Source organism: Rhinopithecus roxellana, chromosome 15 (genome assembly GCF_007565055.1).
Source record: "Rhinopithecus roxellana isolate Shanxi Qingling chromosome 15, ASM756505v1, whole genome shotgun sequence".
Lineage (NCBI taxonomy): Eukaryota > Metazoa > Chordata > Mammalia > Primates > Cercopithecidae > Rhinopithecus > Rhinopithecus roxellana.
The window spans coordinates 18,456,625-18,572,864 of NC_044563.1; the positions used below are offsets into that span (position 1 = coordinate 18,456,625).

At 44.8% G+C, this 116,240-nt stretch overlaps 1 protein-coding gene across 17 annotated transcripts; it reads right to left on the reverse strand.

Annotated features, from left to right (window-relative positions):
* Window positions 1-5,541: 5,541 nt before the first annotated feature.
* CELF1 (CUGBP Elav-like family member 1) lies at window positions 5,542-103,194 on the reverse strand. Of its 17 annotated transcripts, XM_030918313.1 has the most exons (17): window positions 102,938-103,033; window positions 51,379-51,418; window positions 44,110-44,181; window positions 42,371-42,522; window positions 31,561-31,748; window positions 29,566-29,648; window positions 29,149-29,197; window positions 26,760-26,894; window positions 25,497-25,576; window positions 24,747-24,908; window positions 20,162-20,237; window positions 18,575-18,703; window positions 18,112-18,225; window positions 16,596-16,781; window positions 13,703-13,846; window positions 12,807-12,973; window positions 6,554-12,718 (listed from the first exon to the last, which is right to left on the reverse strand). In XM_030918313.1, the coding sequence occupies exons 4-16, from the start codon at window positions 42,439-42,441 to the stop codon at window positions 12,846-12,848; spliced, it is 1,545 nt and encodes a 514-aa protein (XP_030774173.1). In that variant the 5' UTR covers window positions 42,442-42,522; window positions 44,110-44,181; window positions 51,379-51,418; window positions 102,938-103,033; the 3' UTR covers window positions 6,554-12,718; window positions 12,807-12,845. The 17 variants fall into 17 exon arrangements, with proteins under 17 accessions (XP_030774165.1, XP_030774173.1, XP_030774170.1 ...); XM_030918310.1 differs by having other exon boundaries at window positions 6,554-12,973; XM_030918311.1 differs by lacking the exon at window positions 102,938-103,033 and adding an exon at window positions 71,366-71,516 and having other exon boundaries at window positions 6,554-12,973.
* Between the last annotated feature and the right edge of the window lie 13,046 nt (window positions 103,195-116,240).

The following is a 116,240-nucleotide window of genomic DNA, read 5'->3' on the forward strand; positions in this document are numbered from 1 at the left end:
TCCAGGTTGGAGTACAGTGGTGCGATCATGGCTCACTGCAGCCTCAACCTCTCGGGCGCAAGTGATCCTCCTGCCTCAGCCTCCCAAGTGGCTTGGACTACAGGTGTATCCCATCACACCTGGTTAATTTTTTAAATTTTTTGTAGAGACAGGTCTGTGTTGCCCAGGCTGGTCTCAAACTCCTGGGCTCAAGTAATCCTCCTACCTCAGCCTCCCAAAGTGCTGGGATTATAGGCATAATCCGAGCAACCACACTTGGCATGATCTCAACATGATCTCATTTTTATTAACAGAAATTATGTACTTATTTTTTGTGTTTATAAGGAAAAATCCTGGAAGCATATGACCCCATCTGTTACAAATGGGCTGTGGGATGGGGCATTTGCTCACTTTTAACCATGACTTACTGTTGTTACTAGCGACTTTAATGAGTGCTTGCCAGGGGCAGTAGCTTGGCGATTTGTTTGTGCATTTATTCTTTTTGTAGAGACGGAGTCTTGCTATGTTGCCCAGGGTGGATTTCAATTCCTGGGCTCAAGCAATCCTCCCGCCCCCACCTCCCCATGTGCTGGGATTACAGGCGTGACCCACCACACCTGGTCCCTTTGGCTAGTTTTTGAGACAATCTCTCATCTTCCCAACTGTACTGGGGAGGTGCTTTTGTTTCCATTTAACAGATGAACAATCTGGGGCTGAGAATCAAGTAATTTGTCCAAGGTCACAGAGGCTGCTGATGGTAGACTTGGTATTATAGGATTAGGGAATTCTTAAAACAAAGATTTCCCCAACATACTCTAAGCCTTTTTAAGAACCACCTAAATGTTTTGCCTTAAAAAAAAAAAAATTCAGGTCAGGCGCGGTGGCTTACGCCTATAATCTCAGAATTTTGGGAGGCTGAGGCGGATGGATCATGAGGTCAGGAGTTTGAGACCAGCCTGGCCAACATGGTGAAACCCGTCTCTACTAAAAATACAAAAATTAGTCGGGCGTGGTGGCGCGTGCCTGTAATCCCAGCTACTCAGGAGGCTGAAGCAGGAGAATCGGTTGAACCCTGGAGGCAGAGGTTGCAATGAGCCGAGATCATGCCACTGTACTCCAGCCTGAGCAACAAGAGTGAGACTCCATCTCAAAAAAAAGGCCGGGCGCGGTGGCTCAAGCCTGTAATCCCAGCACTTTGGGAGGCCGAGACGGGCGGATCACGAGGTCAGGAGATCGAGACCATCCTGGCTAACACGGTGAAACCCCGTCTCTACTAAAAAATACAAAAAATTAGCCGGGCGAGATGGCGGGCGCCTGTAGTCCCAGCTACTCGGGAGGCTGAGGCAGGAGAATGGCGTAAACCCGGGAGGCGGAGCTTGCAGTGAGCTGAGATCCGGCCACTGCACTCCAGCCCGGGAGACAGAGCGAGACTCCGTCTCAAAAAAAAAAAAAAAAAAAAAATTCAAACCCTCACCTGATTTTGTAAACAAGTCATTGCTGTCAGGTGTTTTGGGCTCCAGGCATATCCCATTCTAGGGAAGGGCAGGTTAGTGGCACGCTTAGGGTTGAAGGGCCACAGGTAGGCTCCCCCTCCCCTGGGGCCTTCCCTGACTGCCAGGGGGAACCTCTAATAGCACAGGGCCCTGCTACTGAAACAGGTGCTGGCACCAACTTCCAGTGGCAGAGCCCCTGGTGAGCGGCCTCAGGAGTTGTATTAGAATTCCTGTAAAGTGGCTCTGAGGGACTTGGCTGTGATTAGTGTTAGATGGTGACAGAAATGTCTACTGAATACTTACCTGCCAGTGTGTGAGGAATGGTGAGGCCTCCAGTGAGAAATGAGGTAAGTATGGCTCCTGCCTTCATGAAGCTGTTCCAGAGGTGGAATTTAAACCAGGGCACCCCAGGGTCCACCTTAATGACCCCTCAAAGGAATATGTTCTACAGGATTACGGGGTCAGGTTGGCCTGCATGAAAAAGCAGCTGTACTACTTATTAGCCACATGAACAGAGGAACTGCGGCTTCTGTGTGCCTTAGTCTATCTTCCTATGCTACCAGTTGCTGGGAGGACCAGTGCAGTGGCTGTGGCTGATTAATAAATGGTGGTTTTTTCTTAAAAGCAGAATAGGTCAGGCGTGATGGCTCATGCCTGTAATCCCAGAACTTTGGGAGGCTGAGGTGGGCGGATCACTCCAGGTCAGGAGTGAGACCAGCCTGGTCAACATGGTAAAACCCCGTCTCTACTAAAACACAAAAATTAGTCAGGTGTGATGCTAGGCGCCTGTAATCCCAGCTACTTGGGAGGCTGAGGCGGGAGAATTGCTTGAATCCAGAGGGCAGAGGCTGCAGTGAACCAAGATCCTGCCACTGCACTCCAACCTGGGCAAGAGACTCTATCTCAAAAACAAACAAACAAGCAAACAAACAAAAAGAGCAAACTGTCTGGAACAGGTCCTGCCACTGCCTGTGATGATGGAAATGCTCTGTATCGGCACTGTCCAATAGGAGAGCCACCAGTCACTTGAAATGTAGCTTGTGAAACCAAGGTACTACATTTTTATTTGTTATTTTAAGGGGGAGTTGCGCTTGTGTTGCCCAGGCTGGAGTGCAATGGAGCGATCTCAGTCTACTGCAACCTTCACTCCCGGGTTCAAGCAGTTCTCCTGCCTCCACCTCCCGAGTAGCTGGGATTACAGGCATGCACCACCACACTTGGCTAATTTTGTATCTTTATAGTAGAGACGGGATTTCTCCATGTTGGTAAGGCTGGTCTCCAACTCCCAACCTCAGATTATCTGCCCGCCTTGTCCTCCCCAAGTGCTGGGATTACAGGCATGGAGAGGTAAGGTGAGCCACTGGCTGGGCCCATATCTAGTTATTTAAATGAAAAAAGCCACAGTGCCTAGTGGGTAACTATTGGGCAATTGTGGGTCTAGAAGCCTTTCAGATTCAGGCTGAGGCAGATAAAACCGGCAACCAGAAAGAGGAGCTGGGAGAGCTGCAAGGGACGGGGGCTGCAGAAACAAGGCTGGATTGGGGGCAGACAAGCTCAGAAGGATGAGGGATGACAGGAGCAGGTGCCACAAGGCAGTGGGTGCCGCCCCTAGTTTTCAAGTAGGAGGAAGAAAGGAGAAAATACTTCAGGATGTTGGCTAAGTGAAGGCCAGACACAAAAGGCCACATATCCTATGAGTGTATTTTAATGAAATGTAATTAAAAAGTAAAGATACAGAGGTATATTTGTGGTTACTAGGAAATGGAAAAGGGAGTAAGGGAGAGGATGGGGAGTGACTGCTAAATGAATACAGGGTTCTGAAAATGTTCTAAAATTAGGCTGTGTTCATGGTTGCACAACTCTAAAACCCAGTGAATGGTATGCTTTAAGTGGATGAGTTGTGTTGTGTGTGAATTATATCTCAATAAACCCGCTTATTATTATTTTTTTCTTGAGACAGGGTCTCGGTCTCACTTTGTTCCCTGGGCTGCAACAGTGGCACAATCTCCGCTCACTGCAACCTCCGTCTCCTGGGTTCAAGCAATTCTTGTGACTCAGCCTCCTGAGTAGCTGGGATTGCAGCCATGCGCCACCGCGCCTGGCTAATTTTTGTATTTTTAGTAGAGAAGGGGTTTCGTTATATTGGCCAGGCTGGTCTTGAACTCCTGGCCTCAAGTGGTCCACTGGCCTCGGTCTTTCAAGGTGCTGCTATTACAGGCATGAGCCACCACGCCGTGTAATAAAGTTGTTTAAATACAACCCAAATCTCAAGAGGCCTCAGATTAGTAGGACCCATCCCCACGAACAGAAAAACCTTGGGTCGGGCAGCCCAAAGCTGGGCATGGAAAGTGTTGGGGACCGCAGGAAAGCCCTTCCTGGTTGCAATTTCCCATCGCAAGGCTGCCTTCAATGTTATTTTTTAGATGGGAGTCTCACTCTGTTGTCCAGACTGAAGTGCAGTGGAATCATCTTAGCTCACTGCAAGCTCCGCCCACCGGGTTCGAGATTCTCCTGCCGCAGCCTCCCAAGTGGCTGGGATTACAGGTGCCCACCACTGTGCCTGGCTAATTTTTGTATTTTTGGTAGAGACAGGGTTTCACTATGGTAGCAATGCTGGTCTCGAACTCCTGACCTCAAGTGATCTGCCTGCCTTGCCTTCCCAAAGTGTTGGGATTACAGGCGTGAGCCACCGCGCCCGACCTGCCTTTGATTTTTTAAAAAAAAGCTGCTCCCTATAGCTGGAGTCTTCACCCAGTACAGAGAAAGTCAATGCATGCAAGAGAAATTAAACACCAGATGGTGGGGGTTGGAAAGGACTACTGAGAGGGAAGGAAAACGCTTGAAGGCAGAAGGTGCAAGGCAAGGCCATCTCCAATCTCTCCTGAAGGGAAATATTATCAGACATTAGTCTGACATTCCCTGAGGTGCAGGAACAACCTGGTGTTTAATTTCCAGCCTGGTGGCTTTTTCTTATCAGAGACTGAGCTGCTCAGGTGAGCATAGTATGTGAGCATTAGGGAAGCTGTGTGCTGACCAATAAAGTCAGTGCAGAGGTGCCTCTGCCAGGCAGATGAATAGGAATGTGGCAAAAAGTAGGCGCTTAAGGATGAAGTGGTTTTCAAAGAGTACAAAACATTGGTCGGGCAAGGTGGCTCATGTCTGTAATTCCAGCACTTTGGGAGGCCAAGGTGGGTGATCAACTTGAGGCTTGGAGTTTGAGACCAGCCTGGCTAACATGGTGAAACCCCATCTCTACTAAAAATACAAAAAACGAGTCGAATGTGGTGGCGCATGCCTGAGGCTGAGGCATGGGAGTTGCTTGAGCCTGGCAGACTATGCCACTGCACTCCAGCCTGGGTGACAGAGCAAGACTCTGTCTCAAAACCAAAACCAAAACCAAACAAACTCCAACAAAACATTTAATTAATAAAGCTTTATTGGCTAGGCACGGTGGCTCAAGCCTGTAATCCCAGCACTTTGGGAGGCCGAGACGGGCAGATCACGAGGTCAGGAGATCGAGATCATCCTGGCTAACACGATCATCCTGGCTAACATGGTGAAACCCCGTCTCTACTAAAAAATACAAAAAACTAGCCGGGCATGGTGGCGGGCGCCTGTAGTCCCAGCTACTCGGGAGGCTGAGGCAGGAGAATGGCGTAAACCCGGGAGGCAGAGCTTGCAGTGAGCTGAGATCCGGCCACTGCACTCCAGTCTGGGCGATAGAGCAAGACTCCGTCTCAAAAAAAAAAAAAGAGGGTGCAGCTGCAATGAGTCACCTTCCAGGGGAGCCACAAAAGCCACGTCCTCTAAGCTCCTCTCACTGGGGCCTGGAGGACAGAGAGCAATCATCTGTGATGAGACACAGGTTAACTAAAGCACATTTATTGGCTTTTGAATTCTTTCTATTCAGTAGTGGTTAGGAGAAAGGACTCAGGAGTTGGGCAACCTGGTTTGATTCCCAGTGCACACCACTTTCTAGCAGGCAACCCAATTTCTTTTAACCTGTTTGCTCATCTGTAAAATGAGGATGGGAACACTAACTACCTCCTAGGGATGCTGTGAAGCCTGGAACATATAGTGTGTATCACGTGTATCCTGCAGCGCCTGATTGTGGTAAACAATCAATATTAGCTAGGATAATTATTTGCATATAAGTTCTGATTTTTAAACATTTTTAATGTTTAATTTTTAAACACTTTAATGAAAAATGGGGACATGAACAAAGGAACACCCAAATGCAGAACTTGGTAGACAAAATCTTCTAAAACCCCCAAGCTGCCACTTGTTTTTGAGAACAAGTGGACAGCAAATGGGATCCCCAGTCTGGGAGACGCTTGGCTAAATCAAGTCTGAGGCTTCTTTATTGCCTAATTTCAGAGAGAACATTCTTTATTGCAGGGAAAACATTCACAAACTTATTTGTGTTAAGAATCGTTATTTCATAGAACATATCATGGGCTAGTACTCAATGGAACCCCCACTAAGAAATGCTACCCAAGACCCACTCCACATAGAGGGACAGGCAGGGGAAGGCTGAGGCCTGGTCCACCTAGCACTACTGAGTAGTCCACAGAGGCATGCCATTCAGGGGCCTTGTACTGAGGTCAGAGTGAAGGAAGTATAAGTTTAACCACTTTGGGCCAGAGTTTTAAAGGTCTGGAGGGAGGAAGACTGCCGGGCTCTGGGATTCGGTGCTGGCCAGCAGAGTCCTAGGGAGCAGGGACTCTGCAGCACTAGGGAAGAGATGTGCACTGGCAGGTCTGGACCAGCTCTGTTGTGTGGCAGCCACGGAGAACAGGAGATGCTCAAAAATTAGGTTTGGCAAAAAAGTTTTAAGGTGTTTCCATATAAGTAGAAATCCTGGAGAATACAAAAAGATGGGGAAGGCAGTTTTTTTGGGGGAGAAATTACGTTTTCCTTCAGGAGCGTTTGGTGGGTTCAGTTGTACACCTTCAGGTACATCAAAATGAAGCCTTACATTTTGAAGAGGAACCCACACCCCCTCTTCAGGAACACGGCAAGCCCATCCGCTCCAAGGACACACCGCCCTCCCCAACCATCAGTAACTCTGAAGACATCAGTTCTTCTCAAACAGTTTAATAGCAAATAAACAAAGGAAGGTACCACACTTGGCAGATACAAAATGACTTTTTGTCCGTGTGTCTGTGCAATTAAAACAGATTTAGGTTCCCCATTGGGACAAAAGGAAAAACACACAAAAAAAAGGAAGGAGATTCCTTTGAAACACATACTCCCTTGACCCAAACTTGTAACAATTTTTTTTTTCTTTTTAAATTCACTACACAAACTCTGTGATTAGGTAAGAAAAGCGACGAGAGCTCTTCTTGCCTTTTTTTAAACCATTAAAGTAAAATCCATAATTTTCTACAGAGTACAACACAAGTTCACACAAAAAAGACATTTTCTTTTGCAAATCAAAACAGGAAAGAAAAGAAAAGCTCAAACAAGATAAAGGAAAAGCATTTCTACGGCTGAATCACGACTGAGTTGATTGAATCCCGTTGTTGCTGCAGAACAGACTGTGCGTTTGGTCATAGTGGCAATTTTTTTTTCTCTTCACATTGTGAAATCACTTTACATTGTTTTCTAGTAGAAAAGGCAAAAAACTGTACAAAACCCCTAGTGTTAAATACAACGTTTGTACCAATAAAAAACTCACACAGGTTTGTCTCCAAAATGTAAAGTTTCTTTTTTTTTTTCTTTTTAAATTATTCACAAAAAGCAGCTGGAAATCAGAAAGGCAGCTGCCGCTCCAGGGTCTCAAATCCATTAAAACCACCACAGAACAATTAAAACAATCAGAGAGAGAAAAGGAAAAGGAAACAACGTCCAACATTTGGCATTTGGTTTTATCCACAGGTTTTCCCAGAGCTCCTCTTGGAATTGAAAGCAAAATATATTGGCAAACACGGCTTCTCAATACACAGGAAGGGGAGCCTCAGTGCCTCCTGCCAACAGAGGCGGCTCTGTGCAGTCAGACTGTGGGGCGCACAGCAGTCTCTCAGGCTGGGGTTTCTGGCCTCTTTCCATCCAATCACCCCTTCCAGGAAATTCAGCAGCCTACCAGACACTGGGCCTCTGCCTGGCTGCCCTTTCCCCCAGGCAGAGTGGCCTTGGGCATAATACCGGGCAACCCGCCAGCCCCAGAGCAGAAACCCTGCTGGGATCCCTTCCTTCATCAACGTTGGTGTGGAGGATGCTCAGCAGCGCTTCCACCTCCCCATCCCCAGCCCCTAGCTACATCTCTCCACCCTTCCCTGGACAGTCCTACTTCCCAGCTCGCCCACCCACCAGTAGCCTAGGTCTGGGTGGGATCTATCATCAGCTCCCCCCCCTGCAACCTCTTCCCTCCACAGATCCACCCTGTGACCTCTCCTCTCCTCGCCTCTCCCCCTCCACTCACATTCTTACTCAAGTCTCCAAGACCCTGAGGCTGGATGGTGCCACAAGAGAAGAGGGTCAGTTTCCCTCAGGGAACCAAAAAAACTGGCTTGCTCAGCACCCAGGGACAGTAGCTGTTTGGCTCTTCATCCAATTTAAAAAACAAATCCCTGCCCTTTCCCCCACCCCACTAGCTAAGCAAGAGCAGAGCTGTGGTGAAGAGCCAGTGCGGGGTGGCTGGTGCCCAGGGCTGTAAACAGTGTGAAGACTGTAGTATTGTGCTTGTCACCTAGGAAAAGCGCCAGCAGGTGAACTGCCGCTTGGTGCGCAGATGGCCTCCTACTACGGGGTGGTTGGGAGCACCCTCCTTCCTCCAGGTGCTCACTGCCCCTAATGCGCTAAGTAAGCCTCTTGCCCACCTGCTGCCACCTTCTAGGCTCTACCTCTGCTTCTTGTGTCTCTCCAGGCCCCCTTACCACCCTCTCTGAGCAGAGCAGCCAGCCTCCTGGACGCCCTGCTGAGACCTGGAGGCCACACGAAGTGACAGTCTAAGTGCACAGGCAAACGCTCTAAGGGCAATAGAGGAGAAAGTTGCCACTTCAAAATAAAACAATACAATCTTGAAAAAAATAATCAACCCTACAACAATTTAAAACAGCTTCTTTGAAACCCTTTTAAATCGATCAGTTTTTGCACAAACTATAGAAAACAGAGAGGTGAAGGTGATATATACGAAGGTGTGAAGAAACAGCAGGAAACATGCAAAACTTTTTTCTGGGCATAATCTTAGTAGGAAAGGAAAAAATTCAAAACAAAAACACAAAAACAATACAAAAACAAAAACAACAACAAAAAATCAAAGCATCACATTTTGCTGTGGAGACTTTAGAAACAAGCATGGGGCTGAGGGGAAGGGGCAGGCGGGATCCAGGACTCCCCACAGAGTCGCTCCAGGGAAGAACCACAAAAGAAAAAGAAAAAGGGCTGGCTGGGGCCCAAACTGCAGCCTGCAGTCAAAAAGGAAAGGGGGTTCAGGTGCTCTCTGCAGTTGAGAACTCAGAAGAAAAACAAAAGAAAGAACAATACATGCGGTCTCCTCAAGCCCCACAGACTGTATCAGCAAAATGTGCTCAGGAGCCTCAAAGGTTTTAGTGACATCTTTTATTTCATTGTTTACTTCAAAGTTGTCTTTAAAACTAAGCACACAGAGAAACAAAGCCTAGAAACGGACTGGCTGTGTGTTCACAGAAATACAAACACCACGCGGTATGTGCTAGTAGGGCTGCTCTGAAGACAATTACAAAGAATTGGAATCACAAAATCAAGTGGTTATCTTATGAAGTTCTAGAAAAATAGATTTTTTTTATATTCAAATGCAAGTTTAAATATTTCCCCTTCAGCAGTCGTTCTAGCAAAACCAATTTGGCAGCACAAAAGGGAAAAAAAAAAAAGGAAAGAAAAAAAGAAAAAAGAAAAAAAAAACGAAGAAAGAAACAAACATAATAAAAATACACGTCAGCATCAAAGGTCAACACAAGGTCAAAGGTGAGAGTTCAAGCATCAGAGAAGCTGAAGAGACAGGGATTTGGACGATGTACTTGACGCCACATCGACATGCTTTAGGCACAACGATGAACAAACGGCAGGAATCTAGAAAAAAAAACAAACCAGAAAGAGGGAGACCCACTGAGTTACACAGAGCAATACATCCAAACAAAGAGAGAGAGAACAGGACACTCACTGTGTGTACAGCCCTGAAATGAGGTGGGCGGGCAGGGATTGGGTAATGACAGGGAACTTTTGCACATGCTAACAATGGACACAGGGAAAAGTCAAAAAGGACATGGAGGACACCAAGAACACATCTAATTGCCAGAGACAGAAGGGAACCTAAGGCTTGGATTTTTCCATGAAGCGCCCAACTCCTAAGAGAAGAAGGTCTCCAGGGGAGCAGAGCCTCAGCCTCTCTCCCCACTCCCTGGTCACAACCCAAGGGGAAGCAGAAGATGCTGGCTGGGGTGGGGAAAATTTTTCAGGGAAGAGGACCAGAATTTCTGCTCTTATCTTATGGGGATGGCCCTTTGTTCCCAGAAATCCAAGCTCTTAGCTTCCACCCAGGCCCTGGCCACTCAAGTGGAACCCAGGAGACAGTGGTCTGGCTGCATTCAAGGCAAATCAATTTCATGATGTAACCCGAGTAAGAAACAAAACTACAACAAAAAACACTTCGTAAGTGAAACCTTCACACAACAGAAAAGGATTGCTTAAGACTTGACAGCGAGTCTCCACTCTGAGCTGAGCCCTTTCACACATGAGACTTGTAGGGGAGCAGCTTCTTCACAAAACCATCTTTGGCCTGGGGAAAGAACTGTGCTCAAGGGCAGTGCTACTGCTGTGCTAACTCACTCAGCAGGGGGAGGAGAGAACAGAGAAATGCATGGTCTCACCAGCTGGCTGCTCGAGCAGCCCAGGACCCTGCTGGGGCAAGCATTCCTTTTAAGAGAACCCATCAGCAGGTATGAAGCCCTCAGGGTCTGGTATCAAAGGTGGGTGGATTGCACCTTGGCCTCTTATGTCATTAGGAAAGGAGTTTCATAAGGTCCCAGAGCCCAAGACAAATCCATGGACAAATAATGGTGAGATGGGGGAAGGCAAAGAGAAGAGGGGGATGTGGGAAGGGAGTGACGTTTTGGCTAAGGAGGAAGACAGAACAGAAGGCTAGGGAGCACAGCACCGGCAGCACCCTGTGGAGCACAGCTCTCTCCTCTGCCAATTCACAGCATTAACACCTTCCCCTTGGGCAGGTTAGCTGGGCTGCAAACGGGCCACAGAAAGTCAGTAGTTTCAATCATACACAGCACCCTGTGTGTATAACAATCACATTCTGGATTCTACAAAATCCTGGCCTTTTCCAGAGATATAATTTAGGTAATAAATATTCTCCACCCCGGAGCTGTATAAAACTTCTATAAAAATAGAAACGACATTCTTGGTTCCAGCCGGTTGGGATTCAGAACAGCGCCTCCCCAACCTAGCATTTTTTTCTTTTTTTTGTTTTCTTTTTTCTTTTTTATTTTTATTTTTTGCATTTATTTAAAAAATCCCATCATGACCCTGGAAGCCTTTAGAACAGTTTTATCCTTTGAAACACAGGACACATTTCTCCCAGTGCGCAGAATTTCAAGTTTACGTGGTTCAGCTTAAGAAGTGTATGTTTCACGTTCCTTAGAGGACAACAGACCCAAGTTATCACTATGAGAAAGGAACAGCTGTCCCAGCTTCAATGGGATAATCCAACACCACCAGCTACCTGTACAACAGTAAGATGGTCAATCCCTGTCTGTTACCCACAGGGACAGCATGACAAGGAAAGAGCCCCCATCTGACTTAATAGCAAACCAACCCCTTTATTCTTATCTCTGCTGCTAGGGGTCAAGACTGGCATTTGTGAGGTTTCAGATTCCAGAGACCCAGGGATCCCGTCCCTGGCCGTGGCTATAGTCATATCTTAACAGGGCCACCTCTGCCCAGGTGTACATTCCCAACAGCATGTCCTTCCTGGTTCTCTACCCCCACAGCACTTCTTAGAGCAGAGGCAGAGCCCAGAAGCTGTATGGGTCACAGGCAAGAGCAGAAGTAAGACCTGCAGGAGGCAGCAGGGAGCTAACTGTAGCACGAGGACAAAAATGAACACGGTAATACTGAGGTAAATGAACACTCAATTCATGTGGAGGCTGTAAACGTCCTAATGTCACCTCTGCCTCAAGAGCAGAAAATGTGACTGGAGTGGTTACAGGAGGGGCCTGCCAGACCCCTATGGGAATACTACATCTGGGACACCTCAATCAAGGAGGCAAGGGAGGATTTCTGGCCACTGGCAAATGAAGCATACTGGCTTGCAGGGACCTTCTGATTCAAGTACACCAAGAAACAAGCTCCTCCTCCTCCAACTAGATGGCATTGATCACTCTGCCCACAAGTGGTACCCCCTTCAGCAAGAACTGCAAGCCCTTCTTGGATTTGCCTTCATGAGAAAATTGTGACTTGGGATGGAGGTGACGTTTCTTGCTGTGGTGAACTGCAAGGAAGGAAATCAGGCAATGTATTCCATAGAGGCCTTCTTTAAAGAGACCTGTTGGAAATGGGCCATGGTCTAATTTGGTGCTGAAATAAACTAACCTCTTTGGCTGCTTCTCCCAAACTGCCACCAGCCAGGCAGGGCCAATCCAATACTGACTGCTGGCTGGGGGAGCTGGTAATGGGTGATGCCGCCCTGCTTTTTGCATATGTCAGGCTAACAGGTGCTCTATTTCCAGAGAATTGTTAACACCCTTTTTTGAAAAGAGCGGCAGAAATTCCGGACAAGAATCTGAAAAATAGGTGTCAAAAACTATTTCCCAGAAGGCAGCTGTGCAGAAGTTTGTGTCTCCAGCTGCCAGGGCATTAGGTGTCACTCCACTCTCCCCCAAAGCTGCTCTGCTCCCCACAGCTCCCAGGTGTCAGTTCTCATTCTACCCACCCTCACACTAAGGGAGGTTCTGGGGGTCACTTTTTTGTTCCACTCAGTCCTCTCTTTTGGGGTGGTTTGGGGCAAATCCCGATCATTGTCTGTGTTAAATGTTTCCCTGTCCCCCTTTCCCAGGGTGGTTTGGTGTTGGTCCTTCTCAACACACACTGGTTACAAACACAGCAAACTTTAAATAAAGGAAAAAAAAAAAAAACAACTCAGGATATGGCACCTAAACTCCAAAGTAAAACACTGGAAACCAAAGCACAAACTTGTCCTCTGTACGAAGCGAAACTCCCACAGAAGGCAGTAGCCGAGTCTTCAGGGCAAGCTGTGCCTGCGAGAGTGGCAGGGATCAGGGTCCAGGGCTGTCAACACACAGCCTCAGGGCTTCGAATCATTAAGGGTGCTCCTCCCCCACTTACCAGAAGACCCTCTCACTCCAGTCTCAGAGGGGAGCACGCTCAGTAGGGCTTGCTGTCATTCTTCGAACGTTTGAGCTGCACTTTAAGCCGCTTCATGCCAATCTGAAAGCCGTTCATGGACTGGATGGCAGCTTGGGCCGAGACAGGATTGTCGTAACTTACAAAACCTGTGTGTCCAAGCAGAAACCTAGGTGAGGGACATAATGAGGCAAGGAGATTCTCAGTCCTCCTTATGCAAGATACCTTATGTGCTTCATCTAAAATCCCAATTTTATTCAGCAGGGACAAGAAATCTGGACATTATATCATATGAAATAAATTAGGTTCTTAATAGTACCACTTAACATCTACATGGTAATTTAAAGGTTTTTTTCTTTTTCTTGAGACAGGGTCTTGCTTTGTCACCCAGGATGGAGTACAGTGGTATGACCATGGTTCACTGCAACCTCGGCCTCCTGGGCTCAGGTGATCCTCTCACCTCAGCCTTGAGTAGCTGGGAACACAGGTACACGCCACCATGTCTGGCTAATTTTTTGGAGCCATGAGGTCTCACTCTGTTGCTCAGACTGGTCTCAAACTCCTAGGCTCAAGTGATCCTTCTGCCTTGGCCTCCCAAAGTACTGGGTCTTATAGGCACAAACCCGGACTGTTTTAAGGTTTTTTTGCAAACCATTTTCCATATATTATTTTTCTCTCTGGAGCAACAGTGTGGGTAGAAATCCTTATCTCCACTACAGCAATGAGAAACTGGGGCTCAAAAAGAGGTCATATGACCTGCCCATGGCCAAGTTAAAACAACACCCCAAACTCATATCCAGCTCTTTCTGCAGTGAGCTCCTTCCTTCTCAGTGGTAAAATACTAATCCCACCCTGACACCAGAGAGAAGCCAACATACCAAAACACTTGCTCAGGTTTGTCTGCTTGTCTATGAAAACCTTGGCAGACACGACATTCCCAAAGGGCATAAACATCTGTAACAGGTCCTGATCGCCAAACTCCTGGGGCAGGTGGTAGATGAACAGGTTGGCTCCCTCTGGACCTTCAAAATACCCAGGAATTGGAAAGGTATCAGTGTCAAACATGCTCGTCGCCAGTGGTCTTTCATTTCCACCTATGTTAAAACTGTCACAATCCCCAAAAGTAGAGATTCATCTGGGGAACTAAACAGATTCTCTAAATACAAAGCAAGGAACCAAAGGACAAACATTAAAACAGATTCCTTCCCTCACATTCAGCCAAGCTCCATCTCACTAAGGATGTGAGAATTCTACCTGGAGGAGGAGAAGTGCTGGGATAATAAAGCAGGACGACTTGTGTGTGGAGCAGGAGAACAGAGACTGCAGGCTCAGAGAGGAACACAGAAGAGAAGGTGAAAAGGGCTTAAAAACAAAACAGGTTTCCAAATAATGCCTAGAAACCACAGGGACAGCAAAGAGATTGGTAGTTGCCAGATGCAAGATGTAGAAGCAGGGAATGAGTACAAAGGGGCACAAGGGAATTTCTAGGGGCGATGGAAATGTTCTTAATCTGTGGTGATGGTTGCAGGACTGGGTCTGTTTGTCAATACTCATATAGCTCTATGCCAAAATCAGTGAGTTTCATCATATGTAAATTGAACAATAAAAAGAAATTAGTTTTAAAAATGCACCCATGATTAACACTGAGCTTAAAAGCAGAACACACATTCTTCATTTGACTACTTATACTCAATGATTTTCTTTCTTTCTTTTCTTTTTTTTTCCGAAATGAAGTCTCGCTCTGTCGCCCAGGTAGGAGTGCAGTGGCATGATCTCGGCTCACTGCAACCTCCGCCTCCCGGGTTCAAGTGATTCTCCTGCCTCAGCCCCCCGACTAGCTGGGATTACAGGCAGGCGCCACCAGGCCCAGCTAATTTTTGTATTTTTAGTAGTGATGGGGTTTCATCACGTTGGTCAGGCTGGTCTGGAACTCCTGATCTCATGATCCGCCCGCCTTGGCCTCTCAAAGTGCTGGGATTACAGACATAAGCCACTGCATCCAGCCTACTCAATGATTTTCTAACCAAAAAGTTTTTTTTTTTTTTTTTTGAGGCAGAGTCTCACTCTGTCGCCAGGGCTGGAGTGCAGTGGCCGGATCTCAGCTCGCTGCAAGCTCCGCCTCCTGGGTTTACGCCATTCTCCTGCCTCAGCCTCCCAAGTAGCTGGGACTACAGGCGCCCGCCACTTCGCCCGGCTAGTTTTTGTATTTTTAGTAGAGACGGGGTTTCACCGTGTTAGCCAGGATGGTCTCAATCTCATGACCTCGTGATCCGCCCGTCTCGGCCTCCCAAAGTGCTGGGATTACAGGCTTGAGCCACCACGCCCGGCCCCAAAAAGTTTTATTACAATTGCAGTCCAGCCATTCTCCAGCCACCCTGGCCTCCTTGTTTTTGTCAAACATATCAGGGAACTTTGCTGCCTCAGGGCCTCTGTACTTGCTTTTCCTATGCCCCTGTTACTCTTCTTTCTCTAGATTCAGGCATGGCTTGCTTTCTACTTCCTTCAGTACTCTGCTTAAATGTCAACTTAGACAGACATTCTCTGAGCATTCTGCATAAAATGCAGTGCCTCTGACACTACCTATCTCTCTTCCCTGCTTATCATTCTCCAGAGGATCATCTGAAACACCTCATGCCCTCATTTATTTATTGTCTATCTCCACAAAAATATTGGTTCATGCTACGTTCTCCTACTACCACATCCCTAGGGGATATGTGATTCAGAGCAAGTGAGGGGAGATGAACCAGGACTTCTTTCTGCTGTGATAAGAGGACACTCATCTTTTTCCTACATTAGTGCTTATACCAGCTCCTGGTTATAAAAACCCAGTCAAATCTGAGCACAGAGGTGTCAACAGGACTTTCTATTCATGTAAGTCACCTTCAGGCCTCTTTCTAGCTAGACGGTCTCTCCTAATTTTTTTTTTCTCCTAAATTGAATACCATTTGTGTCAAATGACATACTTCCCACTCCATCAACTCATGGGCCAAACTGTCCCATCACCCCTCGGTTTGTCTTCAATCAGGACAAACATCGATCAGAAAGTGGGGAAAAGGCCAAATGACATAGCTAAAAGGGACACTGAGACAGAAGACATCCAGACAGAAGATCCTCTGATAGATTTGTAATGTGTAGAGAAGACCTCCTAACGGAAACAGATTCTTGTCAAACGTGTCAGACGCGATAAGGTCAGTGTCTGTTGCTTCGTCTAAAAACTGCAGCCCCATTCTAAGAGGGCACACAGAGGTTCTGATCTGAGACACATCCAGAGAACATTTCTTTTTTTTTTTTTTTTTTTTTTTTTTTTGAGACGGAGTCTCGCTCTGTCACCCAAGCTGGAGTGCACTGGCCAGATCTCAGCTCAATGCAAGCTCCGCCTCCCGGGTTCACGCCATTCTCCTGCCTCAGCCTCCCCGAGTAGCTGGGACTACAGGCGCCCGCCACCGCTCCCGGCTAGTTTTTTGTATTTTTTAGTAGAGACGGGGTTTCACCGTGTTAGCTAGGATGGTCTCGATCTCCTGACCTTGTGATCCACCCGCCTCAGCCTCCCAAAGTGCTGGGATTACAGGCTTGAGCCACCGCACCCGGCCCAGAAAACATTTCAAAAGCAGATCACATTTCACAGGGTTTCTCAGTCTACACTTGACACTATCAAAGAAAAACAATGGTCTGAAGACCTAACTGGTTCCCTCAGCCTTTGCTCTGCCTTTCAGTTCTGGTATAGAAGGAGGAATACCCCCATACCTGACCCTGATCTCCCTTTGCACTCACCTTCCTTCTGGCTTCCAGCAGCACCAATACTCTGCTGTGTCAGAAGATTCTGGTTGTACAGAGTGGGGAGTGCAGCAGCAGCATATTGCTGGATACCCGAGTAGGCCTGAGTGAGGGCCTCCATGGTGCTCCCGGTGCCATTGGAAAGGCCACTGCTGCCCAGGCCACCATTTAAAGCAGCCATTCCTTGGTTGGAGGAAGAGAAGTATTAATATATTAGAAAGACTAAACTGATGCCAAACACAAGTCTACTCAGGGACATCTAGAAGAGGGAAAACTCCAAAGTTCTTCCCTTTATCTCCCTCTTAGTTTCTCCCTGAGAAGAAACTATCTGACTGGCTAGATTTCAGGACATTCACCAGGCCTTGCTAATGGGGACATTAAGAAATGCCATACGTGGGTGTGGTGCTCCCCATTACCTTCATCCAATCTGTGGAATGACAGGTCCATATTCTATCTGGCTGTTCTGCCACTTTCTCAAAATAAGCTAGAATGCCATAAAAGAAGAGTCCCAGGACTGCGAACTCAAAGGGGTACATGTGATTTCTGACAAGATGTGGATGAACCCTACCATTAAAAGAGCAACTAACAGGTACCGAGTACATTCTATGTGTCAGCCACTGTACTATGCAATGTGCTCAGCAGCACTTTATGTTCCAATTATTATTATTATTATTATTTTTTTTTTTTGGAGACAGAGTCTCACTTTGTGTTGGAGTTCAGTGGTACAATCATAGCTCACGGAAGCCTCAAGCTCCCAGGCTCAAGCAATCCTCCTGGCCTCAGCGTCCCAAGTAGCTGGGACTACAGGGATGCACCACTACACCCAGATAATTTTTGTAGAGATGGAGTTCTCACTATGTTGCTCAGGCTGGTCTGGAACTCATGACCTAGGGTGATTCTCCTGCTCTGGCCTCCCAAACTGCTGGGTCTATAGGTATGAGCCACTGCACCTGGCCTCATTTAATTTTTAACAACCCTTCAAAGTATTCTATTATTCCCACTTCAAAGATGAGAAAATGTCCTTAGAAAGGTGGTCCAAAGTTATAGCTAACTAAGGGACAGAGGCGGGATTTAACTCAGGTCTGAATAAAAAAATCCCCCCCCCCTTTTTTTTTTGAGACGGAGTCTCCCTCTGTCACCCAGGCTGGAGTGCAGTGGCGCAATCTTGGCTTACTGCAATCTCTGCCTCCCAGGTTCATGCCATTCTCCTGCCTCAGCCTCCCGCTGGGATTACAGGCGCCTGCCACCATGCCCGGCTAATTTTTTTGTATCTTTAGTGGAGATGGGGTTTCACCGCGTTAGCCAGAATGGTCTCGATCTCCTGACCTCGTGATCCGCCCACCTTGGCCTCCCAAAGTGCAAGGATTAGAGGCGTGAGCCACCACGGCTGGCCCCTATGATTATTTTTAACTTCACTGGGCCACTGCAATCATTCCAGTGGTGCCCCTACCAGGGTTAAGATGTGCTACCTGCACAAAGAATGGTCTGATGACAGCCACAGGCTGCCCCTTACCTGCCAAAGAGCCAACATTGAGGCCAGCCGTTGCTCCAGCTAATGTCTGCAAGGCTCCAAGTGAGGCTATGGGGTTGACAGAATTACTGCTGCTAGAGCTAGGTGAGGACCCTGCTATTAGAAATCCAGGAGTTAAAATTCAACCCATCACTCGCATTCTCTTGTCAACAAGAGCCAAATACAAGAAAGAGTGTCACTATCCAAGTATGCTATTTGCAAAGAGGTTTTCAGTTACTAATTCTAATAACTGTCCTTGCAGGACAGAGACAAATAATGGCCACAGCACATTAAAAATCAGGAAGATTTCTCTTAAGTTCAGAAGATGACATTTGAAAATTTGTTGCTCATAATCTGACCTCTCTGGAAACAGGTGTTAACTATTTTCCCTTCCTAGACTCTGCCTTTAAACACAAAGGATCTGTCCAAGGCACATAACAGCACAGTGGGTCATCCTCACGCTTACCTGAACTAGTGAGCACGCTGAGGGGACTGCTGGATGTAGTGAGAGCATTGGTACCACTTGGTGTGTTCTGAGCTGCACTAGCTGCAGCAGCTAGTGCAGCCAAATTCTGTAACTGCATTGCATTCAACCCTGCAACATCCAAAGCAAGAGATTAGCCAGCAGATAAGGGTGCTTCATATCCATTCCAGCAATGACAAGCACACACTGGCAGATGGCTGGTCCCTGACAAAGAGGAACTGTTCTAGATAAGCCTTACAAACAACATTACAGGGCTCCAAAAACTATTCAGATATCACTCATTAAGAAACTTGAAATAATTTCCTCAGAGAAGAGATGGCTAATCCAATAGCACACCACACCAAATGTACATTAATAAAGGTGTGGGCAATTAGGAAACCAAGAAAAACTGCCTACCATGGGGCCAGGAGCACAGGAGAACAATGCCAAAACCTACAGCACAGAATGGGACTGCATCCAGGCCCCTCACTCACACTTCACAGGGGATTCGCTCTCTGTAACAGAGGGGAACACGCAGAAAACGTGGCAGATGCAAAAGGCCCGGGAAGAAACAAGGGAGAACACAGGAGAGCAGCAATGACACAAAGAATAAAGACACCACCACTTGAATAGCAGATTCATCACCAGAAAGAGGAGAGAGGAAAAATCACTGAGTGAAAGACTTCCAAGTAGAGCCCAGGCAACACAGTTGAAAGGGGAGGAAGAAATCTAAACTGTGCTGTTCGATGCTGCAAACCATTTACTAGACAATGGAAAGATGGATGGGGTGAGAGCTGGGGGGAGTGGAAAAAGTAAATGAGAATTAAAATACAATATAGATTACAATCCAGCAACTTTCCAAAAATATAGCCAACTATAATTTCCTATGACAAAGTGAATGACTATCAAAAATTTTCAAACAACAACATGCAGTTCACTGAAAACTACACCTTTCTCAAATGCACATTTGGCCTAGCCTAAATCCAATGCAGAGGGTGTAGGCACAGGCAGCTTTGAAGTTGCCCCATGCCCTACCCCCCACCGACTCCTGATGGCCCCTGGCTCAGGTTTGTTGTGGCACTGCATTTAAGTTTTCTGTGTATGTTAATAGCAACAACAAAATAGGAATTCACCTAAAAAACAACAAGTATAAGATACATAGGTAAACTAACTGCCTGGGTTCTAGAAGCTTCAAGGTAGGCCATTTGCATGGAAGCCATCTTTGGCTTTTCTGCAGTCACTGGAAAAGTCACTTTAAAATGGAAATAAAGAGTTCTTGCAGTTCTTTCCCCTTATCAGAATGGACTCAGTCTATAGGAGCTAAACAGTCCTTTTCCATATTCTTCTCCAACAGTGACCTAAAAGGTTAGGAGGCACCAGATAACGTGAGAGCAATGTGGCATCAACTAGCAATAGAGCCACTGTATAGAGAGACAAGGCAACTGAGTCCTGGGACGTTCATCTTAGGTCAAGTTTACATAATAAGCAAAAAAATGTTTTCACAGAAACGATGCCAAACTCCCAAGACTGTTGTTAGCTGGGTCTGCTGGCCTGGGTGCTGCTGCTCCTCTGCAGCAGTGAAACACTTACCTCCCATTGGGTGGAGGCTGCTCAGGGTGTTGAGGTTCCCAGAGGAGGCAGTCTGCTGAAGGAGCTGCAAATAAAGCTAGACATTACACCAAAAAACAGAACAAGAGTGAGAGTGAGGGCTGGTTCTGCATCTGGGATAACTCTACAGCACAGCAAAGCGAGAGTGCTGAGGCCCCCAGAGAGAAGAAAGTCAAAGACAAGAACCCAAGCCAACACAACAGCAACATGAGGCTTATGACAGCACAGGACAAAAAAAAAAAAAAAAAAAAAAAAAACAACAACACACAGTTAAAGCACTGGCCTAGATAGTATGTTCACTGAGTACTGAGCAAAGCTCAAGTCCCTGGGCAGCAGAATTCAGCACAGCAGAGGACAGAAGTACTAAACTTGGGGACAATAAGCTAAACTTGAGCAACTACGCAGTCAACTGTGATTTCTGTCTGCAAATGAATGAATGCCATTTCCAGTTACCCTCTCCAAGTTCTCCTTAGTTAGGTCCACACATCTCACTCTGCAGATTGTTTCCATCTGGATACTCAATTTTTACTTCACACAACTATTTTAAATATCAAATCTAAACATTTCCTAGTATTTCTTGGAGTTACCCTTTATTGGTCACAATGGACCACATGACTAATAATCACTACAGCTACACATCTATCCAACCTTATTTACTTCCTCCCCTCCAAATTGGTTTTCACTGTTGCAGATGATCAAATGACTAATGGATTAGTCTATACCAGGTTCAGAGTACGTTCTCCTTCAATGATTGCCCCATGACAAAGTAAGAGGGCCTGTCCCTGAGTTTATGGCATTAGTTTACTTTGTATATTGGCAAATCTAACCAGCTTGCTGAAGACTTTTGCTCCAACTAAACCCAATTAATATTGCTTATGGAAAGCTGGTATTCTTGTACAGGATTCTTTTTATTCAACCTGTTTCCCATTCCTATAAACATCTGACCTGGTTTCTCTGTCACCGTGAATCCTTCCAGGCTAGAGATCATGGATGAGTTTTAGGAGGTCTACAAACCTCCAGGAACAGAATGGGGGGAAAAATCCACCTTCACACCCTTTTTTCCCACCACTTCTCAAAGGATAAAAAGATTAAAACCAACTCCTCCAGGACAGTAGAGCCTCGCTAATTCAAGTCTACATAGTCTAGAAAGAACTTCATAATTAATGATAATATACTATTACACAGTCGACTAGCACCCACGTTTACTTTTTTTTTTTTTTTTTTTTTTGAGATGGAGTCTCGCTCTGTCGCCCAAGCTGGAGTGCAGTGGCCGGATCTCAGCTCACTGCAAGCTCTGCCTCCCGGGTTCACGTCATTCTCCTGCCTCAGCCTCCCGAGTAGCTGGGACTACAGGTGCCCGCCACCTCGCCCGGCTAGTTTTTTGTATTTTTTAGTAGAGACGGGGTTTCACCGTGTTAGCCAGGATGGTCTCCATCTCCTGACCTCGTGATCCACCCGTCTCGGCCTCCCAGAGTGCTGGGATTACAGGCTTGAGCCACCGCGCCCGGCCTACTTTTTTTTTCTTTTTAAAGACAGAGTCTCACTCTGTCACCAGGCTGGAATGCAATGGTGCGATCTCAGCTCACTGCAACCTCCACCTTCCAGGTTCAAGCGATTCTCCTGCCTCCACCTCCAGAGTAGCTGGGACCACAGGTATGCACCACGCCCAGCTAATTTTTGTATTTTTAGTAGAGATGGGGTTTCACCATGTTGGTCAGGCTGTTCTCAAACTCCTAACCTCAGGTGATTCACCTGCCTCGACCTCCCAAAATGCTGGGATTACAGGCATGAGCCACTGCACCCAGGCTTTTTCTTCTCAAACACCTTGGGCAATGTGTTCAGTCCTAACTGGTAGACTGTGAATACTGTACTTGGTCCCTGCATTTCCCTCCAAATGAGATTAGCTCTTAGGGTGGGAATCATGTCTAACCAAAACAAAGAGAACACAGCTCTCAACATACGCCATCATGTACTTGCTGGTAATGGCAATGACAACAAAAAGGTTAACCTTCCCTAAAAGGGGGCTCCAAAAGTCTCTAAGAAAAGCAAATGCATAGCATGTAGACCATTTTTAAAGCATCATCATTTCTGCAGATGACTAAAATCTCTCTGAATTTTCTGAACATATAAGCAATTTTTCAGCACTAAGAAACAATTTATTCTGTTGAAATATAACCGGACGCAGTGGTTCACGCCTGTAATCTCAGCACTCTGGGAGGGCGAGGTAGGCAAATCACTTGAGGTCAGGAGTTTGAGATCAGCCTGGCTCACATAGCAAAACCTTGTCTCTACTAAAACTACAAAAATTAGCCAGGCGTGGTGGCCCATGACTGTAATCCCAGCTACTTGGGGGTTGGAGGTTGCAGTGAGCAGAGATTGCACCACTGTTCTCCAACCTGGGCAACAGAGCGAGGCTTCAAAAAAAAAAAAAAAAAGAAAGAAAGAAAAAGAAAAAAGAAAAAAAGAAATATAAACACTCTTTATATTTTTTTAAAAAAAAACTTCATCCTGCTAGGATGAAATGGTTTTTTTTTTGTTTTTTTGCTTTTTTTTTTGAGACGGAGTCTTGCTCTATTGCCCAGGCTGGAGTGCAATGGTGCAATCTTGGCTCACTGCAACCTCTGCCTCCTGGGTTCAAGCCATTCTCCTGCCTCAGCTTCCTGAGTAGCTGGGATTACAGGCACCTGCTACCACGCCTATGCAATTTTTTTGTATTTTTAGTGTAGACAGGGTTTCACCATGCTGGCCAGGCTGGTCTCAAATTCCCAAACTCAGGCGATCCGCCCGCCTCGGCCTCCTAAAGTGTTGAGATTACAGGTGTGAGTCACAGCGCCCAGCCTAAACTGGGATTTCTTACAAGATACCAGAAATATGAAAACCACTGGAACTAAAACAAAATTCAGTACTGGGAGACAGAAATCAGTGCCTTTTATCTGTTTCCATACAGAATAATACTTGAAAGGATGAGGAATAAATGACTATACTAGCTATTTCTATGGGAATATTTTTGTATCATCCATACAAATCTAGTGGTTTCATCATTAATAGCCTAAGATGACCTTTTTCCTCTTTGACTCACAGATAGGTGGTTTTAAGTGTCTTGTGCTGGCTCCAATTCTTTTCCGTTAATAATCCCCTGTAACATATATATTGCAGACCTAGTAAATCTAAATCACAAATTGGGGTCAGACCTTCTTTTGGACTAGACAACCTTCTTTTTGCTCACCACAACAGAGAGATCAAATTAAAGGAAGTCTATTTACAATGTAGTAAACTTGAATATACACCTGTAATGCTCATTTAAAAATGTTCATGTTAATCTCTTGATTTCACCCAGGCACAGTGGCTCACACCTGTACTCCCAGCACTTTGGGAGGCCAAGGCGGGTGGACCACCTGAGGTCGTGAGTTTGAGACCAGCCTGGCCAACACAGTGAAAGCCCATCTCTACTAAAAATACAAAAATTAGCTGGGTGTGATGGTGTGTGTCTGTAGTCCCAGCTACTTGGGAGGCTAAGGCAGGAGAATCACTTGAACCCCAGAGGTGGAGGTTGCAGTAAGCCAAGACTGTGCCACTGTACTCCACCCTGGGCAACAGAGTGAGTGAGACTCCGTCACAAAAAATAAATCAATCAATAAAGCAAAAAAAAAAAAAAAAAAAAAAAAAATCTCTTGATCTCTCAAGTCCGCTGAAACATTTATCATACTCTTTAGGAAAGACTCAATAAGGATTTTAATGCTGCCCTCTACATCTGAGAAAGACACTGGTGGCTAAGATTCCCTCAGGAATTTCTTTCTTGGAAGCAATGACACAAGATGTTTCTTTCTTTTTTTTTTTTGAGATGGAGTCTCGCTCTGTCACCCAGGTTGGAGTGCAGTGGCCAGATCTCAGCTCACTGCAAGCTGTGCCTCCGGGTTCACGCCATTCTCCTGCCTCAGCCTCCCGAGTAGCTGGGACTACAGGCGCCCGCCCCCTCGCCCGGCTAGTTTTTTGTATTTTTTATAGAGACGGGGTTTCACCGTCTTAGCCAGGATGATCTTGATCTCCTGACCTCATGATCCGCCCGTCTCGGCCTCCCAAAGTGCTGGGATTACAGGCTTGAGCCACCGCGCCCAGCCAAGATGTTTCTAAATCTTTAAAATGGGAAACCAGGAATCCACTTCAGTTGCAGCAAAAGCCTCAAGATATAACCAGAGATGCATGTCCAGAGACATATATATATATATACATACAGAGAGAGAGAGAGAGAGAGAGAGAGAGAGAGAGGGAGAGAGGGAGGGAGGGAGGGAGAGAGAGAGAGAGAGGGAGGGAGGGAGGGGGGGGAGGGGGGGAGGGAGGGAGGGGGGGAGGGAGAGAGAGAGAGGAGAGAGAGAGAGAGAGAGAGAGAGAGAGAGAGAGAGAGAGACTGACTAACAGGACTAAAAGAAATAGTACTACCTGAATTTTTATCTACAATTTCTATATGCCAAAAGTTGTAAATGCCACTGTGTTTGTTAGGTAGGGACAGCAGAAGAAGAAACAGCTGGGAGCTTGCAGAGTCTGCAGAAAGCAAACCACAAAGACTCACTGCTAAATATTGGGGTCCAAGAGTATTTAGACCAGCAAGGTTTCCCCACACAGATGCTGCGCTGATTTGCTGCATCTGCTGCTGGAGCTGCTGGGCCATTCTCTTCTGTTCTTTGTCCTTCTGTGTATCAGCAAATTTTACCACCATGGGTGATGAGCAACCCTGTGAAAAGACCAAAACCAAAGGGTCAAATTCCTCTACCTGGGAAAAGAAAAAAAAATCTTCCTTTTGGATGGCATGCAGGTTACATTCTAATTTCATTCATTGCCAAATGATTCTCCTCATGCTAGACACAAGAGACTGTAATCCCAACACTTTGGGAGGCTGAGGTGGGCGGATCACTTGAGCCCAGGGATTTTAGACCAGCCTGAGCAACATGGCAAAACTGTCTCTATTAAAAAAATACAAAAATTAACCAGGCATGCTGGTGTGTACCTGTAGTCCGAGCTACTTGGGTGGCAGAGGTAGGGGGAAATTGCTTGAGCCTGGGTGGCTGGGGCTGCAGTAAGCCATGATCTTCCCACTGCCCTCCAGCCCAGGTAACAAAGTAGGACCCCATCTCAAAAAAAGGGGTGGGGAGAGCATTTCCAGTATGTTAATTTTAAAGAAATCAGTGGTTTTTAACTTTAAGATGTTGGCTGTTTAACTTTCTGGGCAATCAGATGCTGCACATGCTGCTGGACTTTAATAGCCAACTGTCCCGGCATTCCCAAGCTGAGAAATTTTCCCCATCACCTATCTGCTCCCTACCTCCATGGTCTGTGCTTGGTGCATTGCCTTGATAGCCGTCTGTGCCATGGCTCTTGTTGTAAAAGTCACAAATGCACAACCTGGTAAGAGAAGAGTCAGTAATTCATGCATTCATTTATTTCTCTGACAGACATTAATTGAGCACCTACTATGTGCTGACTATCATGCTGGCAATACAGACGTAGTCCCTGTTTTCAGGGGATCATGTGCTGGTATGTTGCAATAGGGTGATATGTGCTATAATGAAAAAACAGAGAACCACTAACAGAAAAAAAAAATGCTTGACAGGAGAAAGGAGGAATCATATCCTCTAGTTCCTCTTGAAAATAAAAGAAAGGCCGGGCGCGGTGGCTCAAGCCTGTAATCCCAGCACTTTGGGAGGCCGAGACGGGCGGATCACGAGGTCAGGAGATCGAGACCATCCTGGCTAACACGGTGAAACCCCGTCCCTACTAAAAAAAAAATACAAAAAACTAGCCGGGCGTGGTGGCGGGCGCCTGTAGTCCCAGCTACTCGGGAGGCTGAGGCAGGAGAATGGCATAAACCCGGGAGGCGGAGCTTGCAGTGAGCTGAGATCCGGCCACTGCACTCCAGCCTGGGCGACAGAGCGAGACTCCGTCTCAGGGAAAAAAAAAAAAAAAAAAAAAAGAAAAAGAAAACAAAAGAAAATGGGAGAATATATTTCCATTTTGGCATCAAGAATCTTGCAAAGCACCAAAAGAGAAAATTTTAATACATGAAAATGAAATATAGAACGTAGACTCCTTAGAGGGGCTGGGAGACAAAAAGAATGAACTGATAGGAGGAGTCAAGACAGGACATAGATACACAGCAGGAAGCAGCAGGCCCAACCTCTTTATCTTGACCGGACCATGTTGGCTAGGGAATCACTGTGGCTAGTTTCCACTGGTCCAATTAAAAAAATGCCAAGTCCAGTGCAGTGGCTCACACCTATAATCCCGGCACTATGGGAGGCCAAGATGACAGGATCCTTTGAGTCCAGGAGTTCAAGACCAGCCTGGGCAACACGGGGAAACCTTATCTCTCTAAAAATTTAAAAATTAGCTGGGTGTCGTGATACATGCCTGTGGTCCCAGCTACTCAGGAGGCTGATTCTGGGAGGTTGAGGCTGCAATGAGTTGTGAAGGCACCACTGCACTCCAGCCTGGGTGAGACAGACCAAGACCCTGTCTCCAAAAAAACCCCAAACCAAACCAAAATAAAAAAACCAAAAGATTATTTAAAAGCTAAAACTGTATCTACCTCGGCTCAGGCCATCAGGTCCCCGCAATATCCGGCATTCTTCAATCTGTCCAAATGAAGAGAACATGACTCGGATGTCATTTTCAGTGCACTTCTTGGAAATCATACCAATAAACAGCTTCCTGTCTTCCACTGCTAAGAAAGTAAAACACAAAAGACTGGAATATTACTACGAAAAGAGGCAATGTGGCACAGACTCGGGAGCCAGACCGCCTGGGTTTGAATCCTGGCTCTGTGCCTTCATACCATATTTTACAGATTCCAAGACACACATTTGTTTTTCATATTTTTCACATTTCTTTTCTTTCTTTTTTTGAGACAGAGTTTTGCTCTTGTTGCCCAGGTTGGAGTGCAATGGCGTGATCTCGGCTCACTGCAACCTCTGCCTCCCGGGCAAGCGATTCTCCTGCCTCAGCCTCCTGAGTAGCTGGGATTACAGGCATGCACCATCATGTCTGGCTAATTTTGTATTTTTAGTAGAGACAGGGTTTCTCCATATTGGTCAGGCTGGTCTTGAACTCTTGATCTCAGGTGATCCACCCGCCTCGGCCTCCCAAAGTGCTGGGATTACAGGTGTGAGCCACCATGCCCGGCTTCACATCTCTTCTTATAACCAACATTATCTTAAAATTATAATTAGAAGCATTTAGATGAAATACGGTAGCTTTGTAATCTTGTGAAAGTTACTTAACCATTCTGTGCCTGTTCCCTCATCTAACTAATAGGAATAATCAGGTTTACTTCAAAGGGTAGCAGTAGCTATTAAATGCAAAGTACTTGGCATCTTCCCTAGTCCTTTGTAATTGTATGCTCTTTTTGAGACAGGAGTCTCGCTGTCACCCAGGTTGAAGTGCAGTGGCATGATCATGGCTCACTGCAGACTTGACCTGCTGGGTTTAAGCAATCTTCCTACCTCAGCTTCCTGAATAGCTGGGACCACAGGTATGCACCACCACACCCAGCCAATTTTTTGCAGAGAGATCTCACTCTTATTACCAAGGTTGGTCTCAAACTCCTGGGCTCAAGCAATCCTCCGGCCTCAGCCTATTAAAGTGCTGTGATTACAGGTGTGCACCACTGTGCCCAGGCAGCATTATTTGCTCTTACTAGCAACACTACTAAAGAAAGAAAAGGTTTTCTTTTTTTTTTTTTTTTTTTTTTTTTGAGACGGAGTCTTGCTCTGCCGCCCAGGCTGGAGTGCAGTGGCCGGCTCTCAGCTCACTGCAAGCTCCCGCCTCCCGGGTTCACGCCATTCTCCTGTCTCAGCCTCCCGAGTAGCTGGGACTACAGGCGCCCGCCTCGTCGCCCGGCTAGTTTTTTGTATTTTTTAGTAGAGACGGGGTTTCATCGTATTAGCCAGGATGGTCTCGATCTCCTGACCTCATGATCCGCCCGTCTCGGCCTCCCAAAGTGCTGGGATTACAGGCTTGAGCCACCGCGCCCGGCAGAAAAGGTTTTCACACTTACTTGATATGACAAGTGGAAGAGAACACACCTTTCAGTGAGTGTAACTGTCTACTTTTCTGACCTTTTTTTTTTTTTTTTGAGACAGAGTCTTGCTCTGTCGCCCAGGTTGGAGTGCAGTGGCATAATCTCAGCGTACTGCAACTACCGCCTCCTGGGTTCAAGCGATTCTCCTGTCTCAGCCTCCTGAGTAGCTGGGATTACAGGCATGCGCCACCACACTCAGCTAATTTTCGCATTTTTAGTAGAGACAGGGTTTCACCATGTTGGCCAGGTGATCCGCCCTCCTTGGCCTCCCAAACTGCTGGGATTACAAGCGTGAGCTACCTCACCCAGACTTGACTATTTTCTTAAGTTCTCCTTCCTAATTTGTTCATTTTGCCCCCTCATTCCTGTCCAAAAGAAATTATACTGACCAAGTATATTCCAGTTCATTCTACAATATTCTTATAGTATTTCTCTGTCAACTCTGTTATTCTATTTATCAGACTTTAAAGAAAAAATGGACACAACTTAGACAACGGATTACTTAAAGCACAATTCAATTCAGATATCCTAAGAAAAGCAAATAAACTAGGCAGAAATTTTATTATTATTTTTTGAGACAGAGTCTCACTCTGTTGCCCAAGCGAGAGTACACTGGCATGATCTCGGCTCACTGCAACCTCCGCCTCCTGGGTTCAAGAGATTCTCATGCTTCAGCCTCCCGAGAAGCTGGGATTATAGGCATGCACAACCATACCCAGCTAATGTTTGTATTTTTAGTAGAGACGGTGTTTCACCATGTTGGCCAGGCTGGTCTCGAACTCCGGCCTTAAGCAATCCACCAGCCTTGGCCTCCCAAAGTGCTGGGATTACAGGTGTGAGCCACCGCGCCTGGCCTAGGCAGAAAATCTTAAGGGGAAGAGTGTATACATTTGCTTACCATTGTTCTTCTCACTATCAGCAGGTTTCATCTGTATAGGGTGATGCATCTAAAAAGAAAAATATGATTATTATCACTGTATATATTAATGGCATTCAGAAATACAGACTCTAAAATACCAGAACTAGAGCTTTAAAGAGTTCTCTCTGAACTCATGTCTGCTTCATGATCTTTCCCCAGAAAATAAAATGTGAGTCAAGAAGTCAAATACACAAGACTCTTGGCTGAGAGAGAACTACTGTCAGGTAACTACTGTCAGGTAATCTTTGAAGTGCTCCCTTTATGTCTTCCTTTACATCAATTCCTGCGGAAATTACCTTTTCCCCAAAACGGTTTTCAGTGTGTGCCTGATATGTGTAAGTATATTCCATATATCAAAGTTACCACATTTCCATTTACTAGTGGGAGCTTTCTTACCCCTGGAAGGACTTTCATGTTGTGAAGAGCATTCTGAGCTTCTAATGCAGCTTTACGGGTGTAAAATGTAACAAAACAGCACCCTGAAATAAATAAGATTTCATAAAACAAAACTTCGAAAGCAGAGAATTCTTACAGCAACCCTTCCTCCACTGACATATCAGATCTTAAAAGAGGGCTGGGTTTATTAAAATTAGTGAGAGGGTGAGGGCAGTGGAAAGGAATGAATATGAATATCTAGCAGGGGAATAAGATTATTTTCTATACACTTTATTGTTTTAGTCTCCTCCTAGTTACACCGTCTTACTTAGCTGCTCATATAACTTCTCTGGAAAAGATGACTTCTCTTATAAAGAAAGGTCATGTGCCATTTGACTCAAGCTACCCTACTTGGAACACCAGGTGGTATATGAGACAAGAAGACAGATGGGGCTCTATACTTTTGCAGCCTGTAGTCTACCAGGAACTCTTTCTTTCCCTGCTCTCTCAGAATAAACCACTCCCTACTTCGTAGCCAGATTCTACCATATGCCTCAAACATAATTATCACTTATTAAATTATAAAATGACTTAAGAGCAAGCACCTCTTAACATCTTTTTTTGGACTCTTGGTTCTCATCAAATATAATTAAGCTTCTAAAAGCACATGGTGCTGCCTCAGATCTGTAGATTTTGTGCTTTGAATCTTTATTTAGGGTAGGAGGAGAGGAAGTATATCTTGTAAATCTTGGGCTTCAATGTTCTGACACTCCCATATTCTCATGAGATACAATATAGATTTTTTAAAAAAATAATGCTGCAGCAGTTAGAATTATAAATTACTGAAGGTTATATTGCCAGTTATGTTCAGAAACTATTATACTTTGTATTTTTAGTTAACTACGCCAAAAAGAGAAAGTAATTCCTCTGCTTCTAGATCCTCTGCTATTAAGCTGGTTTCAATATGACAATCATGCTTGCTCACATTTGCACTGCTGGAGAGCTTTCACAGAGAATTACCTGAAAACTGGTAAAATGAAAAGTAAGAACAAGTCTGGGCCGGGCGCGGTGGCTCAAGCCTGTAATCCCAGCGCTTTGGGAGGCCGAGACGGGCGGATCACGAGGTCAGAAGATCGAGACCATCCTGGCTAACATGGTGAAACCCCGTCTCTACTAAAAAATACAAAAAAAAACTAGCCGGGTGAGGTGGCAGGCGCCTGTAGTCCCAGCTACTCGGGAGGCTGAGGCAGGAGAATGGCGTAAACCCGGGAGGCGGAGCTTGCAGTGAGCTGAGATCCGGCCACTGCACTCCAGCCCGGGCGACAGAGCGAGACTCCGTCTCAAAAAAAAAAAAAAAAAAAAAAAGAACAAGTCTGTGTATATATGGGGCAAAGTTAATACCTATCTACCATCAGTCCTGTGAAACTTCCACTCTGCTAGGCAATTCTGGAAGTAGCTCCGCCTTTCTTCTTCTCCTGTTCATTTTGTGGCAACAGCAAACAAGCTGCCTAAACAAATCCTTTCTATTTGATAAACCATCCTGCAAGGCCTCTGTAATACTAACAAGAAACCTACGGGTATGTGGACAGTTTTTCTCTTTCAGCTTATGCTAGCCCAAACACTAAAGAAAACTTTATGTGGTTTACTTCAATTTTATCTTCGTCATTCTGTTCCCAAGGTCAAATGAGATACTCAGGTGAGTCTGTCTCTTAAATTTAGAGCCCTCACAAAGCACTGCCCAAGATCCAATTTACAAATTATCCTCATGCTAACATCTTAACTTTTTAAAGCCATTGAATATATTTGGATTACAAGATATTACTACTATCAAAGGACAGATTTTTTCCAACAGATAGACAGACAGACAGGAGTATTCTGGCAATGACAGAGAGAATGCACACGAAAGAAATTACATATAAAAAACCAATTTTTTGTATCCTGTCAAAAACCCAAAGCCCTCACCTGCTCTGAGAGTCAGTGGAAAAAATAAGATAAACCAAAACCCAAAGCCCTGACCTTTGCTCTGAGGAGGGTTTTGGCTCCTATCCCTTAGGACGTTGATTTCATATACAGCACCATACTGTTCGAAGAGTTCCCGCAAGTCCTTCTCAGACCAGGTCCTTGGAACCTGGCCCACAAACATCTTGATAGCATCAAGATCTGGTTGGTCTGGGTGGTCCAGGGTGCCGTTCATTTTCTTTGAGCTGTGTGAGATAAAATGAAACTTCTATTATGTAATAATGCTGCCTTCCAGAGGACATTTTCTTTTCTTTAATGATCTCAACTACTTCTGAGAATGCAGGGGAAAAAAATCCACTTCCTTCACTTCTTCTATTCAGTTTACCAGAGTTCCTTGGTTCTCCCTCACCATGACCACCCATTCCATCAGATGCCAAACTAAAGTCACCATTCTGATTGGGACATCCCAGCTGTTACCAGGGAACTGACAATGTACATTTCTTATCTAGCATGAGAATTATCATGCTAGAGGAGGAACTTAAAGGGTAAAACTCCCAAAACAAGATCAAGTTTTAATAACTTTTAAGCATGGTTAACAAAACAAACACTAAAAAAAGGCCCATAAAATAACAGAGGACTATTGATTACAAGTAAGATTCAGAACACTTCAATGTATACAATGACAGGTGAAGTTTCTTTTCAGTAGAAGTTAGAACAGAAGCACTTGATTTCCAAGGCTTAAACTAAGGACTAGAATGCTGGCCTTTGAATGCAGCTGACTCATGTATAATCATAATACTCTTGAGTTGGGTCTCCCGACCAAAACAGAGCTCCGCCTCCTAAATTTCCAGATGATTGTGCGATGAACATAAACAATGTTACCATCATTCTAGATTTTGTTCCTGAGTTATCCAATTTACTGCTATTACTCTAAGACCAGTTAGATTCTCTAGTACTATCACATTGTACTTGTAATTCTCTTATTTCAGTTTTATTACCTTTAGAACCTGAAGGATAATCAGCTATTTTAATACCTTCATTCCTACCTTGCCACTGTAAACAACCTAGGTGAATTCTTACACTATAGATGTTTCCACTCAGAACATACTATCTTTTTTTCTGAGACGGAGTTTCACTCTTGTTGCCCAGGCTGGAGTGCAATGGCCCGATTATCAGCTCATAGCAATCTCCACCTCCCGGGTTCAAGCAATTCTCCTGCCTCAGCCTCCCGAGTGGCTGGGATTACAGGTGTCTGCTACCATGCCCAGCTAATTTTTGTCTTTTCAGTACAGGTGGGCTTTCACCATGTTGGCCCAGGATGGTCTTGAACTCCTGACCTCAGGTGATAAACCCGCCTCGGCCTCCCCAAGTCCTGGGATTACAGGTGTAAGCCACCGTGGCTGGCCTCATACCATCTATTTCAAAGTCCTTCTTCCTATCTGTTTCTAAATTGAACTCTGAACATTTATCTAAACCATTAATAACTTAAATTCCAAATAATTAGCACTATTAGCTTTTCTATTAGTATTTGCTTAATCCAAAAATCATATTAAAAATTGCCAGGTTCTAATATCCAATCCCAAATAACATGCTAGTTTTTTTTTTTTTTTTTTTTTTTTTTTTTTTTTTTTTGAGACTGAGTTTCGCCCTTATTGGCCAGGCAGGAGTGCAATGGCAAGATCTCAGCTCACTGCAACCTCCACCTCCCAGGTTCAAGCAATTCTCCTGCCTCAGCCTCCCAAGTAGCTTGGATTAAAGGCATGTGCCATCATGCCTGGCTAATTTTGTATTTTTAGCAGAGATGGGGTTTCACCATGTTGGTCAGGCTGGTCTCGAACTCCTGACCTCAGGTGATCCGCCCACCTCGGTCTCCCAAAGTGCTGGATTATAGGCGTGAACCACTGCACCCAGCCAACGTGCTAGTTGTCTTTAAACAACAACAAAAAATCATTTTTCCACCACTGCTATCTTCTGAATAGTGTCTGAAGATCCTTAAGAATGCCGAATCTATGAAAGTAGCTCAACTTCTTTTAAGTACTACATATTTCTTTTCTTTTTTTAAATGGAGTCTCACTGTCGCCCAGGCTGGAGTGCAATGGTGCCATCTCGGCTCACTGCAACCTCTGCCTCCTGGGTTCAACTGATTCTCCTGCCTCAGGCTCCCAAGTAGCTGGGATTACAGGCGCGTGCCACCATGCCCAGCTAATTTTTGTATTTTCAGTAGAGATGGGGTTTTGCCATGCTGGCCAGGCTGGTCACAAACTCCTGACCTCAGGTGATCTGCCTGCCTTGGCCTCCCACAGTGTTGGGATTACAGACATGAGCCACTGTGCCTGGCTTATTTCTTTATTTTTTATTTGAGACAGATTCTCTCTGTCGCCCAGGCTGGAGTACGGTGGCACAATCTCAGCTCACTGCAACCTCCACCTCCCAGGTTCAAGTGATTCTCATGCCTCAACCTCCTGAGTAGCTGGGATTACAGGCATAAGCCACCACGCCTGGTTAATTTTTGTATTTTTAGTAGAGCTGGGGTTTCGCCATGTTGGCCAGGCTGGTCTTGAACTTCAACCCGCCTTGACCTCCCAAGTGCTGGCATTACAGGCCTGAGCCACCACACCCAGCCTTGAATCTTTTATAATTCAATACTTACAGGGGTTATTCTCACATCACTTTTGATGACTCTAGCACTATCTAAATTCAAAAGCTGTAAGACAAATGGCATATAAACCAATTCCTGACCCTACATCTGTGAAGGCTCCCCATATTCTTCCAGGTTGACTGATTAGCTACAATCCTAGGACTCCAACAGCACTAAATTTCCACCTTCGTTGTGGAAATTTTAGCATTAAAATTATGCTTAACACCTTTGAACATAATCGGGCTGTATCCACCTGTTCCCAATTAAACTGACAGCTCCTTGCAGGCAGAAACTATTTTATTTCCTATTCATTCCTGTAACCACACCTGGTATAGTATTCTGGTTCAAAGTAAGCACTCAAATGTGCAAAGCGAAAAATTTCTTAAGTTTCAACAGTTCCCATTTAACCAATTAGCTCTGATAAAATGAGTGCTATGCACAAAAACAGCACCCAAATTTAAGAGCAGCTATTATCTCCTATGATTATTTGATTGCCACAGGATCAGTATGCCGTTTTCTTTTAAAGACAAGGTCTCGCTCTGTTGCCCAGGCTGGAGTACAGTGGCATGACCACAGCTAACTGCAGCCTTGACCTGCCAGGCTCAAGCGATACTCCTACCTCAGCAATCCCAGTAGACGGAACTACAGGTGTGCGCCACCACGCCTGGCTAGTTTTTAACTTTTTTCTGTAGGGGGAGGCTTTCACACTATGTTGCAAGGGCTGGTCTGAAACTCCCGCGCTCAAATAACTCTCCCACCTAATTTTCCCAAAGTGCTGGGGTGCATGAGCTACCACACCTGTCCTATTTTCTTTTGAGTGTTTTAGGCGGCATCATCTTACTGGTTTTCCTGTAATCTGTTAATTTAAAACGTGTGGCAGGTCATGACAAAAACATAATGTGACTGCTTTTAAACGCTTAATCCTAATGTTGCAACAGAAACCAGCTACCATGATGAAAAAGACCCTATGCTCAGGCATGGTGGCTCACGCCTATAATCCTAGCACTGTGGGAGGCTGAGGTAGGTGGATTATTTGAGGTCAGGAGTTTGAGACCAACATGGTGAAACTCCGTCTCTACCAAAAAATACAAAACAATTAGCTGGGTGTGGTGGCGTGCACCTGTAATCCCAGCTACCTGGGAGGCTAAGGCATGAGAATCGCTTGAACCTGGGGGGCGGAGGTTGCAGTGAGCTGAGATGGGGCCACTGCACTCTAGCCTGGGTGGCAGAGTGACACCTTGTCTCCAAAAAAAAAAAAAAAAAAAAAAAAAGGCAGCCCTATGACTAGTGAAACACTGGCTGTGACTCCCTACAACCTGTCCCGACAACTTTAATTACCAGTTGTAATAGCATTTTACTAAAATGTTGCTAATCTTTCATTATATTTCTATTCTAGACAGAGTTAACAAAGAACCCCAATGGTGCCCAGAATACGTTTTGATAAGGAAGCTGACGGCTATTTCTGAAAAGCAGTTTTATCAATCTGTATTACACTGGAGGCAACTGCTCTCAGCATGTTGTTTTGTGTGCCAATTCTAAACTTTTGCATCCTGTTTAGTGCTAAAGCATAAACACAAGTCAATATATGTAGATTACAGTTTACCCAAAAGTTTAGCAGAGACTCAAGATTCTAGATTCTTCTTTAGCTCTCCAAATCCTTCTCTATTTTTTCATGTCTACCTACACCATGAACCTCCCCTTCCCTGTTTATATACCAATTCAATAGCCAGAAGACTCCCATAGAGAGTGCCCAAGAGTGCTCAAAGTGTGGCCCAAGAGGCTGGGCACAATGGCTCACTTAAGGTCAGGAGTTTGAGACCAGCCTGAACAATATGGTGAAACCCCGCCTCTACTTTAAAAAAAAAAAATTAGCAGGGCGTGGTGGCACACACCTGTATTCCCAGCTACTTGGGAGGCTGAGGCAGGAGAATCGCTTGAACCTGGGAGGCGGAGGCTACAGTGAGTCAAGATCTCGCCACTGCACTCCAGCTTGGGCAACAGAGAGAGACTATCTTAAAAACAAACGAACAAACAAACAAACAAAAAACCAAAAGTATGGCCTAAGGACCAGGGGCAATCTTCAACCTTAACTCTTACAGAAATTTTTCAGAATTAGACTGAGCAATTTTGCATTTGTTCAATCTAATAATAATAAATATAAAATACAAGCTTGTACCTTATTTTTTCCCCTACTTCATGTTCATTGTATTTTACAAGGGAGTCAGGGGATGGGGGGTGGGGAGAGATATGGTCCTTTACCACAGCTTGAGAAGCACTACCCAGGTATAGCAACAACTGCATGTATACCCATGTGTATGTAATAAGCAGTCACAAACTTTCTCTGATATTGTATCTGAAGAGAAACAACAACACTCTCCCTCTTCCACATATACTTCCAATATGCATCTTGTCATTAAGATTAAAAGTAACATTGTATTAAAAAAGCCATCTGGCTACACATCAGCCACCACATCATCCACTTACTCTATGTATGACTAAATACATTCTCAAATTTGTACCTTACTTCCCCATTCGATGGAGAGTTATGTATATTTATCATCTCCACTCAAGAACCAGTGAATTCAGCAGTTCCCTGGAGAAGTATCTATAGTGTCCCTGTCATTCCTAAGAGGCCAGTCTATGGAAATTCCTATTTCCTGGAGCAGTACTGCCAGCCCTGACCTGGGAACAGGATATAAGAAAGGCAAATCACGGCCTGCAAGAATGTGAAGAGGAGGAAGATGAGAAAGTGGCAAGTGTTTTAGGGGAAAGGGATAAAACCCACCCCCTCTCTTTTTATGTTTCTACTACTGGCAGCAGAAGCAGTAATAATACCTGAGGAGGTAGTTGCTCTCACTGTTGCTTCTGCTGCCATTATTAAGAATGAGCAACTATGAAAATTCAGGACGAGAGGCTATCTCGTCTACCTTGATTTCTGCTGAAACATACTATGAGAAAATACAATAGGGACACAACTGGGAAGAGACACACGAAGGAACAACAAAAATCCATATTTTCAAAGTACGTATTTCTTCAAAATTCTTGAACACTCTCTTCTCTTTCTCCTTTCCTTTCCCCTCTCAAAATTTCCCCACCCCAGGCCTATCTCAGGGGCAGCACAAATGTTCCATTCCGCTTTTTTTCCCATCCTCTGACCCCAACTGACTAAACCAGGGGGTGGGTCTTAACCCAATGGCAAGCTGATCCACTGGCTGGCCAGAAACTTAAGACCCTTGACCTATGCTTAAAACAGGCCTGGCCAATCAAGCTCCTTTACAGCTGCACTGAGCAATACGACAGCCACTAAGTTATTTAAACTTAATTTAAAAAACTAAGTTCTTCAGTTGCACTTGCCACATGTGGCTAGTGGCTACTGTATGAGACAGAGAGAGAACGTTTTATATATTGTTGTTGTTTTTATAAAGACGGGGTCTTGCTATGAAGCCCAGGCTGGTCTCCAACTCCTGGCCTCAAGGGATCCTCCCATCTCAGCATGCCAAATGATGGGATTATAGGCATCAGCCACTGCTCCCAGCTGAGATACAGAATATTTTCATCATCACAGAATGTTCTATTGGACAGCACTGCTTTACAGAATCTGGAACTGGTTACCAGAAACAGGCAGTTAGTGAAGTCAGAAGTGCAAAAGTTGCAACTAGAGATAGCATGGGTTAAATGGAGAAGTGCAAAGTACTGTGGTCAAAAGATAATGAGTCATGCTACAACAAAGACCTTGAAAACATTATGCTAAGTAAAAGAACTCAGTCACAAAAGGCCACATAGTATATGTTACCATTTATATGAAATGCCCAGAACAGGCAATCTACAGACAGAAAGTAGGTTGGTGGCCGGGCGCGGTGGCTCACGCCTGTAATCCCAGCACTTTGGGAGGCCCAGGCAGGCGGATCACGAGGTCAGGAGATGGAGACCATCCTGGCTAACACGATGAAACCCCATCTCTACTAAAAATGCAAAAAAATTAGCTGGGCGTGGCGGCGGGCGCCTGTAGTCCCAGCTACTTGGGAGGCTGAGGCAGGAGAATGGCGTGAACCCAGGAGGTGGAGCTTGCAGTGAGCTGAGATCCGGCCACTGCGCTCCAGCCTGGGCGACTGGGCGAGACTCCGTCTCGAAGAAAAAAAGAAAGTAGGTTGGTGGTTGCTTAGGAATGGGCATGGGGGAAGGGTGATGTGGGGAGGAAGAGGGGAATGGTTGCTTTTAGGTATAGGGTTTCTTTTGGGGTGATGAAATGTTCTGCAATTAAATAGTGGAAATGGTTACACAACTCTGGAATATACTGAAATCACTGAATTGCTCACTTTAAAGGGTAAACGTTATAGTATGTGAATTATGTCTCAATGTGGAGGGGAGGGAGAAGGGATCTGAAGAAAGGCCATGTTGCAACCAAAGTTATAAGGTCGTTAAGAGTAGAAAGGAGGCACATGTAGAGTAAGCAGTTGTGTATCCTGGGGTCAGAAAGATACAGTTTCTAGGTTTTCTAGCTGCAGAGCTCCTGATTAGATGACAGTTCAGTCCACCCGCGTCCTTATAAGAAAGCCCTTTCATATATGCTAGCTTGAGTGGACATCTGTTCCTTGCAGCCAAACAAGACTTTCAAATGGGACCTGTTTAAAAATAATTCCTGAAACCTTTCATTATTAATTTTTTCACTCCCCCCTTCCATTATCTGTTGACTTCCCTTAAATTATACAAATAGAAAAAATTCAGATACTTACCAATCCCTCCACCTCCCCAGCAGGCAAAAATACTTGTTGCATTCCAAACTTCAGCCACCACCCACCCTTATATACAAGGTCCCTCTGGCTCACATACAGTGCTGTGGAAAAACTGGAACAGAAGTGCATCAGAATAAAAAGGGCCCAGAAACACTGGCCTGTGTTACTTACCAGCTGCTCCCTAGTGAGAACAAGACAGAATAATACATTTACGCTGTGAGAAAGTAATTTTCATTTGGATAAAGGGCAATCTTCCTATCATGTGGGGTATTAGGTACTAGAAAAAGCTATCTCTAAGCACAATAAAGACAATAATAATTTAAATTCACCATCCAACAATAGAATAGCTAACAATATGCTTTTAAAGGTTTTCAGCCTTCTTGCCTGAGGTATGGAGATAAGATCTGGAGATCTTATCTCTGCAATCATCTTTAATATCATTCTCAACTGTAATACCCAAGCTTTTGCTATGGTGCCAGATACTACATCCTACAGGGCTCTATAAGACTGAGCAATATGTGACCTTGAGGCAATGTCACTGAAAAAGTAGAAGGGCACAACTATAATCCTCTACAAATCCTATAAAGGAATGTTTAAAGAAGTGGCTAATATGATTTTACTCTATTGGAGGACGGGGAGGTGTGTGTGCAGAGATTTCAGCTGCATAGAGTAGGTAACTAGAAAAAGTGCAACATGGCATGGAGGAAAGAGGCCTAAGGGTGACGAAGAAATGGTAAGGACTGAGGAGAGATTGGAAGAGTGGGGTAACATTATAAGGGAGAAAAAGGACTTGAGAAAGTTGTGGAAAGAGTACAGAAACAGAGAAGAGATCATACTAGAAAGTTGACAAGAATAAAGAGGTAGGTCAGAGAGACCCAGTGAAGGGCTTTCCATGTTATATAGACAGGCTTGGAGTTTATTCCAAGATTTTAGATTAAGTGAATGATCAGATCTGTCCTTTTAAAAGATACCTAAAAATCATCTAGAGGATGAAATAAGGCAGGGAACATGGAGATCAGAAGGCTCTTGCATAAACTACTACCTAAGATTAGCGCCCAGTCTCAGACAATACTGAGAAATTTTGGGCCAGGATACACTAGGACCTGGAGTTCACTTGAACTCCAAGGAGGAGAGGAAGAGAAAGAAACTAACAACTCTTGGGTTCTAGTGAAGACAATATGGGAATTATTTTTTGTGGGGAAGTCTCTAGATGAAAGTAACCAATGAGCAGTATTTACAATAAAGTCACAGACCTCAGAAGACATTTAGGGGAACAGAGATCTGAGAAGCAGAGAAGCACATCAGTGTCCCCCTAAGCAATGGGAGAGTGAAAAGTAAAAAGTCTGGGACAACTCATGAAAATACCCGTATCTTAGGGTGCAAGCAAAGTAAGAAGCACCAGTGGAAGCTTAAGAGTGATCAATGGAGAATCAAGAACATTGGGTAACTGTTCACTGACACGAGAGACAGCCTGGTCTAGTGGGCAAAATATAAAAAGACCTTTACCATTAAACTTGTACTTCAGGTCCAACATTGATTACTATTTGTCCTCAATCTCTCTCAGCTGGGTCTCATGTTTAAAATGGGGGCAATTGCCTACGACCAGGCACCCTTGTAAAGCTTTGGTGAAGATGGAAAACTAAAACAGATGCAAACACACTTGGAAAAAATGTTGATAATCCATTCCCCGACTGACTCTGAGAATGACCTGCAATAAGTCTACTAGCTCTCAAACTTTATAGTGTGCATGAAAAACATGCTGGACACTTGTTAGACTAGAGTCTAGGGGGTCCTATTCTAGCATAAAAACATCTGAATTTTTAAGTTTCAGGTGACTTTTATGCAGTGGTCCATGGTCCAGATTTAACGGGATACTGAATGACTCCAATATCTTAAAAGATTAGAAAGCAGGCTGAGAAGAATGCTGTGTCAATGCTGGGTTGAACACCAGGCAGTGGCAAAACACAAGTGTTACAATGAAAGATAATTTGAGCAACAGTCTTGTTTCTAAGGATCATAAATCCTGGGACATGGAAATATCCTTATTATGTATTAAATCTTTACGACGATATTCACTGTAATTTCACCTGTTACTGCTAAAGTAAAATTTTAGTAGTAAAGAATTCTCATAAAAAGACATTTCAATTACTGTAATTTTGGAGACTATAGAGGAGACATAAGATCCATTTCAAAAGAGTAAGACAGGCCAGGTGCTGAGGCAGCAGGATAGCTTGAGCCCAGGAGTTTAAGACCAGCCTGGGCAACACAGGGAGACCTCATATCTACAAAAAATTTAAAAATCAGCCAGGTGGTGGTGCATGCCTGTGGTCCCAGTCACTTGGGAAGCTGAGGTGAGAGGACTGCTCGAGCCCAGGACATTGAGGCTACAGTGAACTGTGACTGTGCCACTGCACTCCAGTCTGGGCAACAAAGCAAGACCCTATTTCAAAAACAAAGAGAGAAACAGCTAACTTTGAACCCTGCCCCCCAACTATTCCACAAAGAACTGTTTGGTATCTACTATTATCCACACCTGTTACATCTAATCCCAGGGTACACTGATTTGTACATGGAGGCCTAACCTCAAAGACTTGCATTAACACCTGTTATCTAGAGAATATTCTACCACTTAATATTCTTGGCTTTGAATAACCTAAAGCTCATTTGCTGGAGGTTTCAAAACACTCTGAAGCCTGGTTACAGTGACTGAAATCAGGGGTTGGAAATGTGTCCTTCTATACAAAGTCCAGAATTCAGGTTCCCAGCAGCTACAACTCAGGGCTAGGTTAGCATTTTGGCTGCGTACAACAGCAGTTCTTGGACAGTACTGCAAGCCAACAAGGTTTCTTGTTCTCACAATTTATTTGGGCAAACTGCCGATCAAGATTGATTCAGTTTTGCTTTTTTTGGAGGGTGAAGGACAATTTGATGTTCCTAAAATCATGTGCTGAGCTGCATTTTCAATGAGACTTGGCGGGGTGGGGATCAAGGTCCAGGATTACACATTGTATGTTAATACAGAATGTTGTAGACGATACTAAACACACTGACTGTAGCTACCAGTCTCCTCTGTGATATGAGACTAAGAATCTAATAATTTAAAATAATAAAACACTTCCTTCCCAAAAGATTATTTGAAATTGCATGTCCAACCCAAAGCAACAATGCTATAGTTTAAAAAAAAATACCTTGGAATCTATCATACAGGAAAACACTACAGTTTAAAGGAATTGGAACTGGCACACTTGAGCTGATGCTGCTGGTCATATATCAAGTGCACCTTTATGTAAATAACTTAAAGCCTTGAGGAAATAAGCAGTAATGAGACTGACTCAGACTACAATTGAAAATAACAGCATGAGAAAATTCAGGTTGTTTTGGCTTCCTTTCCCATTTTTTTCTTCCCTTTCTTAAAAAAAGGAATCAATTTCATCAAATAAAGAAACAGCCCAGTTCCTCTGCTTATGATAAAAATTAAGACAACAAAAATACTTACACGGGACTGGAATTCAAAGAGCAATGATCCACCATCATTTCTGGAAGGAAATCCAACTTAAACGCAGCCATCACCTCACTCTCCCCTTCAGAAGCCAATGATATTAACTTGCTGCACTTGTCTGATCCACAAATACACACAGCTTTAGCTTCCTGGGCCCCACAAAAAACACAAAGTGGAAACAGGAGCTCAGGGAAACCAGCAATAAGTGCCACAGAAAGAGGCAGGACTGGGGAAGGGGTAGGGAAAGGGAGTATTGGATTAAAATGGGGATGTGACCATGTGAAGGGAGGCTCAGCCCAGCACACAATGAAAGTGCTGATGCGCCAGGCTTGTTTTGTGCGATTTTCCCTGGCGAAGCAGTACTAAGTGCACTGTCAGATAAATAGAATGTCAGATCCATGAAGATAGCAGTGGCTAACAGAGCAGAAGAAACACAAACTTGTTTCACATCCTCCAAACTCCTCCCTGCAAACCAGTTTTTAAGGTCCCCCAAAGCCTGAAACTAACTGAAGCAAGAAAAGGCTCACCGAAGAAGTGGGTTGTTAGCCTTGCTTTTAAACTTACGTTTCCATGTGCCAAAGACAGCAATGAGCACAGTACTTAGGTCCAAACTAACCTCAGAACAGTCACATAAAGAGGAATGATAAGACCATCAGAAGCAGGCCAGAGGCAAGCTGGTTGAATAAACTGGCCACCAGAAACTTACCACTCACGTACAACTGCCTACAGTGGATCAACCTGACTTTTTTTTTTCTTGATATTTTCAAAAAAGCATCAATTTCTCAACTGACCTTGCTTTCTTGATGATGTCCTCTTTAATGGTTAGACTAAGGTGTGCTCCTCATCTAGGTGAAAAACTTCAAAAATCCTTTGTTCAGCAACACTCATTAGATGGCACACAGAAATTTTCTTTACTAACTCTGAAGCTTAATTTGCCAGAAAATAAAAATGGAATAGTAATATTCTGCCTCTTACTAGCATACTAGGAAATAATGTATTTTCAGTTCTCTGTTGTCCTTTCTAAAGAAACAAAGAACAAAAGCCACTATAGTGATAATAATGAAATAGAACTAGGGCCTATCAGGGACAACACTCAAACATGTAAGGGAAAAACCAAGGAATGAAGTCTCTTCATTGTCATTTTCCTCCTTTAAACTGTTGCTGGCCGGGTGTGGTGGCTCAAGCCTGTAATCCCAGCACTTTGGGAGGCCGAGACGGGCGGATCACGAGGTCAGGAGATCGAGACCATCCTGGCTAACACGGTGAAACCCCGTCTCTACTAAAAAAAAAAAATACAAAAAACTAGCCGGGCGAGGGGCGAGGTGGCGGGCGCCTGTAGTCCCAGCTACTCCGGAGGCTGAGGCAGGAGAACGGCGTAAACCCGGGAGGCGGAGCTTGCAGTAAGCTGAGATCCGGCCACTGCACTCCAGCCCGGGCGACAGAGCGAGACTCCGTCTCAAAAAAATAATAATAATAAAAATAAAAAAAAATAAACTGTTGCTAAAACCAAGACTAGTGAGTACACACATAAAAATTCTATTATGGGTGAGCAGTAGAGATGGATATACTTAGCAGTCAAGGCAGATGTGTGCTCCCGTTCTCAATTTAGCTCCACATCCCCCCAAACAACAAATGGTGGCATTTCAATATTTAGGCAGTGACTCTAAAATGTTATCTCTGAAGGCTCCCAAATTTCACAGGCTTTCTTTCCATTTTTATCATTATAGTTGCCTTACCTCAAAGATTTCACTTCACCCAAGCTCAGTTCACAACACAGGGAACTTTGAAAAAAAGAAGTTATGTTCAGCCTGCAAAGAAGTAAAATGAATGAACTCCTAAACACACAGTTAACGTTCTTTTTAAAAAAAAAAAAAGGCACAATGGCATAGGCCTAAAAGTTCTAATCTGTGTAACAATGGCTGACATCTGTCTGCATCTGACCCAGGAAGGTGAAAACTGTCTCTTCTGTCCATGTCCAGACGTCACCATCCAAAATCTAGAACTGTAACAGCAACTTACTGCTTTTTCTATTTTTGCCAGAGACTCGCTCATCTGATTTACTACTATAGAGGCCGAAGTGGCAGGAGCTCTCTTCCACCCTATTAAAGCAGCAAAAACAAGCTGCAAGTGAGAGGAGACTGTGTAACTGACACACAGTATACAGTTTACCCAGCCATGCCTGTCAGACAGAAGATGGTAACCCTAGCTGGGACTGGTTAGATTACTGGTTATATTTGTCCTAGTTTTCCCTAGGTACACTGGAACTGATGGCATCCCTCTTCCTATAGAAAGCTGCCTGGACCAAAGAATAACTCTGATGGCCGGGCGCGGTGGCTCAAGCCTGTAATCAGCACTTGCGGCGGGCGGATCCGAGGTGGCTCAAGCCATCCTGTAACCAGGAAACATCTCTACTAAAAAAAAAAAACTGGCCGATGGCTCAGAGTATCGCAGACTTTGGACGGAGATGGGGGATCACAAGGTCAGGAGATCGAGACCATCCTGGCTAACACCGTGAAACCCCGTCTCTACTAAAAAAATACAAAAAACTGGCCGGGCGCGGTGGCTCAAGCCTGTAATCCCAGCACTTTGGGAGGCCGAGATGGGCGGATCACAAGGTCAGGAGATCGAGACCATCCTGGCTAACACGGTGAAACCCCGTCTCTACTAAAAATACAAAAACTAGCCGGGCGAGGTGGCGGGCGCCTGTAGTCCCAGCTACTCAGGAGGCTGAGGCGGGAGAATGGCGCAAACCCAGGAGGTGGAGGTTGCAGTGAGCTGAGATCCGCCACTGCACTCCAGTCCGGGGCGACAGAGCGAGACTCCGCCTCAAAAAAAAAAAAAAAAAAAATACAAAAACTAGCCGGGCGAGGTGGCGGGCGCCTGTAGTCCCAGCTACTAGGGAGGCTGAGGCAGGAGAATGGCGTAAACCCGGGAGGTGGAGCTTGCAGTGAGCTGAGATCCGGCCACTGCACTCCAGCCTGGGCGACAGAGTGAGACTCCGTCTCAAAAAAAAAAAAAAAAAAAGAAAAAAAGAATAACTCTGAGTCGACAACCAAATTACATCTTTTAGTGCAAGAATTCCTTTAAAAAGACATTCCAGGCTTTAAAAAGGCTGAGCAACATCAGCTCACAGTGGTTCACGTCTGTAATCAATCTCAACACTGTGGGAGGCCAAGGCAGGTGGATCACCTGAGGTCGGAAGTTCAAGGCCAGCCTGGCCAACACAGTGAAACTCCATCTCTACTTAAAAAAATACAAAAAAAAAAAAAAAAAAAAAAAACTAGCTGGGCGAGGTGGCACACGCCTGTAAACCCAGCTACTCGGGAGGCTAAGGCAGGAGAATAGCTTGAACCCAGGAGGCGGAGGTTGTGGTGAGCCAAGATCACACCACAGCACTCCAGCCTGGGCGACAGAGTAAGACTCTGTCTCCCTCATCAAAAAAAAAAAAAAAAAAAAAAAAAAAAAAAAAAAAAAAATCATTTAAAAAGGATTCAATAAGTTTCAAGGAACTTACTGGTTATTGTGTTTTTAATATTTACTAAAAACATGAAATCTAATTGTATCTCCAGTTCAAATCAGAATCATATCTGTAACAGAGTACTTAAATGGAGACATTATTGAGTTGCCAGGCACTGCCCAATGTATGAAAGGATGTGTTCTCCTTAAAATAGTTTTCACTAAGCCAAGGGCTGGGAAACATGATTTAGAGTAATGTCTTAAAATCATTTTTTCCCAGTCATTGAACTTTCGTTCAAAGGAAGTCTCTAGAGGCCCAATTTATAAAGTAGTTGAAAATAGAAAGTAGGGCCCATAAATTCTGTGCTTATACTGTTATTAAAGTCCATTTTATGATTTATAAAGCAACATTGCTTTAAAAACCCACAAGATGGAAATGTTATTACATGAAAGAGGGCACTTCTTTTTAGACAGGTCACAAAAGTTATCTCAGTATAATTAAATTCAACATGCTCTGGGAAAAGAGCACAGAAATTAATCACAAGTCAATTTTAGAAAGAGGTTATGAAGTTAAGTGATAAATTATGGGAATACAAAAATGCAAATATTAAGGGAAATTTAAAAGTAGAAAAGAAAGTTATTCACAAAAAACTGCCGTGTGTGTGTGTGTGTGTGTGTGTGTGTTTAAATGTCTTAATTCGTCTGGGCACGGTGGCTCAAGCCTGTAATCCCAGCACTTTAGGAGGCCAAGGCAGGCGGATCACGAGGTCAGGAGATCAAGACCATCCTGGCTAACACGGTGAAACCCCGTCTCTACTAAAAATACAAAAAATTAGCTGGGCGTGGTGACACATGCCTGTAATCCCAGCTACTCAGGAGGCTGAGGCAGGAGAATCACTTGAACCTGGGAGGCAGAGGTTGCAGTGAGCTGAGATTGCACCACTGCACTCCAGCCTGGGCGACAGAATGAGACTCTGTCTCTAAATAAATAAATAAATAAATAAATAAATAAATAAATAAAAATCAGATAGACATTCCAGCCTTTTCCCACAAAGGAAGCATTAGAAATACAGAGGTGATGGGAGGGGTTATAACCAAGGGTCTGCTGCAAAAGAAGGCCTTAACTTTCCCTCAGCCTCTTTTTATCACCTGTTCCTTTCACTCTGAATGTACTTTCATGGTTTCCTCTTCTCTCCCTGGTTGTCCGTCTGTCTGTTTTCTCTGACTTGAACACTCTCTACTTTTTTTGTTTTTTGAGACGGAGTCTCACTCTGTCGCCCAGGCTGGAGTGCAGTGGCCGGATCTCAGCTCACTGCAAGCTCCGCCTCCCAGGTTTACGCATTCTCCTGCCTCAGCCTCCCGAGTAACTGGGACTACAGGCGCCCGCCACCTCGCCCGACTCATTTTTTGTATTTTTAGTAGAGACAGGGTTTCACGGTGTTAGCCAGGATGGTCTCGATCTCCTGACCTCGTGATCCACCCGTCTCGGCCTCCCAAAGTGCTGGTATTACAGGCTTGAGCCACTGCGCCCGGCCCCATTCTCTACTATTTAAAAGAGCAACAATTCAAAGCCCGATTAAGTGAAGGTAGGAGCAATCAGCCTGCTGTAACATTAAGAACCCAAATCATTAAAAATGATCAATATAGGTAAGAAAAACACTCAACAGAACAGCATTCATTGCATTTAGGATATAGGCATAGTATAAACTTAACAGGAAGATGTAAAACTGGATTAGAAAAGAGAAAGGCTAGCAATCACAGTATGTTTTGCCAAAAGGATGAAAAAGCCAACAAAAGCAGTTAAGCAAAAAAGCCTAGGTAGCTTATGCAAATGTCTACCAGGGAGTTCTACAACAGGTGAACAGATTTTACACTTCCACCCCAATATCTAAGTATGTTTGAAAGGGCAATAAAGTGAAGTCTAGTTATATAAGCACAGAGGAGATTAGAAACTACTACTGAAAAGGGAATCAAAGTAATTAAAAGTCACCATCAATCTATACAAGGGAGTTCAAATTGCAAAAATCTAGGGAATGGTCACAACCTCAGACTGCTGCTAGGTGGACTGGGTATTTTACCCCCGAGTTTCTGGCAGTGAGATGATATAAGAGATTAAAAAAGTAAGCAACTGATACTTGAAAATAACCAACTATAGTAACTTAAATTTTTACACAGTACCTTCTTGGACCTAAATTTCATTTCTTAAATTGAGTATTTATAATATAATTGACCATCCTGGCTAACACGGTGAAACTCCGTCTCCACTAAAAATACAAAAATGAGCCCGGCGCGGTGACGGCGCCTGTGGTCCCAGCTACTCGGGAGGCTGAGGCAGGAGAATGGTGCGAACCCGGGAGGCGGAGCTTGCAGTGAGTGGAGATCGCACCACTCACTCTAGCCTGGGCGACAGAGCGAGACTCTGTCTCACCAAAAAAAAAAAAAAAAAAAAAAAAAAAAAATTAGTGGGTCTCCTGAGCTCCCAACCAACTACCTTGCACAGGTAAAATATGCTGACACAAATTGGTAATTATTTCTGTGGTAATTATATTTCACTTGGTGGAAAATGTCTGTTATTGTTACAAAATGTTACAGTTAAGAATAATTTATGGGCCAGGAACACAGGCTCATGCCTATAATCCCAACACTTTGGGAGGCCAAGGTGGGCAGACTGCTCAAGCCCGGGAGTTTGAGACTCGTCTGGGCAACAAAGCAGGACCGACCTCTACAAAAAAATACAAAACATTAGCTGAGTGTGGTGGTACACACTGTAGTCTCAGTTACTCAGGAGGCTGAGGCATGAGGAGTGACTGGGCCCAGGAGGTCAATGCTGCAGTGAGCCAAGATTGAGTCACTGCACTCCAGCCTGGGCAATAGAACAAGACCCTGTCTCAAAAACAAACAAACAAACAAAGCTAAGTTTTCCATAAGAATCTAGACAATGTAAAAATTTCTGCATGGTGGGAAGGGGGGTTAAAGAAGAAAGAGAAATATTGTAAAAAGAATTTTTCTGGCTGGGCACAGTGGGAAACACCTTTAATCCCAGCACTTTGGAAGGCCAAGGCAGGAGCATCGTTTGAGCTCAGGCAAGACTAGCCTGGGCAACATGGTGCCATCTCTACAAAAAAATACAAAAAATAGTGAGGCATGATGGTGCCCACCTGTAGTCCCAGCTACTTGTGAGGCTGAAGTGGGAGGATCACCTGAGCCCAGGAAGGTCAAGGCTGCAGTGAGACTTGCTCGCACCACTACACTCCAGCACGGGCAATACAGTAAGACCCTGCCTTACAAAACAAAATAAATAAAACATAAAAAGTCTCCATTTCAGGCTGGGCGTGGTGGCTCATGCCTATAATCCCAGCACTTTGGGAGGCCGAGGTGGGCGGATCACCTAAGGTCAGGAGTTCTAAACCAGTTTGGCCAACATGGTGAAACCCCATCTCTACTAAAAATACAAAAATTAGCTGGATGTGGTGGCGGGTGCCTGTAGTCCCAGCTACTTGGGAGGCTGAGCCAGGAGAATTGCTTGAACCCAGGAGGCGGAGGTTGCAGTGAGCCAACACCACGCCATTGCACTCCAGCCTGAGCAACAGAATGACACTCCATCACACACACACAAAAAAATTTCCATTTCAAATCTAAAATCACCGTACCAAAAAAAGCACCACGTTTAATAATTTGTTGTGTGCAAGTTGCTTTGCCTGTAAAATTATCACATATGGTATACTGAAAGGATATGACAAAAACATCACCATTTTGAGAACTAAAAAGTTTTCCGTTTCCTCCCCCTATCCTTAATCACAGAAAGACTCTGTACTCAGCACTAGTATAGCCTCAGAGCCTTCCTTGGAGTATCTGTCAGTAACCCTGACCCAACAAAGTCCTGTCAAATTGTGACCACCCTTTCAATCAAGTCATACTTTCAGATCCCACACTAGTTCTGGAACTTAAGTGCATTTCTTAGTTGGTAACAATATACTGTAAGTTTATACTTTATTTAAGCTCCAGTGCTGATTTAAAAACCAGTATGTTAGGCCAGGGGCGGTGGCTCACACCTGTAATCCCAGCACTTTGGGAGGCCAAGGCAGGCAGATCACGAGGTCAGGAGATGGAGACCATCCTGGCTAACACGGTGAAACCCCTTCTCTACTAAAAAAATACAAAAAAATTAGCCAGGCGTGGTGGCAGGTGCCTGTAGTACCAGTTACTCGGGAGGCTGAGGCAGGAGAATGGTGTGAACCCGGAAGGTGGAGCTTGCAGTGAGCCGAGATCATGCCACCGCACTTCAGCCTGAGTGACAGAGTGAGGCTCTGTCTCAAAAAGAAAATAAAAATAAAAAAATTAGTATGTTAGCCAGGCACAGTGGCTCACACCTGTAATCCCAGTACTTTGGGAGGCCGAGGCCAGCAGATCACCTGAGGTCAGGAGTTTGAGACCAGCCTGGCCAACATGATGAAACTCCGTCTCTACTAAAAATACAAAAATTAGCCAGGCGCAGTAGCAGGCACCTGTAATCCCAGCTACTCGGGAGGCTGAGGCACGAGAATCACCTGAACCCAGGAGGCAGAGGCTACAGTGAGCTGAGATCGCGCCACTGCACTCCAGCCTGGGTGACAAGAGTGAAACTCCATCCACCACCCCCCCCCCAAAAAAAATCAGTATGTTGAATAAATTCTGGTTCAAGAAAGGTATTATTGTCTGTATGGAACCTACTAAGTTCTGTCCTCATCTCTGTTCCAGTGGTGTCCAATCTTTAGTCTTCCTTGTGCCACACTGGAAGAAGAATTGTCTTGGGCCACAAATAAAATACACTAATGATAGCCGATGAGTCAAAAAAAAAAAATTGCAGGCTGGGCGTGGTGGCTCACGCCTGTAATCCCAGCACTTTGGGAGGCCAAGGAGGGTGGATCACGAGGTCAAGAGATAGAGACCATCCTGGCTAACACGGTGAAACCCTGTCTCTACTAAAAGTACAAAACATTAGCCAGGCATGGTGGCGCATGCCTATAGTCCCAGCTACTCGGGAGGCTGAGCCAGGAGAATCGCTTGAACCTGGGAGGCGGAGGGGTTGCAGTGAGCCAAGATTGTGCCACTGCTCTCCAGCCTGGGTGACAGAGCAAGACTCTGGCTCAAAAAAAAAAACCTCATGTTTTAAGAAAGTTCATAAATTTGTGTTAGGCTATATTCAAAGTCGTCCTGGGATACATGCAGCCCACAGGCCGCGGGTTGGACAAGTCTGGTGTAGAGTATTCCTCCCAGCTCCCTCCAACATATACACGTTTACCCCAACAGCTGTAAGAACTAGGCAGTAGCTAGTTTTAGTGGGAGATAAGCCTGCCTTAGAAAATAGCTAAGGAGAAAGAGTTGGAAAAGAGGGCAAAAAAATATTTCTAGCTTCCCAGAGACATACATTTTGCAAATGTTATCCCATAATGTAGAAAAGAAGCCATCACCTTTCTGAAAGCAACTTTTTCATATCTGCATAGCAGGCCTCATGCAAGAAGGTTAAAAAGATAGCCATGGAGCACACCCATTCAGTAGTTAGCCCATACCTGTAGCTTTACACTTCCCTCTCTGGACTATGTCTTCACTCTAAAAAACCAAGGAAAGAAAAATAAGTGGGCCATGCCTAGACATCTCTCATGACTTGAGATATATAGCCTCTTTCCAAAGAAAAGCCCCTTTGTCACCATGGCAGAAGATAAAAATACAGAAGTACTCCTCCTGCACCCTTTTTATTTAATACCTTAAAGATAAGTTGCATTTAATATCTCAAGGCTAATTTTAAAACACCATCAACTTAAACGATGGGGGAAGTAAAATACTAAAAGGCTTAAAAGAGTCTTGCCCTAAAATGTCATAACAAATAGCAAAACAATGACTAGAATTTATGAGGTTGAATTTCAATACATCTAGGTCACCAAAACAATCATTTTTAACATCTGCTTTTGGATGGGAGACTAAGAAAAGCTAACGGCTGTATAATTATTTTAGCAATTAAGGATCATGTTATTAATGTGGAGAGACCACACTATTTCCCCAAAGCAACCTTCCTGAATACATAGGTGCCGGGCATGAAACCCTACAAAAGCAACCAAGTTCCTGCCACCGTAAATGCATCTTGGTGGCTCTAGTGCGGCGGTGAACCACTGAAACCAAAAAAAAATCAGAAGATGGGGAAGTTAATTGAAGGTAAAAGCAAACAGAGGAACCACAAAACCAATTGGTTTTATTTTTAAACATTATCAAACAATCTTGCAAGTAAAGACTGATTATATAAAACTGCCCAAATTCCTACGAACTTCCACGTACAACTCCTGCCAGCTGTATTTCTATCTGGCTCTCATTACAGACAATAAACTATTCAAAGTCACCAAGGACAATGTCTACATTGGAAAGTACAAGAATTCTGAAAGACAAAGCCAGACCCAGAACTAACTAGTAAGACACTGCCTATCCTCCCTGAAGACAGAGACATTTCTTAACTGGCATAAAATAGGTGCTAAGTATTAACTTTTCACACAGACTTAATTAGTTTCCAATTTTGCTAATAAAGTAGTGATGTGTTCCAATAATTTTAAGGGCAAAGCTTAAACTAATTTTTTAAAAAAGAATTTCCTAAAAGCATTTATTTGCACCTGTCTACACCATCAAAAGTTATCAAGAAAAAAGGAACTTCCATTTACTAAGTTCACAAACTTCATTCAATCCTTTATCATTATGACCATTTAAGGTGAGGACTACCCTAAGGATTCAGATGCTAAGGAAGATAAACTGCCCATGGCTTCTTGGTAGATCTGTCTCTCTAGAGAAATGTGACCATAATTCAGGAGGTACCAACTTTTACTGAGATAGTGTGTCCTGAGAAGGCTCTGTAGTGGTTATCACAGATGGTGGACAGCAAGTTAAATTTCTACTTGTTAAAGAGTTCTTCTGGAAGACGTAAAGAGCAAAGAAAAGGCCAGGGAATCACACTTCCCTCCAAATTTTATGTGAAACACAGTTTGAAAAACAGTGTTATTATGTGATTGGTTTTCACAGGCATCACTTCTACCCTCTGAGACCAGACTCAGACTGCAAACTAGTCAGGGAATCTCCAAGATAAAGAGAGCAAAAGGGAGACCTGGAGTTGTTAAGGAAGATCAATACACGAAAGGGTAAGGGACAGGTATCTTAAGTCCAGAGAACACAGCAGCCCTTAGGGGGCTATGAACATTTTAACTGCCAGTCCAACAGAAAGACCAAAAAAAAAATGAATTTAAGAAACAAAACAAACAAACAAAAAACTCCACATAAACAGGGTATCATCCTACTCCTAAGCCACTGAAAGACTTTTTAAAGGAAACCTCAAACACACACACACACACACAAATAAATAAATAAAAAACACTGTAATCTTCCACACAGGATCCTCTCACTTGGAGAAAGGCAAATGAATAAATAGTCCAATACACAAAAAAGGTTGTTTGTTCTGGCCGGGCGCGGTGGCTCACGCCTGTAATCCCAGCACTTTGGGAGGCCGAGGCAAGCAGATCACAAGGTCAGGAGATTGAGACCATCCTGGCTAACACGGTGAAACCCCGTCTCTACTAAAAACACAAAAAATTAGCGGGGCATGGTGGCAGGCGCCTGTAGTCCCAGCTAATGGGGAGGCTGAGGCAGGAGAATGGTGTGAACCCGGGAGGTGGAGCTTGCAGTGATCCGAGATTGCACCACTGCACTCCAGCCTGGGCGACAGAGCGAAACTCCATCTCAAAAAAAAAAAAAAAAGATTGTTTGTTTGTTTTGAGACAGAATTTCGCTCCTGTTGTCCAGGCTGGAGTGCAATGACGCCATCTTGGCTTACTGCAACCTCCGCCTACCAGGTTTAAGCAATTCTCTGCCTCAGCCTCCTGAATAGCTGGGATTATAGGCATGCGCCACCATGCCCGGCTAATTTTGTATTTTTAGTAGAGATGGGATTTCACCATGCTGGTCAGGCTAGTCTCGAACTCCTGACTTCAGGGGATCCGCCCACCTCGGCCTCCCAAAGTGCTGGGATTACAGGGGTGAGCCACTGTGCCCAGCCTCAAAAAAGCTGTGTGTGTGTGTGTGTGTGTGTGTGTGTGTGTGTGTATATATATATATATTTTTTTTTTTTTTTTTTTTTGAGACGGAGTCTTGCTCTGGCGCCCAGGCTGGAGTGCAGTGGTGCAATCTCGGATCACTGCAAGCTCCACCTCCCGGGTTCACGCTATTCTGCCTCAGCCTCCCGAGTAGCTGGGACTACAGGCACCGGCCACCTCGCCTGGCTAGCTTTTTTGTATTTTTAGTAGAGACAGGGTTTCACCGTGGTCTCAATCTCCTGACCTCGCGATCCACCCGTCTCGGCCTCCCAAAGTGCTGGGATTACACGCGTGAGCCACCGCGCCCGGCAAAAGTCATATTGTTTTAAAGCTTTGTCTTCCCAGTTTTGCTTTTCCTATGTTATTTTATTGCCTATTCTGTGAGAAAACTGAAATGTTTTGGGGAGAGAGAAAAGCTGAATGAAAACTAAAAGCTTTGACTGTTTTACAACTTTCCTTTCGTTTCTGTGGGGAACCAAAGGACACATGCTCCGTGAGAAAGCCTGAACTGTTTGCACTATATTTCCTTGGAGCTCCACGGATGTCTGTTTCTATTAACATTATCTCTACCTTTCTCTATCACAATGCAAGGACCAAAGTATATAGGTGGTTCTAAAGAGGAGTAAAAAAGCTAAGAGGGGCACTGGGTGTGGCGGTGCACACCTGTAGTCCTAGCAACTTGGAAGGCTAAGGCAGGAACACTGCTTGAGCCCAGAAGTTTGAGGCTGTAGTGAGGCTATGCTGGCACCACTGCACTCCAGCTTAGGCCACAGAGTGAGACCCTGTGTCTCCCCACCCCACTCCAAAATAAGGCTAAAGGGAAAAAGGAGCAAAAAAAATGTAGGGAACAGCCAGGCATGGTGGTTCATGCCTGTAATCCCAGCACTTTGGGAGGCCGAAGCAGGTGGATCACTGAAGGCCAGGAGTTCCAGACCAGCCTGGCCAATGTGATGAAACTCCATCTCTACTAAAAATACAAACATTAGGCCGGACGCAGTGACTCACACCTGTAATCCTAGCACTCTGGGAGGCCGAGGTGGGTAGATCACTTGAGGTCAGGAGTTCGAAACCAACATGGTGAAACCCTGTCTCTACATAAAAATACAAAAATTAGCTGGGTGTGGTGTCTCAAAAAAAAAAAAGAAGCACCTATAATCCCAGCTACTCAGGAGGCTGAGGCATAAGAATCACTTGAACCCGGGAAGCAGAGGTTGCAGTGAGCCGAGATCACGCCACTGCATTCCAGCCTGGGCAACAGGGTGATATACAGTTTCAAAAAAAATAAAATAAGGAAGTAGGGAGAGTGGCAAGAGCAAGATGAAGGGCAAGCTAGCTGAGGGTTCCAGTATTATCTGCCTGCGATAAACGTTTAAAGACATTTAAAATACAACCTCGTAAACTAGTTCAACCATTATGGAAAACAGTATGGCAATTCCTCAAGGATCTAGAACTAGATGTACCATATGACCCAGCCATCCCATTACTGGGTATATACCCAAAGGATTATAAATCATGCTGCTATAAAGACACATGCACACATATGTTCATTGCGGCACTTTCACAATAGCAAAGACTTGGAATCAACCCAAATGTCCATCAGTGACAGACTGGATTAAGAAAATGTGGCACATATACACCATGGAATACTATGCAGCCATAAAAAAGGATGAGTTTGTGTCCTTTGTAGGGACATGGATGCAGCTGGAAACCATCATTCTCAGCAAAATATTGCAAGAACAGAAAACCAAACACCGCATGTTCTCACTCATAGGTGGGAACTGAACAATGAGATCACTTGGACTCGGGAAGGGGAACATCACACACCGGGGCCTATTATGGGGAGGGGGGAGGGGGGAGGGATTGCACTGGGAGTTATACCTGATGTAAATGACGAGTTGATGGGTGCTGACGAGTTGATGGGTGCAGCACACCAACATGGCACAAGTATACATATGTAACAAACCTGCACGTTATGCACATGTACCCTAGAACTTAAAGTATAATAAAAAAAAGTAGTATTAAAATGTGCATATGACAAAAAAATAAATAAATAAAATAAAATACAACCTCATAAGAAGTTTTTTAATTGTTCTTGACTGACAGAAAAGGCTCTGAGATCACCTAAAAGCCTTTCTTAGAATAGGCAAGGTAATAAGCTCTTTATAAAAATTTCTTAGTGTTTTCTACTGGCCTATACAGCTTGTACACTGAGTAAATGACAAAACAGTGTCTTTCCCAGGATGACTGGCACTGACTCAGTCACCATCAGCAGCTCTTACATAGCACGTGCTAGATCACAAACTCCAGAGACAAGGGCCTATGGCACAATGATGTTCAATAACATACATAAGTCCTAAGCCCATGAACTTGGCCTCATTAGTAAGACTCACTGTTTTTTGTTTTTGTTTTTTCCTCTGAGGGTCTCGCTCTGTCGCCCAGGCTGGAATGTAGTGGTGTCACCTTGGCTCACTGCAACCTCCGCCTCCTGGGCTCAAGCAATCCTCCCACCACGGCCTCCCAAGTAGCTTGAACTACAGGTGCGTACCACCACGCCCGGCTAATTTTTGTATTTTTTGTAGAGAAAGGGTTTTGCCATGTTGCCCAGGCTGGTCTTGAACTCCTGGGCTCAAGCGATCCAGCCCCCTTGGCCTCACAAAGTGCTGGGATTACAGACGCAAGCCCCGGCATCTGGCCAGCTCACTCTTACTAACAACTGTTAGTAGGCAACCTTAATAATTCCTTGAAAAACTTTTTTTTTTTTTTTGAGACGGAGTCTCGCTCTGCCGCCCAGGCTGGAGTGCAGTGGCCGGATCTCAGCACAATGCAAGCTCCGCCTCCTGGGTTTAGGCCATTCTCCTGCCTCAGCCTCCCGAGTAGCTGGGACTACAGGCGCCCGCCACCTCGCCCGGCTAGTTTTTTGTATTTTTTAGTAGAGACGGGGTTTCACCGTGTTAGCCAGGATGGTCTCGATCTCCTGAGCTCGTGATCCGCCCGTCTCGGCCTCCCAAAGTGCTGGGATTACAGGCTTGAGCCACCGAGCCCGGCCTTGAAAAACTTTTTTGATATAAGACAGGGAGCTAATAAAGAATTTAGCCAGGAAAAAAAGAATTTAGCTGGGTACAGTGGCTCATACCTATAATCCCAACACTCTGGGAAGTTCAGGTGAGAGGATCACTTGAGCCCACAAGTTTGAGACCAGCCTGGACAACATCGTGAAACCCTGCTTCTATCAAAAAGAAAAAAAAATTAGTTGGGCATGGTGACGTGTGTCCGTAGTCCCAGCTACTCGGAAGGTTGAGGTGGGAGGATTGCTTGAGCCCAGAGGTTGAGGCTGCAGTGAGCTGTGATGGCACCACTGCACTCCAGCCTAGGTAACAGAGCAAGATTTTCTCAAAAAAAATGAAACAAAAAATAATTTAACAACTATCCAGATTAGAGGTTTTTAAACGATCTTAAAAGCAGAAGTGTTTTTGTCCTAAACATGAAAGTGAGACTGTTCAGGTCAAAGATAGAGGAGGGAGAGGCAGGCCCCAACTGTCAGTCTCTCTTGGCCCTCAGGGTAAATCTTTTGGGAAATAAGAGGTAATCTCTTGGGAAATATGAGAACTAGATGAAATAATTCAAAACAATAGATAATTCACCAATATTATATCTGGCTTTGACACGAATGGTTTTTTTAACAATAAATTTTCCTATCTTTAGAATCAATGTATTTAACACACCATCAGTGGTAATAAATGTACATCTTCAAATTGATGGAACATGGCATTTAAAGTTTGTAAACCCTTATCACCTAAAAGTACTGAGAAATGTCTAGACATTTGTAAAGTGGCAATAAGTAAGAGCTAACATTTTTTAAGCATTTACCATACACTATGATCTGTTTTGGGTGCTTTATATTTAATCCTCGTATGTACGCTATCTCCATTTTGCAGATGAGAAAAGACACAAAGAGATGAAATGACTCCCTCAAGATCACAGGGATCTGGGCTAATAAGGCTGCTTCAGGTTAAAAATTGTCTCCAAGGAATGGCGTAAACCTGGGAGGTGGAGCTTGCAGTGAGCTGAGATCCGGCCACTGCACTCCAGCATGGGCGAGACTGCGTCTCAGAAAAAAAAAAAAAATTGTCTCCAAGGAAGCTCATGCACATAACCCACAGAAAGGTCTGTTTAAATGCTAAGGGCCATAAAGTTGAGTTTGAGTTTTTTTTTTTTTTTTTTTTTTTTTTTGAGACAGTATCTCTCTCTGTTGTCCAGGCTGAAGTGAAGTGGCGTGATCTCGACTCACTGCAACCTCCGCCTCCCAGGTTCAAGTGTTTCTTCTGCCTCAGCCTCCCAAGTAGCTAGGACTACAGGCACAAGCCACCATGCCCAGCTAATGTTTTGTATTTTCAGTAGAAACAGGGTTTCTCCATGTTGCCAAAGCTGGTCTTGAACTCCTGAGCTTAGGCAATCCACCCTCCTTGGTCTCCCAGAATGTGCTAGGATTACAGGAGTGAGCCACTGTGCCAGGTTTTTTGTTTTGTTTTGTTCTGAGATGGAGTCCCATTCTGTTGCCCAGGCTGGAGTGCAGTGGCATGATCTCTGATCACTGCAACTTCTGCCTCCTGGGTTCAAACAATTCTTCTGCCTCAGCCTCCCGAGCAGCTGGGACTACAGGCGCTCGCCACCACATCTGGCTAATTTTTTGGTATTTTTAGTAAAGACAGGGTTTCACTGTATTACCCAGGATGGTCCTGATCTCCTGACCTCATGATCTACCCGCCTTGGCCTCCCAAAGTGCTGGAATTACAGGCATAGCCAACGTGCCTGGACTTTTTTTTTTTTTTTTCTAAAGAGATGAGCAATCACTCTGCCCGGCTAATTTTTTTGTATTTTTAGTAGAGATAGAGTCTGGCCATGTTGGCCAGGCCGGTCTCGAACTCCTGACCTCAAGTGATCCGCCCGCCTCAGCCTCCCAAAGTGTTGGGATTACAGGTGTGAGCCTCCGCACCCTGCCCAAACTTTTAACCGAAGAGAGAAAAGAGACAAATAATAGAATTAACTTGTGAAACGTATATTCTCTTTAAAGTATTACTTTTTAGTCAGCTTGCAATGCCCTTTACTTCTTTCTTTCTGTTACATGCCGGGCTCAATAAGTTAGGTCCCCTGCTTTGGAAAACTGCATATTCACCTACTCTCATGCTCCAGAGAGCCAAGTAATCAGATAAAAGGATCAACTGGGAAGCAGACCTCTCAGGAGCTGGAGGCCTATAAATCCAACAATGCTTTAGGCTAAAAACTTCAGGCTAAACTTTATGCTAAACCATGTGAAAATGGACAAGTGAGATTTCCTGAAGACAAAATCCACAGCTTTCATCAGATTCTGTAAGAGGTTCACAACCATTCTTAGAATGGTCCCCCCTTAGACTTCCAATCCCTAGAGGATGGGACTAGATTAATCTAGACTAACACTAAATCATCTAAAACTATAACTGTATTTTCTCTAAACAAGTTTTTAAAGTTATCTAGTTTAGTCCACATCACATACGATTCACCTGTAAAACTGATTTTAACCTAATTTCAAAATGTTGTTAGTGAACTATATTTCAACTGACTTTCTCATTTATATTCATATCCACAGAACACCTGAATAAAAGTAACACATATCAGACCTTCAATTGTTGAACTTAATTCCCCAGTTTATCTGGTGTAATTACAAAAAGTTTCTATGAATTTTCCTGAATGGAGACATACTTGCACTTTTGGGGTTCTTCCCCCTTGAAACTGTAGGTACTTGGTTTTAAAAAAGCAACACGGGGGGCAGCACCCTCTCTTTTTTTTTTTTTTTTTTTTTTGAGACAGAGTCTTGCTCTGTCGTCCAGGCTGGAGTGCAGTGGCGTGATCTTGGCTCACTGCAAGCTCCGCCTCCCGGGTTCACGCCATTCTCCTGCCTCAGCCTCCCGAGCAGCTGGGACTACAGGCGCCCATCATCACACCTGACTAATTTTTTGTACTTTTAGTAGAGACAAAGTTTCACCGTGTTAGCCGGGATGGTCTCGATCTCCTGACCTCATGATCCGCCCGCCTCGGCCTCCCCAAAGTGCTGGGATTGCAGGTATAAGCCACCACGCCCAGCCACCCACCTTTTTTTAAACAAAATATTTCATAACTATTCCTTCCTGTTTTAATTTTTCCATTTCCTCAACTTTAATTAATTAATTATACATACAACCATATTTTGGTTTATATTCTACCAGGATTTCTTCCATGCATACAATAAAATGTAAAAGCATTCAAATACACAAAATTTTCTTTTTTCCCCCCCCCCAGATAGAGTCTTGTTCTGTCACCCAGGCTGGAGTGCAGTGGCGCGATCTCAGCTCACTGCAGCCTCCGCCTCCCAGGTTCAAGCAATTCTGCTTCAGCCTCCCAAGTAGCTGGGACTACAGGCATGCACCACCACACCCTGCTAATTTTTGCATTTTTTAATAGAGACAGGGTTTCAGCACGTTGGCCAGGCTGGTCTTGAACTCCTGACCTCAAGTGATGGGCTCACCTTGGCCTCCCAAAGTGCTGGGATTACAGGCATGAGCCACCGTGCCCAGCCTCAAATACACAGAATTTTCAAATTCAATATTACGCTAAGTATACTACTGCGCAACCTACTTTTTTTCACGTAACAATGACAAACATTTTCTCGTAAGCAGTCATTATTAAAAGATCAGAGCCACCAATGGCCTAAAGCTTGACTCTGCCAATAGCATCCTTGCATATTCACAACCAATAAATAGAACTATTTCACAAAACCAACATAATTATTAAATCCTCAGAAATCATACAAAAAAAATAGTGCACGAAAGTTGGATGGGAGCAGGCTCTTTATTCTCCTCCTTCCTCCTTAATCTAGCTCACCTCCTATTTAGTTATATGATCTTTCCATGAGTATGTAAGCACCTAAACCAGAGGTCATCTCACCTGAGAGGCACCCTATTTTAGAGGCACTCAGATGAGGCAAACAGAGCATGCAAAAAACATTTTAAAAAATCTTTTCGGGGGCCAGGCGCAGTGGCTCAAGCCTGTAATCCCGGCACTTTGGGAGGCCGAGACGGGCGGATCACGAGGTCAGGAGATCGAGACCATCCTGGCTAACACGGTGAAACCCTGTCTCTACTAAAAAATACAAAAAACTAGCCGGGCGAGGTGGCAGGCGCCTGTGGTCCCAGCTACTCGGGAGGCTGAGGCAGGAGAATGGCGTGAACCCGGGAGGCGGAGCTTGCAGTGAGCTGAGATCCGGCCACTGCACTCCAGCCTGGGCGACAGGGCAAGACTCCGTCTCAAAAAAAAAAAAAAAAAAAAATATTTTCGGCCAGGCATGATGGCTCATCCCTGTAATCCCAGCACTTTGGGAGGCCAAGGCAGGAACATCTCTAGCAGGAGTTTGAGACCAGCTTCGGCAACACAGCAAGACCCCATCTCTTAAAAAAAAAAAAAAATCAGGCATGGCGGCACGCGCCTGTAGCCCTAATCTGGATGCTGAGGTAGGAGGATTGCTTGAGTCCAGAAGTTTGAGGCTGCAGTGAGCCACGATCGTGCCACTGCACTGCAGTCTGGGTGACAGAGCAAGACCTTGTTTCAAAAAATAAACAAATAATTTAAAAAATCTCTTTTCCTATTTCCTCCCCCAAATGCCCACTCTCTCGGTGTAACTCTCAAATCCCCCATATTTCCTCTCTGCCCCCCAAACAGCTTCCTACTGTGGTGAGAGTTGGGAGGAGGAATCTAATTATTTCTATAGTTCCTATTTCTTTCCCATGGCAGTACTGTCAACAGTGGACAACAAATTGCTGGATGTAGCAGTAGCAATTTACATATGGTAGCTAAGCTAATGCACAGCTTTCTCTGGGCAGAATTACTAATGCTTCTACCTATCACTGTAGTATGAACCCAACGTTCCAGGCATATCAGTGTTAAGTATTTGCCTGGTGGCTTCTACCTTCAAAGGCACAGAAGTAATACACAGAAGTAAGGGGAAGAATGCATAGAGGTGGAAGAAGTGGGAGCTCTGAAGACACCAAGGGAGGGTGCTAGCTATAAGGGCTGTGATACCAGACAAAGCACCTAATTCAAACCCAAAGGCTCAGTCATTCAACCTTTCCATAATATTCATGATCGCTTGCTCAAATTTGGCATGTTCTAAGGCCACAGTTCCTTCTTAGTTTCACTGCCCTGCCATGAGGCCAAATCTGTCTCATCTAGTGAGTCACTACTGCTCCTCTTTCCAACTGCATTTTGATTTCAGCCCACTTGTGCGGCTCATCAGGGCTGCACCATATGTTAGTACCATGTAGGCAGAATGTGACTAATTTTTTTCTCAAGCACTGTCAGAGTTACTTTTAAAATCACCTTATAATCTTGATGTCTCTTGCAGAGTCATTATAATACGTAACCTTTGGAAATGACTATAATTATTTTTCTGAGTGCTCAAAGGAGATTCTTCAGCATTTTTATTCCCATTTTTCAGATGAAGGAACTAAAGGGAAGATAAGGGATTAAGAGAACTGGGTTCCACAACCAACCACTGGGACTTGGACTTTCTCGAGTCACAGTGCTGTATTTGGTAAAATAAGGTAGCTTGTAAAATGTTTTTTATTAGGAAACTCAAAAGATTACTTTGCCTCTCTTTATTATTTATTTATTTATTTATTTATTTATTTATTTATTTATTTTTTGAGACGGAGTCTCGCTCTGTCGCCCGGCTGGACTGCAGTGGCCGGATCTCAGCTCACTGCAAGCTCTGCCTCCCGGGTTCACGCCATTCTCCTGCCTCAGCCTCCCGAGTAGCTGGGACTACAGGCGCCAGCCACCTCGCCCGGCTAGCTTTTTGTATTTTTTAGTAGAGACGGGGTTTCACCGTGTTAGCCAGGATAGTCTCGAACTCCTGACCTCGTGATCCGCCCGTCTCGGCCTCCCAAAGTGCTGGGATTACAGGCTTGAGCCACCGCGCCCGGCTATTTATTTATTTTTTAAAGACAGAGTCTTGCTCTGTCGCCCAGTCTAGAGGGCAGTGGTGTGATCTTGGCTCCCTGCAACCTCTGCCTCCCAGGTTCAACATGGTGAAACCCTATTTCTACTAAAAATACAAAAATTAGCCGAGCATGTGGCAAGCCTGTAATCCCAGCCATTTGGGAGGCTACAGCAGAAAGAACTGCTTGAACCCGGGAGGTGAGCTGAGATCACGTTACTACACTACAGTCTGAGAGAGAAAGCAAGACTGTCTCAAAATAAAAAATAAAAATAAAAAAAGAGAGAAAAGGACAGAATTGCCCAGGGACCACAAATGATTTTCGAATTGGTCAACATCGTAATAAGTGAGTAAAAGCAATGCTCTAATACACTGAAAGTAAAATAGAGATGACTTGCAGATTTAGCTAGTATCACCAAATTCCCCCCAAATTTAGTTTAAAAGGAAGGGGAGCAGCTGCTCCTACCTCCTGGAGGCAACTTGCCTCTTCTCCAGCAATAACAGCAATAATGATTGCTACAGCTGACAATTAAGCTCATCTCAAGAAGGTTTCTTAAATCTTCCAGGTATTGCAGATCCTATGTTTATTCTAGTAACTCTTCAGGGTAATTGCTTGATTGACATTGCAATTATTAGGCCTCCCCATTTCCACTAATAATATTCTATTTTTTTTTTTTTTTTGAGATAGAGTCTCGCTCTGTCGCCTAGGCTGGAGTGCAGTGGCATGATCTTGGCTCACTGCAACCTCTGCCTCCCAGTTGCAAGCAATTCTCCTGCCTCAGCCTCCCCAGTAGCTGGGACTACAGGTCCAAGCCACCAAGCCTGGCTAATTTTTGTATTTTTTCAGTAGAGATGTGGTTTCGCCATGTTGGCCAGGCTGGTTTTGAACTCCTGACCTTAGGTGATCCACTTGCCTCAGTGTCCCCAAGTGCTGGGATTACAGACATAAGCCACTGCGCTCAGCTCACTAATATTTTTCAATGGATAATATCACTTGCAAAATATAAAAAGGGATAGTATCTCATCAATATTGAAAACTGAGCTGAGCACAGTGGCTCACACTTATAATCCCAGCACTTTGGGAGGAGGACTTCTTGAGCCTACAAGTTTCAAACCAGCTTGGGCAATATAGTGAGACTTATCTCTACAAAACAATTTAAAAATTAGCTGGGTGTGGTGCCGCATGCCTGTAGTCCCAGTTACTTGGGAAGCTGAGGCGGGAGAATCACTTGAGCCCAGAAGGTATGGGCTGCAGCAAACTGTGATCATGCCACTGCACTCCGGCCTGGACAACTGAGAAAGAGTCTGTCTAAAACAACAAACAGAGAAAAAAAAAAAAAAAAAAAAAAAGATACGTCCTTTGATTTCAGCAATCCCAGTTCTAGAAATACAGCTTACAAATAATCTTTATCTGATGTATACGAAGTATGCAAAGGGGCACTCATAAGAACATTGTTTATATCAGCAAAACCTGAAAACATATGCCCATTAATTGAAGGCTATTCAATATAGTATAGCCATACAACAGAACACTATGTAGCTATTAAAGAAAATAAGGCAGCTAACTGATCAAGATGTATTCATATAAGAAAGGAATTACGCATGGCTTGTATATGAACAGAGTATCTCTGGATGGATAAAGAAATAATTGCTAACAGTAGTTGCAGAGGTGGAACAGTGGTTCAATGGTTTACATGTGAACACGTTACCTGTTCTACAAAATTTTTTTTTTTTTTTGAGACGAAGTTATGCTCTTGTTGCCCAGGCTAGAGTGCAATGGCACAATATTGGCTCACTGCAACCTCCGCCTCCCAGGTTCAAGCGATTCTCCTGCTTCAGCTTCCTGAGCAGCTGGGAATACAGGGACCTGCCACCACACCCAGCTACTTTTTTGTATTTTCAGTAGAGATGGGGTTTCACCATGTTGGCCAAGCTGGTCTCGAACTCGTGACCTCAGGTGATCGACCTGAAGTGCCAAAATTACAGGCATGAGCCACTGTGCCTGGCCTACTGAAATTTTTTTAAAGAAAACTCAAGCTTTTGGAACATGGCAACCTAGCCTGCAGACACCATATCCCCTCCTCCACTTCCCCCTGCAACCCATAAGTTCATTACTGCCACTTAAAAAAAAAGAAAGGAAAACTCGTGGAACTATAAAGCACAAAGTAAAGAAAAACCTCAACTCATACTCTGTTCCAAAACAGCATTTTGGTTTTGTATTTTTCTCCTGCTTTGCCTGAAACTTCTGTGTGGAAACTGCCATTGTCCAGGTGATCCAGCAGTATATCATAATTATATCACACCACTTACAATTATTCCAGCAATTCAACTAACATTCATGCAGCTGGGACCTCAAACCTCATGTATGACCTATTTACAAAGTCTGAAGCTATTTTCAATCACTCAGCTGTATATCTATACATTTTCTTCAATCAACCTTTCCTGCCAAGGCAAAGTACATTAGCTGGATTCCAGTAAAGAAGGCAAGGGACAGGGTGAGATAATATGTCAAAACAAGTTCTATAAATACAGCTTTTGGCTTGTCTCTCAAAAAGGAATCAAAACAGCTTCAAGTTTAAACAGAAAAACCCTAGAGTCCCTGCAGGATCTTACTTGAAGGCTCCAGAGAACATAAGACGCCAGGGATCTGGAATCTTATTTCTCACACTGTATCATCTTGTCTCCCTCTCCCTTATCTCAGGGGGAGGTTTAGATGCAATTGCAAGCTTTATCATTCCAGCTCTGCATCTCCCCTGCCTCTTTTCTTATCTTACCAAATACATCAATTTCCTTCCTCTCTGTGAGGACGCTCCACCTCTTAGGCAGACAGGTCCAAGACACACAACATACAACAGTCCTTCCTTAGCACTAGCCACCTAACTTCTATCATCTCCAAAATCTTTGACCAAGCGGCCAAGAACCCTGCCTTGTACCATCTGCCCCAACCTCACCATCAAACACATGGGCACTCAAGCAGGATGCTTCCATATGGTCTTGTTTCAAGAGCTCTGTCCTGTTCTGTTGAAAAGCAGGAAACTTTATTTTCTTTCCGTTCTTAAATTCTTAATTCTATAAAACTAGAGAAACCAGAAACTACTTCTGCAGAGACACTTCCTGAGACAGTTAGGTTACATGCCAGAAAATGCAAATTTTACACCTCTGCGTCAGCCAATCAGGGAACATGTTCAACAAGGAGGCACAGCCCTAGGACAAATTCTATTCTATTCTATTATCACTTTTTTAAAAAAGCTACTTTGGCTGGCCCGTAATCCCAGCATTTTGGGAGGCTGAGGCAGGTGGATCACTTGAGGTCAGGAGTTAGAGACCAGCCTGGCCAACATGATGAAACCCCATCTCTACTAAAAATACAAACAAATTAGCCTGGCGTGGTGGCAGGAACCTGTAATCCCAGTTACTTGGGAGGCTGAGGCAGGAGAATCGCTTGAACCGGGAGGTAGAGGTTGCAGTGAGCTGAGATCACACCACTGCACTCTAGCCTGTGCAACAGAGCGAGACTCCATCTCAAAAATAAATAAATAAATAAATAAGGTACTTCAATTATCATGCTTTCAACACTCTGCACCAGGCAAGGTGGCTCAGGCCTGTAATCCCAGCACTTGCACTTTGGGAGGCCAAGGCGGGTGGATCACGAGGTCAGGAAATCAAGACCATCCTGGCTAACATGATGAAATCCCGTCTCTACTGAAAACACAAAAAAATTAGCCGGGTGTGGTGGCGGGCGCCTGTAGTCCCAGCTACTCGGGAGGCTGAGGCAGGAGAACGGTGTGAACCCGGGAGGCAGAGCTTGCAGTGAGCCGAGATCGTGCCATTGCACTCCAGCCTGGGTGACAGAGTGAAACTCCGTCTCAAAAAAAAAAAAAAAAAAAAAAGAGTGCTTCTCACATTTAAATACCCACTTAAATCATCTGTCACATCCTTCAAATCACTCCTAAAAAATCTTAACTGTTCCACAAAATTTAACTTGTCAGTGCTTTGATTTCATTTTTATAAAAACAAGCTCTTTTTAAAAAAAAGCGAGGAGATCTATCAATCAAAAAAGCAACTACATTTTTAGAAAACATCTACTAATATACCCAGAACTAAAGAGGGTACCAAAAAAAGGCCCAATCCCTGTCCTTAAGGAGTTAATGGTCTTGTTCAGAAAATATGACTTGCACTAGAAACAAGAAAAATGGGACAGCATCTATCTAAGGGAAAATGTTACCATAAATGTGAGAGACTTAAAAAAATCTCAGAAGAGACCGGGCGTGGTGGCTCACGCCTGTAATCCCAGCACTTTCGGAGGCCGAGGCGGGCGGATCACGAGGTCAGGAGATCGAGACCATCCTGGCTAACACGGTGAAACCCTGTTTCTACTAAAAAATACAAAAAACTAGCTGGGCAAGGTGGCGGGCGCCTGTAGTCCCAGCTGCTCGGGAGGCTGAGACAGGAGAATGGTGTGAACCCGGGAGGCGGAGCTTGCAGTGATCCGAGATCGCACCACTGCACTCCATCCAGCCTAGGCAACAGAGCGAGACTCCTTCTCAAAAAAAAAAAAAAATTCTCAGGACAGCTGATTCTTATTTCCCTGTCTAAATCAAACTTTTGTGCTATTTCACCACACTGTCCATGATATAATACATTTCTTGCTACCCTCCACTGAATTACATGGCCTACTAATAATTCCCTCATTATCATTTCTTTTAAACAGACTTCTCTGTTTTCCTGTCACTATCACAAAGATTATAAGCTTATGGATATGGCAAAACTTGCTGGTTCTCCCTTCCCATGCTCCCCTTGTAAGGGCATCTCCAGAAGATGTGTGGTGCAAGAAATGAGGTAAAGCAGCAGGCCGGGCACTGTGGCTCACTCCTGTAACCCCAACACGTTGGGAAGCCGAGGTGGGCAGATCACTTGAGCTCCGGAGTTCAAGACCAGCCTAGGCAACATGGCAAAACTATCTCTACCCAAAAAATAAAAAAAAATTAACTGGGCATGGTGGTATGTGCCTGTAGTCCCAGCTACTCGGGAGGCTAAGGTGGGAGGATCACTTGACCCTGGGAGCAGAGGTTGTGGTGAGCCAAGATCACACCACTGCACTCCAGCCTGGGTGACAGTGAGCCCAATCTCTTCCCCCCGCGCCCCGCCCCCCCCCCCACAAAAAAGGCTAAAATTAATTCTGCTTTCAATATCTTCAGTAAATCTGGTACTAGTGGAGATAAACTCGTAATTTTAGAGATGTTTCACAAACTTGTTACTTGGCTTGCTGTTCTTTACCATCAATAAATGAACTAGTATGGTTGATGGTGATCTGCAAAACCAAAATCATATAGTCATTTTCATAAGGAAATTCTAAAATGAAAATGGGTTAGACTGATTCATTATTTAATAATCTCAAATAATAAAGTGTGCTAATAAAATAGACAATATTAACTACAAACCCACAATGTGCCCTATACCTAGACTCTAGAGTCATACCACTGCTTTCTAATCCCAGTTTTGCTGCTTACTAGCCAGGTAACTGGGGAAATTGTTTAACTTCATAAATACCTCTGTTTCCTCATGCACAAAATGGTTACAGAAATAGCATCTACCTTGCAGGATATTTGTTAGGATTAAAATATTTATATATGTAAAGCATTTAGAATAGTGTCTGACACACAGAAAATGTTCAATAAACATTTGCTACCATTACTATTCTGGGCACTAAGTTTGGTGTCTATGGTGGAAGAGAATAAGTCCCAAAAAATTTCAGTCTGTTACATGATGATTCTATCTCTTCAAAATAAAGTATCTGATCTTAAGATGTACTGTACAAGGCTCAATTGTTATGTTATTCAAAGACAACAAGTTCATCTATTTACTGAGCTAGAAACATAGCATGTAGTTTCACTTTCTAAAATGTAACGGCTATGCTAATTTTTTTTTTTTTTTTTTTTTTTTTTTTTTTTGAGACGGAGTTTCACTCTTATTGCCCAGGCTGGAGTACAATGACATGATCTTAGCTCACTGCAACCTCCACCTCCCGGATTCTAGAGATTCTCCTGCCTCAGCCTCCCAAGTAGCTGTGAATACTGGCATGCGTTACCAAGCCTGGCTAATTTTTTTGTATTTTTAGTAGAGACGGGGTTTCTCCATGTTGGTCAGGCTGGTCTTGAACTCCCGACCTCAGGTGATCTGCCTGCCTCGGCCTCCCAAAGTGCTAGGATTACAGGTGTGAGCCACCGTGCCCAGCTGAAATTTTTTTTATCATTAACACTTGAAGTAGGCCCCAGAACTTTGGGAGGCCAAGGCAGATGGATCACCTGAGGTCAGGAGTTGGAGACCAGCCAGGCCAACATGGTGAAACCCGATCCCTACTAAAAATACAAAAATTAGCTGGGCATGGTGGTGGGCATCTCCCAGCTACTACTCGGGAGGCTGAGTCGGGAGAACCCAGGAGGCAGAGGTTGCAGTGAGCCGAGATTGTGCCATTGCACTCCAGCCTGGGTGACAGAGCAAGACTGTCTTTTTTTAAAAAACAAACAAACAAACAAACAAAAAACAACGCCAGGTGCGGTGGCTCAGGCCTGTAATCCTAGTACTTTGGGAGGCCAAGGCAGGTGGATCACCTGGGGTCAGGAGTTCGAGACCAGCCTGGCCAACATGGTGAAACCCCCATCTCTACTAAAATACAAAAATTAGCCAGACGTGGTGGCATGTGCCTGTAGTTGCAGCTACTTGGGAGGCTGAGGCAGAAGAATCGCTTGAACCTGGGAGGTGGAGGTTGCAGTGAGCCAAGTTCATGCCACTGCACTCCAGCCTGGGCGACAGAGCAAGACTCCATCTCCCAAAAAAAAAAAAAGCAAACTTGAAGTAATAAAATAGGCTTCATTTATTTAAAAAAAAAAAAAAATTGGGTACCTGAGATTATTCCAAAATATTTCCTAGCAGGAGGGGGAAGGGAATAGGCAAGAATTCTGGCAGCAATAGGCTGACAGATCTTGCACCTCCAACTGGGCCTGTTAGAATCCAGTATATCTTCATTACGGATTACCAAACCATTTGTTCTGAGAGCACTTATTTATGTATAAACATTTATTCATTCATCAAACCAAAAAAAAAAAAATTTTTTTTTTCGTGAAGCTTTCAAAACGGACACAGTGGGAAAATATAAAGTAATAAAACGAGACCAGGGAAGTTAATAAATTTTTTAAAAGGCCAAGAACAAAAAGAAAGCTAGAATATAGTTGTGCTAATCAGACTGTCACTTACTGAGGCTGAGCTGTAAAATCAAAGAGCTTCCACTGATTTTAATCTCCAATGACAGGCTCTATCTACACAGGGTGCACAATGATTCACAGTAAAAATGGGAAAACATTAGGACAGTAAAATGAGATGGGCACTAAGAATAGCCAAGAAAGAGAAGATGAAGCAGATATAACACCACACTCAAAAGAATTTTAGAAAGTCAGTAAGTATACAGGATCCAAGAGAGGCTAAGCACCAGGTCCTAGACCCTAAACTAATAAGCATCCAAAACCTACAATGGACAAGGTGCAAAACAGATCCCTAAGTGATTCAGAGCCAGAACACATCTGTGTATAGTCACACAGAAGTCTGCATCCATACCACACAGCCACAGGAAGAAGCTGCCTCAATCAAGGTGTTTCTCCAGTGTTTAAATAAAGTCCTTTCCTCTCCTCATTGACTATAGTTACAAACAGTATGTGCAGAGAACTGTTTCATCCCCACTCAGCTGACAAGTTCTATTCCCAACACTGCATGCTTATGACTCATGAGGGGATGGGGGAGGGGAGTGAAAGGAAACTGTAAAACAAAGCAACATACTTAAATTTAGACTTAAACTGACCAGGAGTAAGGAATTCATCTCAGTTTAATTAGAATATCTCACAGCAAACCAAGAAAGTATCCTTTTAAAATATAGTAACAAACCCAGTATCTTCTGAAAATAACCTGAAATTTGTCTACATGTCATGTCTTCTGCTATTCCTTAAATAGACATGACACCAAAAGGCATTACAAGGAAGTCAACACACTTAACCCCTACCGCGCTCTTCCAAGATGTATACTAAATCATTTCTTAAAGGGGTGGAGGTGCCTCATCTTTTTATAATCAAATTTTATGTCAAAAAATTTGTGTGCCAAGAAATAAATTCAATTCCACCCCTAAGAACTGTTCTCTGTGACCTGTAACAAAACAAAGAGAAAAAAAAAGCACTACTACTTCAACGTGGTATGTTTCTAAGGGAACCCAAAGACCATTTCTGACATCACATTTCCCTGTTTGGTACCCTCTAGCCAAGATGGTGTTTTGTTAAATAATACAAATCTTGTCTCCTCGCCCCATCCCTAACATCCTGAAACATTATCTACAATTTACAATTGACTAACCTAAACACAGCAAAACAACAAAGACAAACGAGTCACCTCTTTCACTTGAAAACCTCAGTCCTCCACAGAAACGCACACAGACAGACAGATGGACGCACGTAAGAACACAAACTGCGCGCCCTGGCTGAGTCCTGAGCGGGTCTGAGGCAGTGCGGGTGCCAAAGGGCGGCCACACGGGCTAGCTAGTGGGCTGCTCCTGCTGTTGCTGTACAAATATAGAAAGCTGAAAAGTGGAACAGCAGCTTCAGCAGAACAGATTCTGCTCCGTGCTCAGAGAGGGAGGAGCAGGGAACTGAACAGCTTTACCCATACATGGTTGCTAAAAGGGGGCCATTAGTGAAAGCCCAATTATCTCACACACATGCATTCTGTTCACATGCTCCAGACAAAAAACAGAAACACACAGGCTGGTACTTGAAGTAAGGTTTGAGATATTCTATTTCAGTCAAGGAACTTCCAAATAATTTCACTCACTGACACCAAGAATCCCTCAGCCATGGGAAATGGAAAAGACATTTGAAAACCTTTACTAGGTCAGATTCCTACCAGATCAGCAGTAATGGTGAGGCTCAAATTATCATTTAAATCCTAAAATGTAACATGCAAAAAAAGGTTACTCTCCATTAGTGTGAACAATGTTAACTTTCACTAGCTCCTTGCTGCTTTCAGAATGAAGGTCTCATTTCAACTGTGTATGTTTTGAGCTCTTTTTAATTTTCTGGTTGATACAAGTTAAAATAAACTCTAATATAATTGCTAAAATCTGTGTTTCAGGACGATGGCTTATATAACCAGAAGCCAAATATTTGTGTTCCAAAAATTATTTTACTTAGAACAATTCATTCAGATTCACTTCAATGTGAAGTATGTGAAAAGTTTAATTGCTGACCAGAGTGAACTTTCCAACAATAAGAAATGCATGGCTGATTGGCTCAAATGATTCTATTCTTCAGCCCTTACTAAAGTATTTAGTGCATACCACCTATGTACTTTTATTTCCCCCTTATAGAGATGGGGTTTCACCATGCTGCCCAGGGGGGGTCTCGAACTCCTAGGCGCAAGTGATCCACCCACCTTGGCTTGCCAAAGTGCTGGGATTACTGGCGTGAGCCACCAAGCCCAGCCTGGTTATGTATTTACTCAGTATCATAGGGGCTACAGCACAAATGAAAATCATACTATCAGTGACCTCCAATCTAGTTCCCAGATGAGATTAACACGAGATATTAATAATAAAGGCAAACAGTACATGACTATTGCACTAAAGTGTGGGGTACAAACTATAAATGCTATACACATTAAGAGAAGAGAGGCCGGCCTTGGTAGCTCACATGTAATCTCAGCACTTGGGGAGGCTGAGGTGGGTGATTACTTGAGCCCAGGAGTTTGAGACCAGACTGGGCAACGTGGCGAGAACCCGTCCCTATCTACAAACAAAAGAAAAAAAAAAAGGAAGAAAGAAAAGAGAGAAGCGAGACTGAGAACAGAAAGACAGGCCTAGACTTTCTTGCTTATCCCACCTACCAGAACTCTCATAACGGGACCTGCGCGCTGGGAGTGGTGGCTCACATCTGTAATCCCAGCACTTTGGGAGGCCAAGGTGGGCAGATCACCTGAGGTCCAGAGTTCGAGACCAGCTTGACCAACAGGGAGAAATCCTGTCTCTACTGAAAATACAAAATTAGCCAGGTGTGGTGGTGCGTGCCTGTAATCCCAGCTACTTGGGAGGCTGAGGCTGGAGAATCGCTTGAACCTGGGAAGCGGAGGTTGCAGTGAGCCAAGATTGTGCCGCTGCACTCCATCTTGGGCAACAAGAGCAAAACTCCGTCTCAAAGAAAAAAAAAAAAAGGTACCTGCAATATCTTAAATGTGAAGAATACAGGATTTGAACTAGATGATTTCTAAGGTCCCTCCATTTCTGAAATTCTGAGTTTGTAGTTTCAACCTAAAATGTTTCATAGTATGAGATTAATGCCACACTACTTATGGAAGCAAAATTATAGTTTTTGCCTACTTTAGAGAAAACATATTTTAAAGAAAGATAAAAATAAATTCAGACCATAACTCAGCATCCACTGTAACATTTCTCATATAACACTTTCAGGAAAACGTTCTTCCATCTGAGACATTTCTGCCTAGCCTGTTGAATAAATTTTAAACCACTATTAAGAAAAAAAACCCACAAAACCCTGTCACAGGGAAATAAAATGGTGGAACCAGAAATGTTTATGCTGATATAACTATGAGATCCTTGATTATAAAACACTGCTCAGTTAACCAGTCATCAAAAGGAGTTCCAGGCTGGGCAGTGGTGGCTCGTGCCTGCAATCTTAGCACTTTGGGATGCCGAGGTGGGCACATCACCTGAGGTCAGGAGTTTGAGACCAGCCTGGCCAACAAGGTGAAACCCTGTCTCTACCAAAAATACAAAAATTAGCTGGGCATGGTGGTACATGCCTGTAATCCCAGCTACTCAGGAGGCTGAGGCAAGAGAATCACTTGAACCCAGGAGGCACAGGTTACAGCGAGCCGAGACTGTGCCATTGCACTCCAGCCTGGGCGACAAGAGCAAAACTCCATTTCAAAAAAAAAAAAAAAAGCTCCAAAGAAAAAAGCACTGCCTAGCTCCTATCCATTACTGAGTACACAGCAGGATTTCAGCAGTGGAGGCACATTCATGTCCCATAAAACAGATATGCAAGTATTCAACATGTTATTAAAAGCCTCTTAACACTTAACATAAGGAGACCTTGTCTCTACAGAAAGTAGTAAAAAAATTAGCCGGACATGGTGGCACGTGCATATAGTTCCAGCTACTCAGGGGGCTGAAGTGGGAGGAATCCTTGGGCCCAGGAGGTCAAGGCTGTAGGGAGCTGTGATCATGCCACCACACTCCAGCCTGGGTGACAAAGTGAGACCCTGCCTCAAAAAATAAAAAAAAATTAAGTAATAGTCTCTTAACTGGGCCAGATGCACTGTTTCACCCCTGTAATACCAGCACTTTGAGAGGTCAAGGGAGAGGATCACTTGAGACCAGGAGTTCAAGTACATCCTGGGCAACATAGTGAGACCCTGTCTCTACAAAACTTAAAAACAAACTAAGCCTCTCCATTGTATATACTGGCTTATGTACTCAATTTTTTTAAGAATCTGAGCAGTCCTATTACAGCAACTCTGACTTCCCAAAGAGTAGCTTACTGTGAATTAATATGCTTCTTTCGTGCTTAAGATCACAGCTTTAATTGCCTATCTACTAAAAATACTTGTGTGAAGACAACTAAGTAAAAATACAGAACACAAAGCAGGCCAGGTGCGGTGGCTCACGCCTGTAACCCCAGCACGTTGGGAGGCCAAGGTGGGTGGGTCACCTGAGGTCAGGAGTTCAAGACCAGCCTGGCCAACATGGTGAAACCACATTTTTACTAAAAATACAAAAATTAGCTGGGCGTGGTGGTGTGCGCCTGTAATCCCAGGTACTCGGGAGGCTGAGATGGGAGAATCGGTTGAACCCGAGAGGCCCGAGAGGCAGAGGTTGCAGTGAGCCAGGATTGCACCATTGCACTCTGGCCTGGGTGACAAGAGTGAAACTCTGTCCCCCATTCCCCCACCCCCGATAAAGCAATACACCACATTTGTGTACACGAAGAGGGATTGCTCCAAGTATAACCTCAGAATCAAAATGACTATAAACACATAAAGTATGGCCTTTGATAAGTCAGTTCTCCTCCCTTATTTCCTCGAGAGAAATAAGGGATTGGACTAGATCGGGGTACATATCTACGGCCCATTGACATTTCGGGAATTCAAAAAACTTCCTTATATTATGTGTAAAACTCTACCTCTGTATGCATTTATAAGGAAGTGGATTCACAACTTTTACCAGATTTTCAGTTTAAGGACTCAAGACAACAATATACAGTTATTCCATCTCACATTTTTTAAAAAAGTTAAAGTTTGGCCGGGCGCGGTGGCTCAAGCCTGTAATCCCAGCACTTTGGGAGGCCGAGACGGGCAGATCACGAGGTCAGGAGATCAAGACCATTCTGGCTAACACGGTGAAACCCCGTCTCTACTAAAAATACAAAAAAACTAGCCAGGCGAGGTGGCGGACGCCTGTAGTCCCAGCTACTCGGGAGGCTGAGGCAGGAGAATGGCATAAATTCGGGAAGCAGAGCTTGCAGTGAGCTGAGATCCGGCCACTGCACTCCAGCCTGGGCGACAGAGCAAGACTTTGTCTCAAAAAAAAAAAAAAAAAAAAGTTAAAGTTTGGCCAGGCACAGTGGCTCACACCTGTAATACAACCACTTTGGGAGGCCAAGATGGGAGGACTGTTCATTGAGGCCAAGAGTTTTAGGCTGCAGTGAGCTATGATTGTGCCACTGCACTCCAGCCTGGAAAACAGCAAGATCCTGCCTCTTAAAAAACAAAAGATAAAAATTGGGAGGTCGAGGCAGAGGTATCACTTGAGACCAGGAGTGTGAGACAAGTCTGAGCAATACAGTGAGACCCCATCTCCACAAAAAAACAAAAGCCACAAACATTAGCCAGGCATGATGGCACCCGCCTGTGGTCCCAGCTACTCAGGAGGCTGAGGCAGGAGGATCATTTTGATTCCAGGAGCTCAAGGCCGCAGTAAGTTATGATCACACCACTGTGATCAGGGCAACACAGTGAGACCCCGCCTCAAAAAAAAAAAAAAAAACTTAAAGCCTCCAGCTTTTACTTTTACTTTTTTTTTTTTTTTTTTTTTTGGGACGGAGTCTTGCTCTGCCACCCAGGCTGGAGTGCAGTGGCCGGATCTCAGCTCACTGCAAGCTCCGCCTCCCGGGTTTACGCCATTCTCCTGCCTCAGCCTCCCGAGTAGCTGGGACTACAAGCGCCCGCCACCTCGCCCGGCTAGTTTTTTTATATTTTTTAGTAGAGACGGGGTTTCACTGGGTTAGCCAGGATGGTCTCGATCTCCTGACCTTGTGATCCGCCCGTCTCAGCCTCCCAAAGTGCTGGGATTACAGGCTTGAGCCACCGCGCCCGGCTACTTTTACTTTTACCCAGGCTAGAGTCCAGTGGCAGGATCACAGCTCACTGCAGCCTCAACCTCCTGGGCCGGAGTGATCCTCTCACTTCAGCCTCCCAAGTATCTGGAACTGAGTACAGATGTGTGCCACCTCACCCAGTTTATTTTATCTTTTTTTTTTTTTTTCTTTTGAGACAGTCTTGCTCTGTAGCTCAGGCTGGAGTGCAGTGGCGCAATCTCGACTCACTGTAACCTCTGCCTCCCAGGTTCAAGTAATTCTCCCACCTCAGCCTCCCAGGTAGCTGGGACTATAGCTCCTGGCTCCAGTTTCTACTTCTAATCCTACCTTGGAGCAAAGAAAGTAGGAGACAAGGCAAGGCGCAGTGGCTCACGCCTGTAATCCGAGCACTTTGAGAGGCTGAGGTGGGTGGATCACTCGAGGTCAGAAGTTCGAGACCAGCCCGGGTAACATGGCAAAACCCCATCTCTACTAAAAATATAAAAATTAGTGGCCAGGCATGCTGGCTCACACCTGTAATTCCAGCACTTTGGGAGGCCAAGGCGAGCAGACCACATGAGGTCAGGAGTTCAAGAGCAGCCTGGCCAACGGTGGCAAAACCCTGCCTCTACTAAAAATACAAAAATTAGCTGGGAGTGGTGACACACGCCTGTAGTCCCAGTCTGTAGTCCCAGCTACTTGGGAGGCTGAGGCAGGAGAATCACTTGACCCAGGAAGCAGAGGTTGCAGTGAGCCAAGATCCTGTCACTGTACTCCAGCCTGGGCAACAGAGCGAGACTCCAACTCAGAAAAAAATTTAAAAAATTAGCTGGGAGGCCAGGCGCGGTGGCTCAAGCCTGTAATCCCAGCACTTTGGGAGGCCAAGACGGGCGGATCACGAGGTCAGGAGATTGAGACCATCCTGGCTAACACGGTGAAACCCCGTCTCTACTAAAAAATGCAAAACTAGCCGGGCGAGGTGGTGGGCGCCTGTAGTCCCAGCTACTCGGAGGCTGAGGCAGGAGAATGGCGTAAACCCAGGAGGCGGAGCTTGCAGTGAGCTGAGATCGCGCCACTGCACTCCAGCCTGGGCGACAGAGCGAGACTGTCTCAAAAAAAAAAAAAAAGAAAAAAATTAGCTGGGTGTGGTGGTGGGCATCTGTAATCCCAGCTACTGGGGAGGCTGAGGCAGAAGAACTTCTTAAATCTGGGAGGTGGAGGTTGCAGTGAGCCAAGATCACACCACTGCTCTCCAGCCTGAGCAACAGGGTAAGACTCTCTCTCAAAAAAAAAAAAAAAAAAAAAAGAGAGAGAGAGACAGAGACAAATACTTGGGCAGGGGACATGACACCAGAGTATGAAAGACTGGAATGAAGGGGACTGATAATAGGTAGGCAAACAAAGCCACCCATCCTGTCAGCAGGAGAGGTACTATATGGGAACAGCTATTGCCTTATGCCTCAATTTGTAAAGAGTATATAAAAGAAAAAATTAGCCTTCGGCTTAGACAATTTTAAAGTGTCTGTTACTGAATCATTTAAGCCTCAAATTTTTAGGTTCTCATGGCAACCTAAATCATCCCACTGCGCATATTGTATATAAAGTGCATATTTAGAGGCTTAACTAGTAAACTCAAAATGTGACATATGTGCAATGTGGGCGACATTATTCTGGGAACCTTAACTTAAAAATCTTCCACATTTTATTCTGCAGCCCCAAAGATGATATAATAGAGTCAACTATGCAGAAGATGCAAGCTCAACGAAGAAGAGGTACAAAGAACATAAACAGAAGCAAAGACATGAAAGACAAGAAGAAAATTCAGGCTATCAGAAAAAAATTCTGAACATGGCTCTCTCCCACTGTGAATCAACCTGTAAATGAAGGCTTAAAAAACAAGATTGCTACTGAGGACATATATAAACATAGCATTTAGGACATGCTTTAACGTGGGCCCAGTCAAAAGAGGACATAGTCACAGATCAGACAGTTTGGTAAATGTGGCACTGACTCCATGGTAGTCTAGAAAGGATGGTGTTTCTCTTTTGCAGCAGCTCATAGAATATAGCTGTTTAGAATTAAGAAGCAGTATCACAGACAGAAGGATGGCTGTGAGACATGAAAACTGGGAGAGAGGACCAGATTTTAAGAGGAAGAAGGCTGGGTACATGCCTGTAATCCCAGTACTTTGGGAGGCCAACGCAGGAAGATCGCTTGAGACCAGGAGTTTAAGACCAGCCTGGGCAATACAGGGGGACTCCGTCTCTACAAAAATGGAAAAAATTAGCCAGGCATAGTGGCATGTGCCTGTAGTGCCAGCTACTTGAGAAGCTGAGGTGGGAGGATCGCTTGAGCCCAGGAGATCAAGGCTACAGTGAGCCACAATTAGGTCACTGCACTCCAAGCATGGGCGACAAAGGAAGACCCTGTCTCAAAACAAAAAGCCCAGCATGGTAGCTCACATCTGTAATCCCAACACTTTGGGAGGCCGAGACGGATGGATCCCCTGAGGTCAGGAGTTTGAGACCACCCTGGCTAACTTGGCGAAACCCCATTTCTACTAAAAATACAAAAATTACCCAGGCATAGTGGTAGATGCCTGTAATCCTAGCTACTCGGGAAGCTGAGGCACGAGAATCACTTGAACCCGGGAGGTGGAGGTTGCAGGGAGCTGAGATCACGCCACTGCACTCCAGCTTAGGTACAGCAAGACTACCTCAAAAAAAAAAAAAAAAAAAAACAGACCAGGCATGGTGGGTCACACCTGTAATCCCAGCACTTTGGTAGGCCGAGGTGGGTGGATCACGAGGTTAGGAGATAGAGACCATCCTGGCTAACATGGTGAAATCCTATCTCTACTAAAAATACAAAGCATTAGCTGGGTGTGGTGGCACTCGCCTGTAGTCCCAGCTACTCTGGAGGCTGAGGCAGGAGAACTGCTTGAATCCGGGAGGCAGAGGTTGCAGTGAGCAGAGATCGCACCACTACACTCCAGCCTGAGCAACAGAGCGAGACTCCATCTCAAAAAACAAACAAACAATAAGACCCAAAATACTATTTTTGAACCCCAAACCCACTTTTGTGTAGATATACCCACTCTAGAAACAATGACAAAAGCATTCGCAAAATGCACTACAAAAACACAAAACAATTTGCCTACTTGGCTTCTGATTTTGCTTTAGAAGTATTTTTGAGGCCTATTCTGACTTTTTTTTTTTTTTTGAGACGGAGTCTCGCTCTGTCACCCAGGCTGGAGTGCAGTGGCCGGGATCTCAGCTCACTGCAAACTCCGCCTCCCGGGTTCACGCCATTCTCCTGCCTCAGCCTCCCGAGTAGCTGGGACTACAGGCACCCACTACCTCGTCCGGCTAGTTTTTTGTATTTTTTTTTTTTAGTAGAGACGGGGTTTTACTGTGTTAGCCAGGATGGTCTCGATCTCCTGACCTTGTGATCCACCCGTCTCGGCCCCCCAAAGTGCTGGGATTACAGGCTTGAGCCACCACACCCGGCCTATTCTGACATTCTTTAGCTCAAAATCATCTCCTCATATTAAGCACACTGTAAAGTACTTTAAACTCAATATAGCATTTATCATCATCTCTTCCCTCCCACCTGTTAAAGGACTAGCTTGTTCCAAATATGGCATTATCTTTTCAAAGTTCTAGGGTTTAGGCATGATATAATTCCTTTAAAGAATTATTTGTCTTGTCATGACTGACAAGCATAACTTAAATGGAGATAAACAGGCTACTGAAAAACATTCGGGAATTTTTCCGATTTACAACTGCTTTTTGTTGTTGTTGTTGTTGTTGTTGTTGTTGTTTTGGAGACAGTCTCACTCTGTCTCCCAGGCTGGAGTGCAGTGGTACAATCTCTACTCACTGCAACCTCTGCCTCCCGGGTTCAAGAGATGCTCCTGCCTCAGCTGACTGAGTAGCTGGGACTACAGGTACCCACCACCAGGCCCGGCTAATTTTTGTATTTTTAGTAGAGACGGGGTTTCACCATGTTGTCCAGGCTGGTGTCAAACTCCTGACCTTAGGTGATCCACCCACCTTGGCCTCCCGAAGTGCTGGGATTACAGGTGTGAGCCACCGTGCCCAGCCTACAAGTACTCTTTTATGATGAGAGAAAAACAGTATATACCTTTAAAATGGGGAATCCACATAAAACTATCTACCCTTTGAACTCCAGTGGAGGAGCTTTTGCCATTAAACAAGTAACCTCCACCTGAGGAAAGAGGCAGATGCTGCCTGCACAGGATGCTATAGAAGGGATTCCTTCGATGGACAGAAAGTTTCTCTGCATAACTTTTGTAAAGGTCCTTTGCTAACCTCAGAAACCGATGTCACTATGAAAAGTAGAGGAAAGGTGGATCCAATGTGTGGGTAGAGACAACAGAACAGTGCAGGGAAAATTCCTGCTTCTATCTCTATGTGAATTTAAGGAAGGCATTCCATGTCCATCATTTTCAAAAGGATAGGATTAAAGAAGAAAAAAATATCTGAAGTTTCTAACATTTTGAGCCTATGGCTTACTTTTTCTCCCTCCTAAGGCTGCCTGGGCCACCCACCACCTTCCCACTGCTGCACCTTACCATAATTAGGCAGCTTTTTAAAGCTTCTAATTAACGGAACACAGAAATTAAAACCTTAAAACTTTCTTTTCTATTTCTGGCTCATTGCAAATGTGCAACAGCATTTTATTAAGGAGTTGTTAATGCCACACAGTTCTTGCTATACTGGCTTTTCTTCGAACCCCAGTGACAGTTACACAGTGACAAGTTGTAAGCAAAGAGGCTGTTACCATGGGAACCCACTAGGATTCCTGGGGGTGGATCCAGAAGACTTTTTTTTTTGGTCACAGTATTTTTTTTTTTGATGTTCTGGATCTGGCAATTCAGAAAGCTGATCTTATTCTTTCAGCAAGCTATCTTCAAGAAATAGTACCATACAATATACATTTCTGAAGAAATATTGGACCAAGCGCGGTGGCTCATGCCTGTAATACCAGCACTTTGGGAAGCCGAGGCGGGTGGATCATTTGAGGTCAGGAGTACAAGACTAGCCTGGCCAACATGGTGAAACCCCGTTTCTACTAAAAATACAAAAATTGGCCAGGTGCAGTGGCTCATGCTTATAATCCCAGCACTTTGGGAGGCCAAGGCGGGCAGACTGCCTGAGCTCAGGAGTTCACAATCAGCCTGGGCAACACGGTGAAACCTCCTCTCTACTAAAATACAAAAAAATCAGCCGGGCGTGGTGGTGTATGCCTGTAGTCCCAGCTACTCGGGAGGCTGAGGGAGGAGAACTGCTTAACCCCAGGAGGCGGAGGTAGCAGTGAGTGGAGATCACACCACTGCACTTCAGCCTGGGCTATAGAGCGAGATTCCATCTCAATAACAACAACAACAACAATACAAAAATTAGCTGAGCATGATGGCAGGCACCTGTAATCCCAGCTACTTGGGAGGCCAAGGCAGAAGCATCACTTGAACCTAGGAGGCAGGGGTTACAGTGAGCTGAGATTGCTCAAGTGCACTCCAGCCTGGGCAACAGAGCGAGACTCTATCACAAAAAAAAAAAAAAAAAAAGAATATTTAAAACTATTTTAGTGACACTCTCTTGCAAAATAGTTAAATATATTCAATTCTTAGTTTTTCCCCTCCCTCTTCATAAAAGCAGTTACATCAATATAAACTCACCTGAAGTTTCTATGACCTATGCATGCTGCTATTTCTTTCCAGACCACAATAAAGTTATATTTAGCATTTTTTCTTTTTTTTTTTTTTTTGGAGACAGAGTTTCATTCTTGTTGCCCAGGCTAAATAAAGTGCAGTGACGCGATCTCTGTTCACTGCAACCTCCGCCTCCCTAGTTCAAGCTATTCTCCTGTCTCAGCCTCCCAAGTAGCTGAGATTACAGGCACCTGCCACCATGCCTGGCTAATATTTTGTATTTTCAGTAGAGATGGGGTTTCACCATGTTGGCCAGGCTGGTCTCGAACTCCTGGCCTCAGGTGATCCACCCGCCTTGGCCTCCCAAAGTGCTGGGATTACAGGCATGAGCCACTGCTCCTGGCCATATTTAGTATTTTTTCTATGAAGATTTCAATGTTTTCCAAAGTTCAAGAAATCTCAGCTTCTTTACACAATTATGTTAGAAATATATCAGACACAAAATTATAAAAAATAAAGCCGGATGGGCGCGGTGGCTCACACCTGTAATCCCAGCACTTTGGGAGGCCGAGGTGGGGGGATCACAATGTCAGGAGACCGAGACCATCCTGGTTAATCTGGTGAAACCCCGTCTCTACTAAAAAATACAAAAACTTGGCCGGGCGCGATGGCTCACGAGGTCAGGAGATCGAGACCATCCTGGCTAACATGGTGAAACCCCGTCTCTACTAAAAAACACAAAAAATTAGCCGGGCGTGGTGGCGGGCACCTGTAGTCCCAGCTACTCAGGAGGCTGAGGCAGGAGAATGGCATGAACCCAGGAGGCGGAGCTCACAGTGAGCTGAGATCGTGCCACTGCACTCCAGCCTGGCGACAGAGCGAGATTCCGTCTCAAAAAAAAAAAAATAAAATAAAAAATAAAAAAATAAAGAAATTAGCTGGGTGTGGTGGTGGGCACCTGTAGTCCCAGCTACTCGGGAGGCTGAGGCAGGAGAATGGCGTGAACCTGGGAGGTGGAGTTTGCAGTGTGCCAAGATGTCGCCACTGCACTCCAGCCTGGGCAAGAGTGAGACTCCATCTCAAAAATAAATAAATTTAATTAATTAATTAAATTAAGTTAAATTAAAAAAAAGCCAAGGGAAGTAAAAGTTCAATCTCCAAGTATGCCTCCAAGACTGCGGTGTGTAGATAAATGTGATGTTAAATTACATTTAGGGAGATGAACTGCCACACCCAGCTAAATGTGTGTTGCCACTCAGTTCCCTGGAGACCCATTCTGTTAGAAGAAATCTTAAGAAAACAGATCGTTTACAAGTCTGATCTGTGGATCTGTTTTTTTCAGAAGCGGAACAGTCAGAATTAGAAAAAAAAATTTTTTTTTCCTAAGTTGCAAGCTTACTGGAAAAGGGTTAAATTAAGTCTTCCCATAGATCTAGCTTAGCCCAGAGGAAACTTATACCAGACAAATGAACATTAACAAAAACAGCACTTGATTTCACAGTAATAGTCTAGAACTTCAGCTACCCTAGGCCTGATCCATAATAATTTGAGCCAGAAAGTACCTGGCACAAATTTCAAGAGTATCCCTCACACTAATAATAACTACTGAAGCCTAAATATAAATTCCATTTAAATAAAATGTGTTGAAAACCAAACTCAGAACCAATTCATACAACAAATTCACAAACCAAAAGGAAAAAAAATGGTTCTATGGAGATAAGATATACCATTAACTACAGTAGCCAATAGCTATCAAGATACTCCACAAAAATATTATGTTTTGGGCTGGGTGAGATGGCTTCACGCCTGCAATCCCAGTACTTTGGGAGGCCGAGGCAGGCGGATCACTTGAGTTCAGGAGTTTGAGACCAGCCTGACTGACATGGAGAAACTCCGTCTCTACTAAAACTAGAAAATTAGCCAGGCATGGTGGGGCATGCCTGTAATCCCAGCTACTCAGGAGGCTGAGGCAGGAGAATCGCTTGAACTCGGGAGGTAGAGGTTGCAGTGAGCCAAGGTTGCACCACTGCACTCCAGCCTCAGCAACAAGAGTGAAACTCCATCTCAAAAAAAAAAAAAAAAAAAATCATGTCTTGTTATATTTACTCACCTAAGCTTTCCTGTAGCAGGCCCACAAGAGTTTTTTTTTTTCCTTGAGACAGAGTCTTGCTCTGTCACCCAGGCTGGAGTGCAGTGGTGCGATCTCAGCACACCACAACCTCCACCTCCTGGGTTCAAGCAATTCTCCTGCCTCAGCCTCCAGAGTAGCTGGGATTACAGGCGTTGTGCCACCATGCCCGGCTAATTTTTTCTATTTTTAATAGAGACGGGGTTTCACTGTGTTAGCCAGGATGGTCTTGATCTCCTGACCTCATGATAAGCCCACCTCAGCCTCCAAAGGTGCTAGGGATTATAGGCATGAGCCACCCACTGTACTCAGTCTAAGAGTTTGTTTTTAATTAGCTTCTGGCCAGCACAGCAGCTCACGCCTGTAATCCCAGCACTCTGGGAGGCTGAGGCAGGTGAATCACTTGAGGCCAGGAGTTTGAGACCAGCCTGGCCAGCATGGCAAAACCTCATCTCTACTAAAAACAGAAAAGAGATAGATAGGTTAGATAGATTAGATAGATTAGATAGATAGATAGATAGATAGTTTCCCAATGCTATCTGTAACCCAAATTAGCTCAGTAAAGAGGTTTGCAAGCTTTTTTAAAAAACTGCACTTATAGGCCAGGCATGGTAGCTCATGCCTGAAATCTCAGCACTTTGGGAGGCCAAGGTGAGCAGATCACCGGAGGTCAGGTCAGGAATTGGAGGTCAGCCTAGCCAACATGGTGAAAACCCGTCACTACTAAAAAAATACAAAAATTACCTGGGCGTGGAGGTACACACCTGTAATCCCAGCTACTCGGGAGGCTGAGGCAGAGTTACTTGAATCTGGGAGGCAGGAGCTGCAGAGCTGAGAATGTGCCACTGCACTCCAGCCTGGGTGACAGAGTGAGACGCCATCTCAAAAAATAATAGTAATAAATAAAATCGCACTTGTAAATGTATGCAGAGGCTATTAAGCAGAAACAGCACACAATAAAAACAATGAATATATAATAAACATAATGTCTTTCCATAATTATTTCCCATAAACTTGAAAGAGGAAGTAGGAAGGACAAGTCCACAGTATAGTTTTGGCACGTAAGTTTAATATCAGACAGCCTAGAAACAAAAAAGAGAAAACAGGACATGAGAGGAGGCAAACTCTTGGATGCTTTATTCATTTTTACTAGTGGTTTACTATTTCCTCGATTTTATTTGGAAAAGCATGTCTTGGCCCAGAAAGGCAGGAGTGCAGACCACCAGCAGTATCAGATTCTCCTTTTCTTATTCTCTGGAGCTATTGAAAACTGAGCCAAAATCAGAGTTGTCTAGGAGCCTTCTGACTGTTCAGGCAATATAAAATACAGGTTTCTAGATCAGAGCTCCAAAAGGTTTTTACAGTACAAATCTTTTTTTTTTTTTTTTTTTTTTTTGAGACAGATTCCCACTTTGTCGCCCAGGCTAAAGTGCAGTGGCACCATCTTGGCTCAGTGCAGGCTCCACCTCCTGGATTCAAGCGATTCTCCTGCCTCAGCCTCCTGAGCAGCTGGGACTACAGGCACACACCACCACACTCAGCTAATTTTTGTATTTTTAGTAGAGACGGAGTTTCACCATGTTGGCCAAGATGGTCTCGATCTCCTGACCTCGTGATCCGCCTGACTCAGCCTCCCAATGTGCTGGGACTATAGGCGTAAGTCACCACGCCAGGCCTACAGTACGTTATCTTAACCATAATGTCTTTTGATGGAAAGCTGCTTATGTTTGTTTCCAGGTAATTCCTTGGAGTTTTTAAAGTACTCCATCTTCAGAAGACAATGACTTAAATTCACAGAATTTCAATGTTAAGTATTTTTCCTATTACTAATCCTTAATACTGAACTGTTCCAAAACATAAAATTAAAGTGCCATTTGACATGGAGTAGTCAACAAATAATTATCAGATATCTACTTTATGCAAGGCCCCAGTGCTTAGGTAAACTCTAGACTGTAAAATTTCCTCTATGCACAGCACTGGGTTTAGCACGATACACACAACACATGAAGGCATAATCTTATTTTTATTTTTTTTAAAGAAATGGGGTTTCACTTTTTTGCCCAGCTGGCTGGAGTACAGTGGCACAATCACAGCTTTCTGTAACCTCCAACTCCTGGGCTCAAGGAGTTGAGTCCTGCCTCAGCCTCCCAAATAGCTAGGACTACAGGTGTGCACCACCATACCTGGCTAAATAATTTTTTTTTTGTAGAGACAGAGTCCCTGTATTTGCCTAGGCTGGTCTCAAACTCCTGGCCTCAAGCAATCCTCTTGCCTCAGCCTCCTAAAGTGCTGGTACTGCAGGCATGAGCTACCACAATTGGCCCATAATATTGTTTAGATATATTTGCAATCATCATTTGACCTCTGATATCAAATAATATCTTCTAGCTTTTTCTATCCTACATATCTATGTATGGAAGACAGAATGTTGATGTTGGCTGTGTACCAGGTTGCATATAAATCTCCATTTCAAAACTGGCTTGTCTCTTTTTAATTCCTGCTCATTAGTATTACAGGGAAGTTTTACATTTCTCTGGAATAAAGTCTTTCAACCTAACAAACCAAAAGATCACAGGGAAAAAAAATCACGTTAGAAGCACTAAACTGTCTTTCACAGAGCTTCCCCCTCTCCCTCATTAACATTTCTCAAAGAGAAAAACACCACTGTGATGCTCCTCTCACAGATCATTCATGAAGTTACTGAGCTGGGACCAGACAGACTCCATCAACTGGGCACACAGCCACTCACCATTACCCTTTGTTTAAAGTCTCAACAGCCATTCAACCCACATTATTGTGTTCCACTCAAGCCCATCAACATTTTTTTTAAGAGGAAACAATCAGGAAACTAAAACAAACGCCACTTAACTAGAAATGAAGAAAAGACTAAATCCATATGCCTCACAAACAAAAATTCTCTAATACTGATGGCTCACTTTAAGTTTCCTATCTGAAATAGCAGTATTATTTTTAACAGGCTCATATTCCTAAAAAAAAAAAAAAATCATAATCATAAAAAACTTTTTAAAAAAATAAACTCATAATCTTGATCTGGCAAAGCATTCTAAACACCAAGCGCAAATGCATATACTGAAGGAGTCAAAACCTCCAGCAGCCTTTTGCCTGGGGCCAAGGAGGGCATGGGGGGGGACGGGGGGTGGGGGAGAGCACTCTCAAACGACTGGTGCGGTGGCTCAAGCCTGTAATCCCAGCATCCCAGCACTCTGGGAGGCCGAGGCGGGCAGAACGCCTAAGGTTGGGAGTTCGAGACCAGCCATGGCTAACATGGTGAAACCTTGTTTCTACTAAAAATACAAAAAATCAGCCGGGCATGTGGCTCACACCTGTAATTCTAGCTACTCAGGGCTATTCTAAACTTTAAATTTTACAAGTGCTGTGCAGAGCTCTGTACTCAGTCTAACTCAAAGTTCTTTTGGCTGAAAATAATAGATCGCTTACACAAAAACTAGAATTAACTGAAAGAGTACTAGACCACCTCAAGAACTCCAAACAGGCCCACACCTGGAAAGTCTTTAGGCATCCAGATTTGTATTCTGCATGTGGATGGCTGCCCTCTCCCCAGAACTGCATTTCTAGTCTATGCTTCTTTCCAGATGAAATCTAGTTACTTCTCCCTCCCTACGGAATGACCTTCACCGCTTCCACATGTATGAGCCTGAACTTGGCTGCATACCAGCATCTGACTTTATGTCCTGAGTTCTCTCAATGTAGGTGACTATTTGTATCCTAAAGACTGGAATCTCAGTTCCGATCTCAAATTCCTAGGACAAAGTGATTTGCCCAGCTTGGGCCAGGTGTCCACCTCTGGTGCAACAAGGTATTACAAGAGGGGCTAGATCACAAGGTATAGTTAGAGTAGGGACTATGTGCCTGAACCACTCCCCTGAAGTATATGTAATACACTAAGCAGCAAGGCAGTTTCCATCCTCAAAAAGCTTAAAATCTTGCTGAAATAATAAAATACATCAATAAAATACTAAATCAGGTACGGGAACGAATGGACAGGAAAAGCCTCATGAAAAAGGTTAGCTGTGCACTAAATGAAAAACAGATATTGAATCATGAGCAGGGAGGGGCTGAAGAGCATTCCTAAACATGAAATGTGATGTCTGCTCCTCTTGCTCTAGCCATCTAGGAAATACAGACCTAAGGGATAAATAATCTTTTACCACATAAACAGCTTCCAGTAAAATATCCTTGTTGAAAGCCTACTATAAGGCTTAAAATGACTTTGAACACAAAGCAGTGCTGCTTCATCATGCAGTAATCACCCACTAGCTGACAAATGTCAAAGAGTTATGCATTTCCAAGCTGTCACCACCACCCTGACTTCCTTTCACTCCCCGGCCCCCACAAGACTCTTGCTCAGAGAGCACTCAAAATCAGGCAAGCAGGCTGGGCGCAGTGGCTCACGCCAGTAATCCTAGCACTTTGGGAGGCCGAGGTGGGTGGATCACGAGGTCAGGAGTTCAAGACCAGCCTGGCCAAGATGGTGAAACCCCATCTCTATTAAAAATACAAAAATTAGCCGGGCATGGTGGTGGGCGCCCATAATCCCAGCTGCTTGGGAGGCTGAGGCAGGGAGAATGGCTTGAACTCAGGAGGCGGAGACTGCAGTGAGCAAAGATGGCGCCACTGGACTCCAGCCTGGGCGACAGAGAGAGACTCCGTCTCAAAACAGAAACAAAAACAAAAACACCCAAGAAAAACCCAACAACAACAACAACAAAAAAAAACAGGCAAGCAGCCAGTAAATGGTGCAGGTGTTTCTCACTGAAAATATCCCACCCAATCTAGCATGGTAAGTTAGCAGCAGCAACACCCAGATAGAATTCATCTGGGAAAGAAACACCAGCTGAGCTATGTGACTGCGGTGTGAGGGAAGGCGGCTGGAGCAGAAAAGTAGAATGTTTCCCATACACAAAAGCTAGAAGTACAAAGAAACTGGAAAAAGCCTACAGTAAATTACCTGTACAAAACAGAAATTAACAAAAACTTAACAGATGTCCAAATAATACTGGGTTAAGAAACACAGTCTACTCACAGTAGACTATTAGTCACCCCACATTATCACCAATATCATACATATTCACACAGTCTGCAAGAGCGTTACCTCAATCTCACAGGAAACAAAAAGGTAATAAAAGAACAAGAAAGTGGTGACAGTTTCTAACTTAATGATTATTTTGCTGAAGAGTAGCAATGTTACTATGAAAATGGAAACTACTTGGCCAGGGGTGGAGGCTCACACTTGTAATCCCAGCACTTTGGGAGGCCAAGGCACGTGGATCTCCTGAGGTCAGGAGTTCGAGACCAGCCTGGCCAACATGGTGAAACTCCATCACTACTTAAAATACAAAATTAGCTGGGCGTGGTGGCACATGGCTATAATCCCAGCTACTTGGGAGGCTGAGGCAAGAGAATCGCTTGAACCCAGGAGGCAGATGTTGCAATGAGCCGAGATCTCGCCACTGTACTCCAGTCTGGTGACAGGGCAAGACTGTCTCAAAAAAAAAAAAAAAAACAACAAAGAAAGAAAATGTAAACTACTGACCTTTCAAAATTAAAAGTGTAACACTACAAACTTAAACAGCCCAGGAACCAAAAAACTTTATTTTGCATAATCCTCAAACTAAAGACATTCCCCCTAAAACACAGTTTTAATGGAGTTATAACTTAGAAAGTAAGTAAAATTATTCAACTCGGCCGGGTGCAGTGGCTCACGCCTGTAATCCCAGCACTTTGGGAGGCCGAGGCGGGCAGATCATGAGGTCAGGAGATCGAGACCATCCTGGCTAACACAGTCAAACCCCGTCTCTACTAAAAATACAAAAAATTAGCCGGGTGTGGCGGCGGGCGCCTGCAGTCCCAGCTACTCAGGAGGCTGAGGCAGGAGAATGGCCTGAACCCAGGAGGCGGAGCTTGTAGATTGCGCCACTGCACTCCAGCCTAGCCGACACAGCGAGACTCCGTCTCAAAAAAAAAAAAAAAAAAAAGAAAAGAAAAAAAAGAAAAAAAAATTATTCAACTCCATTTTGTCAAAGCTGAATGTAGCTATAAAAGAAGAACTGGAGGTCATAAAGTTAGTGGAGAGTTCTTTCTAAAGCCGTGTCAGGCTGGGCACGGTGGCTCACATCTGTAATTTCAGCAGTTCTGGAGGACGAGACAGGTGGATCACCTGAGATCAGGAGTTCGAGACCAGCCTGGCCAACATGGTGAAACCCCACCTCTACTAAAAATACAAAAATTAGCCAGGCATGGTGGCAGGTGCCTATAAACCCAGCTACTCAAGACGTTGAGGCAGGAGAATCGCTTCAACACGGGAGGCGAATGCTGCAGTGAGCTGAGATCGCACCGTTGCACTCCAGCCTGGGCAACAAGAGTGAAACTGTCTCAAATAAATAAATAAAGCCATATCTGCACCTATGAACATATCTAAAAGTAGCACATCAAATTCGATTAAGTGAGATCCATCAGGTATCAACGCAATCACTAAACAAAAACTCATCATTCTTGTTGATATTTTCTCTGATTTTTTTTTTTTTTTTTTTTTGAGACAGGGTCTCCCTGTTGCCCAGGCTGGAGTGTAGTGGCGTGATCTCAGTTCACTGCAACCTCCCCCTCCTGGATTCAAGCCATTCTTGTGCCTCAGCCACTTGAGGAGCTGGGATTACAGGCATGCACCACCACATCTGGCTAATTTTTGTGTTTTTAGTAGAGACAGAGTTTCACCACATTGGCCAGACTGGTCTGATGTGATCCGCGTGTCTTGGCCTCCCAAAGTGCTGGGATTACAGGTGTGAGCCACCGTGCTCTGCTTTAGAAAATATCAAAAGGGATGGACTGTGCTCAGCTTTACAAAATATCATCAGGGCTGGGCGCGGCGGCTCACACCTGTAATCCCAACACTTTGGGAGCCCAAGGCAGGAGGATCACTTGAGGACAGGAGTTCGAGACCAGGAGAGACCCCGTCTCTACAAATACTACAGAAATTAGCCAGGTGTAGTGATGTGCACCTGTAGTCCCAGCTACTTGGAAAGCTGAGGCTGGAGGATCACTTGAGCCCAGGAGTTCCAGGCTATAATTGCACCACTGCATTCAAGTCTGGGCAACAAAGAAAGATTCTGTCTCTAATGGAAAAGAAGGCCAGCATGGTAGCTCATGCCTGTAATCCCAGCACTTTGGGAGGCTGAGGCAGGAGGATTGCTGGAGGCCAGGAGGTCAAGACCAGCCTGGGCAACATAGTGGGACCCCATCTCTACAAAAAATAAAATTAGCCAAGCATGGTGTTGCGTACCTATAGTCCCAGTTACTTGGGAGGCTGAGGTGGGGAAGGATCACTGAGGCCTGGGAGGTTGAGGCTACAGGGAGTCATGATAACGCCACTGCACTCCAGCCTGAGTGACACAATGAGACCTTGTCTCAGAAAACAACGGCAGACCAAAAAAGCCCAAAACTTTACAAATCTGGAACTTAATGAAGTGTAAAATAAACAAATACATACTCATGGCCTCCACAGCACAACAGAGGTTAAAAAATAACTACAGAGGCCGGGCACGGTGGCTCAAGCCTGTAATCCCAGCACTTTGGGAGGCCGAGATGGGCGGATCACGAGGTCAGGAGATCGAGACCATCCTGGCTAACATGGTGAAACCCCGTCTCTACTAAAAAATATAAAAAACTAGCCAGGCGAAGTGGCAGGCGCCTGTAGTCCCAGCTACTCGGGAGGCTGAGGCAGGAGAATGGCATAAACCTGGGAGGCGGAGCTTGCAGTGAGCTGAGATCCGGCCACTGCACTCCAGCCTGGGCGACGGAGCGAGACTCTGTCTCAAAAAACAAAACAAAACAAAACAAAAAAACTACAGAATCCCATAAAGAAACCTCCACTTTGGCCGGGCGCGGTGGCTCAAGCCTGTAATCCCAGCACTTTGGGAGGCCGAGACGGGCGGATCACGAGGTCAGGAGATCGAGACCATCCTGGCTAACACGGTGAAACCCCGTCTCTACTAAAAATACAAAAAACTAGCCGGGCGAGGTGGCGGGCGCCTGTAGTCCCAGCTACTCCGGAGGCTGAGGCAGGAGAATGGTGTAAACCCGGGAGGCGGAGCTTGCAGTGAGTTGAGATCCGGCCACTGCACTCCAGCCTGGGAGACAGAGCCAGACTCCGTCTCAAAAAAAAAAAAAAAGAAACCTCCACTTTAAGAAGAGTCTAAGCCAATTCTATGACAAGGCCAAAGTTATTTTACAAAGGTCTCATCAAGGAAACTGTCTTCAAGGCAGGCATAACGTTGCCCTCCTGTAATCAATCCCAACTACTCAGGAGGCTGAGGCAGGAGGACTGCTTGAGCCCAAGAGTTTACACCAGTCTGGGCTACATAGTGGACCCGTGGACCCCTGTCCCCACCCCATCTCTAAAACAAAAAAAAAAAAAAAGAAAGAAAGCTGTTTTTGGCAAATAAGGACTCTTGATACAATACAGTTTACAAAGCAAATAGCTAAAACTGATTAAGTCTTAAATCTGCATTACAACTCTAAATATTAGAGCCCTCCTCCCTGCCTGAACTTGTCACTTTAAACTACAAAGAGACCCAGGTGTCCCCTATTACAAATCCAATATATTCATTTATAATTTTCAGTTTTCTTTGAATGCAGAAGCCTCCTAACACTAGATTCTCACATAAAGTAGAAACAGTGAATATGAAATCCAGGAAACCATATTACCCAAGTATTCCACAAGGAACAATGCCCTGTTTAGCAAAGCATTTCAGACACACAAATCTCATCCCTTAAGCCACAACAGACACAAGAAAATGCAAAACAAAACACACTCATAAAAGGAAACAAGACCAGGCGCGGTGGCTCAAGCCTGTAATCCCGGCACTTTGGGAGGCTGAGATGGGCGGATCACAAGGTCAAGAGATCGAGACCATCCTGGCTAACATGGTGAAACCCCGTCTCCACTAAAAAATACAAAAAAAACTAGCCGGGCGAGGTGGTGGGCGCCTGCAGTCCCAGCTATTCGGGAGGCTGAGGCAGGAGAATGGTGTGAACCCAGGGAGGCGGAGCTTGCAGTGAGCTGAGATCCGGCCACTGCACTCCAGCCTGGGCAACAGAGCGAGACTCTGTCTCAAAAAAAAAAAAAAAAGAAAAAGGAAACAAAAGGAACATTGACATAGTAGGTACTGCTCATCTATGTATGGTACTGCTAGGCATTTCACCTGTGTTACTTATCTCATTTGGCTGAAACGCATTACTGACCCAAGAGACAAGTGAGTGGTATGCCCATTTTACACACGGAAAAAGAAACAGCGTTATCAATACTGTATCAGGCACTGTTCGGTGCCTAGCATAAGTTACCTCAATTAATCCTCACATTACTATTCTGAGTTGGTATCTCCACTTTAAAGATAGGAAAACACGCCCAGAAACGTTAACTGGTGGTACCCTAAATCCATTGTCCCAAGCTATCAGTTATCCTTACCAGGCTGTGCTTATAAAGCCCATTCAAGTCACACCATCCTTTCAAACCATTTCCATTTTAAGGATTGCACAATCAAAGAATCAACTCTCAATTACACAAAGACTTAATTCTCCAGATTTTCATCAAAATTTTCTTATTTCTACTTTACTTGCCTTTTGACCATTTCAGTGTACTGTAACTCTAGTATACGTGTTCTGGTAACTATAGCATTATATTAATAGCAATCAACTTTGGGACGCTGAGGAGGGCAGATCACCTGAGGTCAGGAGTTTGAGACCAGCCTGACCAACATGGAGAAACCCTATCACTACTAAAAATACAAAATTAGCCAGGTGTGGTGGCACATACCTGTAATCCCAGCTACACGGAAGGCTAAGGCAGGAAAATCGCTTGAGCTCAGGAGGCGGAGGTTGCAGTGAGCTGAGATGGCGCCACTGCACTCCAGCCTTGGCAACAAGAGTGACACTCAGTCTCAAAAAAGGAAAAAAAAAAAAAATCAAGAATCAGAGAATAGGCCAGACATGGTGGCTCATGCCTGTAATCACAATACTTTGGGAGGCCCAGGCAGGCAGATAACTTGAGGTCAGGAGTTCAAGATCAGCCTGGCCAAGCACAGCCAACGTGGCGAAATCCCATCTCTAATAAAAATACAAAATTTAAGGTCGGGTGGAGGTCACACCTGTAATCCAAGCACTTTGGGAGGTCGAGGTGGGCAGATCACCGGAAGTCGGGAATTCGAGATCAGCCTGACCAACATGCAGAAACCCCGTCTCTACTAAAAATACAAAACTCAGCCGGACGTGGTGGCGGGCACCTATAATCCCAGCTACTTAAGAGGCTGAGGCACCAGAATTGCTTGAACCCCTCCAGGCAGAGGTTGCAGTGAGCTGAGATTGAACCACTGCACGCTAGGCTGGGTGACAGAGCGAGACTCCGTCTCAAAAATAAATAAATAAATAAATAAATAAATAAATACTGACCTTCATTCAGAGCCATAAAGTCTCCAATACTCATTAACAGGTTAATAATAAGTTAGTAAGAGGTTAAGAGGTTAATAGTAAGGAACATATTGTTAATAATGAGCATTATTAAGAGGTTAATAACAAAGAGCAAATCTGAAGTCTTAAAGCATAAAGTTTGCCCAGCTGCCAGAGACCTTTTTTCTATTTCTTCTTTTTTTATACGAAAGTTTTACAAAATTTGTACGAAAATACAATAATTTTTGTATTTTTTGTAGAGATGAGGCTAGCTATGTTGCCCAGGCTGGTCTCAAGCTCCTGGGCTCAAGCAATCCACCTGCCTCAGTCTTCCAAAGTGCTGGGATTACACACACGCACCACCATGCCCAGTCCCTATCATATATATGTGTGTGTATATATATATATACACACACACACACACACATAAATTTTTTTTTGAGATGGAGTCTCACACTCTCACCCAGGCTGGAGTGCAGAGGTGCCATGTCAGCTCACTGCAAGCTCCGCCTCCCGGGTTCACGCCATTCTCTTGCCTCAGCCTCCCAAGTTGCTGGGACTACAGGCGCCCTGACGTCACCATGCCTGGTTAATTTTTTGTATTTTTAGTAGAGACAGGGTTTGACCGTGTTAGCCAGGATGGTCTCGATCTCCTGACCTTGTGATCCACCCACCTCGGCCTCCCTAATTTTTTTTAAGGGAGAAAAACAGAAGAAAGGCCTTTCATGCAATTGACACATACTCTCAGTATCTTTTTTTTGGGGGGGGGCGCGGGGGAGAGAAAGGAGTTTTGCTCTTGTCGCCCAGGCTGGAGTGCAGTGGCGCCATCTTGGCTCACCACAACCTCTGCCTCCCTAGTTCAAGCGATTCTCCTGCCTCAGCCTCCTAAGTAGCTGGGATGAGAGGCATGCACCACTATACCTGGCTAATTTTGTATGTTTAGTAGACAGGGTTTCTCCATGTTGGTCAGCCTCGTTTTGAACTCCTGACCTCAGATGATCTGCCCGCCTCAGCCTCCCAAAGTGCTGGGATTACAGGTGTGAGCCACCACGCCCGGCCAACTTTCTTCACACTAGAACAAACTGAGAGACCTATGAGTTTTTTTTTTCTTTGGGACAGAGTCTCACTCTATTGGCAGGCTGGACTGCCGTGGCATGATCTTGGCTCACTGCAACCTCTGCCTCCCGGATTCAAGCAATTCTCCTGCCTCACGCTCCACGAGTAGCTGGGACTACAGGTGACTGCCACCACACCCGGCTAATTTTTGTACTTTTAGTAGAGACAAGGTTTCACCACGTTGGCCAGGATGGTCTCGATCTCTTGACCTCGTGATCCACTCGCCTTGGCCTCCCAAAGTGCTGGGATTACAGGCGTGAGCCACCGTGCCTGGCACCTGTGAGTATCTCTGAAATGTTCATACCCGAAAGTATTATCCTAACTAGGCCATTAATGGCAGATTTACAAACTTATCTGTGCACAACATACAATACCTAGAAATTGATCCACCTAACAAAGCCATTCATATAGGTATAAAGCAAAGGCAGGAACTTGTCAATTCTTAACCTCTCCAATTGATACTTTTTCAGTACACATTTTTTGAAAATGCTGTGCTGGGCACGGTGGCTCACGCTTGTAATCCCAGCACTTTGGGAGGCTGAGGTGGGCGGATCACCTGAGGTCGGGAGTTCAAGACCAGCTTGATCAACATGGAGAAACCCCCATCTCTACTAAAAATACAAAAAATTAGCTGGGGGTGGTGGCATATGCCTGTAATCCCAGCTACTCGGGAGGCTGAGGCAGGAGAATCACTTGAACCTGGGAGGCAGAGGTTGTGGTGAGCCAAGATCGTGCCATTGCACTCTAGCCTGGGAAACGAGAGCGAAACTCTATCTCCAAAAGAAAAAAAAAGAAAAAAGAAAATGCTGTACATTCAAAGATAGGAAAATCTGACTAGATTAGAAATTTTAAATGCTATACACAGTGATTCGGATTATCGCTATAGACTACTTTATTATACATGCTGACATATTTGTATTTTCAAGACGTTTGAATATGTCAGTAGACATCTCTCGTCATTGGCAATCCACATGAAGAGCATGAATTATAATCAATTAAACCTTTATAGAACTCCAACAGAGGACAGCAAAATAAAGGAGACATTCTTGACCTCAAGAAGTAGAGGAACACAGCCATAAAAGGAAATTAGGGCTGGGCAGGTTGTTCATGCCTATAATCCCAGCAATTCGGGAGGCCGAGGCGTGTGGATCACCTGAGGTCAGGAGTTTGAGACCACCCTGGCCAAAATGGTGAAACCCCATCTCTACTAAAAATACAAAATTAGCCAGGCTAGGTGGCTCATGCCTGTAGTCCCAGCTACTTAGGAGGCTGAGGCAGCTTGAACCTGGGAGGCGGAGGTTGCAGTGAGCCAAGATCGGAAATTAGGTCCTGATATATACTACAAAATGACGCATGGACCTTGAAAACAAAATGGTAAGTGAAATAAGCTAGACACAAAAAGCCAAGTATTACATGATTCCAGTTACATGAAATATCTAGAATAAGCAAATTCACAGACACAAAGATAGATTAGAGGCTACCAGAGGCAGAGGGGGAGGGAAAATTGAGAGTTATTGCTTAACGGTTACAGAGGTTCTGTTTGGGGTGATGAAAACATTTTGAAAAGATCACAGTGATGATTGCACAACATCTCAATGTAATTAATGTCACTGAATTACACACTTAAAAATGGTTAAAACAGGCCGGGCGCAGTGGCTCATGCCTGTAATCCCAACACTTTGTGAGGCCGAGGCAGGTGGATCACGAAGTCAGGAGTTCAAGACCAGCCTGGCCAAGATGGTGAAACCCTGTCTCAACTAAAAACACAAAAATCAGCCAGGCACAGCGGTAGGAACCTGTAATCCCAGCTACTAGGAAGGCTAAGGCAGAAGAATCACTTGAACCAGGGCAGCAGAGACTGCAGTGAGCCAAGATCGAGTCACTGCACTCTAGTCTGGGCGAAAGAGTAAGACTCGGTCTTAAAAAAAAAAAGAAAAAAAAAAGGTTAAAACAACCTAAATGTAAGACCTAGGCCGGGCGCGGTGGCTCAAGCCTGTAATCCCAGCACTTTGGGAGGCCGAGATGGGCGGATCACGAGGTCAGTAGATCGAGACCATCCTGGCTAACACTGTGAAACCCCGTCTCTACTAAAAAATACAAAAAACTAGCCGGGCGAGGTGGCGGGCGCCTGTAGTCCCAGCTACTCGGAGGCTGAGGCAGGAGAATGGTGTAAACCCGGGAGGCGGAGCTTGCAGTGAGCTGAGATCCGGCCACTGCACTCCAGCCCGGGCGACAGAGCGAGACTCCGTCTCAAAAAAAAAAAAAAAAAAAAAAAAAGACCTAAAACTATAAAACTTCTAGAAGAAAATAAAGAGGAAAAACTTCATGATACTGGATTTGAAAATGATTTCATGGATATGACACCAAAAGCACAGGCAACAAAACCAGAAATAAACAAATGGGACTATATCAAATATGAAATATTTTGTGTATCAAAGCATACAATCAACAAAGTGAAAAGACAAATTACAGAATGGGAGAAAATATCTGCAAATCATCTATCTAATAAGGGGTTAATATCCAGAAAATAGAGGCTGGCTGTGGTGGCTCACACCTGTAATCCCAGTACTTTGGGAGGTTGAGGCAGGCGGATCACCTGAGGTCGGGAGTTCAAGACCAGCCTGGCCAACACGGTGAAACTCCCTCTCTACTAAAAATACAAAAATTAGCTGGGCATGGTAGCACATGACTGTAGTCCCAGCTACTCAGGAGGCTGAGGCAGGAGAATCGCTTGAACCCAGTGGGTGGAGGTTGCAGTGAGCAGAGATCACGCCACTGCACTCCAGCCTGGGCAACAGAGTGAGACTCCTTCTCAAAAAAAAAATCCAGGAAATATAAAGAACGTCTATAATTCAACAATACAAAAATCAAAAAACTTGATTAAAAATTGGGAAATGGCCTTGAACAGACATTTCTCCAAAGATAACATATAAATGGCCAAGCATACGAAAAGATGCTCAACATCACTAGTTAGCAGAGAAATACAAATCAAAACTACCACAGTGAGGTGTCTCACACCCATTAAGATGGCCACCAAAAAAAAAAAAAAAAAGATTGGTGAGGACGTGGAGAAACTGGAACCCTTGTGTACTACTGGTGAGACTGTAAAATGGTGCAACTTCTTCTATAGAAAGCAGTATAGGGTTCTTAAAAAAACAGAAATAAAAAATCTATTCCAGTGGACTGCATTCTTTCAAAATAATAAAAATTAAAAACAGAATGATCACTTGATCCAGCAATCCCACTTTGGGGCATATATCCAAAACAAATGATACTGTTCCAGAGGCTGGAATACCTATTTGCACACTCAGTCACGGCAGCACTATTCACAATAGCCAGGAGGTAGCTGCAACCCAAAAGTCCATTAGTGAATGCAGTCCATAAACTACATGATATATATATATACACAATGAAGTATGGAGATCGAGACCACCCTGGCTAACACGGTGAAACCCCGTCTCTACTAAAAATACAAAAACTAGCCGGGCGAGGTGGCGGGCGGCTGTAGTCCCAGCTACTTGGGAGGCTGAGGCAGGAGAATGGCGTAAACCCGGGAGGCGGAGCTTGCAGTGAGCTGAGATCCGGCCACTGCACTCCAGCCTGGGCGACAGAGCGAGACTCCGCCTCAAAAAAAAAAAAAAAAAAAAGGAAATAAATCCGGTCACATAGTATAACATGGATGAGTCTTCAGGACATTACACTAAATGAAATAAGTCTGTCACAAAAACCAGACATGGTATGATTCCACTTACATGATGTTATCTAAAGTGGTCAAAATCGTAGAAACAGAAATAATGGTGGTTACCAGGGGCTAGTGGGAAGGGGAAAAGGGGAGCTGTCGTCTAATAGGTATAGAGTTTTAGACATGCAAAATGAAAAACTCACAGATCTGTTTTCCAACAGTGTGAATGTACTTAACATCACAAAACACTTAAAAATGACTAAGTTAGTAAATGTTGTGAGTCTTTTCTTTTTTTGAGACAAGAGTCTTGCCTTGTCGCCCAGGCTGGAGTGCAGTGGCATAACCTCAGCTCACAACAACCTCTGCCTCCTGGGCTCAAGCGATTCTCCTGCCTAAGCATCCCAAGTAGCTGGGACTACAGGCACATGCCACCGCACCTGGCTAATTTTTGTATTTTTAGTATAGACGGGGTTTCACCATATTGGCCAGCTGGTCTCAAACTCCTGACCTCGTGATCCGCCCGCCTTGGCCTCTCAAAGTGCTGGGATGACAGGCGTGAGCCACCGCATCCGGCCCATTTTGTGTTTTTAACCACAATTTTAACATGTAGGCCAAGCTCACTGGCTCACATCTTTATTCAGAAGTTCAAAACCAGCCTGGGAAAACAGTGACACCCTGTCTCTACTAACTAACTAACTAACTAACTAACTAACTAACTAACTAACTAAATAACTAAAGGCCAGGCATGGTAGTTCACGCCTATAATCCCAGTACTTTGGGAGGCTGAGATGGGCAAATCACCTGAGGGCAGGAGTTCTAAATGGGCCTGGCCAACATGGTGAAACCCCATCTCTACTAAAAATACAAAAACTATCTGGGCGCAGTGGCAGGCACCTGTAATACCAGCTATTCAGGAGGCTGAGGCAGGAGAATTGCTTGAGCCCAGCGGGCAGGGTTGCAGTGAGCTGGGATCACACCACTGCACTCCAGTATGAGTGACAGAGCAAGACTCCATGGCGGGGTCGGGGCTGGGGGGTTGGGACTGGACCCACATCACAAAACTGTGACTAGAATAAGCCTGTTTTGCGAAAATAGGCATTTCTATAGCATTTAAAAATGATGGGCAATATAAAGACCCAATATTTAACAATCATCTCTAAGTGGTGGCACTATAGGTGAGTTTCTTCCTTTTTTGACTTATATGTATTTTTTATAATGAATCTGTAACTTCTGTATTAAGAATAATACATGGAAATCTTTAGAAAAATAAATCATTTTGGCTAAAAACTTCACTGTCTGCCTATTACATCATGGGTATTTCACCATGTTACTGAAGCTGAACTAATACCATGTGAGACATAACGCTGTTTCTTTCATTTTGCAGGTGAGAATAAACTGAGGAGAACAGTTGAGTGACTTGCCGAGGTTGTATAACTAGTAAATGACAGAGCAAGTATTACAATCCAGGCCTAGTTCTAACTTCAAGTCAGGGTCCTTTCCCATTTCATTACATCTCAAAGGGTAGATTGCATTATTATACTCATGATATTGTTTAAAAAAAAAAACATAACCTTGGGCAAGTAAGTCACTTAACTTCTAGGGCCCTCAGTTTCTTCATCCAAAAAGTGAAGGGGTTCTAGAAAAGATATTCCATCTCTAACAGCCCCTCCTGCTAGTGGATCTTAAGTCTAGACAGCACAATCTTTAAAGAAAACCCTGGGTTTTCTTTTCTTTAAAGGGATCAGAATGAATGGCTGAATAGAAGTTGAGGCCTATGCTCTGGGCCAAAGGCCATTAATGGAAACAGGTGGTGGACTGTCATGAGAAAAGAACCACTAGGGGAACCATAACCTTCCTGGTTAAAGCAACAGCTGAAAGCTCCAGCTTTGCTTTTTACCAACAGTGCTGCTTCAATCTTGGCTAACTCCTGATCAGAAACCACAAACTAGGTAAGTAAAGCCAGAAGAATATAAAAATTAGCATGAGAAGAAAATCACCGTAGCAACAGTTTGTGCACGCTATTGTAATTCCATGATTTTCTAAATGGACTCATTAATGCTAAAACAGAAAGGGTGATTCTATATGGAGACGCCTTCATTCTCACCAAGGATTAATGGAGAGGCTGAAACTTCCATAGCACTCGGAGAGAAGCTACACTTGTGGGCAAGGGGAAAGCATGCAATTAAAGCCTTCCCAATTCACGAGTAATCAGACAGTGAAAAGATCTTTAAAAGGTGAAGTTCCCGTCGGATGCGGTGGCTCACGCCTGTAATCCCAGCACTTTGGGAGGCCGAGGCGGGTGGATCACCCGAGGTCAGGAGTTCGGGAACATCCAGCCTGATCAACATGGTGAAACCCCGTCTCTACTAAAAATACAAAAATTAGCCGGGAGTGGTGGCGCATGCCTGTAATCCCAGCTACTTGGGAGGCTGAGGCAAGAGAATCGCTTGAACCTGGGGAGGTTGCAGTGAGCCGAGATCGCGCCACTGCACTCCAGCCTAAGCAACAAGAGCGAAACTCCGTCTTAAAAAAAAAAAAAAAAAAAAAAAAAAAAAAAAAATGAAGTTCCTGTAAAGGATTCATTGAGTATTTGTAACCTCTTACACTACACACATTATAAAGCATTTCATGCTCCTTAAAACTGTTATACAGTCTTTTTACTCGAAGGTAATAAACCTACAGCTCTCTCCTGGCGAGAAAGAGATTCCATTTTGCGGAAACAGATTCCAATCAAAATCTCACCACATTACCCTCAACTATGGGTATGAGCCTAAACCAATGAGAAGCTCCTTGGTGCATGTGCAATGGTCTCCGAGAACTAAAACATCCTGCCCGAAGGACCACAACCAAGACACCACCGGCTTTAAATTCAAAGCCTGTTCCCTAGCGAAGAAAGCGCTTTAATGTGTTCCCCGCGCTCCCGGGTGCGAGATTCCTGCCCAGCTACTAGGCCATGACAGGGTGAGCACCTGATGTGGGGGGAGGGCAAGCCAAGGCCCTAGCGGATCTGGGGCGAGAAACGAAGGGCTCTCAAGGTTCCGGAAAAGCGCTTTTAGGGGCGGGGACCCTTCGGTACCCACAGGGGTGAACACCAAGAACACGTGAGGCGACAGGGGCAGAGATGGGGTGTCCCGGGCAGGTAGCCTGGGTACAGCACGGCAGCCAGATAGAGGAGGAAAACGGAGCTGGCACTGGGTAGGGAACGAGGCCTTTGAGCCCAGAGGGTGAAGGTAAAGGGCGCGGGGAGAGGAAGCAAGGCCACGAGGAGGGCGGGTCTCCCTGGGCGCGGGGGCACGCGCCGGGCAAGCCCGACAGGACCGGGGGAGCCGGGGACCCCGACATGCAGGAGGAGATCGCAGCCCTGCCCCAGGACGCAGAAAACGAGGAGAGGCCGCGCCCGGAGGGCCCTGTGACCCGCGGCCTCCCGAACCGGACCCGCCCCGCGGCGCCTCCCTCTTGCCTTCTTTCCCTCCCTCCCTCCCGTGGCCCGTTATCCTGCGGCCGCAGCACTCACCAGCGGCTGCACCTGAGCCCGCCGCTGCCTCAGCTGCTGCCTGTGCCTCCGCAGCCGCCGCTGCCGCCGCCGCCTCGCTGCTGAGGCCGAATCCCGGGGGAGCCTCCGCGTCCCGCCGCCGCTGCCGCCGCTGCCGCCAGAGCAGAACACCCCAAAATGGCGGCACTTCCGGCACCTACCACCGGCGGGGAGGGCGGAGGAGGAGGAGGGGGAGCGCGACGAAGGGGAACGTATCACCGCGGCGCCGCCCGCAGCGCACATGCGAGCGGAGCGCGGCGTAGGGGCGGGCCGAGCGCCGGGCACTGCAGCGCCCCCTTGGGCTGGGAAGTGGAGGAGCTGCCGCGCCTAAGCCCCTGGGGCCGCGGGCGGAGCCCTCAGCCGAGAGAGCTGCAGGGGCACATCTCTTTGTCTCCGAGCCCTGCTGGAGGGAAGAGCCAGGCCTGGGAATCAAGTTCTTGACTCCGCCCACCGCACCCACAGGAGCTCTAGATGACCCTGGTGGGCAAGGAGGCACCCCTACTGGGCACTGAGTAGGAGCATAATAAGATATTTGTTGAATAAATGGATGAGTGAAGGAGTGACTGGTGCTTCGCCAGCGTTGGGCACATGGCACGCCCCTTTTTGCCCTAGCAGATAAGCAACAGCATCCAGGCCTTCCTTCTTTGCTGGGATGTGGATATGTGTGTTCCAAGTGCAGGGAGTGCCTTTTAGCAAGATAATCAGTGTGAACGTACAACCTGGCAACGATCGCTGCGACATCAGGAAGTTCACAAAGATTCTATTAAGAGACCGATTGCTCAGCCATAACCTGGTTTTCCCAGAAAAAAAAAACGTTTTCGTAACAACTCAGGTCAGGTCTTTAAAGACTTCCTCCCGAGTTACTCAGGAATCCCTGGGTGTAGATGGAACGCAAGCAGTACAATTTGTTGTTGTTGTTGTTGTTTGAACCAACGTTTATTCCGTAGGTTCCAGACCTTGTGAGGCAGTTAAATGCAGGTTAACAAAACTTTGTTCTGGAAGCTTTTGGCCCCATCAACATGCAAATAACTCATGGGATCGTTTCTCTGTAACATGATCTGGCTTCCCAGAGAATATAATTTTTATACCCACAAATACTGATTATATCCTACCTTACCACAAACAAGTGGGCTTCCAAGCAGAAGCCTCAAGGCCTCAAGGGTTTTTCCTCTGTCGCCTTTGGAGGGAAAAAAAAAAAAATAACCACAGTTTTTCTGGTACCGTTTAGTCCTTAAATTGTACATGATCATATTCCCTAATTGTACTGGGTAGTTTTATATACATTCATAATGCTGATATATGATCTTGTTCTTGTTAATAGTTTTATGTGTAATTGACTGAAAACATTCTGTATTTATAGACCATTATAGCTTACAGAATGTTGTCAAAAATATTACCATATATTTCCTCCTATAGGTTATAGAAATGTTTCAAGCAGAGAATCTGTCTCCTTTTGTGCTCCATAGAATCATGTGGATATCCACATGGCTCACTTCCTCATCTCCTTCAGACTTTAAGTGTCACCTTCTTAGTCCATTTTTCCCTGAGCACCCTATTTTACATTGCTCACACACATGGCATACGTATGCACACTATGCGCACACACACATGCACACACCCATGCTTTCAATCCCACTTTCATTTTTGTCCAAAACACTTATCATTATCTAACACAGTTTTGTTTTTTTGGGGGGGGGTTTTGTTTTTTTTTTTTTTTTCTTGAGACAGTCTTGCTCTTGTCACCCAGGCTGGAATGCAGTGGTGCAATCTCGGCTCACTGCAACATCCACCTCCCAGGTTCAAGCAATTTTCCTGCCTCAGCCTCCCGAGTAGCTGGGATTACAGGCGCCTGCCACCATGCCTGACTAATTTTTGTATTTTTAGTGGAGACAGGGTTTCACCATGTTGGCCAGGCTGGACTCAAACTCCTGACTGCAAGGGTTCTGCCTGCCTCTGCCTCTCAAAGTGCTGGGATTACAGGCATGAGCCACTGCACCTGGCCTCACAGTATATTTTGTACTTACATATTTTACTTGTTTTATTGACAGTAGCCCAGAAGGTAAACCAAAAGGATAGAGGTTTTGTCTGTTTTATTTCACTGCTCTATCCTCAGGGCCTCGATAATGCCTAATCCATAGTACATGCTCAATAAATATTGTTGACTTAATTAATAGGTGTATCTAAGTGCCAGGTATGGAAAACAAATGAAATGTTCAGCCTTTAGAAGCTTCTTGGAACCTGTCCATCAGCTAAATAAGGACAGGCACCACGCCCATCTTGTTATATCTCCAGTGCTTTTCACAGTATCTGACTCAATAAATATTTCTTGAAGAGCAACCAGAAACTTTTCCATACCCATCTTGTTATTCTCCTAATATCGCTGTTGCTTTTCACTGTATCTAACTCAATAGATACTTCTTGAAGAGCAACCAGAAGCTTTTTCCTATTATATCTGCACCTTGACTTAGGGCTCCCATTTGCAAGGGAGGAACTTGCAAGGTATTAATATCACTCTTGCATTGAGCTACCAAGGAAGGCCACAGCCTGTTAGCCCAAGATTGGGGGAAGAACAATTACATGAAGAACGCAAATAGATTTTGTAACTTCAAAAGGTTTCAGCAGCATAGACAAAATGCTAAACAGTCCAAATACAAAAAAAAAAAAAAAAAAAAAAAGCCTAGTGTGAGATTTAAGAGTATGTAAAGCTTCCTGTTTCATGTTTTGCCTTACAAATAGATTAAGATGTATTTTTTAAAAAAATAGCCAGTGTTGGCCAGGCGCAGTAGCTCATGCCTGTAATCCTAGCACTTGGGGAGGCCGAGGCAGACAGATCACCTGAGGTCAGGAGTTCAAGACCAGCCTGGCCAACGTGGCAAAACCCTGTCTCTACTGAAAAATACAAACATCAGCCGGGCATGATGGCAGGTGCCTGTAGTTCCAGCTACTCGGGAGGCTGAGAAAGAATCGCTTGAACTTGGGAGACGGTGGTTGCAGTGAGTCGAGATCGAACCACTGTACTCCAGCCTGGGCGACAGAGCAAGACTCCATCTCAAAAAAAAAAAAAAAAAAAAAAAAAATAGCCAGTGTTAGTAAGAGTGCAGAGAAATAGACTTCTCCAAGTGGTGGAGGGAGTAAAGTTCAGGTAATCTGCCTAGAGGAATCTGAACTTTTACATACCTTTCTAGGAATTTATCCTAAGGAAAGATTCATGCATAATGGCAGAGACTGTAACATGTTTTATTTTTTATTTTTATTTTTCTAGACACAGGGTCTTGCTCTGTCACCCAGCCTGGAGTGTAGTGGTGCTATCATAGCCACTGCAACCTTGAACTCCTGGGTTCAAGCGATCCTTCCACCTGAGCCTTGTGAGTAGCTGAGATCGCAGGTGTGTGCCACCATGTCCAACTAATTTTTTTTTTTTTTTTGTAGAGACAGGGGTCTCACTATGTTGAGACCCAGGCTGGTCTCAAACTCTTGAGCTCAAGCAACCCTCCTCACTCTGCCTTCCAAAGTTTTGGGATTACAGGTGTGAGCCATGACACCTGGCCATAACATTGTTTAAACAGCATAAAATTTGATACAAAAGGAGATTGATAAATTATGGTTCATTCATAGCCATATAACAATAGAGAAATAATTATAGAGGAAATGATGATAGCCAGGCATGATGGCTTACTCCCATAATCCCAGCTACCCTGGAGGGCAAGGCAGGAGGACTTGAGTTCAAATCCAGCCCAGGCAACATAACAAGACACCATCTCCACAGAAATAAAAAATTTAAAAATGTTAGCCTGGCATGGTGGCATGCACATCTGCAGTTCCAGCTTTTTAAGAAGCTGAGGTAGGAGAACCCCTTCAGCCCAGGAGTTCCAGGTTGCAGTGAGCTATGACCATGACACTGCACTCCAGCCTAGGCAACAGAGTAAGACCCTGTCTCTATTTGGTTTTTATTTATTTATTATTTTTTTTTTTTTTTTTTTTTTTTTTTTTTTTTTTTGTTTTTTGTTTTTTGTTTTTTGTTTTTTTTGAGACGGAGTCTTGCTCTGCCGCCCAGGCTGGAGTGCTGTGGCCGGATCTCAGCTCACTGCAAGCTCCGCCTCCCGGGTTCACGCCATTCTCCTGTCTCAGCCTCCCGAGTAGCTGGGACTACAGGCGCCCGCCTCGTCGCCCGGCTAGTTTTTTGTATTTTTTAGTAGAGACGGGGTTTCACCGTATTAGCCAGGATGGTCTCGATCTCCTGACCTCGTGATCCGCCCGTCTCGGCCTCCCAAAGTGCTGGGATTACAGGCTTGAGCCACCGCGCCCGGCTATTTATTTATTATTAATTTTTTTTTTTTTGAGACGGAGTCTCGCTCTGTTGCCCATGCTGGAGTGCAGTGGCGCCGTCTTGGCTTACTGCAACCTCTACCTCTCAGATTCAAGCGATTCTGCTGCCTCAGATCCGGAGTAGCTGGGATTACAGGCATGCACCACCATGCCTGGGTAATTTTTGTATTTTTAGTAGAGTCAGGGTTTCGCCATGTTGGTCAGGTTGGCCTTGAACTCCTTACCTCAGGTGATCCACCCACCTAGGCCTCCCAAAGTGCTGGGAGCCACCGCGCCCGGCTTATTTACTTTTCTTTCTTGTTTTTTGTTTGTTTGTTTGTTTGTTTTTTGGCTTTTGTTTGAGACTGGAGTCTGGCTCTGTGGCCCAGGGAGTGCAGTGGCACAATCTTGGCTCACTGCAACCTCCCCTCCCAGGTTCAAGCGATTCTCCTGCCTCAGACTCCTGGGTTGCTGGGACTACAGGCGCATGCCACCAAACCTGGCTAATTTCTTGTATTTTTAGTAGTGGCGGGGTTTCACCGTGTTAGCCAAGATACTCTCAATCTCCTGACACCGTGATCCGCCCACCTTGGCCTTACAAAGTGCTGCGATTACAGGCATGAGCCACCACGACCGGCCTGTTTTTCTTTTTAAAGAGACAGGAGGCCGGGCGCGGTGGCTCAAGCCTGTAATCCCAGCACTTTGGGAGGCCGAGACGGGCGGATCACGAGGTCAGGAGATCGAGACCACCCTGGCTAACACGGTGAAACCCCGTCTCTACTAAAAACTACAAAAAACTAGCCGGGCGAGGTGGCGGCGCCTGTAATCCCAGCTACCGGGGAGGCTGAGGCAGGAGAATGGCGTGAACCCGGGAGGCGGAGCTTGCAGTGAGCTGAGATCTGGCCATAGCACTCCAGCCTGGGTGACAGAGCGAGACTCCGTCTCAAAAAAAAAAAAAAAAAAAAAAAAAAAAGAGAGACAGGATCTTGCTATATTGCCCAGGCTCGTGTGCAGTGACTTTTCACAGGCATGATTCCACTACAGATCAGCACGGGATTTTTGACCTGTTCCATTTCCAGCCTGAGCCAGTTCACCACTGCTTAGGTAACCTGGTGGTCCCCCACTCTCTGGAGGTCACGATGTTGATGCTGAACTTAGTGCAGACACCTGATTGACGTAGTGCACCGTAGCCCAGAACTTCTGGACTCAAGTGATTCCCCTGCCTCAGCCTCCCGAGTAGTTGGGACTTACAGGCACATGCCACCTCGCCCTGCCCTTGTCTCTAAAAGAAAAAAGGAAAACTTTTTTTTTTGAGACAGAATTTCACTCTTGTTGCCCAGGCTGGAGTGCAATGGTGCAATATCGGCTCACTGCAAATTCCACCTCCCGAGTTCAAGCAATTCTCTTGCCTCATCCTCCTGAGTGGCTGGGATTACCTGTACCCACCACCATGCCCAGCTAATTTTTTGTATTTTTAGTAGAGACAGGGTTTCAGCATGTTGGCCAGAGTAGTCTTGAACTTCTAACCTTAGGTGATCTGCCCGCCTCAGCCTCCAAAAGTGTTGGAATTATAGGTGTGAGCCACCGCGCCTGGCCAGAAAGAAAACTCTTAAGGCCTGGTTACATTCAGGTGGTGCTGCGAGCATTGCGCTGCATCACATCTGGAGGCCTATAGCCTATGACATCAGGTTGTCTATCCTGTTTTTAGTGACACAGACTCATCCGTGGTTGAGGTAGCCTCAGCCTGATCCCTCTGTGGTCAAGTTTCCTATGAGTGTTTCATCTAATGCTTTTATCCATTGATGGCTATTAACTAGATCCATTTTTTTTTTTTTTTTTTTTTTTTTTTGAGATGGAGTCTTGCTCTGTCGCCCAGGCTGGAGTGCAGTGACCGGATCTCAGCTCACTGCAAGCTCCGCCTCCCGGGTTTACACCATTCTCCTGCCTCAGCCTCCCGAGTAGCTGGGACTACAGGCGCCTGCCACCACGGCCGGCTAGTTTTTTTTTTTTTCTGTATTTTTTAGTAGAGACGGGGTTTCACTGTGTTAGCCAGGATGGTCTCGATCTCCTGACCTCGTGATCTGCCCATCTCGGCCTCCCAAAGTGCTGGGATTACAGGCTTGAGCCACCGCGCCCGGCCTAGATCCATTATTTTACCAAAATGCAGATTTTCTGATTTTATGTATATATATAATATATAACATACACTATGTATAATGTATAATATACACACTATATATAATGTGTAATATACACACGATATATAATGTATAATATACATACTATACATAATATATAATATATAATATGCATGCTATATAATATATAACATGCATACTATATAACATATAATATATAATATAATACACATATATAATATACATACAATATATAATATACATAAAACATACATATAATTTATAATATAATATATAATATACATATCATATATTATATAATGCACATATATAATGTGCATATTATATATAACATAATGTACATATTTTATATACATATATATATTTTTGAGACGGAGTCTTGCTCTGTCTCCCAGGCTGGAGTGCAGCAGCACGATCTCAGCTCACTGCAACTTCCCCCTCCCAGGTTCAAATGATTCTCCTGCCTCAGCTTCCCGAGTAGCTGGGATTACAGGCATGCGTCACCACACCCGGCTAATTTTTTGTATTTTTAGTAGAGACGGCTTTCACCATGTTGGCCAGGCTGGTCTCAAACCCTGACCTCCAGTGATCCACCCTCCGCGGCCTCTCAAAGTGCTGGGATTACAGGCGTGAGCCACCGCGCCTGGACTTGTGATTCTATACTTCTTTCCACATGCGGGAAGTGTCTTGTAAAGAACTTTCTCTCACCAGTGAGATATTTGGTTACCCTGAAATACAGTTCACAGAATAAAGGCAATGGAGAGCAGGAATCTTTGTCTATTTTGTTCACTGATGTAGTCCAAGTACAGGAAGAATGTCTGGAAATTCAGGCTACTCAGTAATTTTTTTTTTTTTTTTTTTTGAGACAGGGTCTTGCTCTGTCACCCAGGCTGGAGGGCAGTAATCATGGCTCACTGCAGCCTTGACCTCCCTGGCTTATGTGATCCTCCTGTCTCAGCGTCCCCAGTAGCTGGGACCACAGACACACACAGACACACGCTATCATGCCTGGCTATTTTTTAAATTGCTTGTAGGGATGGGGTCTCCCCATGTTACCCAGGCTGATCCTGAACTCCTGTATTCAAGCAATACCCTCGCCTCAGCCTCCTAAAGTGCTAGGTTTACAGGTGTGAGCCACTGCTTGGCTAGTAAATGTTTTTGAATTGAATTGAAATCCTTACATTGGAATACTATGTAACTTTTTTTTTTTTTTTTTTTTTTTTGAGAGGGAGTCTTTGTTGCCAGGCTGGAGTGCAGTGGCGTGATCTTGGCTCACTGCAAGCTCCACCTCCCGGGTTCACGCCATTCTCCTGCCTCAGCCTCTGACCAGGCTGGAATGCAGGGGCACAGCTTGCTCACTTTAGCCTTGACTTCTTACGCTCAGGTGATCCTACCATCTCAGCCTCCCAAGTAGCTGGGACTACAGACATGTACCACCATGCCCAGGTAGTTTTTAAATTTTTTGTAGAGCTAGGGTCTCACTCTGTTGCCCAGGCTAATCTTAAACTCCTGTGCTCAAGCGATCATCCCACCTCAGGTAGATGTGAGCATGGCGCCCGGCCTATGTAACTTTTTGAAAAGAATAAAGTAAATCTACCTCTGTTGCACTGACATGGTATAATATTCACAAATATCGCTGACTGAATAAAGCAGAGGCCGGGCGCAGTGGTCCATGCCTGTAATCCTAGCACTTTGGGAGGCTGAGGTGGGCGGATCACCTGAGGTCAGGAGTTCAAGACGAGCCTGGCCAACATGGTGAAACCCCATCTCTACTGAAAATACAAAAATTAGCCGGGCGTGTTGGCGCATGCCTGTAATCCCAGCTGCTCAGGAGGCTGACCCAGGTGAATCGCTTGAACCCAGGAGGCAGAGGTTGCAGTGAGGAGAGATCACACCACTGTATTCCAGCCTTGGTGACAGAGTGAGACTCTCTCAAAAAAAAAAGTTGGACATGGTAGCTCACGCTTGTAATCCCAGCACTTTGGGAGGCTGAGTCAGGCAGATTGCTAGAGCTCAGGAGTTCAAGACCAGCCTGGGCAACATGGCAAAACCCCGTCTATACAAACATTAGCTGGGCGTGGTGGTGCATGCCTGTAATCCCAGCTACTGGGGAGGCTGAGGTGGAAGGATCACTTGAGCCTGGGAGGTCGAGGCTGCACTGAAACAAGATCACACCACTGCTCTCAGCCTGGGTGATGGGAGTGAGATAGTCTCAAATGAGAAGAAAAAAAAGAACAGAAAAGGCCAGAGGCATGAGAATCGCCTGAACCCATGAGGTGGAGGTTGTAGTGAGTGGAGAATGTGACACTGCACTCCAGCCTGGGTGACAGAGTGAGACTCTGTCTCGAAAACAAAAAACAAAACATTTTCTCTATATGGTTATAATGACCTTTATCAACATGTGTACATGAATATACAAAGACCACATGTTGTATGATCCATGTATATGAAATGTTTCGAATACGCAGATCCACTGAGACAGAAAGTCAATTCGTGGTTGTCTGGGAATGAGGGAATGGGGAGTGATTGCTAATGGGTATAGGATTTCTTTTTGGGATGATGAAATTTTCTAAAATTAGATATTGGTGATGGTTGTGCAACCCTGTGAGTATATTAATAAACACTGAATTGTATAGTTAGGAGGGTGACAAGGCATATGCATTATACCTCAATAAAGCTGTTACCAAAAAAAATGTTAACATTGGAGGGGGAAGGACATAATGGACTCTCAGTACTATTTTTAAAACCTTTCTGTGCATCTAAATTATTCCACATTTAAAAGTTTATTCCTGGCCGGGCGCAATGGCTCAGGCCTGTAATCCCAGCATTTTGGGAGGCCAACGCGGGTGGATCACGAGGTCAGGAGATCGAGACCATCCTGGCTAACACGGAGAAACCTCGTCTCTACCAAAAATACAAAAAATAAGCCGGGCGTGGTGGCGGGCGCCCGTAGTCCCAGCTACTCGGGAGGCTGAGGCAGGAGAATGGCGTGAACCCGGGAGGCGAAGCTTGCAGTGAGCCAAGACCACGCCACTGCACTCCAGCCTGGGCGACAGAGCGAGACTCTGTCTCAAAAAAAAAAAAAAGTTTATTCCACAAAGAGACACCACACCCACTAAAATGGCTATAATGAAAGACAGATAATAAGTGTTGGCGACCATGTGGCATGGCAACATTGGAACCCTTCATACTCTCCTGGTGGGAATGCAAAACGGTGCAGTCACTTTGGAAAACTGACAGTTCTTCTAAAGGTTAAACATAGTAATACTCTATAACCTCACAATTCCATGATTAGTCAAATATACAAGAGAAATGAAAACCTATGTCCATGGCCGGGCGCGGTGGCTCAAGCCTGTAATCCCAGCACTTTGGGAGGCCGAGGCGGGCAGATCACAAGGTCAGGAGATCGAGACCATCCTGGCTAACACGGTGAAACCCTGTCTCTACTAAAAAATACAAAAAACTAGCCGGGCGAGGTGGCGGGCGCCTGTAGTCCCAGCTACTCGGGAGGCTGAGGCAGGAGAATGGCATGAACCTGGGAGGCGGAGCTTGCAGTGAGCTGAGATCTGGCCACTGTACTCCAGCTTGGGTGACAGAGCGAGACTCCATCTCAAAAAAAAAAAAAAAAGAAAACCTATGTCCATAAGTTGTATGCAGATGTTCCCAGCAGCATTGTTCAACATAGCCAAAAATGGAAACAACTCAAATGTCCATCAAATGATGAACGGATAAAAACATGTGGTCTGTCCATACATTGAAATATTATTTGGCAATAAAAAGAAGGACAGTCCTGATACTTGCTACAACATGGACGATCCTTGAAAACATTCTAAGCATAAGACAGATATCAATACACAAGAGATATCTATTAAGAAAAAAAGGCTGGGCATGGTGGCTCGCACCTGTAATCCCAGCACTATGGGAGGCCAAGACAGGCAGATCATGAGGTCAGAAGATTGAGACCATCCTGGCTAAGACGGTGAAACCCCATCTCTACTAAAAAATATAAACAATTAGCCAGATGTGGTGGCGGGTGCCTGTAGTCCCAGCTATTCGGGAGGCTGAGGCAGGAGAATGGTGTGAACCCAGGAGGCAGAGCTTGCAGTGAGTCGAGATTGTTCTCCAGCACGGGCAACAGAGAGACTCCGTCTGAAGAAAAAGAAAAGAAAACAAAAACAAAAACAAAAAAAGCCACATGCAGTTGCTCACACCTGTAATCCCAGCACTTTGGGAGGCCGAGGCAGGCAGATCACCTGAGGTAGGGAATTCGAGACCAGGCTGACCAACACGGAGAAACCGTCTCTACTAAAAATATAAAATTAGTTGGGAGTGGTAGTGCATGCCTGTATTTCCAGCTATTAGGGAGTCTGAGGCAGGAGAATTGCTTGAACCTGGGAGGCAGAGGTTGCAGTGAGCTGAGGTCATGCCATTGCACTCCAGCCTGGGCGACAAGAATGAAACTCCATCTCAAAAAAAAAAGGGTGGGGTGGCTCACGCATGCAATGCCAGCACTTCCAGAGGCTGAGGCAGACAGATCACTTGAGTCCAGTAGTTCGAGATCAACCTGGATAATATGGTGAAAGCCCATCTCTACCAAAAATACAAAAATTCACCACCAGGTGTGGTGGTGCGCACCTGGGGTCCCAGCTACTCAGGAGGCTGAGGTGGGAGAATTGCTTGAGCCCAGGAGGTGGAGGTTGCAGTGAGCTAAAATCACACCATTGCACTCCAGCCTGGGCAACAGGAGTGAAACTCTATCTCAAAAAAAAAAAAAAGAAGAAGAAGCCAGATACAAAGAACACATATTGTATGACTCCATTTATTTGAAATACACTAGGCTAGACACAGTAGTTCAGACTTATAATCCCAGTACTTTGGGAGGCCAAAGCAGGAGGATTGTTTGAGCCCAGGAATTCAAGATCACTTTGTTTTGTTTCATTTCGTTTTTGACATGGTGTCACCCAGGCTGAAGTGCAGTGGCGTGATCTCGGCTCATCACAACCTCTGCCTCCCGGATTCAAGTGATTCTCCTGCCTCAGCCTCCCGAGTAGCTGGGATTACAGGCACCCACTATTATACCTGGCTAATTTTTGTATGTTTTTAGTAGAGATGGGGTTTCTCCATGTTGACCACGCTGGTCTCAAACTCCTGACCTCAGGTGATCTGCCTGCCTCAGCCTCCCAAAGTGTTGGGATTACAGGAGTGAGCCACTGTGTCCAGCCCTGAGATCAGTTTGGGCAACACAGTGAGACCCCATCACCACAAATAATAAAAAATTAGCCAGGCATCATGGCACACGTCTGTAGTCTCAACTCCTTGGGAGGCTGAGGTGGGAAGATTGCTTGTACCCAAAAGGTCGAGGCTACAGTGAGTCATGGTCATGCTGCCACTGCACTCTAGTCTAGGTGACAGTGAGACCCTGTTTCCTAGAAAAAAAAGAAAAGTAAAAAGAAGAAATGCCCTAAACATGCTAAACATGTAAATCTATAGAGTCAGAAAGTAGGTTAGTGTTTGCCTAAGGCTGGAGGATGATTGGGAGAAAATGGTGTCTCTGCTAATGGATATGGGGCTTATTTTGAGGGCAATGAAAATATTCTAAAATTAGGTCGGGTGCGGTGGCTCACGCCTGTAATCCCAGCACTTTGGGAAACCAAGGCGGATGGATCACCTGAGGTCAGGAGTTCGAGAGCAGCCCGGCCAACATGGCGAAACCCTGTCTCTACTAAAAGCACACAAAAAATTAGCCGTGCATAGTGGTGGGCACCTGTACTCCCAGCTATTGGGGAGGCTGAGGCAGGAGAATTGCTTGTACCCGGGAGGCGGAGGTTGCAGTGAGCCGAGATGGCGCTACTGCACTCCAGTCTAGGCAACAGAAGGAGACTACATCTCAAAAAAGAAAAGAAAATGAATCTTTTAAAACCACCAGATGGGCCAGGCGGGATGGCTCATGCCTGTAATCCTCGCACTTTGGAAGGCCGAGGAGGATGGATCACCTGAGGTCAGGAGTTTGGGACCAGCCTGGCCAACATGGTGAAACCCCATCTCTACTAAAAATACAAAAATTAGCTGGGCGTGGTGGCATGTGCTTGTAATCCCAGCTACTTGGGAGGCTGAGGCAGGAGAATCACTTGAACCCAGGAGGCGGAGGTTGCAGTGAGCCAAGATCGTGCCACTGTACTCTCCAGTCTGGTGACACAGCGAGACTTTGTCTCAAAAAAAAAAAAAAAAAGAAAAAAAAAATAGCCAGGAGTGATGGTGCACACCTGTAGTCCCAGCTACTAGGGAGGCTGAGGCAGGAGAATCACTTGAACCAGGGAGGCAGAGATTGCAGTGATCTAAGATAGTGCCACTGCACACCAGCCTGGGCCATAGAGTAAGACTCTGTCTCAACAACAACAAACAGAAAAAAAAAAAACACCAGATGCCTGTTTCAGAGAAATATTTAAATATAAATAGGCCCACCGACTGGCTCATGCCTGTAATCCCAGAACTCTGAGAGGCCGAGGCAGGTGGCTCACCTGAGGTCAGGAGTTCGAGACCAGCCTGGCCAACATGGTGAAACCTCGTCTTTACTAAAAACAAAAATTAGCTGGGTGTGGAGGCACACACCTGTAATCCCAGCTACTCGGGAGGCTGAGGCAGGAGAATTGCTTGAACCAGGAGGCGGAGGTTGCAGTGAGCCGAGATCGTGTGACTACACTCCAGCCTGGGCAACAGAGTGAGACTCCATCTCAAAACAAACAAACAACAAAAAAGTAAATAGCTGGCATTACAACCATTCTACTTACCTTTTTGTAGGTTGCAGCTTTCATATTTGAGCT

Excerpts from the sequence above, each read along its gene's own strand:
- CELF1 (XM_030918305.1), bottom strand. The coding sequence starts at position 42,441 with ATGGCTGCGTTTAAGTTGGATTTCCTTCCAGAAATGATGGTGGATCAT. Across the intron at positions 24,909-25,496 it reads ACCAAGCACAGACCATGGAG|GGTTGCTCATCACCCATGGT; the intron begins GTAGGGAGCAGA and ends GTCTTTTCACAG. Across the intron at positions 12,974-13,702 it reads AAACCTGAGCAAGTGTTTTG|GTTTTGTAAGTTACGACAAT; the intron begins GTATGTTGGCTT and ends TTGGACACACAG.